The sequence below is a fragment of the Lycorma delicatula genome, chromosome 7 (assembly GCF_047948215.1).
Source record: "Lycorma delicatula isolate Av1 chromosome 7, ASM4794821v1, whole genome shotgun sequence".
Classification (NCBI taxonomy): domain Eukaryota; kingdom Metazoa; phylum Arthropoda; class Insecta; order Hemiptera; family Fulgoridae; genus Lycorma; species Lycorma delicatula.
The window spans coordinates 83453254-83597432 of record NC_134461.1 but is presented as its reverse complement, the minus strand read 5'-3'; the positions used below and the strand labels follow the sequence as shown (position 1 = coordinate 83597432).

At 31.2% G+C, this 144179-nt stretch overlaps 2 protein-coding genes across 3 annotated transcripts in view; both read right to left on the bottom strand.

Moving 5' to 3' along the window:
* The window catches only part of LOC142328187 (mitochondrial glutamate carrier 1-like), a 112679-nt gene extending 85787 nt beyond the window's left edge, over nt 1-26892 (bottom strand). The window contains exons 1-2 of the mRNA XM_075371755.1: nt 26745-26892; nt 26059-26115 (exon numbers count right to left, since the gene is read on the bottom strand). Coding sequence (XP_075227870.1) covers nt 26059-26115; nt 26745-26746 — 59 coding nt within the window. The 5' untranslated portion in view covers nt 26747-26892. The remainder of the gene's footprint in view (nt 1-26058; nt 26116-26744) is intronic.
* Nucleotides 26893-42409: 15517 nt separating this feature from the next.
* Brd8 (Bromodomain containing 8) lies at nt 42410-129805 on the bottom strand. 2 transcript variants are annotated; one of them, XM_075370898.1, is made up of 18 exons: nt 129293-129805; nt 128074-128167; nt 117834-118033; nt 115525-115657; nt 106104-106212; nt 102597-102774; nt 100348-100503; nt 95191-95454; nt 91113-91213; nt 84863-85000; nt 79178-79285; nt 77433-78058; nt 67370-67622; nt 61553-61674; nt 60166-60306; nt 56191-56368; nt 47267-47449; nt 42410-42629 (listed from the first exon to the last, which is right to left on the bottom strand). In XM_075370898.1, exons 1-18 carry the CDS (start codon nt 129333-129335, stop codon nt 42612-42614), a joined length of 3045 nt encoding a protein of 1014 aa, XP_075227013.1. In that variant the 5' UTR covers nt 129336-129805; the 3' UTR covers nt 42410-42611. The 2 variants fall into 2 exon arrangements, with proteins under 2 accessions (XP_075227013.1, XP_075227014.1); XM_075370899.1 differs by having other exon boundaries at nt 91113-91207; nt 129293-129801.
* Nucleotides 129806-144179: the final 14374 nt, after the last annotated feature.

The window sequence follows — 144179 nt, the reverse complement described above, 5'->3', positions numbered from 1 at the left end:
TGCCTTTTGCAGTTTACAAAGCGTAAATCTGCAATTACCGTTTAACTTGCGTTCCGTTTGAAGTTCCGTTGTGATCCTCCGAGTTGAAATAACTGGCTGTATTTGTAAAGGAAAGAGTACAGGACGATCGAGTGTGTCCGAAGACAATGTTGAACGTGCAAGAGTCTTATATGCGTAGTCCTAGGAAATCCGTTAGGAAGGCTAGCCGAGAATTGGCAATTCCAGTAACATGTGTGGAGGGTTTTAAGAAAACGCTTACAACTGCGTCCACATCGTTTACAGCTGTTATAACCTCTAAAGCCTATAGATTACGGTTTGCATGCTAGCTTCGCAAATGAAATGATGCACCGTGAAGATTAAGACTTTATTTATCGCATCGTATTTACTGGCGAATCAACATTTCGTGTTAAATAAATAATATTTTTTGAATAAATATATATTTTTATATAAATTTTTGTTAAAAATATTTTACGAATATTTTTTGTGCCGTATCCCGATGGCACGTTTACTAGCCATTTTTTTTCGCGGAAGCAAGTGTGTCTGGATTGAACTATCTTGATATGCTACAAATGTGGCTCTTTCCTCAACTGTGGAATACGATCCTAAGAACTTTATTTGGCAACAATACTGGCATAACGATATACGTGATCAGTTGAATGAAATCTCCCCGACCGCTGGATCGGTTACCGGGGACCAGATGACAGGGCTTGTTTGCCGTGGCCTCCACGTTCATCTGATCTGACCACGTGCGATTTTTTTTCTTTGGAGTTTATATTGGATGAAGTATACGTGCCACCGTTACCGGCTGACGTATCCGACTTGAGACACAGTATTAAAGCAGCTGTCGCATCAATTACTCCAGACTTGCTAATTAAAGTATGGGATGAACTCTCTTATAGGTTGGATGTGTGCCGTGTAACGAATGGTGCTCACATTGAACACGAAATGAACTAGAAGTGTTCTCAAGTTATTTCAGCCATCGGACTGTATCGGACTGCGTGATGGCGTGGTTCGTAAGACCTTAACTAAATGATGCCCTCAGGGCAGTGTTCTGAGTCCCCTTCTTTGGAACATAGAATTCGAATCGATGTTGCGTTTAAGGTTGCCATGTGGTTGTCGTGACATCGCTTATGCTGACGACGTGCTGCTACTGTTTGAATGGGATTCGCGTAACGAGGAAAATTCCGAGTTGCTCGTGCTTGTGAGACACTCCGACTGTGGAGTCTCCAACATAAGATGATTTTCAGCCCAGAGAAAACCACAACGATGTTGCTTAAGGCCCGATTGGCTGCTTCCCGACGAATCCGGGTTCGGATGGCTTGTCACTCCATTCGATACGTTACGACTCAAAAATACCTGGGTGTTATCCTTGATGAGAATTTTCGGATCAAGGAACGTCTACAGTATGTAGCAAAAAAAGCCGCTGATGCTTTTTATGGAATCCGTAGTCATTCATCCCGAATGGGGATTGAATTAACGTACCAATTGGTACGTTAAAGGGATTGCGTATCCTTTACAAAGGTGTCAGCGAAGCTATTATGCTGTATGCTGCGCCTGTCTGGGCTCACCGCATGGCTCTTGGGTATTGCGCGGACATTTTAGTGCGGATCCAGCGATTCCTCTTGCTGGTTGTTACAGGCGGTTACAGAACAATCTCGCGTGAGCGCGGTCTGTGTTATAGCCGGAGTCAAACCAATAGATATCTTGGCTAATTAGCGTAAGGAACGCTACATTTCCAAGGTAAATAACCTATTGACGTCAGAACGAAAGCAGGAGATTGAAGACCGTAGCCTTGCGTCTTGGCAGATCAGGGGGGACGAATCCTCCACAGGTCGCTACAAGCATGGTATATTTCCTATAGTGTCTAATTTAAGTGCGATTAGATGGGTCTCCCCCAAAAGGTATATCACAGTTTCTCTCCGAGCATGGTGCCTTTCGGGCGAGTTTGGTTAGGTTTTGTTTGGTGGATTCAAGTTAATGCCAGGATTGCAGGGCTGATACAGTGGACCACGTCCTCTACATCTATCCCCGATACGAGGTCGAACGTTCACAAGCTGTTAGGGAACTTGAGAGAATACATTCCTTTCTGGATCTCTGTACCAACTGGATGATCCGCGAGGAATGGTCTATAGTGGCTGGTTTTCTTCGCGCCCTTGCGGTGTGTAGGTTTGCAGAGGGAGTTTGATCGAGGTACTCGATCGTGGTAGAATCCCTGGTGGCTAGGGTTCCGGCTTAGGCATTGGATTGGTTGGAGGTAGGCGCATTGGCATCATGCCACGGTTATATTGGTATTGTTTGCGATTCGATTTGGGGTTTCCGCTGGTGGGGCTGGCTGCGCTGCCGGGGTATGGTAGCCCGTACAACCGGAGGCGTGGCTTCCCTCTGCCGGTGGCGGTCCTGATCGTAACTTGGTAATGCCACGCGAGACACCATGATTGAACCAGGTAGGGGTGCGGGGTTTGTCCCCGTCTCTTGCGCGAAACGGAATGAGGTTGCGTTCCCCTTGTTATGTGACCTAAACTGATCGACTTATTTGGATGTAGGTCAGAATTTCTATGTTGCATAAAACACAATTTTGATTGGTATGAGTGTAGCACTGATTTAACTTTAAACTCGTTCGTTTTCTGAGGCATTCACAGCCACAAACGGTGTTGTCAAGTCTGTACTAGGCGCGGGGTTCGCGCTTCCGCGGTTTCTGTTAGTTAGTTTCAGGGAATCATGTTAGGTTAGATGTGAAGATGTCCGTTTGAGGTCTACGTGAAGGCGAAATTTGAGATGTATTTACTGATACAAATGTCTGCTGAGGCATTTACATCGGTGGCATCCCAACGGAGGCCTGGCTCATGACTATGAGATGTAATCAGTTAGAGGGTCTAAAGACGACCTCCGGTATAGCCCCTCAGGAGTTGGAACGGAGGGGGTGGTGTGGCGACTGGTAACGTCACAAGGTGGGTGTCTTCCCCCTACGGGCTTGGAATGCTCACATTGAACACTTATAGGAAAAAACTGTTGAGTTGTTCTTTCATTTCATGCGTAATTTATCAATGTAAGTAGAATTTAATATAATAAATAATGTTAAAACCCTGATATTCATTTTGAAACACACGGTACTTATCCTGATCACTTGGCCGAGAAGGATCCACCAGTATACGTGACGGTGGATTTAAAATGTAAAATACAATTTAACATCTCTTGTAAATGTATGCAGGTACCGGGTATGAAACGTAAATCTGAAGCCAGCCGATTCGAACCTTATTCGTCATCTTTAACGCTGATACTAGCGTTACTATTGGTTTTGTTTATTCCTACTCTCGTCTATTGTCAGTTCAAACTTCAATATAATATAGTTTCGTTCTTCGCAGTTGTGCCTTACTCGATCGAAAAAAGAGTTGCTATAGTGAAAGCTTAAGTACGTTCTGGATCCTTTCAAAAACCCCGTAAAATACTCGCGGAAAAACTTCAAATGCCAGTATCCCAACAAAGAGTAGCTACAAAATATGGGTTCAGCGGGATAGGGCCGGATGCCATCACCCATATTCAAAATAGAATTTCTGCCGGTCCGAAGAAAAAATACACCTAAGTCATCACAACAAGCGATATAAAACATGCATTAAGATTTTTCAAGATAATTTTGAAACCGTACAGCGTAACAACTTTGTAACAGAACAGACAAACCAAAAGATCATAATTATTGCAACTGGCTTCTCAAAAAAAATTGTCGATGGACAGATAGAGGCATGGTTTCATTTAACTAAGTAAATTACTGAAAATCCTTAATAGATGTTTGAGCGTCTACTTCACGATGAAAAAAATCAGTGTTTAGTGTGCTGTTTCTGGTAATTATGTTGGGGGGGAGGCAATATTTTTAGACCGAGCCGAAAATACATAAGTGTACCGTACAATTTTCGATAAATTCTACGCTCGGTTAACAGATAAAGAAAAAAATACGGCTTTTCCAACACGACGGAGCAACGCGTCACACACCAAACGACTCACTGACACGCATTCATAAGGTTTTCACAGAGTAACTAAAGGGTGGTGGTTTCCAGGTTCCCCAGATTTGTCAAATTGCGATTATTTCCTTTGGGACAGTTTGAAGGATAGAGTTTATGAATCAAATTTCCACACTAACGATGAACTGAAGGTAAACATTCAACAAGAAATCGACGCCGTTGACAACAACGTTTTGCGCCAGGTGATATCAATCTGATCACTCGAGGACAAAAGTGCTCGCTACGCAGGCCGCTAACTACAAACATCTTTTGTAAAAATACGGTAAATATGTAAAAACATCTCCTAATGTAAATAAAGAACTAAATTTAATTTACGTTTACAATTTTTTTTCATTTCATTTATGGAATAATACATTTACAACTATGTTTAGTTTAGAGAGGTTCGGTTTTAAGTATAACCTTAAGGGTAAACCCACACGTATAAGCCGATATATGACATCTACCCCCGTATATATCTAAGGAACATTTTAATTTACAATCATAGAATTTACCATTGTAGCTCACTAGTATGTACTAGGAGGATTCATTCTGTAAAGTTTAAATAATTTAACTTCATAATTATTCCTAATTTAAATAAAATTTCATAGTTCGAGTTACGTCTCGTGATATTCATCCGGAAACTCTGGATTCGAATTTTAAATATTAAACAAAATTAATTTTTCAACAAAAAAAGTGGTTAAACAAAATTAATTTAAAATAAAAGACCTTCACACCTAAATATTAACCTCGTAAAAAAAATGTTTTCAAATTTTTCAACCTACTTGTTTTTCTCTGAATGTTGTGTTATATGTGATGAAACCCTATCACAGCAGATTGAGCAATTTATCTCAGTCCTAAAAATAGAAATTCTACAAAATATCATATTTTCCTTCTTCAATATATCAACTTAGAGCCTGTTATTATTTGTTTTCCAACATAATGCGTTAACAGAACGGAAATATTATTTCTTTATAACGTAGGAAGAATAAAATTTTAAAATTATTAAAAACTGTTGTTTTTTTTCTATTAATAATAGCCCAAAATATTGTGTTTTGAAGGGTGTTTTTAATAACATTCTATGACACATTACAAAGCAATATCTTGCTTTGTCACAGTAAAATTTTTTTATCAACTTATTAAAAAAAAAATCTTTTTATGATAACTTGTCGAGAGGAAGGTTCTGTTACGAACATTTAACTGCTACTGATGACTGTTGCTAATAAAACTATACTGTAAAATGACTATATATCGCCCGTACTGGTGCGTTATATTTAACCACATCTTTTTTTTTTTTGTAACTAGCAGATCTGTTTCTAACTAGTAAACTCCAGAGTGCAAAGTACAGTTGTCAACAACTATACTACCTTTCCCCTGTTAAACATTTTTCAACGAGTTCAAAGCTTAATGTTTCAACTTCCTTAATGACTACGGGAAATAGTTTTTGTGTTTGACTAAATCTCAAAATGTCTAGACACTAAATGTCTTTCTGTCTGTAACGCATGTACACGATCAGAAATGCCTTCTCTTGAGAATAATGATGTTATTTTTACGGTCACTCTCCAATGAAATCCAGGCTTGAAATGTACGTTTTTGGAAGGAACAGGCTACACAATTTTTGGAAGTGACTGTCTTGAATCAGATTGCTTACAGCCAATACGGTTAGAGTACTGTAACGAGTAGAGAAGCGGAAATAGGAAGTGCCAGAATAAGAAAAAGAAAGAAAATGAACGGAAATCGACAAACAAATTAAAAAACAAAAATCCACATGAAATAACAAAAAGATTCTATCTACAACAGTATAGGCGGTTCGGACAATAGAAATCATTACGCATGAACGAACAAAAGGGTAGGTCAAGTCCTAGACTAGGAGGTATAAATACTGCAGAAGACCCGAACTTCAATTGGTTTGAGAACGCTGGATTCGAACGGATATGGAACGCTATACAAAAATCCGTCCATTAAAACTAACAGAAAATTTTAAACTCATGCCTGACATTAAAATAAATCCTTACACACGCCCGATTAACAGAATTATACTGCAGCAAGGGACACTGTCCAGGCTCTGCGATTCGAAGGGAGAAATTTGTGAAACTCCCGCAACTTTTGCGTTCCGTTCCGTTCCAACTTCAATTCATTGTGCGATAAATGCGAGGACTGTATGCGAGAGCGTTAGAAGTGAGTGTGCGGCAACAGTCGAGCGCGTACGAGGGAAGAATGTATTAGTAGAGTATTCAGTTTTGGGGTAGTGTTTTTGTCTGAGGTTGGAGTTTGTTGTGAACAGGGGACAAGGTGACATAATTCATCGATAGAAGTGAGAGCTAGTTTCCTCTCCTAAATATTAGAAGCAAATAATTCTTTTACAAAGTTGATTGTTGATTCTGTAATTGTTAACTTACTTATAATACAATCACTTTTATTAATTTTTATCTTCTATTGTAAAGTTTACAGTAAAATCAGAATTGTATTTACTGATTAATAATCATTTTATTTTACACCTAGTAATTTATTTAAGAGAAAATAAGTTATATTTGTAAGAAGTTTTACGTGTGCTATCTCTTAATATCCTTGACGAAACGCGGACACGCGATAGTACCTTATACACCCTACATACACCTTTCATAATAAATGATTAAACAAGGGGAGATTTTTTCTCCGTTTTCTGTTAAGCCTATGAATTTACATTTCATAACTTAAATATGTCTTCAATAAAAAAAAATTACTTTTTAACTTATCTTGAATTTATGTTAATATCTAATTGCCTAAAAATATTTTTATTAAGTGCCAACTAGTAAATATTATCTCTTTATCTTCAATTAGAACGTTTTTAAAACAAACGTTAGGTCATTATTTAGACAATTTTTCAAGCAAGAGTTAATTCAGTCACTAATAGTTATTTTTAATGATTAAACAATCAAATATGTTGATAGTCAGCTTAATAAAAAAAGCTGACAATAAGGTTGTTATACTTTTTTTGGCATCGGTTATTTATTCATAACCGAAAATAATGATACATGAAAAAAATTAAAAACATTCAAAAAAATATGTTTAAAAACATCGGTTAAAAATTGTATTGTAACGAGTAGAGAAGCAGAAATAGGAAGTGCCAGAATAAGAAAAAGAAAGAAGATGAACGGAAATCGACAAACAAATTAAAAAAGAAAAATTCACATGAAGTAACAAAAAGATTCTATCTACAACAGTATAGACGGTTCGGACAATAGAAATACAATTAAAAACACTTTTTTTTTCCATTTTTTGGGAAGGGTAGAATTTGGGGGCAACATTTTTTTTTAAATGGTAAGATTTTACGCATGTACTGAGCTTAATATAAAGTGGGGCTGGATTCACAAAATTTTTAGGAAACTGACCCCCAAAGAAAGTAGACTGTAGGTGGGGTACTACCCCATTCCCTGGAGATATTTGACCAAGTTTTAACAACAAATTGCCCCATATACATGAGTTTCTATAAAAATTTTAATCAAAATCGGTTTATCCAGTTAAAAGTTATTAAGTTTCAAACACGCCAGCACACGTGCATACGTACGGACATTAACCCCGCTTTTTTTGTTGGGTCCCTGGGCCATGAAACGTCGAGAAATGCAAAAAACCCATACCTCATTTTTTTGCTGATTACCATACTTGCCTTCTTCCAACATAGATCTAGAACTATGACACACAAGGAAAGTAAAAAAAAAGCAATAAAAATACCAGTCATCATTAAGTAACAGATGACGTAAAGTTTGTAAAAAATAAAAAAAAATAATTATAACGCGCCAGTACGGGCGATATGCAGTCATTTTACAGTATAGTTTTATTAGCAACAGACCATAATAGCAGTTAAATGATCGTTACAGAACCTTCCTCTGTACAAGTTATCATAAAAGATTTTTTTTTTAATAATGTTAACCAAAAACGCACAAATTGAGAAGTATAATACGAAAAGGTTTATTATTAGCTAGTTCATAAAGAAATTAAATTATCTAAGCTAATAGAAGATTTATTTGAGAATAAATTAAGACGAATCAGGATGATATTTATAATTTTTATGAAGCCAATAATTAAATGTAAAAACCGATAGATAAAAGATTTGCAACTAACTTGAATATTATAAAATAAGCGAATTAACAGTTTCACTAAAAATTAAATAACGTATTACAGTGAACATGACAGCAAAAATTTAAAAAAATGAAATACACGATTAATTGAAAATTGTATATATAACAACATGAAAAAACTGTGAAAAACATAACCAAAATTAAAATGGTTTAGAGAGAGAGAAAAGAAAACGGTTGGTTTTTGTTCATTTGTATAACAAAGAGATAGTATTACTTCTCAGAAACAAACGAAATATGAGAAATCAGAAAGTGATAAATTTATAATGAATTAAAGGTTACAGGTTTTACCGACTGTATGGTAAAAAACTTTAACTCCAACGATTTATAACATTCGAACAACTAAAAATACTCATTACTTAAGAGAGTACATAAAACTCACGAGTTAATAAAAAAGCTGGCACAGTACTGCATAACTTTACCGGCTATCATGATTATCAAAATAAGATTTAACCATCAAAATTCCCCACAAGGGCTTCACTACTTTGTGGGAGAAATTTATGAAAATTTTTTTACAAAAAGGTTATTCACAACAAAAAATAATTATTTAAACATATTGAAAAAATAAACTACAACTTTCATGAAAGTAATGAAAAATATTGCTCCTCATTTTGGATCCGGTATATAATATAGATGCCAAATCGGATTTAACTGAAATAAAAAGTGATGAAGAAAAATACGATGTTTATTTTTTTTTAATAATAGAAATTAAAAGAGGCAAAAAACATGAAAAAAATTTAATTTTCGTAGACGTGGGAAATAAATTTTAAGAATTTTTTTTTTAAATATTCATATACAGGTTAAGCCTAAAAAATATGCTAAAGTAAAATTTTCTCTAAATGTAACATACTCTTCAATAAAGGTTAAAATAAGAAAAAACAAATTATAAAAAACTTTTCTGCATTTTAGGTCGGGAGTCTATAACTTAAAAAAACTTAAAACACACTTGTAGGACTATCACGTCACGCGACTAAACAGCGTTCCGGGAAGTCCTACAACTGTAGGTGATTTCTGATGTACGGATTAAATACAACTTAATTTAAAATATTTTATCATTTTATTTCAATAAAATATTCTTTCGTTTATAATTCAATGATTCTTACTAAAGCGCCCGCGCATACCGTATTTAATTCGCGCGTATAATTTCACAACTTACATAGAACAAGTTTAGCTTGTACGGTCGGAATACCGATGTAGCCGCTAGTCTTAACAAACCAGATACCGAGTCGACCAGGCGATCGAGTTCGAGACCCAGCCAAACCGAATTACTTCTTTACACTTTAAATATTATTCATTTATTTAATTATACCACTCACCTGTGAGTTACAACGTAACAGCCGACTACAACAGCATTTTTTAGGGTAGGGATGCGATTTTGCTAACTTTTTTGCAAATATTGTTATTTTTTAATTGTTAACAAATTTGTCTAAGGAAAATATGACCTTAATCGGGCGAAATCTGGAGATACTGAGGGTGATTTTGCTCCCTTGAGCATGAAAAAGTTGAAAATTTAATGGCATCAATGCCTCATAAATAAAAATCTGATCAATTTTGGTCGAAACCGGTCCAGTAGTTCTGGAAATATATGGTGATTTAGAGGCCAACACCGAAAACACATACACATACGAACATTAACATCCAGAAAATTTTCATCCGGTATTTTAGGTTCCTTAGGTGTCAAAACGTCAAGATCCGGTGAAAACCGCATATGCCCAAATTGAGCCGATTATAATACTTTCCCTTCTAGAGCGATAGTACCATTTAGATGGGAAAGTAAAAATTGTAGACATTTCTTGATAGCTCTATATATGAAGTATAAACTTTCAAAAAAAAGCTTGAAAAATATTTAAACCGAAGGGAGACACCCAAAAAAAAAATTATTTAAATTTTAAAAGATGGGAGTTGATTTTTTGAAAAAGAATGTCACTATTTATATATCTGCATTGTAGGTAAAAAATTTATTAGGTAACAAGTTTTCTCTAAAATGCATCTGAACAAAGTCGAAATCGGTTTTTCGCGATATTCCCTACCTCCCTAACGAATTTAAAAAAGAAATGAATATGATACAAGCCCAATATATTAAACTATTTGAGCAAAATTTGAAGAATATCGGTTTGATCAATACTGATATAAAAAATAAAAAACAAAGATGCATACATACATACATGTTTTTTTAGTCTACATGGTCTAGTTAGACCCTAAAACCTAATGATTTGCAAAAATCCAAAACCCCATTTTTGATATGATCACCGTACTTTCCCCTTTAATAAATCTATTCAGTTATATTGGCCAGGAAGGTAAAAAAAGAGATAAAAAAAGGTCATATGATTAAATCAGAGTATTTAGTAAAAAAAAAAACAAAGATAACTTCACGTAAAAACTGGAAAGATCAAATTTAAACTTTATCGCAGCAATAAAACATTTCGGATTGTCACAACAAAAAAAGGTCATTACATTTTTTTTTAAATGTATGATACCAATTATAATTCAAAGAAATTGACAAGGTTATCTCGACAGCCCACGATGTCATCTAATTTTGCGCGAGTATATTACACTGATAAATATATAAATTACTTTATTAACCGCGAATCTTAATTTCTTACAGATATAATTTTACATTATTATTTTATCAATGCAATTTGTTATTCCTAATTTCTGTATATGATGATTATATTTTAAATTCACAGAGTTATATGTTATATGTAACACACATATATATATATATGTGTGTTTTTAAAAGGGTGAGCTAGCTATACTTTTTCGAATTCTACATGTAAAACTAAACAAAAAATATCCTTAGAAAAAATGGCTACCCCCTTCGTTCTCCCATCCCCGCTCCACCACTTTGTTATTTTTATATACAAATGTATATCTCACGTTCGGATAGACGAATCACATTAACATTTGGTAGGCGTCTCGGTAATAAAATTTAAACAGAATATCAGGACTTACATACGTTCGAAAATTACAAAACGGCAACCAAATTACAAAATGTCAAAACTTATGTTTATCAAAATTTGTTAAAATATTAATCCTTTTATTTTGAACAAAATGACATTTTATTTTTTTAAATCGGTTATCAGAGAGTCGAGTTATAGGAGAAAATTGATATAATTTTGTGTCATAATTATTAGTTATCATACTAATTTACAATACAATAAATAAAAAAAATTAATATTTCATTGAACTGAACGTAAAGTGGGGGACATGAAAACAAACACATAATTACAACATTAATAATTTTGCAAATAACATAAATTTTGATAAAACTAATATTTATGGAGATGTAGCTGATTGAAAAATAAACATGGCCGCCATTTTGTAATTAGCGAAGGTATTTACGTCCTGATTTTTTGCTAATTTTAAAACTTTATTACCAAGACGCTTACCAAATATTAATGCGATTCGTCAATCCGAACTTGAGATATCAATTTTTTTATAAAAATAAGAAAATGGCGGACATTGGGAGTACGAAGAGAAATTGCCGTAATTGCTAAGGATGCTTTTTGTTTAGTTTTACAAGTAGAACCCGAAAAAGTATAGCCAGTCCACCATTTTAGAAACACTATGTATATATAAAATGATAATTCACCACTTAATCTTCAAAACTGTGCATGAAAATATAGAATTTTCTAGCGAATAAAAACCTCAATGTCTGATCAGAATTCGAACCCGGGACCCTTCCGGATGAAAAGTTAAACTCATAAAATTCATAGTATTTATAATGTAGATATATCTTTATTTTTTTTCCATTAAATAATTACAATAGTTTAAAAATGATATTAATTCATTAATATTAATTATATAAAATTAATATTTATAATAATCATTAAATTAACATTTAAACTTTTTAAAAAAAAAAAAAGGTTGAGAAAATGAATCATATTGCTTTAACACGGGTTTCCTGCATCGATTGGATGTGGTTAACAAAAACTTCCTTGTGCAACAGGACCTTAAATGGCTAAGATTCGCAGTTAAAACATACAATAACAAGTTATTTTATTAACTTCATATACACGAAATGAATCACGAAGAATGTAATAAATTTTCAGGACGTTTTACTGTTGAAAATAAAAAAGAAAGTTCATATAAACGTAAGTTCGGAAACGCTTCGTTAGCGAGTATCGGCTGGCGAAAAATTTGGCACTGATTTCTGCTCCTTCGGTAAAATTAAGCCAGACTTTAATTCTTGGTACCCAATTAATAAACAGTAAATCTATTGCTTTTATATAAAATCTGACCTGAAAAATCGAAAATAGTCCCAGAACTGTATTTTTAGTAGTTTTCAAGAAATCTGGGATAAAAGACAAAAAATTAGTGTCTTTTGTCACTATTTTGGCGTAAAATAACCGAGTTAGATTGATAATAAAAAAGATTTTAACAAAACTTGCAGAGAATTTGATTTTAAGTAAAACGATAAGAATAAAGTCCACAGAAATAAATAGTTTATTAATACAAATAATTAGAGGTTTATTAAAAACAAAATGTAGCAGATTGTAACTAGGTATTAAACGAAAGGCTATAAATTTGATGTATAAGAGATAAATACTAAAACTTGCAAAAAAAATTGCTCTTTAATGTAGGATAATTAAAGAGCATGCGGTTGGCAATTTTGTACATAGCATTCGTAAATAATTATTTTTTCTAATTTTTTTAATATTTATACAGCCTACGACACTCCCGGTAACGTAAGGATTCCAACGCAGAATCATACATCTAAATCCGTTCAACCGTTGAACTGCTAGTAGAACAAGCATACATAGATTCCTTTTCAAGCATACATTACTATCCTTTTTGGGAAAAAAGTATTTCAAGAACACATGCAGTTTTTAATGGCATTAACATAAATGGAAAAACATACAGATCACGTTAATAAATGAAAAGATTGGTTGCGAAGATATAACATTTCCGAATAACCGTGATCTATTACATCAAGAGTGTACCTAATGCATACAGAATTTAGCCTCCAATCGACTAAACAAATACCCTGTTTGAATTTTGAAAATTGGACGATTGAGATATTATAGGAGTACCCTACTGCACCTCCCAAAACAGCACCCATGTCAGTTTCGCTCGAGGAGCTCGCATCACCTCACCACACTTGCCTCACACACAGTCTCCACGGGAAGCCCATTATTAATAAACAGATTTTTTTTAAATTTATTTAATATTATTTTATTTTATTTAACGTAAACTTATTCTATTATTTTTGTAATATTATTCATTTCATTGATTCGCATTATTGATCCGGCAAACCTCTATTATTACATATATATATATATGTGTGTGTGTAACCGGGAGTGTGATAGATTAACCGATTTAGATATGATACCGGTAACGCGAGGTCATACATCTAAATCGGTTCAGCCGTTGAGCTGCTACGGTGGAAAAAACATACATACACACACCCTTAATACATTATACTCCTTTTTGGGCAGTCGTGTAATAAATGCTAAAGTATGTCTGTTTGTTTGTACCAGCATCACGCGAAAACCAACCGACCAATCCCTTTCAAATTTTTAGGATACATTCGTGTTATTTCAGGGAATGGTTTAAGCCATAAATCGACGCCCTATCCCCCTTGGGAGTGAAGTCGTCAATTAAAGATATTCATTAAGAAAAAAAATTAATCCTTTAAAATTCATTATTATATTTCTGTTACCATATCAACTGAAATAGGTTGTGGAGTTTTCCTCGTCAAAGATCTTCGTACTTTACTTTCCATAGTTACTAACACTCCGTCTTTTGTAAACCGAGTTTCTTTTTCAGGCTTCTATAAAACCTGAATCTTAACTGGTCTTTATTTTGTCGGTATTATTCTCACAACCATGAGGGAAACGAACAGTGCGTGGGTGCGGGGGCGGAGCCTCCGGCCAGATGAGAATGGGAGTGAAGCGAGCTCTGCAGACCTGAGCTCCGCCCGTGACCCCTGGATCGGCCCCGGAGTTCGCCTGGGTCGACCTGGGGTCCGAAGTCCAGAGAGCGGAGCCCTCTACCTAAAAAGCGGGCAAAAAGCAAGCAAGGTCCGACCGACTAGTACGAGTATATAAATATATATACATCTTGATTAGTGCGAAATATAAACAACATAACTTACTCAAATCGACGGTAAGCATAAGAATTACAAAATATTACATTAAATCATTTTTTTTTAAGAAAGAAAAAAGACACACCACATCGCATCGAAATTTTCAGTTTTCCTTCACACTAATTAATTCACAAGGACATTATTACATCTATAAATTTCTTAATTAAACGTAACATTCGATAGAAAACTATTTAAACACAAAAAAAAATTAATCTATAAAAGTTAACGACAACTGATATCTCGTTATTAGGCTTAACGTCAATGTCATCAAGTAGCAATTAACAATAAACACATCCCCTCCCCCTTTCATATCCCAGACGTTCGGCTTATCCATTAATCGGCGACTGATTGTAACATTTAATTGACAGATTAGAGAAGGTAATGCCGGTCTCAAGGATGTACTCATACGAGTACATTATTCAACTTATCAGGTTTAAAACAATTTTTAAAATCGCATTAATAAAAGTAGTTGAAACTAGCATATTATTTTTTGCTTACATAATGATTACATAATTTATAGAGAAAATTCATAAAAAATTATTTTTTGTACAATTTTAAAAATCAAATGATATATTTTACCATTTAAATTCTATACATTACATATCCTTCAACATTTTCATGAAATTTAAAAAATAAGTAACCGTACTCTTTAAATTTCTTATGAATTTAAATTTAAAAATGTCCACAAAAAAAATACTTTTATACGGATTTGAATTCTAGGCAGCGGATACCGGTGTACTCTGGTGGTTGGGGTTCAATTAACCTCACGTCTCAGGAATAGTTGGTCTGAATCTGTACGAGACTATACATTATTTACTTGTCAAACGTATCATCTCATTGCGTCAAGGGCATTGCTTACTGTTCACTAATTGAACAGATTGCAATGTACACAATAGAAATAGAAAATAAAAAATTCCACACTGATTACAGAAAGGTGAGGATACGCTGATATTATTATAACAGATGTTTCAAAAAAGACGCAACACTAAAATTAAGAAGGTAGAAGTCAGGCATAGGTAAATTTTATACTCAAGGTTAACAACTTGTAGCAGTTGAAATGTTCTTATGCACTAGTGCTGAACCAGTATAAATTCATCTCTATTATATTAACTATGTAGTTTTCAAAGGACGAACGTGTGTTTATTATTGATACTTACTGCGCATATAAGTCTTACGAACGCGAGAAAGATAATTTCGGATAAAATCTCCCCATTCTTCAGTTCCTAATAAGTCGATAATATTGCGTTTGATTAATAAAATTCATGAGACTGGGAATGTACATGATCGGAAAAGCACAAAACGCCATCACTATTAACGGCAGAAGTTCAGAAGGATGTAAAAGAACGTTTCACTCGCTCACAGAAAGTTATCTTCATAGGCAGGGCTTTCACTACCTACAGCCTTCAGGGCTACTAAAAAATTACAATTGCATGTCTATCGCAACGGTGACGTTCAAGAACTAAAAAAAGTAGATCACGGAAAACATTTACAGTATTTTCGTTGGTTTCGTTCTTTTGTTGATGACAACGATATTGAAATTTTGGATGTGTTCATTTCAGCGACGAAGCATGGTTTCGTTTAGTAGGGTGCATTAACAGCTGAAACTGCCGAATATGGAACGCTGAAAATCACGCGCTTCATGAACGATCATTACACGCACGTAAAATTGGCGTTTGGTGTCTCCCGGTGTCGTGTAATAGGCCCTTTTACTTTTTGGCAAATATGTAGATGGTGTGGTTTATTACAACTGAATCGAACAGTTTACTACCATGTTAGATTTACACGAACGAGAATGTTGATTCCAGCAGGATAACGCAATGCATCGTACTGCTAATGAAACGCTGGATATGTTACGGGAATTTTTTGGCCATCATTTGATATCAAAAGGGTTGTGGCCTCCAAGATCCCCAAATCTTACACCAGCAGACTTTTTCCTTTGGAGTTATTTAAAAAAAATGTGTTTTTTAAAAACAATCCTCATAAACTTGACGAATTGAAGGCTAACATTAAAAGTGAGATTTCAAACATTACTGAACATTACGAAAAGTGACTGCAAATGTTATGAAACCTGTACGAACCTGCATCAGGATCACAGGAAATTATTTTGAACATCTATTGCAAAGTTATTAAAGGTAATTTGAATATTGTTGTAAAAGTTTTAATAACATTAACATTTCTGTAATAAATTCACGTCGTCAAACAAAGGGGTTGCGTTCTTTTTGAAACACCCGTTACGATCGGACTGGAAAGGGATGTTAGAAGCGAACGGAGGCCTATCCAAAACTACTACACTGCAACTTCGCAAAAAAAATCCGAGAAATTACACAATATTATTTTCAAGCAATTTTTAATATTTTCGACATACTATACAACGTTTTGAACAAAATTACATATATTAAAACTAAGATTGGCCTTTATTTTGTTATCATTAAAGGACATCAATTGTGTCGTTTGTTCACGTCACTTTAAGAACCTACAGAGAACTTTCATAACTGGAAAAAGAGTATATTTTTCCAGTTTAAAATACGAGAGATGGCTGACATAATGCACAGTCGCCCATAATTCTCAAATGAAAAGAGTTGAATATAGCATAAAAGTATACTTTATTTGCCAAAAACAACTTACATTTATTTTTCCACCTGTCACCATTTACAGTTACAGATTACGCACAAAAGAAAACCAGTTTTCTCAATCAGTCAATGAATAATGTTGGTCATCTTTCCTTGATAGACGGCCTAAATCCACCTTTCAGTTCATCATCTGTGGTAAAACGAGTACCCTTAAGATCCCTCTTTAACATCGGAAAAAAGTGAAATCGCAGGGAGTTAAATCTATGGGTAGAAAGTTTGTGAATAAGTTCAAATTTTAACTTCACAAAAGCCTCGGCGGCTGTACACGATGTAAGGTGTTTTAACGTCTCTATGTTTCGCACAGAATTTACAGTCGACCCAACTTCCACGTATTCAGTCACGCATATGTTTCGAATCCTAGGACACTGACAAGAGAATTTCTTTTTCTTGTCTTGAGTTGTGTTTTGAATTCTCATTCACTAATAACATTGAACGTTGTTTTAGACGCATTGACATAGCCGTTGTTCTCAATTCCATTGACAGCAAATGAAAGGGCGTAGCCCAATTTGAAATCTTAGTAGAAGGGAATGAAACTACAAGATACATGATAACATCTATCATTTATTGCGACATTTTGTTCTCCAATTACGTTCCAATTCACATTACATTTCAGCCGCCTCTCGTACTTTATATTACAGGGTACAACTTAAAAGACAGTTTGCACGAGCTTCATGTAGAAGCAATTTAAGTTTTAATTACATCAAAGCTCATCTTAAAGAATTTTTACACGAATATACACAAGCATGTATAAAACTTTTCTCGGAGTACCAAGTTCTGGATCACTAAACGTACTGATAATTTTTGTAGAGATTTCAATTATTCTTTTATTCCAAGATTTTAAGGCACTCCTCGCAGTAGTGAGCAAAACCATTTAAAATAAAAACAAAATTACTTTTGTTGATTTTAAAATTCTATTATATAATAACAAAGATATACTAACAGTTTTCTGAAATAACAGACCTCACTCACTCATCACTTTGTACTCTAATTAAGAAATCGACCAAATCCGTTTAAGACAATGGATTACCGCTGCTATTCCCACATTTACGCCTGCGAGGATCCACCGGACCTGGAAAGAAGTCGATTATCGGCTAGATGTTTGCAAAGCGACCAACGGAGCTCATATTGAAATTCTAAGGTATCTAAAAAAAATTTTTGAGTTGGTGCATTTTTTTAAAAAAATACTCGTCTGATTATCTCTAGTAATTTCTGATACGATTTTTTTTAAATTACTGCAACCTTTTTCGACGACTCTATATAATCATATTTAGAGGGTCCAAAAGACGACCTACGGGCTAACGGAGGGGGTGGTGTGGCCACCGGTATAATCAGAAGGCGGCGGCTGTCTTCCTATACGGGAATGAAGATGTATGATGATTTTTAGGAGAAATATTCTATGAAAACAATTTTCTTTATCGAAAAATAAAGATAAAATTTCACAAAATCTAGCAGTAGATCCGGCAATTCTTTCATTTGTGTGTGTATGTGTGTGTGTACAAATACACTAATTTATTTCGTAATGAAACTGACTATAATTGTCGGGACCAGATACAAAACAAAACAACGCGCCAAATAATTCCACCAATATGCGCCGTCGTGCGCCAAGAAGAAAAAAAAAATGTTAGAAAAACAAAATTAAAACATTAGATAAAATATTATAGCCAACTGACATGTACAGCTTTACAAAATGCATAGAAAAAATAGTAAGTAAACGAGTTATCTGCTAAGGTATTACAAAAAAACAGTCGTGATTTTATAAAATTATTCACCACCTCCACACTATTACGAATAAAATAGATCTTACGTCACCTAATCTGTTCACATTTATTAAATTTGAAATACCAGTATTTATTTATTAATAACTATAATTCGTCAGGAGCACTCTTTTTTTAATAATAATATGAAGATGGTAAAGCTCGAAGCATTAGCAGACTAGTCCCTACTACAGTACACATACTGTACGGCGTATGTGTTGTAGACCACACCCCACACATCATCACATGTACATTATTTTACAAGTCAACTGATAAACCAGCCGTTTTGAAGTAAAAGTAAATATGACGTAACACAAAACCTTCTCTTAACAAATTGTCTACAATATTTGTTCTACAAAATATTTCAATGGTATTCAACAACTTTCAAATTAATTATTCATTAGGTAATATTTATTGTTATTTTCAGAAACACTACATATTAATTATACTATTTTCAAAAAATTTGAATGATTAGGTTTTTTAATGAAGAAACTTTACTACCGTATTTTTTTTCTTTTAATAATCTTATAGTTCTTCAATTTATACAATTAACAAAAACATCAGCGCTTATATAAATAATGCATTATTCAACCTGATATGAAAAAGATACAAATGTGGCTTTATCATCACAAGTAATAAGTGCTGCTGTTATTATTATAATAATAAAATCAATATTTTGCTGTTTAATGATTTTTAATTCGCCCAAGATTCAATTTAATAATTATCAATTTCACCCACCTTCTTGGTAAAGTGGTTTATAGTGGTAGAATGGTCTTCATTTTCCATCCAGAAGATCCCCGGTTCGAGTCTCAGTTAAATACACCATTTTTCATAGCTTTAAAAATGTTCATCCCGTAATCTTATGCACAAACTTCGGGCCTATGTTACGAAATAATCATTAAAAAAAATTCAACTACGTAAAAAAAATACTGAACGTTTCAGTACGGCATACAAGTTTATTTTACGTAACAAATGATTTTAGTTACTGCATTAATTTTGGTAGCCTATAAGAAAAAAGTGGGCCTACGGCCAGACGCGAAAATGTTACATAGTTCATGTTTCATTACACATGATTTTGTTAAATGTTTTTGCCAATTGTAACTAAATAAATTTCATAAATTTAGTGTACTAACAACAAAAACTTTTGAAACGAAAAGCTTAAAAATCATGAACATTTTTAGCTGTTCCTTGATAAATAAATAAATAAATCATTCGATAATAGATAAATAGATGGAGAACTACAAATCGTTCGAAAGAATTAATCGTTCGTGCGCTGCCCGCAGCCGCCCAGCGCACCACCATTGATCCGCTCTGCGCCAAAAGGAGATAAAATAAAAATGTGAGCAGAAACAACAAACCTACGCACAATCCTTTTTTATGGGAAAAAAAGGTTTATATAATAATGACAAAGATGTAGATGTAAAAAATTATTATATAGCTCATTAATCTTGCGCCATCATTCTCTCCTTCTCTTAAAACGATTTAAACTTCACCGGTGCAGGTATCTATATATGGAGGTAGTGTATATATATATTTTCTTTCTTTTTTTTTTAAATTACGTACATGAACACAACGCCACCTTGCACTGGATGGTTACAAATATTTTTTTTTAACTACAATGGATTTGAAAATGGTAATTTCTTTTTGTTAACAAAACATACAACTTTTTTTGATAAAGCAATGTAACTTTATACGACGTCGGTTCAGAAAATAACCTGACAATTTTAAATACGCACCAACGGAGATATTTAGTGACGTGCGGTTGGGAACACTGTTCCACATACCCTCCTTTGTAACCACTTGTTCTTAGAACAACATATAACAAATTTATTGTTTTGACGTTTGAATTTTTGTCTCAATGGTGCAGCAGTAAACCCAGCTTTCGTCTCCCATTATAATCCTTTGTATGAATGTTTCATCGTCATCGACTTGATCAAGAAGTTACCGGCAAACATCCACTCGATGTTCGTTCTGCTGTTCGGTCATCAAACGAGGACCAAACTTTCCTGCCACTCGATGCATGTTCAATTTTTTAATCAAAATCTCATGGCACAATCCAATCGGGATGTTAACCTCTTCTGCAAGTTCTCTGACAGTCAATCAGCAATTTGCGCGCACCAGATCGTTCATTTTCTGAACGTGGATGACATCAGTTGAAGTCGAAGGCCTTCCTGGTCGAAGGTCATCTTCGACTGACTGACGACCACTTTTAAATCGTGAAAACCATTCGTAACATTGCATACGACCCAGAGAATTGTCTCCGTAATCTTGTTTCAAAATGTGAAACGTTTCTGTGAAAGTTTTCCTCGGTTTCACGCGAAATCTTACGTTGTATCGTCGTTACTCCCGACAATCGCACATAACAAATCGTTAACTTAAACACGTTTCAATCGAAAAACAATAACACTAAAACTAAACAAGATATCAACAATCCAAGAACATGTGGTTACAGATGAGATTATGCGGAACACAATGATGCCAACCACACGTCACTAAATATCTCCGTTGGCGCATAATTACATTCGGTTATTTTCTGAACGAACCTCGAACATATTTTTGATTATATATTTATGAAGATACTGAATTTAATTAGTTTCTAAAAACAGATTTTGTAAAATATAAAACTAAAGTTTTTTCAACAGTTTGGCTAATTTTTTTATCGATTGTAATCATTTGTTTTCAAATGATATTTACACAGCCCAAAACTTTAATATATAATACATAAACATAAACGTACATAAATTATATATTACATTTATAAAAAGACACTGTTGAATACATACTGTTTAATGTTTAAATTGTTTTAATATTTAATGGAATTCAATCCCCACAAGGAATGATGCGTGTTATGGTCAGGAGTCATATAAAAAGTTTTACATTTAAATAATACGCACAAGCTTACCAATATACATGTAAAAAAATTATTTCAATTCGTGCATCCGTATGTATTATTTATACAACTATCTATATATCAACCAAATCTGAATTTGAACAATATTAATTAATTTTAAGCTTGACTAATGATTACAAATATAATTTTTAATATTCTTTAATGTGTTTTTTTGTAATATTTCCCTAAACAACTACCATTTAACAGAATTACATTAAATCAAATGGACTTCTGTAAAAACAAATCTGTCAGTAGTTTTATACTAACAACAAAATAGTAGTTTTAATGTTTTCAGTCAGACTAGAAAAAATATTAATATAAATGGATTAAACCTAAACAAGTAATCAACAAATTAGTAGACACAATTCAACACCTCATTATATTACATTTCATTACTAGTGTTTCTAATAAAATTGCAAATCTGTAAGCGTAGGCAGATCTGCATAATAAAATCTGCACTAAGTTGTAAACAAATTATAAACATAATACTTTTAAACTCAAATCTCCAATTACATATCACATTAATTCAAATTTTATTATTAAGGAATTTTCCATTTAAAAATGATATAAAATAAATTAAGTAATTATGAATGCAAAATCGGTTTGAAGTTTTTTGACAACAAAAAAAAGTATTCCCGAACTATCTTTCCAACAGCTTCCAAAAAAATTAAAAATGACGTTAAAAATAAATTTTTTTAAGATTATCAAAAATTTACTTAGATTTTCAATATAATTAATAGTTATATTATTATATAAACTAATTTTTTTTTTTATGAAACCAAACTTAACATAATTTTATAAATTATATATTTACCCTGCAGGCTGTATTTCAACAATTCCTTCAGTTAATATTAGTAAAATATTTTCACCAAAGAGTAATTATCCCTTAATTTTTTCTGTTAATTTTAATTCATAACTATGTACAATAAAGTCGGGTATTGTAAGCACAGTTATTGATGTGCATTACACTCCCATGCGTTACATGCATGAGAAGAGTCCTGACGGGAAACAAGGTAATGGAGGGTGCCGGGCAAGACAAGCTCACGGCTGAGCGCCTGGGGATCTCCTGAGTATCTGGAGGTTGCCTTGGTGTAATGAAGTCGCAGGCACTATCCCAAAGCCCAATGGTGAGCTCGCTGCAACTTCGGAGCAACGATAGTGGCTGTAAATGATAAGTATTATTTTGTGTACACTGTTAGCCGAGAGTTTGTGGGTGGGTGTGATTTTTGTTTGTGATTGCTGCAGGTGTTTCCTTTGCTTTTGTTCTACGTTTTATTTTCTGATAGAGGTGTCTGTGTGATGTTTTTGATTGTTGCTCATTTCCTCGGATGTGTTGTTGATTGTATGGGTTTTCACGTATGTTAGTGGTGTCCAATTGTGTGTGTGGGCATTATGACCCCCTCCTGAAGTAATGCCACATCTGCGGTTTCCAGGAGGGGTGGTTAGGCGGGGGTGGAGGTTTAGTCGGTAGTGCACAGGCACACATACACACTTAACACCATTTTGCAGACCTTCTAGCAAGCCCAACACTGCCTAGACGTCCATAAATGAGGTTCCTCTACCTCAAAAAAAAAGTTATTGTATTGATGTGCAGTAGTTCATTTTGCTAGCCTCTGGGTTGCGATTGGTTGTAGTAGGAGTACACAGCATGGACAGGGAGAATTGAAGAGACTTCTGCTGACTACAGAAAGATATATATATATAAATACATACTCAGTAAGTAGGGTAAATGCATGTGTGCATTAAAACTTCCAACCTGCATTAAAACTGAGCTTTTACTAAACTTACTTTAATTATTTGAGTCAAGGAACGGGTTTTGGGGGAGGGTGGCGACCAGAACGTCACTAGGCAAGTGTCTTTCCCTATGGGGTTGGGATATAATTATTTGAGTACTTATTAATGAATTAAATCTTACAATTTTCTTTTTAAACCTTACACTTCTATCGTTAACATAGTCATAATTTATACATAACATTTTTCAGTTATTTTATATAAAACATAGTTTATTCAAGCAAATAAAATTAAAAAATTTCTCACTTTATCCAATTCAAAGAAACAATAGTATATAATTAGCCACGATTTTGTGTTCATAATAATATGAAATTAATTTCAAAATAGGAACTAGATGTCAAGATATATAATGTTCTTCATTTAGTTTAGTTACAGAAATGAAAAATGTGAATGAAAAAAGTACTTAAATCAGTTGAATGATTATTTTTATAATAAATTATTTATTATTTTAGGCCAAGTCAATAAGAAATTTGGAACCATTTGAAAGAATTAATAATAATTCAGTTTAAGAATAGAAACTAACAAAAAAAACTAGGTTGAAATATATGAATATCTTTAAAATTTCTATTTCAAATTTTTTTGAAAAATTACAATAAATTAACAAATTCTGAATTAATTAGTAAATGTGCTAAAATCAATTTTAATATAAATACAGAAACTACGCACGCAGATAGATATTCATCAACAATTCTTTTCATCCTATTTAAAATAGGATGATAGCTTTTAAAAAATTATTTACAGATCAAAACAGTACCAATGAGCCTGTAAGCTTTTCACACAATGATCAATTTTATTAAAGTTACAACTGAAATTAATGATTTTACTAGAAAAATCACTAATATCAACAGGACCTACAACAAATTTAGAAATTACAACAAAAAACCTTATTTCAGAATTAAAAAAAAAAACAGATCAACAAAAAATTAATAAAACTTGCTTATCATCCTAAATACAGCAGCAAGATAAAAAATATTTTTTTTAAAATCATAACTTTAATGCTATTATTTTTATATGTAAGAAGCTGGCCTCTGTCCTCAGGAAGACTAAAGTGGGTAAAAACAGTTACTACAACTTCAGATATGTGGAGCAAACTACAAAAAAAAAAATACTGACATTACAGAAATAAAGCTTTTGGCTTATAAACACAGTAAACCAAAGAAATCAGTTGTCACCCAACATTGCATAGAAACTAATCATAAACTTTATGTATTATAAATTAGTTTTAAAGTTTAATAAGAAGGAATTAGACGGCTGAGAAATTTATCAATATTGATACAGAAATTTCATAACTAAATAATAATAGGTGGACTAATATCAAACTGCCTTTTAAAGTTTTAAATTTATTGAAAAATTTTTTGGGAATATTTTCTATAAGATCATTAAACAGTAATTCATTTCTTAAAATTTAGTTCATGAGAGGGGATGTATATCCGAGATTGGTTTAAGGTTAATGCTATCCCTACTTGCAATAAATTTTTATTTTATCAAGTTATGGTAGGCAACCTGGGTTTGAGTTTTTAGTAATTTAATGTTTTAAGCTAAAATTTACATTTTCAATTGTGATTACCTAAAACTGCAACAATTGTAATTTTTACTCTTATTAAATAAAAAACTATTAGAAATAGTTGTTTTCTTAATATTGTTCATTTGTCAACAAATATTAATTATCAATACTCATCCATTTAAATTTATTTATACACACTTCTCCTTGGTATCTATTTATAATATTGATTAAAAATTGAAATATCTAGTTTTACATTTTTTATAAACAATATTTTTAATTGTTTTCTTGTTTTCAAATATATTTCAATAACTGTTTGGCGTAGCTCTTTTTTTGTAAATATTCCTGTTTATCAATAGGGAATATCAAATTAAATTCATATAAATCAGCTACTTCAATAATATGTAGAAAAATGTACTCCAACAATATCTGGGTAATAGAAAAAGGTACATGAAAATAAATGGTTCTCGACCTTTAACTACACTTTGATATATATAACTTACATGAATAAATTTAAGACTGCAGAATGTTTTTAGATGGACATTACCGATTAACTATTAGTGACGTTACAATTGTTCTCTCACGATCTTATGTTAAATTTTATTTTCATATCTGAACTTCAGGTTATAAGAGAACTTACCCGAAGAATCCTAACTTAATAGCTTGTTACTACATGGATCAACATTGCCCTTGAAAGGAGGTGTTTACATGAATAAAGAAATGCTAAGAGATAGTCCAATGTTTATTTTACTTCATATGACATGTCTTTTAACCTCTAACATTCATATACAATGTAGTCATATTCACGGGTGTGGTCAGTAACCTGTTTACTGTATGAAGGCTGCAACTAGCTCAGGCCTTGAGAGTCATCAGTCAAAATTATGAGAGGCAACGAGAAAAGGATGTTTTGCTAATGGACACAGATAGTGGAAATAAAAGAAAAAAGGTACAAGGAGGCAGGCAAAAGAAGTTTTTGTTGAATAGTATCAAAAATATTGCACGGTGATAGTAATAACAAAAGCATCAAATACCAAACATAATTTTATTATCAAACTATTGAAAACCATACCTATTATTTAACCTTATAAATGTTATACTATATTGCTCAAACTATACTACACTGATTTCATAACTACTGAATAATGAATGAAAAATGACACTTTTGTACTATGGGTAAATCAAATTGTACATTAGCTGCAACTATTATTAAACAAAATATCTCTAAGTTATCTAACAATACAAACATGCTATTACGGGGTAAATTTTATTTAAAAAAATTGTAAATTAATATTTCACTTACGCAAACTTTGTTGGGCTTTGTAATGGGTTACCAACTTTCTTCGCTGTTGTGACTGACCTGGTAAAAACAGAAATAATATATATATAAATACAACAAGAATAAAAAATGTTGTGTGCATGCATATATAGATTAATTTATATGCACATACATTTTTACCTGACACTTAACTGCAAAAATAAATAAATATTCCAACTAGTAAACTGCACTTAGAAATAAAATACTATAATTTGCTACATTCCTAGAATACTTGTAATACATTTCAAGAAATTCAAATACCATTATGATTTTTTGGCAACAAGTACTAGTCAAATAAAATTTAATAATATCTGAGAATTTAAACCATAATCCATTCAAATAAAAATGCGCTGATACGGTGAGATCAAGCAAAGTAGTAACAACAGAAGTTATTTTAAATGAAAGCACCATAACCTGCATTACATACATTAGCTTTAAAAAGCTCTTCAATTCAAAAGATATAACATTAAGTCTCTATTTTGAAATATATATATTATATATATAAGTATTTTACCACTAAAACATCACCGGTCCATATGCATACTCATATTTTCTCTCGTATAATACCGTTCTCTCGAACAAAGTGTATTGACAAGATTAATGACAATATTCGTAAAGAACGGTAACAATAAAATTATATCATAAAAAAAGAAAAGAAAAGCTTAACTTACATTTATTTATTCGCAGTATGTGGCTTTTAAAGAATTATTAATAATGTAACTAAAGAAAACAAGAATTTATATCGACAAAACGAACGAGCAGAGTAGAACTGATGACTGGCCACAGGGGCTTAGCGACAGTACTACCACCAAATCTTCAAAGCACACTTATAGCGCTTTCTACAGGCGACAAGTATAATTTTTCGTAGAATTTTGGCGCTAAGACAGTGTATTGTGCAAGTTTATGAAAGTTTGTAATTCTACAGATAGATTATTATCGTATTAATAACATGCTTTATCAACAAAAATTATATTAAGATACACCAATGAAAAGTACAAAGCAGATTGAACTGCTTAATTTAACACTGTGATGCAAATTACGAAGAGTAATAAATTGTGTAAATCTAGAAACTGGAAAAAAAGAATCTAAGTTAAGGTTAACTGAATTTTATAGGTTTGATGTAAATATTGATAATAATGATTCTATAGTACATAGAGTGAGTAAATTTAAAATTATGAAGTTAAATTGGTTGAGATGATGTAATAATAAAAATGTGCATGGTAATGTAATTTAAAAAAAAAACAGATTGAATCAGATAAAACCTAGTCTTGTCATTGATTCATCACCAACTGAAACTGCTAATATTAACCTTTATATTACCATATGTAAAAAAAAGAAAAAAAACAATACTAAACAAAGAATTTTAAAATATGAAAATCTCTTATTTTGTTTTGTTCATCAGCTGATTCTCCAATTAGTGATCAAAATGTTATTATTGTGTAATATCTTTTATTTATACTTCCATTATTTACAAGTCCATCCATTCTTTGATGCTGTTCACTTCCAGATACAAGGAACACATAAATGGATTTTAGAACATTTTACAGGTAGGCAACATTATTGTCATTATTTTCCATTAAGACAAATTCAACAATTTCCATAAAGTATGAAAAATATTGTCAATAATATTTAATAATTTTAAAGGGATTATTTAGTTTATCAATATTACTGTTATTAAATTTGTTGTGACTTTAATTTTGAACTCAAAATTCATTTATTTTATTCAAATTCATTTTCAACAAAGCACAATATTTACTAATAGTTAACTCTACAATATCTATTATTGTATTTATTTGTTTGTTAATTTTATGTTAAATGAATTTCTTAGTGAATAGAAACTATTTTGTTAACTCCTATTTAATTATTAAAATTTTGATGATAAATAGATTTTTTTTTTTGTACTTTGGTTATGTTGAAAAATATTGTTACACTCATGATGAAAGTAATAAGGTGTCGCACACCCAGCGTTGTGCAGTGACTCGTCCCAAAATCCTTTTCCCATCATGATGTTTAAATTCGTTTATGCGGTTGGCGCACAAATAGAAGCATGACATCAATGTGATTAAAGGCAAAATTATCAAAAATAAACAAACTTTTAAAACATAAAAGAAAAAATTTATTGACGTATATGAAAATTGGTGTCGAAATGTGGATTTTTAGTGTAATATTTATAAATAGGAAGTGCCATACTCACGTGTGCTTGTACACGCACTTCAAAATAAATACGGAGTGTAGGTTTTTTTGTTTATTTTATATAAAATTTAATTGTCTGTATGTAGAGTCGAGAATTATGTTCTGAATGATTAATTTCGTTTATTTCTTAACAATATAATAATTTCTAATAATTTTTCTTAATAAACAATTTACCTTGAATTAATTATTAATGTACTATTAGATACAGAGCGTTTCAGAAAATAATTAACTTAATTATTTTAATTCAAAATGAAAATATATTGGAAACATTTTATATGAAATAGAAAATAAAATAGTTTTCATTAACATAAAAACCAAAACCGACCCTTTTGCAAATATAAAGATCAATTAGTAAAGTTAAAGATTATCATATTTCATAATATCCAAGTAACTTATTTTATAATATTCTTAATAATTCATACGAAGTTTCAATGCGCAAAAGTTTCAACTAATAAACAGCCAAATGAGTCGTATTTGTCCCTTTATAACACACACCCATTAAAAGAAATCTATGGGGAGAACAAAAAAAGGGGTTATGAGCAAAAAACTCTTTTGTTTTCAGCATTTTTGCTTCAAAGTCATTCTTGTATTAATTAGATGATTAAATTATATTAGTATGTCATTTTATGTTTCATTCAAAAGGGGATGGATAATAAGCCTAATCCTTATCTCACAAAACCGTGCAGCAACCAAAACATAACAGTATGATGAGTCTAATTAATTTAATTTAGTGCACTCTATCCAAGAAAATATACTTCTCATTACTTGAAACTAACTCTTCTCTTTACTTTGAAGTAAAAATAACTTGTAATACACAAATTAGAAAACATATATTTATTATTAAGCTTTCACGGCAAGCATGGGACCACTTAAGTCAATTTTAGTTGGATCTTTTCTGAGAAAAGCGTGTTATTTTACTCTTCCGAGCTGCCCAGTATTTCTTCATCCGTTCAGATCTTGCTTTCTTTTCTTCATCTGTAAACACCCTCTTCGTTGTATTTTGTCGTTTGTCTGTCTTTTGTTTAAATCTAATGCTTTTGTCTTTTAGCTTTGTAATTTTTCCAGTTTTATTCTGTAGGTCAGTCAGGGAAATTCTTTCATATCTTCTCTAATTTCTTTGATCCATCCTACTTCTAGCTTTTGGAACCAGAGCTTTTCAATGATATTTCTTGACAGTCTTGTTTCCGGTGTCCTTATGAGATGACCAAAGAAAGAGATTCTTTTTTTCCGCATAGTATCAGTAACAGGCTCTATTTCTCGATACACCATCTCATTTGGCACAATCCACCATTGGCCTTCTTTTTGGTGTTTTTTATTGATACACGTTCTGACAATTCTCCTCTCTATTTTCAGAATTTTTTCAATTTGGTTTTTCTGAGTGATTTTGAAAAGGGTCTCGCTTCCGTAGGTGACTTCTGGCTGAACTACAGTTTTATAATGTTTAAGTTTTGTTTTAGCAGAAAGGCATTTTTTGTTATATGTTGACCAAGTTAATTTTTGGGATTTAATCATTTTATTTGCCCTGTTTTGCCATGTCACTTTTTCATTTAAACTATAAGTTATTATTTCCCCTAGATATTTAAATTTTACTATTTTAATTTTATGATTGTTTACTGTAATGTGCTCTATTACCAGAGGATCTATGGCCATTAGTTCAGTTTTTCGAAAGAGAAATGAAGCCCTATCTTTTGTGCTAGGTTTTGAAGGCTCATGATTTGTGTTTTGGCTTCTTGAATATTATTTGCTAAAAGAGCGAGGTCATCTGCAAATCCTAGGCAATTTAGTGTGATGGAGTTTTTCTTAGTACCCATTTTTATATTTTTGGGATTTATTTCATACCATTTTCTCATGACAAATTCGAGGGCGCAGTTAAAAAGGATTGGTGAGAGGCCGTCTCCTTGCCTCAATCCAGTTTTTATGTAGAAGGGTTGAGAGAGTTCACCTCTGAATTTCACTCTGGACTGGGTATTGGTTAAAGTTAATTTTATCATGTTTACGAGTTTAGGGTGAAGGCCAAGGTTTCTCAGAATATTCAGCATGGATGGTCAGTGTATACAATCATAGGCCCGTTTAAAGTCGACGAAGGTGATTATTAGTTGTTTTTTCCGTCTTTTATATAAGTCCATCATAAGTTTTAGGGATATTATTTGCTCCGGGCAACCTCTCCATGGCCTAAATCCCCCTTGGTATTCCCCAATTTCCAGTTCAAGTTGGTCTTTGCATCGGTTGTATATGATTCTCTACAGAATTTTGTATGTGCAATCCAGGAGAGATATGCCTCTGTAGTTTTCCGGATTAGTTTTATCCCCTTTTTTATGTAATGGATGAATGAGGGCTGTAGTCCAGTGTTCTGGAAGTTTTTCTTTTGTTCCATATTTTCACGAGGCATAGATGTTAGGGGAGTTTTGACTGAATAAACTGATGAGTATTTCCAGAGTTCTGCGAAAAACTGGTCTTCTTCGCTTGCTTTGTAGTTTTTTATTTCATTTAAGGCTGCGAGAACTTCTTGAATTTTTGGCGGGTTGATATTTACCGGTGAAGTTTTAACTGGAGTTTCAGTGTCAATCTCAAAAAGCTCTGGGGAGTTGTCACAGTTGAGGAGTCTATTGAAGGTTTCTGCCAAAATTTCAGCATTTTCTTTATTGGTGTGGGCCATATTTCCTTTTTTCCCTTTCAGCATAAGGGTGGGTGGTTCATATCTTTGAAGAGCCTGACCAAAAATTTTATAGTAGTCTCAGGAGTTTTCTTGGAACTTTCTTTTATTTGCTGAATCAAGTTTTTTTGGGCTTGTCGTTTGGTTCCTCTTATAATTTTCTGAGTTATTTTCCTTTGTTTGGTGAATTCATGGTTAGATTCTTCAGTTTTCTGGGTTTGGTGGTTGATCCAAGCCCGGTGTCGGTCTTTGAATGCTTTGTCATATTCTTCATTCCACCATTGGTGTTTTTTTCTTGGGTTTATAGCGGCTAGTTCTTCAGCTATTTCTTTCAGTTGATGTCAGTTCTTTTAAATTATTAGTTAATTTGATTTTTTTTTTGTTTCTTCAAAGATGGCATTGTTTATTAATTTATGTGGATCATAAGCTCTTTTGTTTTTAGGTTGGGATTTTTTCTTTTTATGTGGGGTGAATTTTATTTTAACTTTAATTAAGTAATGGTCCGATTCAGTATCTGTTCCTCTCAAGACTTTTACATTATAAATCTCCTTGTGATAATTCCGGTCCATGCAAACATGATTGAGTTGCCATTCCCCTTTTTTCCAATCTGGGTGTTTCCAAGTCTTCAATTTGTTTGATTTTCTCATAAAATAGCTGGATTTTGAGACCATATTATGGTTTCTGCAAAATTCGACAAGTCTTTGGCCGTTCTTGTTAGTTTTCTTCTGGGCAGGCCATTTTCCGATAATATCACAATATCTTCGTTCTTTACAAAGTTGGACATTAAAGTCCCCTATTAAAATCTTGGTGTGGATCTTATTTATGTTGTTTGCAGTTTGGTCAAGAAGTTCCCAGAATTTGTCCATCTCTTCTCTATCTTTTTTAAGATTATTTTTGTCATTGGTGGGAGCATGGACATTAATTATGGTGTAGAATTTATTGGCCGATTTTAGGGTTAAGGTTGAAATCCTGGGGGAGTAAGACTTAAATTCTACGACTGAGTCAATTATTTTAAGATTGATTGCAAATCCTGTTCCGAATTGTGGGCATTTCTTCATCACACGTTTCCGGGGATTCCTTTGTAAATTCTGTAACCCTGAGATTCAAACGGCTCTTGATCGGTGTTTCTCATTTCTTGAAGTCCTGCGATTAGGATTTTTTGTTTCTCCATTATGTCTGTTAGAGTTTTTAGTTTGCCGGGTTGAGTTAGAGAATTAATGTTGTGAGTGGCAATGTAGTTTATTTGCTTGTGTTTTATCCTCAATTTTGAAGTTGTGTTGTTTTTGGGTGTTTCCAAACGCTCCGATTCGTTGTTATCTTTTAAGCAGCTGCCCACCGGATCCGAGTGCAGCCTTCTCTGGTATTTACCAGACGGTGGATTTTTTCTTAAAAGACCTTCCATATTTGACTTTCAAAGGCAAGTCAGCCTTGGGTGGGAATAAATTCCCGAGTTACAACTCTGGATGTGATCCCGAGAGGTGATTCCAATTTAGTTCACCAGTAGAAATCTCCATGTTTCTAACTGGTTATCCAGACGAACCAACGTGGAGGCGCGAACTGTTTTTCTTAATTGAGATTTTAATTATGGAGAAAAGTTTAAATCAGTTCTGGAATCATTTCGTCCAGAAAACATATATATATTTTAATAGAAATATATATATGTTTTCTGGACAGAGAAAATTATTATTTTAAAATTATTTTTGAAGTAAGATGTCTACTTCTAGAAAGATTTGACAGTAAAGAATCTGTATTCGCGACATTTAATATTTTGTTCCAAATTAGGAAGCTCATTATTGAAATAAAATGAATTACTTTTTTTTCTGATAACAGTTTTAGTAAAATCATTCAACTTTTAAATTGTTTTCAGATACTTTCAAGTCTTTTTAGGACTAAATGTTTACCATCAATTTTCTGTTTCTTTATTATATTAAAAATTGTTCTTTTGCCAACACCTGTTGTATTACTTGCATTCTGAGTAATGTTTCTGATTGCAGTTTCAGGGTTTTATATAATTAACTATAAAACTGTATCGTACTGTACAGAGTAACATGATAACATAGATTATTTCCTTTCATTGAACTGAATAATGATGTTAACCATTACATGCCATGACACCAGACAAGTGATCAAAAGTCTCTCAAAAAAAAATTGAAAGTTACCCACCTGTTTCCTACATGTCTCAGGACTTTAAAAACTTTTTTTAATTTTTTATTTAAGCAGTTTACCTGTAACAGCCATTTTTGTTATGTTGCATACACCTATTTTTGTAATTGTAAGGGTTTATGGAAAAAATTATAACTAAAAAAACTATTGGTCCTGGTAGGATGAAACAAAAAGCAATTTATTTATATTTTCTCAAGTTCAAAAGATTGGTCCAGTGGTTTACTTACGTATTTCTCTCCTTTCTATGAGAAAATTACCAAGATGTTTATGGCAAATAAAAAAGTTTCTTTTTAAAAAATTAATAAAAAAATGTAAAGTGAAAAGAAGACAAGAAACCCCCCTTGAAGCACTTAATTAGCGAGTCAAAATGGTATTGCTTTTAACAGGTTTTCATGATTTTTGAGAGGTTATAACCTTTTTATTAGTACAATACACAAGTAACTTTTTTATTTGCCATAAACATCTACAAAAAAAACTATAGTTGTGCAAATTTGAGATTTTTATCACCAGCCCCATCAGAGTTATTTGAAGCCAAAATTGAAGTTTTCAAAGATTCATAAACATTAAGGGGTAAGTGTATCACCATTAATATTATTTATGGTAAAACTACTAACATATACCTACATATAAAAAAATAATTCAAACTGTGTATGCCATCCCTGCCTCTTGAAAAAATAATCAAAAGTGAAATTTTACAGTTTTTCAAGTTCAACTTTATTGGTAATTTTCTCATAGAAATAAGAGAGATAGGTAAATAAACCACTGGACTAATCTTTTACCTCGAGAAAATATGAATAAATTTCTTTTGTTTCAACCTTTCAGGACTAATAGTATGAATTTTTCCATAAACCCTTACAATCACAAAAATAGGTGTGCCACAGGTACCATAACAAAAATGGTCGCCACAGGTAAACCATTTAAATAAAAAATTTAAAAATAGTTTTAAGGCCCCAAGACATGTACTAAACAAGTGGGTAAGCTTCAGTTTTTTTGAATTGGTCAAGCAACCACCCTCTTGGCTCACTTCAAATGATTGACCCACATGGGAGTGCCATAATGACTCAGCTTTAACTACTGAGATAATACTCATACATGTATACATGCTGAATTGATATTTTACATCTGTTGCACAGTTTCCTGAGACAAGATTAATTTTTTCATCAGTTATTATTCTGCTTGGTATCCTGAAAATGGATTAACTGATTTTAATTTTTTTAAGATGATTTCTGATTATGGGTCATTGAAGTCATTAAATTCTGATTATAATTGAAAAAATATGTAAATTATTTTATCTTTGTTTACATATTTACAGAATAAAGTAAATTTATTAATGATGGGTACAAAATGGAGCAGCATATAATTATGGATTCTTTATACATAATACTTAATAGAACCATCTTCTTTTTCTGTTTAGCCTCCGAAACCACTGTAAAGTATTACTTCACAGGATGAATGAGGATGATATATATGAATGTAAATGAAGTGCAGTCTTATACAATCTCAGGTCGATCATTCCTGAGATGAGTGGTTAATTCAACTGCCAAAGAACACCACCAGTATTCATGCCTTTATTTGGATTTGAACCTTAGAACTCTCAACTTCAAAATAAGCTGATTTGCAATGATGACTTTTACCACTAAACCGCTGGGTTACTTATATAAATTGAATTCCTAAGTTATGATAAAATCTGTACTTATTATATTTTTTAATTGTATTAATAAAATTTAACACAAAAACAAATTGTTGAAATTTTTATTTTTTCAGTTATTTTTGTTTTATATGATTATTAAGATATAATTATTTAATAATTATCTCAATGATGTAATTTTTTCAGTTTTGAATTAACTACTTGTATGAATAAACTAAATAAAATATATACACAGAGAATTGAATTGCTAACATAAAAAATATAGTAAGTGATACTAACAATATATTTTTTGGTAACTTAATATTTTACATAATGTCTGATTTTTATAACAGATTTTTCTTTACTTAATGATTCTGAAAAAAACTATACATTAATTGAGTTAATGGTTATATGGTCAGTCGCACCGCAGAAATAAACGACTCTTTTATTCTTGTTGGTACATAATACATCATATAGATCGCATCAGGAATTGATAGATGTGCTATTGGGAATAGTAAGTAACCATCTTAACAGTGGTCATATAACTAAAATTAGGAGTATACAAAAGATTTTTTTAATAATTTTTATCTAATCCTACTCCATTATTAATGACAATCAGATTATAACCTGGTAAAAGTAAGTATCTCCCAAAATGTAATTCAATAACACTCAATTTTGGTTGCTCGTCACAATAAGGCAAGATTTGGGAATGGGTGGGTGTCTGTATAGCTACTTGTTACAAAGAAGGAATTATAGTTCAATGCAAGGGTTCTCCCTTAAAAATGGTTGAATAACTTATTGTGATAAATACGTATGTTAATATAATACGTATTAAAGGTAATCAAAGGTCAATTTTCTGAAAAATTTTACCCAATAAACTATACACTTTTACCAAGCCAAGATATCAGGCAGCATTTTTAAAATAATGTGAAAATTTCTATATGAGAAAAAATGTTTAAAAAAGGGAGGCTGTGGTGAATAATTGTTAAAAAAAGAAACAAGCTATCAAAAAAAGTCTATGATCACAGAGTCTTAAAGGAAACCATACCATAGTTTTGAGAAAGTCATATTGCCAAAGAATGAGATTTTAGAAAACAGTAAAAATAAATAAGTCTGCTTTCTCATTCAAAACATTCCTCCTTTTTAAGACAAAGAGTTATTTAAATGAGGTTATTTAATTTTTAAATGAAAATTTCTCACCTTTTTCTTACTCTTTTTTAAAATCTCTTTATTTAACAGTCATGTACAATTAATTTATAACAATATTGCATACATGAAGCATAAGTTTGAATATTATAAAATAATTTGGGTATAATCAAAACAAAGACTTATTTATTTCAATGAAGCAGCGAATAAAATAATACTTAGAATAATTTAAACCCAACCGAGGTATTAAACCAAGGCGGTAAATTATTCGACACTGCTATGCAACCAGGTTCATCTTCCAGTTGTAATATTTTTCTGAAAGTCTGATCTCTATTTTCTGATATAGAAAGGATTTCACATGCAACATTTTTGTTTATTATGTTTAATTTTATATATTTATATTCAAATCTATTGATTATAACTTACAATAATGGTTATTGTGATATATGTAACAATTATTATAAATTAATTGTTATAACATGTTAACTTTTAACAAATGGATTATCTGATTTAGTACTTCATAGTAATTAACTGATGATGAATCGATGGATTCAAAAAGTACTTATTTTGAAGATTGTAATAAAAATATTAAAAAAAAAAAGTTTTTAACTCATTTATTTTATGTATATTTTATTAACTACATCACAGATCATGGGTTTTCTTAATGTTAAATTTTTTTTTTGTCACTTAATTGCTGGATCTTAATAGTATGAATACTATTCATAAATACACATAGAGGTTAGGTTATACATACGTACAAAGGGGGTTAGGTTTTAACATATATATATGTTAAATATATATACAGAGTGATTCAAAGAAACGGGAAATTTTGAAAGTTGTGTTGGTAGCCGTGGGTGATTGGTACCACTTTTTAAGTGGCGTCAGCCTCTCTAATCTAACCTGCTGTTTAGTTGTCATGGATCCTTGGGAGTAGTGCGCAACGTGCATTTGCTATCAAAGCGTTTTACAAAAACAATGACAGTGTGGAGGGAGCGCGTAGAGAATTTCGCCGTCATTTTAATCTGGGACGGCACGATCGTGTTCCATCAGCACATGCAATTAAAACATGGATATCTAGCATTGAGGAAACTGGTTCGGCAATGAAAAAGAAACCTCCAGGCCATGAGCGAACCGTCCGTACACCACAGAATGTTCAAGCTTTACAAGATGCTGTCACACAAAGTCCACATCTGTCAAACTGTCGTCTCTCAGCATCTTTACAATTGCATAGTTCAAGTGTTCGAAGAAGGTTAGTGAAGGACTTACAATAGCATCCGTACAAGTTGCAGATCGTCCAGGAACTGAAACCGAACGATGCAGTTGTGCGAGCACAATTCTGTAATATAATGCTTCAGAAGATAAATGATAACGAAGAGTTTGTTCACGAACTGTGGATGTCAGACGAAGCACACTTCCACCTCAGTGGATTTGTTAACAAGCAAAATTTCAGATACCGGGCACAAGAAAATCCTACGCAGCTACGCCAGCATCCGTTGCACAGCCAGAAAGTGACCATGTGGTGTGCTATGTCTTACGGTGTTATAGGCCCTTATTTTTTTGAGGATGACAATGGTCTTGCGATTACAGTGATGTCGGATTGTTACGTAGCCATGCTTGAAACCTTTGAGATTTCTACCGATTCTTAACACAGCCTGGTTTCAACAAGACTGAGTAACGTCACATACTGCACGAATATCGATGGCAGTTGTACGCCGATTGTTTGGACAACATGTCTTTTCACTAAATGGTGACATTAGATGGCCTCCCAGATCGCCTGATCTCTCAGCTTGGGCTCAACTTAAAAGCAAATTGTTCCACAGTAGACCTGCTTCAACGGAAGAACTGAAGGCAAAGATCCGAGAAGCAATTGCGCAAATTCCAGTTGAGATGTTACGTCAAACCATGAACAATTTAACGAAGAGACTTCGTGAGTGTTTATGTAGAAGAGGAGGTCACTAAAATGTATATATCCTAAAATGGCAACATTTGTACAATTACATGAAATAAAATTGATTTTCTAAAAAAATTTTTCATTGTTAATTTTTCATTTTTAACTTTTAAAATTTCCTGTTTCTTTGAATCACACTCTATATTCAAAGTATATATATATATTCAAAGTATATATCTATATTCAAACTATATACTTTGAATCACAGATCTGTACATTCTGATGTTTATATCTCACTGTTTATTTAATACTTATTGCTTACTTTTAATAGTTTTGAGTTTTGACTTTTTGAACTCTGTACAAAATTAAAAATAAACAATCAACTGGTTATTAACCTTTAATCTGAAGTGTATTAACATCAAATTCAACATATAAATTTCAATTAAAATTGAAAATACTATTTTTCTGAAAGTTATCATCATTCCTTTCAACTAACACCCCAGTTCACAGGATTTACCGTTTAGCTAGTACATCCCTCCTAGCATAAGATGGAAAGTGACAGGAGAAAACAGGTGACAGACATTGAACTCCCTATGTATGGGTCTTGTACCTAAAGAGGAGCTCCCTAGTAGACAATAGCTGCCATGTAGTACTTGGCTGGTGCTGTATCAACGTAGGACTAACGTGACAAGAAGTTGAAGTAATGCAGTGAGGTATGGTTGTGCAGAGAGTAACGGGTATGATTGTGAGGAAATCCAGACAATGAAACATCTGCTCCTTCACCCAAGTATGGGAGAAGTTAGCACATATGAGGAACTGCCGATTCTAAGTGACAAGGTGATCAGACCTGCTGACTACTGAAAGTGAAGAATAGATTGTTTTTTATTCCTCGACAAGGAAAGTAAGTATTATTGCTTAATAATACTGGGTTGTTAAAGTGTAATGACTTATAGCCAGTTTCATCTGATATTAAATATACTTTCACATGAAAACTGGTTGGGAGAATATAAGTTTAGAAAGGTACATGTTATGCATTCCAGAGAGTTGAGATGTCGTGTCTGTGAAAGAAATCAGTTTTTTAAATGTTTATTTTATCTTAAACTTTTTAATTATATTTATATTTAAATTAAAATAGAGGTCTAATAAAAATGATACCTTTGTAAAGGCAAGCCATTGACAAGAAATACAAAAGAAATGTGAAACTTGTGAACTTGGACAAAAGAAATACATAAAGTGGTATTGCATGTGAGTTTGCAAGAATGTGTATTTTTTTACAGTAAATTTTCCAACAAAATCTTTTTGAATCTTTATGTAAAAATACTTTTAATATCAGAATTATATCAGCCTACATAGCATTATGTAAACAATCCAGTGCTAAGAAATGGTTATGATAAAAAAATCTTCATATTAAAAAATACAAAAAAGTTTTTGTTTGAAAGTTTTATTTAAAACATATATATATATATATATAATGTTTTACCGTTATATATAAATAAATAAATAAATACCGTTTATATATATATATATATATAAATCCAGTTTTAAGTAAGTTAAGAGTTTACATAAAAGAAGATTATAAAGTCAAATTGGAGCCTCCACTTTTTTAAACTGGTTAAAAAAAGGTTATTATGTGTAAACTGTGCAAAGCTATTAGTATTGCCTTTCTGGTTTCTTATTTGTTACTGCTATTGAAAGACTTTTATTCACGTAAGTGGTAATATAATTCATCAGTTCAATAGCATATGAATAATTTTTTTAGCATTTATGATTCAAAAGGTGGTGGCAAAAGTCAAATAATTAACTGGTTCATTTAATGCCTACGTTAGAAAAATTTTATAAGGATACATGTGTAATTAAATGAAGAATTCTCTGAACATATGTATGTAACAAGTTAAGTGAAATTAAAGTGAGATGATGATGGGCATACCATTTGGGGGTTTCATAGGATTGCAGCTCTTTTGGATAATATTTTTTCAGGTGTATATACACTCCTTTGTTTATCAGGAGGGTCCTTATTCAGTATCCGTTTTTTCAAAATTCTATAACAACTTTAATGGCAATGCAACAACTACTGCAGCCATATTATTATCATTATGTTAAAATGCTTTATTCGCAAATGTATCTTGTTCATCCATGCAATGTTCCATCATTACCAAAAGCTATAAAGAAGAATTTATTGTTGCTGAATGTTTTTGAAGTTTATCTTCAATGCATACTGAAAAAAAAATTATTTATTATCACCTCTTTCAATGACTTACTCATTATTTTTAATGGAGTCTATGAAATCAAAAACAATTACCAATTTTTTTTTTTTAACCTCCAGATCCACCATTAGGCATTCTTCAGAGGATGAAGATGAATGATTTGTACCGTGTGTGAAAATGCCATGCCTGACCGGGATTTGAACCCGGGACCTCCAGATGAAAGGCCGGATTATAAGATCAACACACCACGAGGAATCCTATGATGTTGCCAATCAAAGTCACAGTTAAAACCACCTTTACACAAGAATCCATGTTCAGCAGTATTACAAGGGTTATTTTTTTTCAAGGTCCGATCGGTCACGAAATTAAAACCACAGTGAAAATAAAAACTTTTTCATTTGTAACAAGTACTTACATAGTTACGCTATTTCTCTACATAGTTGCCACTCCGATTTAGACATTTGTCGTAGCGTGGTACCAACTTTCCAATACCCTCATCATAGAACGCAGCCGCCACCTGTGTTTTCAGCCATGTTTCTACGCTGGTTTGCAGCTCTTGGTGGAATTCATGGAACGTGGCATGACCATCACTGCAGCCTCATACTGCGTGACTCTTCAACATCTACGAAGGGTAATTCAGAATAAGCGGAGAAGAATGTTGTCATCAGGCATTGTCTTTCTCCATGACAATGCTTGGCCACACACTGCAGCTGTAACAAAGAAGCTCTTGCAGCATTTTCGTTGGGAAGTATTTGATCACCCACCATACAGCCCGGACTTGGCTCCATCTGATTTTCACCTCTTTGCTCACATGAAACGCTGGCTAGGAGGACAACATTTTGGCACAGACATCGAGCTGCAGACCAGCGTAGAAACATGGCTGAAAACACAGGTGGCTCTGTTCTATGACGAGGGTATTGGAAAGTTGGAACCACACTACGACAAATGCCATCGGGATGGCAACTATGTAGAGAAATAGCGTAACTATGCAAGTACTTGTTACAAATAAAAAATTCTTTATTTTCACTGTAGTTTTAATTTCGTGACTGATCGAACCTTGAAAAAAAATAACCCTCATATTATACATATCTTAGAAATATACATAAGATCATCCATGGCGAGTGAATCTTTAAACGAAGTTAGCGAGCATTAAGTTAGGGTTGGTTAGGTAACTTCATTTCTGTGTACTGAACTTCATATGAAATCATAAAATTATCTATATATATAAAATATATATATATATAATAGATACGAACATATATATATATATGTTCGTATCAAGAAGTATAAATCATTTGAACGAATTAATCATTCATTATTTTATTTAGTTGAATCATTATTGAATTAATTATACATTGTAATTGTTTTGTTCATGTATATATTAATCTTTGACTATCTAAATTGCCCATAATTGCTATAAATAACACATTTGTATGAAATACAAATGTGTGACTAACCATCAACCTGAAACGTGTGACTAACCATCAAAGAATACCAGTGTATCCAGTGACTAGTATTCAAATCCAGATAAAAACAACTAATTTTTTACTGGGATTTGAACTTCAGTAACTTTGACTTAAAAATTCAGCTGTTAAACAACTGATTTGGGACGACGAGTTAACCAGTAGATCAGCTCGGTAGCCCCTTTTTATTTCTTTTCAGTATTTATATATTGGTTGATATAATAAAATAAATATATTTGTATATAGTACAGAGGAGTATGATTCTTAAAAGAATTGATTTTAAAAAAATATATATATATAGAGAGTGTATCATGAAGTTCTCCCAGGACTTCATATGAAAAATATGTAAACAAAGTAAATAGAAAGCTAGTAAAAGATTTAGAAATTTGATTTTAATTTAAAATAAAGCAGATGGAAATGTGGCAGAAAAATTATACAAACACAGAATAGAAATATTCCTCATATTTCTAAAATCAACAGCTAAAAATAAAAAAAAAAATCTCTAAAAAAAATTAAATTTTTTATTTCATGAGTTTCTGAGAGCTGATTAACAATTAAGCTTTTTGTATATTGTAAGTTAATCATTTTGAAAGCAGTTTTACTGTTTTAAGTTAACAATTTAGAAAATATTTTTATAATTTATAATAACGTAATGGGAGAAAACACAATAAATTTTTATTTCTTTTTTTGGAAAGTTGACATGCTGTTAATTTATGGCAAAACATCAATACAAACTTTACAAATAATCTGTTTAAGGCTAGGAGATGTAATCATAGTGTTTAATACAATTATGTATATACTTAACATGGTGAATTACATGAGTCTCTGCGGTCTTAGAGCTCATGAAACTTACCTCAAATGCAAGTAAATGTTAAAAAATGCAAACATATTACACACAATAAAGGATTTTGTATTTAAAAACATGTTCAATATCATAACTTCAATATTACTGCAATGGGAAATTTTTTTATCTCTTTTTCATAATTAATTTATACACAATTAAAACTTACGATATTTTATTTATAAAATACTGTATGAATTACAAAAATTATTTTATAAGTACAAATAGAGTAAATTCACGGTTTATCTAGTATAAAAAAAACAACAACATTTTCATAACTTAAACAAAATTCATTAGATATTATTCTACAGTCTACTTATTTCAGTTACAATCATGATTTTCTACTGTAAACGTCAAATTTTACAATGGATCATCCACCTGAAAAAAAAAAATGTAACTAATTTAATAAAAACAACACAAACATTTAATCACATAATAGTAGAAAAAAGAAGATTTTAAAGTAAAAATACATATAAAATACATGATAAAAATATATAAAAACATGAACACAATTAAAATAAATAAGTGATGCAAATTCTAGATTTGAATACTGGTCAAGATTGACAATTTTCACGTACTATAAAAAATAATTTCTTATTAAAAAAAAAGTAGATAATGAGAGAGCAGTAATCAGGAGGTCTGGTTTTACTTGATTGGTTCTTCAGCCATGAGGCTTTAATGTGCAACCACTGGAAAGTAATAGAAAAGCCTGTTACTAGATACCAAGGAAATATCTACTAGCGAGGTATTTTACTAGCGGCTTTTCAGATCCTGGCATCTACAGCAAGAACTTAGAATGATCAAACTTTCACCCCCAGAACCAATAATTAATTAACAATAAGGAAAAAGAATGATCTATCCACAGGGCAGATTTAATACTTTCATGGAGTAATAGGAATAGAGTAGATATAACTAGGTAAAAATGTATAGTTATCAGAAAAAACTAATGAATGAATGAATTGAAAATAATTGACAGTAAAATGTAAAGAACTTCCACCAAACTGAAGAAAAAATCTCAAGCTGTGACAATAATTAGATTTTTGTATCCTAGGTTTACTGCCATTTCCATGCTGGAATGTAAAAAGTAAAAGGTTATATACAGTAAAATCTGTCTCTAATTCATCACTCATCTGAATGGGGGCCCATCTGCATTTTTTCAACATTTCTTACTTAAGCATGAAAAGAGAATACTATGTATTTAATTTGGCCTAAATTTTTTATGTGGATCTAAGTTATTTCTTTTTTTTATGAATGCAAACACTGTGCAGCAAAGTAATGTTGGGTAACATTGCATATATATTATGTTTAATGCTGTATTTTTAAGAGATGACATCATTGAGGTTGGTCTAGACCAGTGATTCTCAACTTTTTTAGCTCCTTGATTCCCAAAAAAAAATAAATATAATGAATATTTCATGATCCCCCCCAACCACAAACCTACAAAACTCAATTATCAGCTCACTTAACATGCATGTATTAAGTGTACAAACATGAATAATTTACAGGTTCCAACTTGATGTGTACGTGCTACATGTAACTTGATCTAATTGCATAATATTCCCTGTGAAAGCATCATGTTTGAACATACACATGATACGTTTGAATGCATTGTGCTCTCAGCAGCATAAGAGAGGTGTTAGGGATTACAGAACATCAGTTTGGTTTCCAATGCGAAGCATATGTCTGGTGCTTTTATTTAAATTTTTAAAAACAATTTCATTGAAAATAATAATAATAATTGAAGTTTTAGTTTTTTAGTGTACGGTTAAACAGTGTACCTGTAATTTTTTTCAATTAGATTCTTAAGCAAAATGGATAAATTTGTGAAAAGACAAACAAAGTGAGCCACCTACATCCACTGAATTGATTGGTAAAAAGACAAGACTGTACAGTGACAGTTATTTAAATTATGGTTTTATCTTATTGGATCGAAAGCCACAGTGCGATGTTTGCTTTCAAGTCCTCTGTGATGAAAGCATGAAGCCATCAAAATTAATTTGACATTTTGAAATTACCCTTAGAATTTTTTGAAAGAAAATAACATACTGTGAGATATCAACAAGTTTCTATTTATAAATCATGGCATACTGATAAAAGTACACTTGAAGCATCTTATCTCATAGCATTAAGAGTAACTATGTTGTCCAAACCGCACATAAAAGCAGAAAATCTCATACTGCCTGCTACAATTGATATGGTCAGTGTTTTAATAGGTATGGAAGAAAAAAAAAATTTTTTTTAATTCTGCTTTCCGACTCCGTATCAAGGTGAGGAGTCAAAATGACATGGCTGCTCATGTTTGTGATCAGATAATTCAGCAAGCGAGTTCAAGTGAATTTTTAAGTATTCACTGTGATAAATCAACAAATATGACAAAAATTTCTCAGTTCTTATGTTTTGTGAGATATGAATGTTTGTGAGATGGATGTTTTATGTGAAGCTAAAACTACAACATAGACTGGACAAAATGTATTGCAGTATGTAATGATAGTGGGATAGTTAACAGGAAAGAATGTGAATTTCTGAAAAAATTAAAAGATTGTCTTATACCAAGGGCAGATTGGATGCCTTTGCTTCCTTCACAGATATGCTCTTGCCACAAAAAAAATATGCTGGGAAATCTCAAACAAATTCTTTGTAAAACTGTAAAAATTGTTATTTTTATTAAAAGTCGACCATTTCAGAAAAGGCTGTTTGCTAAACTTTGCGATGAAATGGGTGAAAAGAAAAAAGCTCTTCTTTTCCATACAGAAATCAGATGGTTATCAAGGGGGAAAGTGTTCACCTGTTATTGGAACTGCAAGATGAATTAGTAATATTTTTGCAAGCTAAACAAACACCATTCTCAATGTTTTTACAAAATACATCAGTATATGTAGCCGATGTATTTTCGCATTTAAACACTTTATATTGAGAAAAATTTGGATGATGAAGACTATTATTCACCACAGTTTGGAAAGCATAAAGATGCATTTACATGAGCATAAAATTTCAGTTGGCAGAATATTTTCTGGAAGATAAAAATGATTTCTTAAAGAGATAGGTATTGAATCCATTTAGTGAAAACATTGTTGCAGCTGCTAAGTTACGAGTTGAGATTCATGACCAGCTCATCGAAATGTCTGATGATAAAATGTTACAACTACAATTCACATCTGAAGATTTAGATATGTTGTGGCTTGCTCATCGAAGAAAATATGGAAATTTAGTTAGAGAAGCATTAAAAATATTAATCCCTTTTGCCACGTTTTACCTCTCTGAAAAGGGTTTTTTGTCTATGGTTGCACTAAAAACTAAATATATTTTATCACTTGAAAACAAATTTTTTTGTTGTCTCTAACACAGATCCACACATGGAGAAACTTTTAAATGAAAAACAAATGCAACCATCTCATTAATTAATAATATGTACTTATAAGTAAAATATTATTCTTTATGTGTAAAGTTGTAGGCTAATTTTGCGACCTCCAGATTGGTCTAGACCATTGATTCTCAAACTTGTTTGTCCACTGCCCTCACTAAGAATCAAAAGTTAAATTTTTAAACTTACCATCAATTAAAAATAATAATGGCAAATGCAGTTCTTAAGATGCACTCTTAAAAACAGCAATCACAATTATTGTTTTCAAATGTGGCTTATCCTATTTCTGAGTTTTAACTTTTTAGATTTTAAATGAAAGTAATTAAAACGGATATTTAATCATATTTGAAAGTATTTTTATTAAAATTGCTTTCAAAAAAATTACAATGTATCTTTATAGTTATATAATAACAATAGTGATAGCACATTCAATATAACAATAATTAAAACAAAGCTAGTTTGAAATATCAGGAAAACATAATTTTTTTTTTTTTTTAATCAGCCATCACCTTCCTAGACCACCTGAATGCTCAAATTTTCTGTAAACCTTCCAGTGCCCCACCTGAAGGCCTCCATTGCCCACAAGGGGCATTATCACTCACTTTGATAACAAATGGTCTAGACTAACACCAAATTCAATAAAATTTCATCATTTTTTTAAAGGGAAGCATGTTTATAGAAAGCAACACTAATATTTAACATATAAATTAATAGAAATATGTCAAATTATTTCAAGACTAAAATCAAATCAGAGTAATTGCTTAATAGAATGGATGAGTGAGAAGTTGCTACTGAGTACAACATTTTATATAAACAAATCATTGCTAATGTTCAAAATAAAAATTATTGAACAGACTATTGATGAAGAGTGAGTTTCATTTTTTTCACTTTTCAATGTTCTGAGGTGCTTTATCCCTCTATCCTTTTCTATACTTTATCACTATAGGCAATCTCTTATTTCATATCAGTGCTCTTTTTCCGTGACAATTTGACAACTGATTAGACTTGGAGAAAGAAGAACCTGATAAAGAAAGTATTTTTTTAATATAATACAGGAAAATCAAGGATGAGATATGAAAAGATAATAGAGGAAGGGTAAAGGGTGTAAGTTTAGGGCAAGAAAGTATGGAACAGATTGATGGATAGAGTGGAAGAATGCTTATAAAGAGAAGAGAAGAATAGGGAAAAGGTGATGATGAACTTTTAATGTTATAATAAGAAAAATGATAAATTCAACCAAAATATTCAACAATCTTTCCACCAAAATTTTCAATGACTTCCTTTTTACATTCAATAAATTCTAAGTCCTGATAATTACAATCAAATTTTTACACTATATATATATATATGGCAGATTACTCTGCCATATAATAATTTTGACTGATTTAAATAATTCATTGTTATGTATTAATATAAATCAATTATGAATAAAAATTAACATAAACATTATTTCTTTATAAATACTGTATTTAAAAATCACTTAGAGAAAACAATATGTTCAATAAACAATAACTATTCACAGGGAACAGACAAATGACCAACACTAACAGATCAGATATAACTGGTATTTACAGGTTGAATCTATACTTTTAAAAACATTCTACTAACAAGACAAATTAAAATAATGATTTACAATTTTATGAACAAAATTTACCTTTCTCCGTTTAGCAACTGGACTATCACTCGCCATTGATGTCACTTGTGTTCTTTTACGTTTTGATGGTATATCAACAACAGTATCTTGTTTTGAACTTCCACGTTGCCTTGTATTTAATTTATCGACGACAAGTGATTCTCTTCTCAATGGAACACCTTCACCCATCGCTTCTACCATTAACTGAAAAAAAATGAAAACAATATGTACTTTTATGTCTCTTAAATTTATCAGATAAATAATCTTATATTGTGATAATTATTACACTTAGAAATCTATAATGAATGCTAACTGAAAACAAGTTTAATTATTAAGGAATATCACATATAGACCTCACTGTAAAACTATTAGTTTTTCGATGCTGTACAATCATACATACATATATATTTATTTAAATTTTATAGATTACATTAAAAACTATTAAACTTAATACATAATATTAAATTTAATGATAAAACATGTTTGAAATACAAAATAACACCCGATTACAAATGTAAAAACCTTAAAAATTACACAAGCCTAAAAGGATAAGGTTATTACTAATATTAAATTACATACACTACATTTAGAAATAGTAACATAATTAAGATTTATGGTTTACATATATGTAAAAGATTTAATTGATAAAAGTAAAAGATAATCACAAAGAAAAGTTAAATAAAACTTTTGATAAGAAAATAAACTAAATGAGGAATTGTATACATTTATAACAACAAATACAATGAAAAACACAGTTTACATCATAAAAATTTTAACCAATCTAATTCTCATAAAAATTATTATAATAATTATCAAAAACAAAAAAGACAATCAAATAACAATTTTAAAGTTTTACTAACATATATTTTTTGATAATAAAGAAAAATTAATAATAAAAATGCTTTCAAATTTAATTTATACGATGGTAATAAGCAATTATTATGATGGTAATAATATTACAATTGATATTGAATGTAATATTGATGAAATGGATAATTTTGATAAGAATCAAATAAGAAATATAATTAGTAAAATAGTAATTAGTAATGTAACATAAAAAACCAAAAATAAAAATATTACACAAATGATTACAAAATATGAGGTTATCAAACTAAAAAATAAACTTCATGGTAATGATTTAATATTATTAAAATCAGATAAGACTAATACACCAATTATTAAGCACAAGGACAAACACAAAGAACTTATGATTAATTACATAAAGGAAATCATTTTAAAACAATAAAAAACCCAACAACCAAATATTTAAAAATTGTAAAAAATTTAATATCTAAATATAAACCAATATTTAATTATGATAAATTAAATTACCATTTAAAATTATATCCCAATACAATAACATCATTCAATAACTCATAGGACTATCAAAATTATAAAAAATAAATAATCCTCTAAGACCTTTAATAAATTTTAAAACAGCACCTGCATATTTTGTAACTAAAATAATGGATAAAATACTTAGAATAAAAATTAATTAACCCATAAACATAACATAAAAATTGGTTATGAAGTCATAACCAAATTAAATTCTATTAAAATTAATTATAACATAAAAATAGTAAGTTATGATATCACTAACATGTACCCTAATATACAAGTTGACAAGACAATAGAAATAATAAAAAATAGATTAAATGAAACTCCAGAATACATCAATGAATTAATCATTATTATAAGAAGAAATATTTGTCCTAAAAATTACTGAATAACTGTTATTTACAAAGAGAATGCTTACTAATGGGATCACTTATATCTGCCATAATCTGAGATATTTATACAAGATTTCGAAAATAAACTAGTTCATAGTATATATTAAATACACACCAAATATTACTGTAAATAAGGTACATAGATGATATTTTAGTAATATATAACCCAAATATATAATGAACATTTGGTCATTTTAATTAAACCAATAACAATTTTAAATTTACATATAAAATAGAAAATACAGAAAAATAATATTACAATACATTTGAATTTTAACCATCTATGGTCACAAAAAATTAAAAGATATAAAAGCATGATATTTAGAGCAATTCAAATATAAAAAACAATAAAATAAACTCAAAAAATCTGATGTGGACACCACATGACTTCCTTTATGCCTAATAATTAAATTACATATACACATTTTTTTAAAATGAAAACTATAAAAAATGTTATTTCATTAATAACTTCTGATATTTTTTCATATTCTTCTTTTTTTTATTGTTACTATTGAATTATTATTTACTGTAAAAGTTATTTTACAATCAGAGATTAATTATTAATAAATCAAAATATTTAAATTAAAAATAAAAAAGTTAAAAAAAAGGGAGATGAGTTTTTCGAACCATGCCTTCCCCTTGTAAGATCTAAATTTTTCATTAATTAAAATTTTATTTGGTTTTGACTCTGGGACCGATGAAAACAAGTACCATTTATGAAATGTCGTTGAAAAGCTCTTAATGAGGGCTTACTACTGCAATAAGAAAAAGTCCAAAATCAAAATTTTTGGGGATTTTGGGCTTTTTTGGACACTTTTGGTCTAATCAATTGCAATCAAAAGGGGAGGTACACAACTAGATGATACAACAGTCCTAAATCCAAAATTTCAACATCCTATGGCTAATCATTTTTGAGTTATGCGAGATTCAAACGTATGCACATACAGATGTCACGCTGAAGCTAGTCAAAATAGATTCAGGGATGGTCAAAGTGGATATTTCCATTGAAATCTGAAAACCGTAATTTTTTTGCAATCACAATACTTCCTTTACTTCAAACAAGGAAGTAAAAAGAAGTATATGAAATAAAACAAATAATTATTTAATGGTTTCAATGGTGAAATTATAGAAAACATTTATAAAAAGCAAAATAAAAAATACAAAAATACAACGGCAAAAAAATAATAGAAAGATTTAATAATAAATAATTTATAACTAAAATACAATTACACAAATAAAATAATAGAAAAAATTAACGAATATGATAAAAATAAATGTAAAAAGAAAAGAAACCAAATAATCACACTAAAGAATATTTAAAAACTAACGATAATAAAAAATAGAGAGTAATTAAGAAAATACACAAAATTAAATGCAATTAATGTAATAATATTTACACTGGTAAAACCAATAATCATTTACAAAAAAATTTACAGAACATTACATATCATACAAAAACAAAAAAAGAAGTATCTAATGTACTGACCATTTGTTAGTATGCAAACAGTGTTACAGATTGCAAAAAATAATTTAGAGATTTTGGAGATTTGTAATAATGATAAAAGAAGAATATACTCAAGAAATATTAATTTTTTTTTCATCTTTAATGGTCGCATATGATCATTTTAGTCAGTCCATTATCCAAGTCTCTTTGAAGGGATGTTCAAGCCTTGTGGTCCTCTCAGTACTTTTCATATGGTCTGATCTTCCTGCTCTTTCTGGTGTTGAAAATGTTTATGTAGTGAGTTTTTAATTCTTGTGAGCATGAAGCGAGGTTTTGTCCTTGATTTTTTTTGTTTAATTTTATCTTGTCTGTAGTGTTTTCTGGTGTAAGGCTAATTCCTTCAGATCCTCTTTTATTTCTCTGATAATCTATATCCTGTCTTTGTGTTTATCGAGGTGACATTTTACTGTACCAGCTGTTTCAGAAGTCTTGAATCTTGCATCCTCATGATGTCCAAAAAATTCTAGTTCCTTTTACACATTGTATCGGTGATGACCTCTAACACTTTGTACATGACTTTGTTGGGCACGATCCACCACTGCCTGTCTTTCTGGTACTTTTTTGATGCAGATTCTTCCAATTCTTCTTTCGATTTTCTGGAGTCTGTTGGTCTTTGATTATTTGTTCAGATGGAAGAGTGTTTCTGCTGCATATATGGCTTATAGTTTTACAGCTGTTGTAGTGTCTTATTTTTGCATTTATGGATAGACATTTTTTACTGTAGTATGCCAGGTTAATTTTTGTGTTTTAGCAAGTTTGTTTGTACTTGTTTCTATTGAGGTTTTTTCGTTTAGGTTGTTTGTTATTATTTCTCCAAGGTATTTAAAATGGGTTACTATTTTGACTTTATTACCATTTATATGACTTTTAATTGTGTTGGTTTTTGGGGCACAATTTCTGTCTTTTTGAATGTTACTTTGAAGGCAATTTTATTTGCAATGGTTTGAAGTTCTAATATCTATGTTTTAGCTTCATCGAAATAATTTACTAGCAGTACTAAGTCGTCAGTGAAACCAAGGCAATTTGTATTAATTTTTTGACTTAATTTATTTTTGGAGGCATTTTTGAGCCATTCCCTCATTATTTCCAGAGTGCAGTTGAATAGCAGTGGTGAGAGTCCATTTCCTTGGCCCAATTATGTTTTGATCTTAAATGGTTCTGAGAGTTTGCCTTTGAATTTCACTACTGACTTTGTGTTTGTGAGGGTCAGTTTTATCATGTTTATTAATTTGGTATTTAGTCCAAGGTACTACAATTTTTATAAAATTATATTTATAAATATAGATAAAAATATAAAATGATGAACCACCAGATCACTTTCAAAGATAATGATTGAATTAAACACATAATAAAAATACAATCTAACAGCTGGAAATAACGACACAGAACAAAGGAAAATACTACATTTTTTAAGATAAATTATTCCAGTACTAGACTGCAAAATTACATGCACAGTCATAACATAATTAAAAATTTTACAATAGAAAACATAATTTGGAATAAAATGACAAATTATCAAAAGAATATATCTTAATGTAGTAGATATAGATACCAACATAAAAATTTATTTCTCAGGAAACACTCCTTTCAAGGTTGAATTTTGAAAAAAGTGTTTTTTTTAGATATTCAAAACATACACATCAAAAAATCAAAATGAAAAACTACACACACCAAATCAAGTTGATAATCTTTACTTAAAAAAAAAAATTTTTTTTTTAAATTGCCGAGTTTCAAAAATCCATTTTAACTCTTAATTCTGAATTTAAAAAAAATTAAATTTCATTGTTACTTCATTTTAATTAACCCTTTAAACTCAAAAAATGCTTTCTTACTGTGAATTTTCAATGCAAGAAGAATATGTAAACAAATTTTCATCAATTTATTTTCCAGCAGTTTTTGCTGGGTTTTTATTATGAATCACTCATGTTATATATATAGATTGTTTAGAGAAATAATTAAAAAAATTCAGGGGATGGTCCCCCACATTAAAATAAAGAAAAAACTTTATGTTAACATATGTCCAAAAATACTTTACCAGCTACCCACAATTTTGAATTTTTAACATAAAAATTTATTTTTTAGGAATAGTAAATTGTATTGAGCTGAAATTTCATATACTGCTAGGGTATATACAGGTTTTCTTGTATAAAAATAATGAACCTGATCTCTCAATCAATTCAGAATGGCAGCCATATAAACTTTTTTAATTGTTAATATCACTGCAAATCCTGATTATTTTATTTTTAAAAAAATTCAGCATTTTATGACAAACAAAATGACACCTCATTTATTCGAATCTGTTCATAAATAACAAATTTATGGCAAAAATTCTTAAAGTAAATCACTAGATTAAAAAAACCAGTTTTCATTTCTTCCTGAAAAAATGAAATAACTCGTCACAATCTCAACTGGAATAACATTATTAATGTTTTTTTTTTTGTCTTCAGTCATTTGACTGGTTTGATGCAGCTCTCCAAGATTCCCTATCTAGTGCTAGTCGTTTCATTTCAGTATACCATCTACATCCTACATCCCTAACAATTTGTTTTACATATTCCAAACGTGGCCTGCCTACACAATTTTTCCCTTCTACCTGTCCTTCCAATATTAAAGCGACTATTCCAGGATGCCTTAGTATGTGGCCTATAAGTCTGTCTCTTCTTTTAACTATATTTTTCCAAATGCTTCTTTCTTCATCTATTTTCCGCAATACCTCTTCATTTGTCACTTTATCCACCCATCTGATTTTTAACATTCTCCTATAGCACCACATTTCAAAAGCTTCTAATCTTTTCTTCTCAGATACTCCGATTGTCCAAGTTTTCATTTCCATATAAAGCGACACTCCAAACATACACTTTCAAAAATCTTTTCCTGACATATAAATTAATTTTTGATGTAAACAAATTATATTTCTTACTGAAGGCTCGTTTAGCTTGTGCTATTCGGCATTTTATATCGCTCCTGCTTCGTCCATCTTTAGTAATTCTACCTCCCAAATAACAAAATTCTATCTCCATAATCTTTTCTCCTCCTATTTTCACATTCAGTGGTCCATCTTTGTTATTTCTACTACATTTCATTACTTTTGTTTTGTTCTTGTTTATTTTCATGCGATAGTTCTTGCGTAGGACTTCATCTATGCCGTTCATTGTTTCTTCTAAATCCGTTTTACTCTCGGCTAGAATTACTATATCATCAGCAAATCGTAGCATCTTTATCTTTTCACGTTGTACTGTTACTCCGAATCTAAATTGTTCTTTAACATCATTAACTGCTAGTTCCATGTAAAGATTAAAAAGCAACGGAGATAGGGAACATCCTTGTCGGACTCCCTTTTTTATTAGGGCTTCTTTCTTATGTTCTTCAATTGTTATTGTTGCTGTTTGGTTCCTGTACATGTTAGCAATTGTTCTATCTCTATTTTTTTTAAATGCTGAACATTTTATTCCAATCTACGTTATCGAAAGCCTTTTCTAGATCTATAAACGCAAGTATGTTGGTTTGTTTTTCTTTAATCTTCCTTCTACTATTAATCTGAGACCTAAAATTGCTTCCCTTGTCCCTATACTTTTCCTGAAACCAAATTGGTCTTCTAACACTTCCTCTGCTCTCCTCTCAATTCCTCTGTATAGAATTCTAGTTAAGATTTTTGATGCATGGCTAGTTAAACTAATTGTTCTGTATTCTTCACATTTATCTGCCCCTGCTTTCTTTGGTATCATTACTATAACACTTTTTTTGAAGTCTGACAGAAATTCCCCTTTTTCATAAATATTACACACCAGTTTGTGTAATCTATCAATCGCTTCCTCACCTGCACTGGGCAGTAATTCTACAGGTATTCCGTTTATTCCAGGAGCCTTTCTGTCATTTAAATCTTTTAATGCTCTCTTAAATTCAGATCTCAGTACTGTTTCTCCCATTTCATCCTCCTCAACTTCCTTTTCTTCCTCTATAACACCATTTTCTAATTCATTTCCTCCATATAACTCTTCAATATATTTCACCCATCTATCGACTTTACCTTTCGTATTATATATTGGTGTACCATCTTTGTTTAACACATTATTAGATTTTAATTTATGTACCCCAAAATTTTCCTTAACTTTCCTGTATGCTCCGTCTATTTTACCAATGTTAATTTCTCTTTCCACTTCTGAACACTTTTCTTTAATCCACTCTTCTTTCACCAGTTTGCACTTCCTGTTTATAGCATTTCTTAATTGCCGATAGTTCCTTTTACTTTCTTCATCACTAGCATTCTTATATTTTCTACGTTCATCCATCAGCTGGAATATATCGTCTGAAACCCAAAGTTTTCTACCAGTTCTCTTTATTCTGCCTAAGTTTGCTTCTGCTGATTTAAGAATTTCCTTTTTAACATTCTCCCATTCTTCTTCTACATTTACTGCCTTATCTTTTTTACTCAGACCTCTTGCGATGTCCTCCTCAAAAATCTTCTTTACCTCCTCTTCCTCAAGCTTCTCTAAATTCCACCGATTCATCTGACACCTTTTCTTCAGGTTTTTAAACCCCAATCTACATTTCATTATCACCAAAATTATGGTCGCTATCAATGTCTGCTCCAGGGTAAGTTTTGCAGTCAACGAGTTGATTTCTAAATCTTTGCTTAACCATGATATAATCTATCTGATACCTTGCAGTATCGCCTGGCTTTTTCCAAGTGTATATTTTTTTATTATGATTTTTAAATTGGGTGTTGGCAATTACTAAATTATACTTCGTGCAAAACTCTATTGTTACACTGCTATTGTTACTGTATGAGTGACCTGCCACTGGTTACTAAAAAAAAAAAAACTGCGACAGGAAACTTAACCATATATAGTCTGTAGAAGTATATTATATATATATATATATATATATACTTCCTTTTTTTTTACATTATCCACAAATCATTATTTTTAGTAGACCTAAAAATATGAATAATGAATAAAAGAAAATCTCAAACCAACGCATAATATATTATAATGAACCAATGGTTTAAATTGTGATCTTATATTATTGTTACTGTTTTCTTATCAATTTTCAAATAAAATTAATTTATATTAAATTTAAACTTACAATACTTAACTTATAAATTTTTATCTTATGTGTAAGAAATAATTATAATCCTTATGAATTAAAATTAATATTAACTTTTAACACATACAAAATAATTTTCATTCAGTATTATGTTAACATTATAATTTTCAGTATTTGAGATCATACTCAACGTTAAATAAATTAAATGACATACTTGCCAAAACAAGTAACTGTAATAATATATTCTGTTATAGAAGAATCATAATACTACTTTTATATACTACCATAATAACATACCCAGCAATATTTATCACTATTATAAAGAGAAGTATTACAGAGTTCTTACACTTAATACTGTATACTGTAAACACACACTATCATTTATCAGAAAAAACACACATTGAGAAATTTATCAGGAACAACCTTACAAATAAGCATAACAAGGGGTGATACAGAATCTAGAATAACTGGAAGTAAAATATACTGAAAAGAGAGCATATAAAGTACTGCTTCTACTCTACAGGATAATAATAAGCTCCCATTATTCATAAAAAGATTTAAAAACGTTTTTGAAGGACTGAAGAAAAATACATTTTTCCAATAATTTTAATTAATTGTATACATAGAATACATTAACATTCTTGTTAAAAATAAATAAATAATACCTGCATATGCTGTATACACTCCTTTTGCATTTCTGATGCTCTCTCATAAACAAGAGTGGTGGAACTATTATACATAATTGCATTTTGAAACATAAGCAACATATCTCTTTGAAATTCAACAGTTGTACGCAGGATACCTGACTCTATGTTCTTTTTTATTGTTGACAAATCCATCGGCCTGAAATAAATATGTCACAAGATTACATACAGCCCTAGAGTTATAGATAACTTTCATAAAAAAAAATTTTATTTTATAAAAAAAAAAAACAGATTAAAATCAAATTCCTTCAATATTTAATACTTAATAAATTTCCTAAAACTAAAGATAAATGTTATGTGTGTTTATGCAATCCAAAAGTAAACAGTTTCTGCAAAAACTGATTTGGAAGATTCTGATATATACATTACAGAATAGTTTATAACTCTACTTCTAGTTGTATTAGTGCACGAGATTTGATAAAAAAATATGCGGAATATTTAAATTTTCCATGCTGTATAAGTCTAACTGTTACAATTTTTTATTGTGTTGGTACAACTGCCCCTAACATATATTTACATTGGTAGCCTTATTAGATGCTTTGTTTATTGTTGGCTGTTGAAAAGGTTGCATGTGTTTTGGTATGGTCAATGATTTTTAACTTGTGGAAAAAATGAAACAAAGAATTTGCATCAAATTTTCTTTTAAGAATGGAATAAAGTGCAGCACCACATTGAAAAAGTTGAATGTCATTTTTGGTAATTCTTCTATGAATAAAACAAGCATTTACACGTAGTACAAATGTTTTCAAGAGGGCCGTGAAAATGTTGAAGATGACGAGCACCCTGAATGGTCCAGCACATCAACTGATGACGGTCAAAAATGATTATGAGTAATCACCGAATCACTAAGAGAGGTCGCTGATGATATTGGCATATCATTTGGATCGCGCCAAGCAATTTTTTCAGATGTTTTGAGCATGAAACATGTGACAGCAAAATCGATTCCAAAATTGTTGAATTTTGACCACAGGTAGTGCTTAATGAACCATTGCTCAGGAGTTACTGAATTAAGTGAATGACAATCCAGAACTGCTCAAACAGGTCATCATAACTGGTGTTGAAACATGGGTGTATGAGTATGACGTCAAAACTAATGCCCAATTGTCCCAATGGAAGCTTCCTGAAGAGCTAAGACCAAAAGAAGCTCATAAAATTTGATCAAATGTGAAGGCTCTGTCACTTGCCTTCGATTTCAACGGCTTAGTCTATCAAAAGTTCTTGCCACCAGGTGTCATACGGTCAATAAGGAGAACTAACCCTGGAAGTTCTACGCCATTTGTGTGAAGCAATCAGAAGAAAACGCCTGGAGGATTTGTGCTGAAAAAATTCATAGCAATTGCACCATGATAATGAAACTGCTCACACTTCACTGCTTTTTCATGAATTTTTGGTCAAAATCATCACTGACATGATGCCTCAGCCTCTGTATCTACTGGACATGAGCCCTGTAACTGCTTCCTATTCACCAAGCTGAAAAAACCATGAAAGGATGATGTTTTGCCAACATTGAAAAGATAGACAGAATCACTGAAGGATCTAAACACCATACCAAAAATTGCATTCCAGAGGCACTTTAAAGATTGGATAAAGTGATTTGTAAGTGATAAAATCAATATTGATGAATAAAAAAAATTTGAGAAAAACTAAAATTCCGTGTATTTTTTTTATCAAACTTTGTACTTACACACATAATTAACAAACAAGAAATAAAGATGATTCCACTGTTTTCCAAGAACAATTAATTATTGTGAAAGTCAAGTGTTTAAAAGTATCCTCCCAAAACGATCTGAGGCACTAGTCTTGCAAAGTATTACCTCAAAAATCACTTATATGAAAATTATCACACCTACAAGTAAATTGTAATTATTTTCTATTTAATTTTTCTTATAAAAGTTGATAATGATTGTTTTTATTATTTTGTTTTATTTCATACTTCTTTCTTGTCGCATACAAGGACTTGTAGTTTAAATTAGTACGCTCACCTCTATAACTTTTCTAAAATAAAATTTTCTTCTAGAATATGCTGTAGCTTTAAAAAGTAACTAAAACTGGCTGTAATAACATCAGTAAAAGTTAGGTATCAACAGGCTTTACTAATAATTTAAAAAGTGTATTACTTTTTTATGAAAAAACTACATAATAACTTTTATTAATTTTACTTTATCTAAGCACACTGATTTCATGTATCAGAGTAACATGGAATCAGATAACTGTAAAGTTAAATTACATAAAGAAAAAGACTATTTTTATACACTATATCATATGTTATCTAGGAGCAACTCCCTTCACCATATCATCTCTCCACTCTTTTCTATTCTTGGTTAAACTTTTGAGTTCCTGACATATTTTCTACAATTTTTAGTATTTTTTTGATCTTTACAATTCCTTCTAATACTGTTTTTAATCAACCCTTCTCAAATGATATGTTGGACCACTAAACTTTACTATTTTAAATTGCACTAACTGACCTTCTCTTCTTAATCCTTTATTATTTTGTCTATACATTTACACTTCTTTAGTCTCCTTCTAGTTCATATTTAAATTAACTCCAGCTTCTTTTCCCCTTTTCTTAATGTCCATAGATAACTTAACAGTTTACTAAACATTTATTTAAATCTAAAATCTCTTAATGGAATTTTATACACGATGCAGTAAAGAACACAAGGTAATTGTTGAGGGCCTAGAATAAAGAAACAACTAAGGATTCAAAGGAATCAATAAGTAATTCAAAGTAATAACAATAATTATAAAGGTTAACTTTACTGCTGGTGAAACTTCAATAAATGAATGAATAGATAACCACAGAGTGGAAGGATTAACAGTGCTTATGGTAAAATTTGTTAATAACAGTGGGAAAAATTGTTATTAACAAAGCAAGTTATTAATTTAGCGTACCTATAAGGCTTCTCCAGTGCAATAATATTCCCAGTTTCCAGCTGTGAATTAAAGACTCAGCATGTCCAACGCAAAAATGCATAAATCAACCTTTCCTGGCTTCTAATATGATTCTTTTGAGAACAATGGATTTTTGTCAGGTGCGGATCTGGTCTGGGGCTGACTACAGAGGCTACAGGCTACACCCCACAAGGGAGAGCAAGCTCACCCTTGGTTTGATAATGTAACTTTTTGTACTTGTTCTAAGCAATAAGGGCCAACATTATGCTCACAAGACCAAATTTCAATCAATCGGCTATAAACAATAAATTTTTTCATACCATTTCCACATCGATGGGGTTTAAAAAATTGCCATACAGCACATGGCCTGGAACCAGTGTGGTCAGATTTTGCACACAAATCTAGTCTCAAGCTCACTACATTCAGTTTTTTGTACAGGACAGGGCTATAGGTAGGAAGTCCTTCTCAAAAATAATCTGAGAAGGCAAAAAATATCACAATTTACATGCTGGTAGTTCAAAAAATGAATTGAACACATGTGAGAATTAAAAGAGATAATAAGAATGAGCTAAATCATTCTTTGTTAGCTATTTAATAATGGTTTCTGTCTGCATTTTGAACTTTCTTAAACTTGTCGATATTAGTTTGAAAGTTTATTAATAAAAGATGTTTATTTTTTTGCTATTAAGATAGAATCTTATGGCTGCTTTGATAAAAAAATAATTGTACAAAGTTTTGAGCTTTATCTGTTTAGCAATTAGATGAGATTCAAGAGGTATAAAATCAGGGCTAAGTTCATATATAAATACATATATCCTTAATACAAACATGATTTGTTACAGGCAATTTTGTAACAAACTTCAACAATTTGTTAACAGTCACAGGATAGAATCACATCCATTTTGTAAGTGTGTTTAGAATGGAGAAAATTTCAAAAATCATCTCAGAGTTTTGTTAAACAATATATCATAGTATCATACAATCTTACCAGTACAGTCCAAAAGTAACACATAAATTTTTTTATATATTAGACAAAATTACCTATGTATAACACTGTGATAACCATGAGCTTGTTCATCAGTAATTGGTTTAAGAAACAGAGAAGCAAACTTATGAGTAGCCAGCCTATTATAAACTAACATTATTGATTTTTTCCATGCTCGTAAACTTGCACCATCCTCACTGTAAATAAAAAAAAACCAAAGAATAACATGTTTACTCTAAATGAGAAGTACTTTATAAATAATCATATAAATTTAATATAGAGAAATAAATTTATAAAGATATATGAGGGCTGTTCAAAAAGTAATGATAATAGCGACCCTGAGGAAAAATGTGTTGCAAAGGGTGGTAATACTGCAAATCATCATGCAACCCATTCTTTTAGCCATCTATAACAATCAGTTTCAAGTTGATTGGTAATAGTCACATATGTCCACAATGAGGAGACATATGTGACGGTAACGTGTTAGATATTCGCCTACCATGTTCAGCATGGATAAAAAGTTAAGAGTTGTAACATGAAATTTTTAGTGAAACTCGGAAAGAACATATGAATTATTAACTACGATATATGGTGAACATGTTATGAACTAGGTGACCTTCTACAAGTGGTATAAAGCGTTCAAGGAGAATAGAGAGAGCATTGGCAACGAGCCGCACGAGGGGCGGCCTTCAATGTCTTGCATATAAAGATTCACATGTATATGAATATTATTTACAACTACAATAAAAATAATTACAATCGCAACTACATAAGATTTAATTTATTTATATGAATCAACACCTATTTTCAACATAGACAACCATATACTTGAAAAATGGATGATCAAGATTTCAACCTGTTTTAATAGAAATTCTTTCCATCCTGTTATTAACTGAAATTGTATACGAAAAGTAATATTGTAAATAAAACAAATTTCAGAGTGAAAAACTGTTTGTCTTTAGTGGAACCAAGATATCAACTTTTTTTTTTTTACTGCCATCATATTGTCATAATGCACACCTGGTGAATGATATATAAAATTATACATATCCAAGCTTACTGTACAATAATTGCTTGGCACATATGTGTTTTTCATTCCAAAAATTTTTTATTTCTTTTTAAATCATAAGTTATGTATGTGTATATATGACAAATGTAATTGTAAAGTAACATTAAAGTAACAATAGGTGGTAAATTTTTACACGGATTTGAATACTAGATCATGGATACCGGTGTTCTTCGGTGGTTGGGTTTCAATTAACCACACATCTCAGGAATAGTCGAACTGAGAATGTACAAGACTACACTCATACATATCATTCTCATTCATCCTCTGAAGTATTATCTAAACGGTAGTTACCGGAGGCTAAACAGGAAAAAAGAGAGGTGGTAAATTAAACTATTAATTATGTTACATTTAATTATTATTAAATATTAACTTACGTTGTGTTGGATATAGGACTATTTGGTATTGAATCGCTAGTTTTCCGAGGCAGCCTTTTAACCAAATTAGCAACAGGTTCATTATCTTCTTCAGTGGATGGTGTATCTGGCCTCGATGATGACTAAAACAGTTAAAATTTATTTATTGTTATTGTAACTAAACTGTATTTGCAGCTATATCAATAATTAAGGCTTTAATAACCACTATTGCTTTATAAACTCATTTTGTATAGATTGTCAGGGACCTCAGCGGACATATACAACTGCCATATTCAACAGGCCTGTGGAGGATCACATTTATTACAAGCATAACATCTGCTGCAATTTTTCTGCATAGGAAATGGTATGGATAGAACAACTATAGTTATTATTTAGACTTAAATAATTTTCTTAAATCAAGCAAATTGTTTAAACATACTTAACTATGTGCAGTTGTAATCTTCAGGTTTTGGAAAGGCTCTTTCATTTATAGGTTGTATTTATTGCATATTTATTAAAATGTAGAATAGATAGATCAAATATTATAGATCAAAAATAATTTCTGGTAAAAAAAAAGTCAAATGAATGTACATAGGCTGCCACTGATATACAAGGTCAACCTCTGACCTTTTCATAATGATCTTTATTTATAAATAAAAAAAGATGTTAAAGTTAGAGTAAGTTGGGAAAGTATGAAATAGTGAGTTACTTTTTTTGTGAACAAAATTTATGGATTATAACAAGTAAATTTGAGGGTGCGTTGTGGTGGAGTAACCATAATTTGTAACACCAAAGTTCAGCCGTCTTCCTATTGATAATTTTAAAAGTCTTTTTAAAATTATAACATCTTGAAGGGCATTATGTTCTTCAGGCAAATATTTGTAGAGAAAGACTTTTACTATCAAAAAATGAAACTATAAAAATGAAATTACGTCTGATCAAACTTGACACACTTTCTTCTGGTCTTGATAAATCTTTACCTAACCACATAAAAACTGAAGTTTGGTTACAAAACTATAGCTATAAACCCGTGATTCACACCTGTTATGTTACTGAAAAATTTGTAACATTGGTGACTTGATTTAACAGCTATTGACAGACTATAATAGAATGATTTCTTTGACTTGATCTTGTGACTTCATCTAGGGGATGAGGTTTGCTGTTCTAACGCACCTCCAAGTTTCTGGTAAGAATATCGTGACATGAATACAATGAAATGTATTCATTCCAGTTACTGAGCAGTATCAGCAATGAAAACACACACATTTTTTACTTCTGTCGCATGAGATGTTTTGTCTACCAATGTTGAAAAAAACTTATTCATCACTGTAAACTTGCAACATGCATTGCCTATCTTCAAAGATTAATCACTAGTTTTAAGTCATCTACAACAGATAACATTATTATAGCATTATGTTATAATATTATCTGTTGTAGAAAACTACATCATTATTATTCTGTTGTAAGGATATATCTGAAAAAAGATAATTCTTATTTTCTAACCTTCTATAAGCAAGTTATTAATTTTAGTTCAATTTTTTTATATTATCGGTAGGAATTTGAGTTTCACCAACCTATATTTATGTTTACCAAACTTAATTTGATTATGGTGTCCCATGATAAACTACTTTTGTGTTTGTATGTGTTAAGCAAATTTGTTGAAAATATTTTAAGTGCAAGCACATGATAATAAAAATAAATATGAAGTTATGCCTAACCTCTCAATTGATTAGGTATTGGATACAGACATTTTAAAAAAATTTATAAATTATATATGTAATGATGAAAACTTATTGACAAAATCTATGAAACTGGACATTTTGGATCAGCATTTTGAATCATTTTGCATTCAAATATGTAATAAAACAATAAGTATGCATAGGATATGGGGCAGTTATTAAAAAAATTCCCATCTGTTAGTGAAGATAGACCTTTAAGATAATGCAAAGTTGCTTTACTTTAGTCATACAATTGTAAACATATGACCTTTGTTTACACAATATATGTTTGGAATCATGTCTGCAAGCTGGTGTACATGTACTTCCATAGATCCTCATCAATAGCTGCAACCTTGTCAACAATAATTGTGTTCTTTAATAGTAGTGACATTCCACAACACACAGTCTTTCAAGAACCCACACAGAAAGCTCTGGACCCCAAACTCAGAAATTGAGCATGCTAAGCAAGCAAATATTGCCAAAATGTGAGGCGGCAGTTTTGAATACTTTGGAAACAGTCATACTGTTTCGTGTGGTGTGGGCTGTTGTTCTATCCTACTGCAAATGAAAGGCTTTGTAATCAATGCCAAGCCATTGTAACCAAGGTATAACAGTCTTCTTACATAATTACGTTTTCAAAGAGAAACAGGTCCGATTACACATACTGCAAATTCCTGAAAACTCCATACCAAACTGTCACTTTAGGAATTTAATGACATTTCACGTTGTTCATTAGGGTTCACCAATGACCAGTATCACAGATTCTGTCTCTTTATGAACCCTAAAATACGAAAATTGACTTCATTGTCATTAGCAAATTATTTATGATCTGGGTTTTCCCATGGCAAAAAGTTCATGGCAGCATAGAAAAAACTTCTTTCCTATCTGAGGAGAAAGGTTTTTCACAACTTGTAGTTAAGGGTGAAATTTTACCTCTTTGAGCATAAGAAATAAACTTTTTCTACTAAGTCCTAAAATTCGAGAGTGGCATGATGAGTTTGAAGGGCAATGTTCAAAAGCTTTCCTCACTCTCTACAGGTTCTCTGGGGGTTTATACTGTTTGTGGAGCTCCATGGTTCATGTTGAACACACCACCAGCTTATTCAAATTATTTCACTCAAGCTAATAACTACATTCTGAGATGATATACAACCTGTTGATAAACATTGAACTGCAATCTACAGACATGCTGCGCTTTTGTCACTGATTTCATTTTATAATAATTATGAATATAGATAATATGTCATTGCACATACAACACTCTGGTGCAAATGACATGAAATGACATTCTACGTGAAATGGCAATTTTAATGAAACGTATTCTTCTGTTCATCTTGAGGATGGAATTCATTACCAAAAATAAAAGAAATCCTTAATAAGCAACAAATAGTTTTTAAAAAAAAATTAACATCAACAGTCAAAGCTTCTTATGAAATTTCTTTATTTCTAGCACAAAAAAAGTAGCCTTACTCTGATGGGAAAGAAATGATCTAACCTAGTCTGAAAATCTTTGTTAATTAGGCTTCCAATGTGAAAATTAAAAAAAAACTGGTGGAACAAATTGCCCTTTCGCGAAATATGATGTGTTGCATACATGACCTGGCTGTGAACATTATTACAAAAAATTGTGTCTGTATTAGCCTCGTGTAAATATTTTTCTTTAGCTGTTGATAATACTGACACTACTTAATTAAGTATTTTTTGTGTGCTGTATCAATGAAAATTTTGATGTTATTGAAGAACTTTTAGACATGCAGTTATTAATAACAATACGTGAAGACATCTTTAATGAAATAAAATCAGTCATTGAGAACAATAACTTACAATGGGATAAATTAGATAGCATATGCACGGATAGAGTCCCAGCAAAAAAAAATAAAAGTTTGGTAAAAATAAAAGTTGTTTTCATTACTTGAAAAAGACATTTTTAAGTATCACTGCACACTGCATAGAAAGGCACTTTGCGCTAAAGGTATGAATTTATGTAATGTTCTTGATCTGGTAGTTCAGTGTATAAACTGGATTCACGCATGCTTAATCACCTAGAATTTTGTTGATTGTTTCTCAAAAAGATGGAAGAAGTTAGTGAATTAATCCTGTATTGTAATGTATGCTGGCTTTCAATAGATGTCATATTTTTTGGAAGAAAGAGGTGAACTGCACAATGACTGCTTGCTTTTAAAAAATGAAGATTGATTGTGAGATCTAGCGTTTCTTACAGATAACAATTTAAATGTAAAAGTATATGGTTAAGATTGCTTGTTTCCAATGTTATTTAGTTCTATATCTTCTTTTATAGTTAAACTTTCTATTTTTTTAAATGATTTTAATAAAAAAAGACTGATAAATTTAAATGAATGATACAGTTAGCGATCAGTTAGCGATCAGACATAACGACCTTCATAACGACATTATGATAGGTATAAAAACTTAATTTATAAATTAAAAGTCTCATTTGAAACAAGATTTAATGATTTCTAATAGGATAATAAAAATGTTTAACTTTTAAAACCCCTTTTCTATTGATATTTAAGAATTGTGCTAATAACCTTCTAAATTCAAACAAAAATAACTGATCTTCAGCTCAATTAAAAAATAAATTTATGGAAGTAATTTCAATCCCAGATAGTGAAAAATATATTTAATTTTGGAAATTTCTCTCAACTACCGATTTCCCAAATTTGTATGAGTTTGCTCTGAAATCTTGTTGTTGGTTTGGCTCCACATATGTTTGTGAACATTTATTCACAATAATAAATAAGATAAAAAATACATTCCGATCAAACCTAACTGATTCTCATTTAAGAAACTTGTTATTGTTGGCTTCTTCAAAAATCAACCCAGATATAAATGAAATTGTAAAGGCCTTGCAAATTAAAAAACTTCATTAGAGGTAGTATTCTTTCTTTCAAAATAGTCTGCTCCTTAAAAACAATTTTGTAGAAAAAATAATTTTTTAATTAATTAATTATTAATTTCACTGTAATTTAAATATGTAATAATTGTGCACATCTGAATTCATTTTTTACAACTTATAATTATATTTTGTAATACAGTAGCAATGTTAATATTCAACTGTCAATAATTCATTATAAAATTAAATATTTTGACTTATTATTGTTAAATCAACATATCTATATATATATATTTTTTTTATTAATAATACATTAGCATCATAAATCTGTACAGTACCTAATTAAATTAAAAAATATCTAATATGAAATAAGTTCAGGTGTATTCATAACCATCTGAATAAAAGTTATTTTGAACAGAAAAGTTTTTCATTTAAATCTATTCATTTTTGTTGCTGACTGATGTGATATTTAGGAAAATATTTAAAATAATAATAAGTCTGTTAAGAAAATTATCATGCAAGACATAAGTGAAGTCATAAGCCTAAAGATAAAGGAAGGGTAGAGGGTGGAAAAAACTTGGTTATGAAAGTGACTTTCTTAAGATTCAACACTCAAAGAGTGGCCAATCTTATTGAAAAAGATTGGCCACATATGAGATAGATTATAATCTATTTATTGATAATTATCAATACATAATACTATCATCTGTTCAGCCCATGTAAAGAGATGTGACGATTGAATGAGGAGGTCATTGCAGTAGAAGATACATCAAGAAATAGTATATATAACTCCTCACTTTACTCATAAACTAGCTACATAAAATTCTTGCTTATATTTGATGTCCTCTATCAAATATAGACGACTTCAAACTAAAAAATACTGCACTTTAACTAAAGTTAATATTTTTTTTCCAATTAACACAACCCTTTTAAGATATCATATAGAAAAATTGCACATAACAAAGTCTAGTTATAAAATTGTCTGCATTTTATCTAAATAATTACATGAATAAAATAATAAAAACAAAAAAACATTCTTTTTTTAATTATTTACAACCAAAATGTGAATAAATTAAATTTTATTAATGTAAATAACCATAGCAGTCTATCCCAATTTAAAAAAAAAAAAAAATAATAATAATAATAATAATGATTGGAAAAATTGACAGCTAAGAAAAATTAAATTTTATTAATGTAAATAACCATAACCAAATTGACAGCTATGCACATACGCAGATTGTTGAAGTATTAAAGAAAAAAACTCACGGTAACAGCTTCAATTGTAGCAGGTGCTATACTGCAACTGATACTAGAAGTAACAGCTGATGGCACTGTGGCAGCAGCTGAAGTCAGTACTGATAAAGGTAATGGTGGTAAGGTTTTACTTACTTCTTCAGCTGTAATATCAGTTTTATTTTTATCAGTAACCTCTGACATAACAACCAGTTCACTAGAACAGCTACTGACTCCCCCAGTTGTATCAGTGACTCCTCTATCATCTACCTCATCCATACTGCAACTATAACATTAATTATTATTGCAACCATTACTTAAAAACAATCATAATTGATGTATATAAATTCTTTTTTTTTCACAAAACATTTACACCCTTGTTTGTAGATTGGAAACATGTATTAAAACAAATAATTACTTGGTAAAATTTACAATCAACAAGTACATCCATACCTCATATTTTACAGTTATTGTATTCTTCAGAAATATTTTTTATTCTACACTGACATTTTCATATTCATGGTATTAAAATTTTAGGAATGAGAGTTAAATGTATGAGTTAGTTGAGCCTAAATAAATAAATCTTTTATTCTTCTGATTCGGAAGTAATAAATAAATACGACACTACACAGATCACATCAGGGTAGATATATTAATCTACCAATAAAAAAGTGTAAAAACTACCCCAGCATTTACCTGGATAGATCAACGGAAACCATAGTAAAACCTTGATCAGAGCAGCATCACCAATTTACAATTAATTATAAGATAAAAATAGATATGATTAAAGTCCATATTTATTATTTGAAGTATAAAAATATATAAAATAATGTTAAGGTTAATACATGACGATGCTAACTCAAAAAGATAGCTATACAATAATTTACAATTCAAAAGACATAAATGTAAATTATTTGAGCACATATCTATGTGAAGTTCAATGGATATGCAGTAACTCAGGGTTTTATAACTTTTTTTGTTAGTATTACTTAAAGATTCAAAGGCAGGATAATATTGTTTCTGTAAAAAAAAAAACTTTAATTGTATTTTAAATAAACTGATTGAAAGGATTTTTCAATGGTTTGGTAATTTATTAAAAGTGGCAATGGAACTTTGGCATAAGGTCCTTTCTCATAAGTATTGTATTGAGTTATATGAAACCATATTTTTTTTTTTTTTTTTTAGAATAAACAACTATTCTTTTTAGGAAAACAAACACACTTTTAATTTTCTAAATATGTATATACAGGTGGTACAGACTTTTTTAAAAATCTTTCTATTGAGGCTTTTCCTAAGAGTATATAATCTTAATTTCATATTCGTCATCAGATATGTGAGGTTTACAGGCCTAATTCAATGAATGATAAAGTGCGTAAATGGGTAAGACTGCTCAAGGATGAACGGGACAATGTCCATAATGATGCTCCATGACCTCCTTCTGCTGCTCAAACTCTAGAGTTTATCATATCTTTTGAATGGAAGCAAATAGACCAACCATCATACAGTCCAGACCTTGTGCCTAGCGATTACCACTTGTTCTGCTACCAGGGGTTTCTTGACGATCAGCGATTTGACACCGATGAAGAAGTGAAAACAATGGTTGAGGACTGGTTGTCTGCACAGGTGGTTGATTTTTATGATGTTGACAAACAATTTAGTAAAATACTATGACAAATGTTTAAACAAACAAGGTAATTACGTAGAAAAGCTGCATACAGTGTAAAGAATGAAATAAAAAAATGTTGTTGACAATATTTTAACTAGTTTTGCTTGTATTAAAAAATATACCTTACTTAAAAATAGCCATCATATAAACAAAGAATGCCAACGAAGCCGTGATGGGGAATGCTATTTTGTGCATGTTAATTAATTTTTTCACTGATTTATTTAACTTAAGTTTTGCTGACAAAATCATCCTTGAGTACTCAATTTGACTAGTTCAAGGCTGCTAATTTTCTTTCTTTTTTTATAGCTTAATTTGACTATAGTTTTTCAGAGACTTTTAAGTCTCTGATATGTGCTACCAGCTTGTAATAGTTTAAAAAATATGACGATGTCAACACACAACTGTTTTTAATCACACTGTTTTTCTTTACATTCTTGCATGCATACAGTAATATTTATTTTTTGTTTTTAGTAAAGAAAAAACTGAATATTCTTACATTAAGTTCATTAATAAATATTTTAAATTGTTAGTTTAATTTTTAAATGCAGGTTTAATTTTCATATGCTTTTATTTGCATGCAAACAGATTTTATAACAATTGTTTCCATTTTAATAACAGCTGAAAAATAACAAGCACATAACTATTGTGATATATTTATTCCGCAAAAAAAGTTTGGTGACAAATATTAAAAAAAAACCCCAGTTAGCATTTATATAAAAGTTTAATAATGCAGGTGAACATTTACAATCAATGTAAGATTTCAAAGGAAATTTTTCATTAAAATATAAACAGGTGTCCGACAAAGATACATCATGATCTTTTCTACTGTTGAAAATAATAAAAAGGTTCATAAAACATAGGTCTGAAAATGCTTTGTTTTTGAGTTACAGCCAGCAAATTTTCTGGATTTCAGCTCTAATAAAAACAAGCCCTACTGTAATTTTTGGGCTCCTAATTAAGAAGTAAAGTTGGTAGTTTGTTATGTAATCTGAGCTGGGAAAAAGGATAAAACAGTTCCCACAACTGTATATAAAACACAAAATTTGATGTTGAAACACAAGTTTTTTTTAGGTTTGTAGTACACAATAGCTTTGTTAAATGACTAATAAATGCAGAAGATTTAGTAACAAAATTTGTAGAGAATTTAATTCTAAGAAAATTAATGTAAAACAGCCAATAAAAAGTGAATAGAAACTTTTAAAAATCAGTTTTTTATTGAAGCAAAACAAATGAAAAATAGAAAGAAAATCATGTTACTCATTCTGTACCTAATAAACATTCTTTGGTGTATCAGCATTTACGAAAGAAAGGTTCATACTCTTCCAATGTATTCGTTTTCTGTTGAACACCAAGTAAATCATTGTATTAATGATGAACATCATGTGATTTAGAAAATTCAGTGTAGCCCAGGCACTAAATAATAGGTGAATTTCATGACACACTGGTTTGTCAAAAAACAAAGTGTGACACATCCTACCAAAAGATAATCTTTATCCTTTCATCCTGCAGAAGGTTCAAAATTTGCGGCCAGCAGATTACTCCCAGTGATTAAACTGGCATTGGCTTCTAACAATGCTGATACGGTAAATTCAATTTTATTTACTGATGAAGCCACTTTTATAAGAAACAAAGTCTTCAATTCTAAAAATAGTCATTTATGGAGTAAAGGCAATCCACATGCTGATACTGTGGAAACTAGTTTCCAACACAGATTTTACATTAATATTTGGTGTGGCATTATTTATGACAAAATTGTGGAACTATTTGTTTTCAATGAAAACCTTACAGGAGACGCATACGTTCATTTCTTGAAAAATAACTTGCTGGCTGTTTTAGATAGTGTACCTTTTTACAAACTAGATTGCAAATGATTTTCCAGCATTATAGTGCAACACCACATTTTTCTTTAGTAACTAGAAATCACTTGAATACCAATCTCTTAAACTGCGATTGGCATAAAAATACAAAATGCTATTTCAGGAAACAAATCACTCAATACAGAAATTGTGAACCGACGATTTTCTCGAATTGCCTCATCCACTCGCTCAACGAGATCATCGGTTGACACTCGCTTCCTTTCCTAATTTATACAAAATTATCCTGAGATGTACAAAAAGCCAATGGAGATATTTTACAATAGGGTGGAGTGCTGTATACAGAGTGGCCGGGAAGTCACTGTATCCCTAAAGTTAATGAAAAATATGAGTTAGGATATGTATTTAGAACATACAGTATTTTCGTTAGGGTCAATTGGTAACAGTGATTTACAATGTCACTCACTCTGAGTAAAAGACACTAGTGCTAAAGTGGCTGACACGAGTAGTTACAGAGCGGTTAGTGACAAGTGTATGGGTTCATATGAACCAAACAATAAAGCTAATTAGTGATATGTTTCGGCTATGCTTTAATAAGCCACCAACATCAAAAGCAACAATGTTGGCTTAGGAAAAACATGTGTTTGAATTAGGTAGTGTTAAAGATAGGCCGCGAAGTGGATGAAAGTTAACGCAGTTAGAAACAGGTACTGCTGTTGCAGTTTCCATTGAATAATCCCATATGAAATAAACTTTTATATGGTCAGCTGAACTTCGTTTATCGTGGATAACAATGCAAGACAATATGATAAAGGAGTTGAAAATTACGTCATTTCATCTGATGTTCATCAATGAACTGTCAAATGCAGACAGAACACGCACTGCATCCTGCTGGGCTTTATAAGAAAAATTCCCCATTGCAGTGCACCATGGAAAGGTGCTTTTTACTGATGGATGTGCAATCTATTGCAGTTCATATACCAAAAATGTGTTATTTTGGGTGAAAGAAAATCCTTACTATGCGACAAGAGTTGGAAAGAAATCCAACGCACTTCATGATATGAACTGGAATGATAGCTCATCATTTGTTTGGTCCTTATTTTTTTGACAGGCCAGTGATTGCACAAACCTATTTAGAGATGTTGGAGGCATGGTTAATACCACAACTTCAAGAGAAGGATCTCATGGAACGAGAATGGTTGCAGCAGGATGGAGGACCTGCACAATTTGCTTTATCAGTTTGCACGTTTCTGAATGAAAAAATTCCAGGAAGTTGGATTGACCATGGTACTCCAGTATCACCAGCTTTGTTATCATGGTCACCACAATGTCCTGATCTCACCACACCACACAATTCATTATGGGGAATTATGAAGGCATACATATCTGCACGTCGCTACAACACAAATGAAGAATTACAAGACAATGTGAGGGACACCTTCCGTAACATAACACCAGAAATGCTCCATCGCAAGTCACAGAGGATGTAGTGACATATAGAATTGTATGTGCAACATGAGGGTAAACACACAGACCCAATGAACCATTAAAATTAATGTTATGTATAAAGTGTGTAAATAAAATAATTCATTACTATATCGCATTTGTCATTTATAACTCATTACAAATTTTTAGTTTTAACTTTAGGGGGTATGGTGTCTTCCCAGCCATTCTGTACACTGTGAAGGAGGAAATTTCATTAACTGTAACTGAGGTTTATTATTCTGTTACCATTTATCTTTTTATATATTTTATTTTTTTGTTTTCTATATTAAGAATAATGTTTATTAGATACAGAAATAATACAATTTTTTTGTCTATTTTTCATCTGTTTTGCTTCAATAAAAAACCAATTTTAAAAAGTTTTTATTTACTTTTTATTGGTTGGCTGTTTTATATTAATTTTACAAGAATTAAATTTTCTGCAAGTTTTGTTGTTAAATCTTCCAAATTTATTAGTCATCTAACAAAGCTACACTACTACAAAAAACTACAAAATCTTGTTTTTCGACACCAAATTCTGTGTTTTATGTCAGATGTCTTAAAAACTATTCCCAGCCATTCTGTACACTGTGAAGGAGGAAATTTCATTAACTGTAACTGAGGTTTATTATTCTGTTACCATTTATCTTTTTATATATTTTATTTTTTTGTTTTCTATATTAAGAATAATGTTTATTAGATACAGAAATAATACAATTTTTTTGTCTATTTTTCATCTGTTTTGCTTCAATAAAAAACCAATTTTAAAAAGTTTTTATTTACTTTTTATTGGTTGGCTGTTTTATATTAATTTTACAAGAATTAAATTTTCTGCAAGTTTTGTTGTTAAATCTTCCAAATTTATTAGTCATCTAACAAAGCTACACTACTACAAAAAAACTACAAAATCTTGTTTTTCGACACCAAATTCTGTGTTTTATGTCAGATGTCTTAAAAACTACTGGATTTACAGTTCTGGGACCACTACGGTAAGGTGACTGTTCTAACCTTTTTATTCTAACAATATCTGGTAGATATAATTTATTTTTTTAAATACTTTTAATGATGCACTTGTATATATAATATTTGAATACATATATATATATATATATATATATATATATATATATATATATATATAATTTTTTTTAATTTAATAAATAATAAACTCTAACAGTTCAAAAATGAACAAATTTACATTTTCATAGTCTTTTCAAACCTTAATCAGAGAAGCTATCTAAATTCCTTGCTAAGTATAGAAAAAAATAACAAAAAATCAATGATTTTGAAAATTTTATCAAAAACGTAACTTTTTAAAAAACATAAATATTTTATGTAGCTATTTAAAAAATGTAATCAATCTATTATTTATATTTTGTCTATGAGTAGTAGTAGTAGTAGTATAATACTAATATAATAATAAGTAATATAATAATATAATAGTAGTAATATAATAATAATAGTAGTAGTAGTAGTAGTCAATTTTTATATAATTAATATACAAAAGTAAAAACAAAAGTCTGGGATGGGGATCCACCCTATCTCACTTAATCAAACCCCTCCACTAGAGTTATCGATCTACCATTCCTGTTTTTATTTAACTTATATTAGCTTAGTATACAAATACCTCTTCAAATTTCTTCTTGATGGTTTTGCAGTATACTTTTCTGTTTCTTCGTCTTTGGTTTTATTCAAGAAGAAATTTTTTTGCAAAGTTTTTTCTTGGTTTATTAAGCCTTCAACCTGTTAAAGCTGGGTGTTTTTTTTCTTTTTTACTATATTCTTAAAAAAGTTTTGCTTTGTTTGATGAAACCTCTGTAAGGATTAATTCTCGAGTGAAATTTATAATACGTACACTACTATTGTAAATATCAATAAAAGTGATTTTAAAATATCATGACCGTTACTAAACTACTTCTAAAACAATGTTAAAGAAATAGTTTACTTTTGCTTTATATTAATTTTTTTTCAATCCTTCAATAAAAAACTGAGCCAATATTGTTCAGTGTATCAATCTGTAATTAAAGTTTGCTGTATATAATATTGTCATACATCTCACCCTGAAATTTTTTGAACCAAGTGCAACCAATAGTGTAAATACACATATACAACAGTGGTCAATAAGTAGTTACGGTATACTGGTTTCAGCTTTAGCTATGAGAATTACTGAATACTTGGTTTTTCAATATCAAAATAAAACTGTATGAGTTTGTTTGTGTGAATTTTTGTAAACTACATCTTAACATTTTTTTTTTTAATTCATTTGTCATTAACATGGTTTAATGCTATTCTACTGTTCCTCAGCAATTGTTACTAATTTTTTAACCACAACACAAACAGTACATAAAAATCTTCAGTTATCAGTCTTCTAAATATTGCAGTCTGTCTCTTTAATAGCATCATTTATGCTCTATAAGGGTTGTCTATTAAAGAAACTGAACTTTATTTCTTAAAATCTTTAATTTTTTTTGTAATTTACATATTTTTTCTGACTTCCTTCAAAGTACTTTTCTGCACTAGTCCCAATGTTTTCAGTTACTAAGCCTCTGAAATTCTTTTTTGGTAATGGAACTTACAATGTAACGGATCCGAATCTTATTTCAATTCTTCAGTTGTCTTAAAAATCAGACCTTTAAGGTTGATTTTAGTTTTATAAACTTAGTGGAAAAAAAATTTGAAGCGCAGAAGGGTTGAGGAAGAATAGCTGCAGTGTATTTTTCCAAAACTCTTTGATAAGCATCAGCTCTTGTGGAGGTAACCCACCAGGTTGGTCTTGTGAACTCATCATCGCAAATCAACTAAATTTGACGTCAAGAGTTCTAAGGTTCAAATCTTAGTAAAGGCAATTATTTTTTTAAGGATTTGAATACTAGATCATGGATACCAGTGTTCTTTGGTGGTTGGGTTTCAATTAACCACACACACTCAGGAATGGTCGACTTGAGATTATACAAGATTACACTTCATCTACATTCATATTCATCCTCTGATGTAATTCCTTACGGTGGTTCTGGAGGCTAAACAGAAAAAGAAAGAAAGCTCTTGCGGAAGTGGAGTATCCATGAATTGCTGTCCAATGCGTCTGGCTATCTCTTTCTCACTCCCTCTCAAACTCTACCAACTATTGAATAAAATTCTTTCTCTTATTTATCCTTTATTGTTACTTTGTTACCTTGCAGAAAAAACTCCTGATCAACAATGTGAATGAGAAAACAATCAATATCATTTCTTTGAGGCAATATTTGAAGATCACTTGTGCTGGATTTTTAGTTGAAATGATGATTTCCTTGTTTCTGTGATAAATGTACTTTGGTTTTCATGTCACAGCTGTACAATTATTGGCTAGCAGCTATAATAATAAAATTTTTCATACTTCATATGGGTTCAGTTTTTTTATCAAAATCAAGTAACCCACTTCTGATGTTTCACAGAGAATTGGTCAACATTTTGCCTTATAATAACTAATTTTTTCAACATAAACAATGTTGATCAATGTTTATGAAATTATGTACTTAAAATATTATAATGTATTTTTCACAACAGTAACTTAGAGATGTCATTGAAACATTTGCTGTAATTGAAATAAAATTCTTATGTACTAAGAAACCAAGTACCAAAACCTAAGTAAATGAAATCAATATCACTGAATTTTTGTTTTGAATAGTACACCAGGTGCGTAAATATGAAACCAGAATTTTTGTATAGAAAATACATGTTTATTGTATGAAAATTATAAAAAATATTTTATTTGAAATACTATCCATTGCTATCTATACATTTTTCCCCTATGACAATTTATGAATACCACGCCAAAAAAACTGTAGCTCTTTTGAGGCAAATCAGTCATCGAGCTATTTTCATAAGAAGTCAAGTACTGCTCAGCAAGTGCGTGTCCCATCGATGCAAATAAATAGTAGTCAGATGAAGCCAAGTCTGTTGAGTAAGCCACATGTGAAAGTATTTCCCAACTGAACTTTTCATCATTTCCTTGATTGGTTTTGCTGTGTGAGATGGTGCATTATCATGAAGCAAAATCAATCTGTGTAGCTTTTTTTGAGATTCTGGTTGTTTTGAAACCCAACCACCAAAGAACACCGGTATCCACAATCTAGTATTCAAATCCATGTAAAAATAACTGACTTAACTAGGACTTGAACGCTGGAACCCTTGACTTCCGAATCAGCTGATTTGGGAAGACGCGTTCACCACTAGACCAAGCCGGTGGGTTAACATATTTATACACCTGGTAATATAATTATGAATAATATTACACTTTAATCATGAATATACCTTGTTTACTTTTATACTTAAATTTTAATATTATAAAATTTAGATCAATAGACTTGGCAAAATATAAGCAATAAACAAAAAAATTTCTCTCCCAAAAAAACAAATAATTGAATATATCTTGAAAAGAGATAGCCCCTCGTGGACTTATTGACCTTTTCCTTATCTTTCATCCTTCATTCTTAGGCATGTACATTGGAGTCAATTCAATCGCCACAGGCCCATCTATAGTACTATATTGGCAGCCACTATTTTACTGAAGCTTAGTGGGTGGTGATTTTGTGAAATTATGCAGACTTTTATTTCTACCAGGCAATTGCAAAACGACTACTGCACACACTATTGACTGAGGTGTTTCTGGGTAAATCCTTCCTATTTCTGTTCTTAATCAATCAGTTAATCAATAAAATCTGAACATAACACGCTTATAAAATATATCTAAGGATTGAATTAGGCAAGACATCACAGGCAACGCAAAAATGCTAATCCTGTATATGAAAATTAGTAATAGCTATCAGCAGTTTCATATGTCAATAAATGAGAGTGTTATTTTTTTATTTATCTATCTTTTACTGAATATTAATATTTTTGATTAATAAAAAGTGGATATCCATGTCTGAGATTAGATAAAACATTCTTAAGTTAGTTCCTAACTATTTGCATCTATAATTTCAGGTGGTTTTTTATGTTGAGTTTTATTTAAGCGAAATATTTATTGTAGAAAAGAGAATTCATTAGGAAAGAAAAAATGTTGAAAAATTTAAGGATACCACTAGAACAGAAAATTCACTCATATGTCCTAACAAACTTATAATACAAAGAAAGGTGTTTTAAAATCTGTACTGACCTTGAAGAATCCGGTTCTGGTTCTCGTTCAGCTTCATTATTTTCAAAACTTTTACATGAATGTTCATCACTATTACTCACGGTTACATCGGTTGTCATAGCAACATTTACTGTCACAGCATTAGCATCTGATTCATTTAAATTGACTACAGTAGAATCACCATCAGTAAATTGTACGACATTGCCGTCAACAACTGTTGCATCATCCACAACAGTACTACCGACTTCAATCACATTATCTACAACCGTCTCAATAATTGATTCACTATCACTTGTAACGGTAGTAGTAGTGACTTCAACTATCTCACCTTTATTATCAGAATTAATACTCTCATTAACATTACTTTGTTCTGCGATTACTTCGTGTGCACTATCACCATCAATGGCATCACTTTCTACAATAACTTCAGCACCTTCTATAATTTGTTTCATTTCACTTGCAGAAACATCACCAAGACTTTTAACCATAGTCTCAACGAGCAATTTATTAGCATCTTCAATCTCGGTGTTATTTTCATTACTTGATAATATGACTGACGGTTCATCACTGAGCAGATCTAATTTACCATCAGCAGCTAATTCCAACTCACTACTTGTAATTTCAATAGTTTCTTCTTTAATATCAACCTAAAATAAAAATCTTATGAAATCAAAACTGTAAAATTCAAAAAGTAAATAATCAACTGGGTAATACTAAATAACTGAAGAGCTAAGGTTTAAGCTACATACAAACAATTTGCTAATAGATTTCAATGCTGTATTCTAATTTTAACTATTCTCAATAGTTTGCCAACTTGTTATCGCATCATCTGAACCTTTATTTATTTTTAAAATTGAACCACATAGATTAATAGCTCCTCACTTAATTTATGACTAAAATGACTTATTTTCCCACAGCTTATTTACAGATTTTCAAAATAGTCCAATCTTGATACGAAAACATATTTTGAATTTTTATTTGCTAGTAATAACATATACTTTATAAACAAATCTGTCTACTATGTTTTATCTTTATATATAAATTCTTTCTTCTCCTGTTTGAAATTAGTCCCTGTTTGAAATGATCAAAATATTTTCTAAGATAATAGAACCAATAATTTTGGTCTCAGATGCAAAACAGTCAGTTCTTGCAATTTATTAAAACTTAATAACTTCATTTTGTTTTAATTTGCCTGTATGCTACCACTTTTTAGTTTTAGTTTATCTTATAGTCTGACTTCTACTATAACAAACTTATTAACAGTATCCAAATATTTTCCTTGGTATGTTTTACAATCAATTTTATTTTAAAATTCCTACCTACATAACCAATATGTAATATGAAATTCTACACCATACCTCCAGTGAAAACCATGTACATATTGCTTACCCTCTCTATAAAAAATGTTTGCTGTATATATATATATATATATATATATATATATATATATATATTTTATGCTTGTTAATTGTTATGCAAATAAGCAAAGAACAACCATAAGTTGAAGAATATAATTTTAAAATTGCAACAAAAAGTAAATACAAACAACAATCTAAACAGTGGCTGAAGAAATAGGTAGGGCTGAAAATAAAAATAATAATTGGCCTTCATAAGAATTATAGGAACCACGAACAAACTAATTTATTCCAAAAGTAAGTTAAAAATACTCTAATTAGATAATTACAAAAAAAGAACTAAAAAAGCTACCTATATTTAATTAATTAAAAGTACAAAATATACAGAACAACAATAAATTAAATACTTACATCAGATGGTGTTATTGGGTGACAAGTATCATCATTAGATGGTGAAATACCTACACTAACTTCATCCTCTAAATTCTCGTTTGAACCATCATGGTGAACAGATATCACCTGAAAGTTGAGTACAATCAATAACAAGTACCAGCAGATAACTTAAAATAAGCATTGAGAATATTAACAATGAAAACAATTCTATTTTAGTTATTATTTATTCTCATTTATGGATAAAAAATATTTTAACAATAAATTTCTTACACATGGTTTTCGCTGGTATATTTTAATAATTAAAATATTTTTTTAACCACCTTACCAAGAAAGAGGTATTTTCTCAAGATCTTTCGGGTTTTTCAAACCAACATCAGGAGAGTAAAAATATTATAAGTGAAAAATTAAAATGAGACAGTCATGACTGTTTGAATGTCAACAGTATACTTACTCATCATTAACTCACCCATTACACAAATAACAAGAAAGCTGAAAATTTTCAAAGTTTTTTTTAAAGAGATATTTAGAAAAAGTAAGCAAAGATTGTGTTACCAAATTTTAGCACACCAACAACCAGATAGGTTATTACTGTACAAAAAAGCACAAAAACAAAATCCTATAAAACAGCAAAATGTAAAAAAGCAATAAAAAATTATTGTAGAAAGGCTGTAATAAATAAAAAAGGCAACAATTTTTTTGAAGAATGGCATACAACAAATTCAAATGACTGTAATGGGTTTTAAAGGGATTCCAAAAACAAAACAAACAATTTCATTTTTTTTAAAAATACATCAGTTAGAAATTTAAACTAACCAAAAGATTGAAAAAATATAATTAATGTTAAAATTTTTTAACAATATAACAATTCCTTTCTTTTATTTTACCCCTATATATGTTTTTTCAAGCATTCGCTTCGTTAATTTTAAAATTATTTAATTAATTTTATTGATGCCTAATTAATAAATAAACACTATGGAAGAATGTTTTTTAACCTTACATGACTACGTACACTTAAGGTAAATCACTATGAGTGTACAGGACTTCTAGCAAAAAGAATAATAAATGAAAAGATAACAAAATGCAGTCAAAAGTTTAGCAGATTTAAGAAATTTAGATAGTTCATCAATTTCAGATTCATAGCTATACAAAATACTATCAATAATTAAATTAATTGAAAAGTGCTAAGTGAAACTGATAACTTAAAACCTACCAGAGATGATCATCTTACTATAAAACTACCATTAAGAACTGATTTTTTCATCATACATCCCAAGGAGAAAAAAAGGGACACCAAGATGTTTCTCAAAACCAGCCAATCTTTCTCCAGTTGAAATGTATAACTGAAATTAATCAGAAATAATACAGAGTTATTTCCTCAGAGATCAGCAATTTCCCTTAAAAGTACCCCTAGAGTAATCAGAATTTAAGTTCCATTTTCCTTCTGAACCTGTTTTAAACATAGCTTGAATGTTCTTCAGCACAGAATATTGCAACATGTGATAAAAAAAACAAAGCTGTATTAGGGGTGAACTTAGAAAATCCCCAAACATTTTGTGATTCAAGCATAATAGAAGATAAAATTCAGCTATAATAATGAAAGTAAACTCAATAATATATAAAAAAGCGGGTCTTTTCTTTTAACCCCCTATAAAAGATGTAATCTGGTTTAATAAGTACAGATTAATTCCTTTAGATATTTATATAACATTGAATAGAAACTAGAAATTTAGCATAGATAAAGACAAGATTTATTAAAAAATATTTCATTATTCTCCTTTAAATCATCCTTAAAAAGCAATGAAATAAATGAAGGGATTTTTCCGTTTAGTATTATACATTTATATTCTAAAACTGCTACAACCATTTAACTTGTTAGTGAAGTATTACTAAGATAATAAATTTATACATAAATCAGAAAGCTCCCAATAATCCCAAATAGCTAAAAAGATCAAATTTGGAGTAATTAATCTGCAGTGAAAAACACAGCAAACATTTTGATAAAATATTAGCGACACTTTGTCTATCATGGTATAAATGATAAATTTTATGAATATACAGGAGTCATTCTAATATAAAACAGTAATTTTGGCACACAGACTGAGGAAGAACAGTGAATGTGGGGGACGCTGCAGATAATTAGTTGGAAATGTGTAGAGGGGAGCAAATGGCCAGCTATGCCCGTAGGTCACATTCCCATGTCAGTAGCAGAATGCTTGAACAGGAAGTAACATCGTCTGTTATGGAAAGAATTATAATCTAATATCTTCCCAATGAAGGTATCAAATCCAGGCCTAGTTTGGAGATGCTACCCTGCAAAAAACTTAAATTATGATTGGACCAAAAATTTTGAAATGGCAATGATACAGTAAAGAATGAAAATCACGAACATTGTCCAAATATCAGCGTCAATGACGACAACATTTAGGCTATTTATGGCCTTATGGAAGGTGACTACTGCATAAACATCATTGAAATTGAATCAGAAGTGGACATAAGTATTGAGAGTATACTTACAATGTTGTCAGACACTCTTGGATACAGAAAAATGTTGCCAAGGTGGGTTTCATGTTTTCTCACTGAGGCACAGACAAATGTCTGGAAAGACATCTGTCAGCGGCTTCTGAAATCATTTTTAGGAAGAAAGAGAGGCATTCTTGGACCACAATGTGACCTGTGACAAAATGTGGGTCCACCACTACACCCCGGAAAGAATGAGAACAAGTACAGAATGGTGGAAACGTGGGGAGGAGGCACCAATCAAGGCCAAGTAATGCTTGTCAGCTGGAAAAGTTCTGGCAACTATGTTTTGAGACTCAAAAGGTGTGCTGCTGATTGATTTCTTGCATGAATGAAGGATGGTAAATGCAGCATACTACTGCCACTGTTGGATGACATCAAGGTGCTTATCATGACAAACAAAGCTGACAACCGATTCACAACATCCTCCTTCATGACAACGCACGGCTACATACAGTGGCTCAGACTTATGATAAACCGGCTAAAATTTATTGGACACCTCTTGAACATCCACTGTACAGTCCAGACATATCACCATGTGATTTCTACATGTTTGGTGCTGAAAGAAGCTTTAGGAGTGGAAAAATTCAACAATGATATTCCAGTCAAGCATTATGTCTGCAGTTAGTTGTGGGGATGGCCATCTTGTTTTTTTGATGAAGGGATCAAGCAGCTGCCTATCCTGTGGAGAAGATGTATTTCTATTGAAGGAAACTATGTAGAAAATAAGGTAATTTATAATTTTATCTGACATCAATAAAGCTATGTAAATAAACCGGTTTATATTAGAACGACCCTCGTACTTATAACTCTATTTAAGTTAAGTATCTGAATGTTAACATAGTATGAAATGATTCAATAAAATATAAACAATAAGCAATCCAGAGAGGCAAATAGAATAGAAATGAAATCTATTGATATTTTGTATTTCAGGATATTTGAAAATTAGGCTGGTTAGTAAAGAAATACTTCATTTATTTCTTTACTTTAATGAAGATAATATCTTCATTATATTATAACATCTGTGGCCAACTCGTGTAATTGTGTCTGCATTAGTTACGTTACATGAAAATATTTTTCTTTAGCTATAGATGAGAGAACTGCTAATACTGACACTGCTCAATTAAGTATTTTTGTGCATTATATCAAGAAAAAGTTTGATGTTATTGAAGAACTTTTAGACTTGCAGTAATTAAAAACAGCGAAAGGCGTATATATCTTTAATTAAATAAAATCAGTCATTGAGAACACTAACTTACAATGGGATAAATTAGATAGCATATGCACAAATGGAGCCCAGCTATGATTGTTAAAAAAAAAAGGTTGTTTATCACTACTCGATAATTACTTGAAAAGAGGCATTTCTAAGTAACACTCCAAACTGCATAGGGAGGCACTTTGCGCTGAAGATATGAATTTATCTAACGTTCTTGAAGTGGCATTGTGGTATATTATAAAATAAATGGGGTATTATTAAAACAGGATTCGATCACGCATGCTTAATCGCTGAGAATTTTGTTGCTTGTTTCCCCGAAGAGGTGGAAGAAGATTAATCCTGTATTGTAAAGTACGCCAGCTTTCAACAGGCAAGGTACTTGACAGATTCTGGAATCTTCATAAAAGCATCTTATATTTTTTGGAAGAAAAAAGATGAACTGCACAATGATTGCTTGCTTCTAAAAAATGAAGATTGGTTGTGAGATCTGGCGTTTCTTACAGATAACAATTTAGTAAAGATTGCTTGTTTCTAATGTTATAGTTCTACATCTTTTTTTATATTAAACAATTTTTCTCTTTTATTAAACAATTTTAATGGAAAAAAGATACACTTCAAACAAATGACAGAGTTAGCGATCAAACTTGACACCTTCCTAATTATGATAGGCATGAAATCTTAATTTATAAATTAAAAGTCTCATTTGTAACAAGATTTAATGATTTCCAAAAGAACAATAAAAAAGTTATAAACTTTTTACAAACCCCTTTCCTATTGTTACTGAAGTCTTGTGCCTCTACCCTTATGAAATTCAAACATAAATAAATGATCTTCAGCACCATAACATTCTTAAAAACAAATAAAGTAATTTGAATGCCAGGTAGTGTGACAATTATACTGAGTTTTGGAAATTTCTCTCAACTACTGATTTCCCAAATTTCTAAGAGTTTGATCTGAAATTTTGTTATAAACTTGGCTCCACATTTGTTTGTGAAGTTATTCACGATTATGAATATGATAAAAAATAAATTCTGATCAAAGCTAACTGATTCTAATTTAAAAAACTTGTTACTGTTGGCTTCTTCAAAAATTAACCCAGATAAAGTTGAAATTGTAAAAACCCTTGCAAATTCAAAAAGCTCATTTCTGTTGAAATAGTCTGTTTTTAAAAACAATTTCGTAGAAAAATTTATTTTTTGTAAGATGATATTTTTTCTAAATAGTCTCATTATTAATTTTGCTGTAATTTACATCTGTAACAATTGTGCATCTGTGAACTATTTTTTTTACAATTCACAATTATATTTTGTAATATAGTAGCAATGTTAATATTCAACAGCCAATGACTCATTGTAAAATTAAATATTTTGACTCTTATTAAATCAAGATATCTATATATTTTTTTTAATATAACATTACCATCATAAATCTGTATGATACCTAATTAAATTAAAATATATCTCATATGAAATATGTTACCTGTATATCTATAATCGTCTGAATAAAGTTATTTTTAACAGAAAAGTTTTATATTTAATTTTTTTATTTTTCTTCTCCCTAATATGATATTTAGGGTAATATTTAAAAAATAAATCTGTTAAGAAAATTATCACATAAGACAAAAGTAAAGTCATAAGCTTAAAGATAAAGGAAAGATAGAGGATGGAAAGAACTTGGTCATGAAAATGGCACTCTTAAGATTCAATGTTCAAGAAGTGACACCTTACTGAAAAAGGTTGGCCACAGATGTATATAGGTTAATAAGAAGTAAGAAAAGTTATGGATAGAATAGAAAGGTTCAGCTACTTTAAGGCATTCAGGATAATTTTATTATTACAATAAGGAAGTGAAAACTGTAAAATTTGTAAAAAAAATGACCATATATCTCTTTTATCATACCATTGATTCTTTTATAAGAGACAAAAAAGTAAAAAATAAGCATTATAAATTGAAATTTTATTTTCACTTACACCAGACTGATTAGGTCCAACCACTATCATTTCGACTGCATGCGAGTCAAGTTCACAAAGATCATCAATCTGATCATCCAGTAAATCAGATTCACCAGTTTGATTATGCGTAGTATCACTCTCTACAATCACTTCATCCTTATTATATAAAAAAAGATATAAACACATAATTTAATAAATATCAAATATTTTCAAAGTAAACAAACATCAATGCAAATATTTACACAGTCACTGAATTGTATATTTAATCTATTCAATGGATATAATTTAAGAATATAATTTTCATTCTCTCCTGCAATTTTTCAAAGCTAAAAGGTACACACTAAAAGTAAGGGAATATTACTGTTAACAAGCAACAAGCAACAGTTAATCAGTTCATACTTCATTTATTTTCCTAATGTGCATGTGGAAATCTATTCAATTAGTGAACAATAAGCAATCCCCTCATGTTCTAATAAGATGAGGTGTAGTCTTGTACAGACTCTGGCCGACTATACCTGAGATGTGTAGTTAGTTGTACCCAAACCACCAAAGTACACCGGTACTGTCTAGTACCGGTAACCACCAAATTACACCAGTATCCACTTTCTAGTTTTCAAATCCATATAAAAGCAACTAGCCTCTACTAGGATTTGGACCTCAGAATCTTCGACTTCAAAAATCAGCTATTAAACACAACTGATTTGGGACAATTGAACCAGTAATACCAGCCCTGTGAGCTAGATCATATCTAAATATGAAAAATAGCGTAACTAGTTTATTAGATATTATACAGTGGTATAATATCTAATGAACTAATCTATCTAATGAAATCTAATGTACTTTCTCAACACAGTTAGTAATGATAGCCACAGTGATAAACACAATTCCACCACCAGATGTGAAGGTCCACAATATATTTTTTAATGCAAAAAGTTTTAGTATTCCAGAAAAACACTGAGAATTATGTAAAATTATGAATGTAATAGAAATGAGTCAAGGAAAGAAAGGACAAAGGTGAAGATCAAAAAAGGCCAATACAAATCTACATGTTGAAAAAACCTTGAGACAGAAGACCTTGTTTAAGAAAAACTATGCTTTATGATTAACACTCTTGCATGGAATTTCCAGATATTTCACAGATAGAGTGTAAACTATGTTATTGAAAAATAACAAAATCATACACTATATGCAAGACAGATCCCAGAAATTTGAATGATGTTGGATGCTGGTTATAAATCGGTTAGGTGGACTCTAATAAAATGACACAATTTGAATGTAACTGACACTGATTTGACATCTTTATTGTATAGATTGACACTGTTGGTAATTGTATACCATTACACTAAAGAAACCTTATGATTAATTCATAACCAATCAACATTATGTCCACTTCATTAACTCAACTCAACTGCCAGAACAAAACACGAATATGGGAATGGCAGAACTCCCCACAACACCACACACAGAGAGAAAAATATCCAACATGCCCCTCACTTTGAAGGAACACCTTCAAAAAATAAAATTAATTACATGAATGTCAATAATACAACAGACTACATAATAAAAAAGTAAGACATGTACATAATACACAAAAAAATCATAATGTAACAATAAACTTATTGTTTTGGTAATGGACATATTTTTGAAATTGGTCTTTTTAATGTTCCAGATGAAATAAGTGTGCACTTTTCTATCATTTTCAGGATGTATATTGATGACACTAACCATTTTCAACTGGAGTGGAGGGAGGTTGTCCTTTTTGATGACGACCAAACTGTTTTCTTGCAGATCTGGAGTAGAGTTTTCCATTTTGATCATTGCTGAAGATTTTTCAGGTACTCATTGGACCAACGAGACCAGAAGTGCTACAATTGTTGAATCTGTTTGCCAGTGAATAAGTCTATTTACAGGAAACTGTTGTAAATTCAGTTCTGGGTGGCTTCTAAAGATATCACCTATTACAAAATATGCTGGTGTTAGAGGAAGAAGATCAAAAGGGATGTCCGATACTGGAGTTAAGGGTCAGGGATTTACACACATGCCTCAATTTGAGCCAGTAAACTCTACTATTGTCAGACTTAGTACAGATTACTCTTTTCATGTGACTCTTGACAAGTTTGATTGATGATTCCCAGAGCCTGCCAAAGTGTGGAGCACTGGGAGGTTGAAAGTGCCATTGAATATCTTCAATGGATGAAACTTCTACAATATGTAATTGAAAATTTTCAGTTCTGAATAATTCCGCTAGCTGAATCAGCTCTTTCTGGGCCCCGACATAATTTGTTTCATTGTCAAAATATATTTCAATAGGTTTGCCCCTTCTTGTGATGAGGCATTTCAGCGCTAAGATGAAAGAATCTGATGATAAATCTTCAGGCAACTCTAAATGAATGACTTTAGTGCTGAAACAAACAAATAATGATATGTAACACTTCCGAGCTATGACTCCATGTTTTCTGGATAATTTTACCCAAAATGGTCTATAATAATCAATCCCAGTGATTACAAATGGTCTAAGACTTGGATTTACAAATGATTTGGGTAGGTTTCCCATTACCTGGGTGATCCCCTTGGGATTTGCTTTGAAACATTTTACACACTGATGAAATAGTCTATGATCTAAGTTTTTCCTCCAACAGGCCAATATTTTTGTCTAATAATGTTCAGTAGTGATTGTGGCCCAATATGCATATTTTTGACATGGACGTGTCAGGTTATCAGATCAGTCAAGAAGTGATTCTTTGGTAAAATGATGAGATTCCTTTGGTCAGAATGGAGGCTGGAATTCTGTAAATGACCTCAGACTCTTAGTGCATCGTTATCATCAAGATATGGATTTAATGGTTTTAGTTAACTATTGTTTTGAATTGGTTTCAAGTTTTTAAGATCACTGATTTCCTTGAAGAAGGCATTATGTTGTAGTAAATTTCATTAATTCAGATAAAAGCAATGCATCACATAATTCTAACCTTGGTAATGATAACTTTTTTAATGGAGCTACTCTTGATTTTGATGTAATTAAATTTACCGTGATCTTGTTTGATGCATCAATGGATTTCAGATAAATACAGATTCAGATGCATCCAAAAAACCCATGTACTTCAACTTGACGAATTGATTTTGTCTTCTTGTGAGGAGGCACCTGGGAATTTCCAGAGTGGCCAATGACTGAATGGATTCTTAAAATGAATTTGAATTCCAGTTTTTTAGCAAGTCCTTTGGAATCTCATCATCCCAACCAACCTTGCAAGACCATAGATTTTGCAATGACTACAACAGGCCCGAGTAATATATTCTAAGTAATTCCGAGTAATATTCATCTGATCACAGCTAAGATTGTTCATTTTGTTGGTTTTTGACATTGGCTTTCCTTGTTGAATAAGAACTGAAATGCATCCTTTACAGGATTCCAAATTAGTCCCAAAATTTTAAGTCTAGGATTTTGATCGATGTTGTAATCAGTCTGACATACACCTTCACACGGAATATTGGACACTGGTTCTTGATTATTTGCACACCACTTTCTGAGGTGAATCCTTCACAACTAGCAAGATCAATTAGATCTCTCTGAAGTTGTTTTTTGCTTCTTGATGTGAAGATGCACCTGTCATAAGATCATCCACATAAAAGTTGTTTATCATTACAAGAGATATGATTTAGACCCTGAAACTTCATCTGATATTTCTTTCTGTCATATGCCCTATGTTTTTGTATTCTCTCATGAAGTTAATGTACTGTAATTTCAATTCAGTGTTTGGATTCAGACGTATCTTCAAGCGAAAAGAAACCTTCACACTGCAGTAGTTCTTGATTCACTAAGTTGGTTTACATCACCTTTCAAAGGGATCTTCACACAGTATCTTCCATTCATAATTTTTATGATATTATTTTCATACAATTCTTCAAAAAGTTTGTCATTTCCTGTAAATTGTTTTTCAGTAGAGCTGCAGTCTTCTAATTTCCAAAATTTTTTAATGTTTTCATTGATGTGATCTGAAGTGGATAGATTGCATACAGATGTTAAAACTGTTGAATGCTGATTGATCGATATTTTATCAGAAATTACCCAGCCAAACAGGGTATTTCGAAATGTTGGATTTGATTCACTTGCTTTAATGTTTCCTTCACATAAGACATAAAATAATTCTGCACCAAGAAGTACGTCAATGTCATTGTTTGTGGAAATCTGGATCAACCAGTAGCAGATTCTATGGTAATTTCAAACTTAATATTCTGATTTGAACTGTGGGTAACTGTTGAGTGATGGTTGGTAAAACTACACACTCGATATTTGCTGCAAATCTGTTCACTCTTGATTTAATAACACATTCCACAGAATGGTTGCGATCTTGCCTACACCATTAACTTGTAACATGTTTTTCTTTGATGGTAGTCTTAAAAGCTTAGCAGTTTTCTCAGTGATAAAATTTGACTGCGAACTGCTGTCAAATAACATGTGACAAGAATGAGAATTCTCATGTATATCTAACACTAAAACTATGGCTATTGACAGCATGACAACAGGGTTGGATTGCTTCAAACTAACATGATGTGGGTATTATTGTTTGCTATGTAATTACCACTGGGGGTGATTCATCACCATTGGCAGATATCTTATTTTGTGTAACGCTAGAATTAGGTCTGATGTAATGCAGCAAACTATTATGTTTTTTGCCACAATGTTTGCATGAGGCTGCGTAACAGACCACAGCTTTATGCTGACTGTTTAGACAGTTGAAGCACAGATCATATTTTTTAACCTCAAGTTCACAGTCAGGAATTAATAACATTTTGAAAGCTTCACAAAAATAAATTGGGTGTTATAGCTGATTGCATAAAGAACAATTTTTTGTACACATGACAATTTTCGGATAATGTATTATTTTTTGAAAATTATTTAAATTTTAGTATTTGCACCTTATTTGGTAACTGATTGTTAATATGCGATTTATGAAACTTGCTAGTTTCAATTAATTCCATAACTTAACATTTATGTGCAGAAATGTTTCTAATTCAGACATTGTTGACAACTGATTATTTCTGTTATTTTCACATTCGTGTAAGGTAGCCAAATCTAATTTGGTAGTAATTATATGAATTAAGAGTATATCCCGTTGCTGAGTTGGTTGCCCTAATCCTGCTAGAGGATGTATATGTTTTAATGCACTGTCTAAAAGCTTTCGTAATGAAAAAGAATTTTCTCTATCTTTTTTAGAGAGGTTGAATAGTGCACTTACATATTTATTAATTAAAAACCTTTTATTGCCATATCTGGCCTTTAAAAGTATCCAAGCAACCTTATAATTTTCGGTTGAACTTTCTAAACATGATAAAATTTCAGCTGCTTCACCCTTTAAAGAACATCAGAGATAATTAAATTTATGAATTTCTGACATTTCATTAGAATAATTTCATTTCAGCAATAATAAAAACTGTCTGAAAATTTATGTCTTAATTATTATAATTTAGAAAAGATCACAAGATTACGCCGAACACAATTTTGAAGAATTAATTGTAAATCATTACATTGTCACAAAATTAGAATTTTGTTTGCACTTGAAAATAACAATTTGCATATCTATTTTGGTAAAAAAGATCCATCCAGGAGGACCAACGGATGATTTATAAGTCGGTTAAGTGGACTGTATAATAAAATGACACATTTTGAATGTAACTGACACTAACTGACATCTTTATTCTATAGATTGACACTGTTGGTAACTGTATATAATTACACTAAAGAAACCTTGTGATTAATTCATATCAACGTTATGTCGTCTTCATCAACCCAGCTTAACTCAACTGCAAGAGCAACACACACTATCAAGGGAGTAGGAGAACTCCCCTCCACACCATATACATAGAAAAATGTCTATGCATCAGTTATGATATAGGAAAAATATGCCTATGAATAAAAAATATGTTTCATAAAACCATACTGATAATGTATTAACTACATACAAATTATTTCTTTAAGCTATCTCACAAGATTTATCATTTTAACCAAAATTAAAAACCAAAACTATAACCATAATTCCTATTCCCCATATTTATAATATACTTAAATGTAATGAACTTGAAATCAAACATTCAAATCAAACAATCTTAACAATTTTTTTGCAACTTTTATAATGCTCTGTACAAATTAGTTTTTAGTTAATTTTCACTCAATCACATCAAATTATTACCCAAACTAGAATAAATAGATTAAAATGGAGTACTACATTAAACATTAATAATGGATAACAAACTTAATAACATAACTTACCGGTACTTCAGTTTTAATTTTATTTTCCATAGAAGCTGGCTGCTGTTGAGCAGTTTCAACAATTATCTCGACTGGTTCAGCTTCAGATTCTATATCTAAACATGTTAAATAAATAATAAATTAGTGAATATTATTATGATCAAATTAAAAATTAGTTATATTATTACAGATGTCATTCTGCAAAAAGGCATTATAGATGCATAATTGTAATCACTTATAAGGGGGTGTAATAGAGCCTATTCAAGGAAATTATTATGTCCATCATTTTCACTCTTTAAAGCTTGCAAAAGTTAAAAGAAATCATGATTCCGAGGCACAAGTAAACAAAACTTTTGTTAAATAGTTAAATTTAGATTATTATTAAATATTTTTTATGATGAATCTCAATACAAGCTAAGAATTTATTCTAAAATCTAAATCTAAAATAAAACATAACTTGGATGAATTTTTAAAGTTTCTCTCAATTGAAAAGCAACTAGAATAGGTTAAATTTCCATCAAACCAGTCAAATGACTGAAGACAAAAAAAAAAATTTTTAACTGAGCCGGCTCCAAAATTACACAAATTATGAGTAACACTATCAAAGTGCGTTGTTCGAATAACAATTCAAAAACGCCTGAGATTTCATAAGTTATAAAATAAGAGAATTAGCTAATTGTATAAAACTTGGAACGCTATCAGTCTATTGGTTTTTTAGTAACAAATGATAAAGTCAAGGTTCACAATAAAAACTAAAAAAAAAAAAAAAATGGTATCTTTTGTCGTTTTCACCATGAACTTAGAAAATTAGAAAAAGAGAATAATTTAATATCATCTAACAACATTAAATAATTAAAAAGTTAATCTAGTTTTCTTTGAAATTTGATGGATAATTTTATTTTTATATTACCTCAAACTGAGTGTACATACTTCTACGTCAGTAGCAGATTCTTCTTCATAATTGCGAAATTAAGCAAAAATATATTAGCGTTTCATCGGTTAACTTTACATATTTTTAATATTGATATATACTAATTTTCAAAATATATTTAATGAATTCATCCACAAGCTACGTATAAAGAATTTGCTAATAACAAATAAATTAGATTTATTTTTATTAATTTAATGTTGCTTAGCAACATTTTAAATAAATGTTGTTTCTCAGCAACATTTTAAGTTTGAATTTATTTTCTATTATTATTTTATTAACTTCAAACGCCTCAACGATACATTTGTTGTTCTTTGATTATAATCATGTGGAAAAGGTGTTTTCCTTGTATATTTTCTAACATAAAGTTAGAAAAACCAAATGTCACATCTAACGAAGAAATTCCTGATGACCAGTCAGAAGATGATATTGAAGCAGATTTAATTGAATTAAAAAAAATTGCAGAACTTTATAAAAATCAGGCGAAAAACGATGAAGATTTAAAAGTCAAAATGGATATATTAAATTCGAAACTGGATAACTTATTATTAATTTGAAGAGAAATAAAAAAAAATTATTGAAAAAAAAATTTATTTTTAAATAAAAATTTAAAAAAATATAAAAAAATTAAAAAATAAAAAATTAAAAAAAAATTAAAAAATTAAAAATTAAAAAAAAAAATTAAAAAAAAAAAAAAAAATAAAAAAAAAAAAAAAATAAAAAATAAAAAAAAAATAAAAAAAATAAATAAAAAAAAAATAAAAATAAAAAAATAAATAAAAAAAAATAAAAATAAAAATAATAATAATAATAATAATTAATCATGGATAATATCACGGAATACCGACAGTACTGATTATTTAGAACTGAAACAATTATTAATTAATGCATTTAATGTACACTCTACATCACATAAATTGTCTTCAATTTGGGCAGTTGATGCAGTCACAGTTCAACAAGTATGAAAAGGAGGTACAAAAAAAACGAATATGGAAGTATTATATTTATTGGAAGAATACACTGTACCTTGCAGTATTGTTAAAGAACACATGATTCTAATAGAATTAAATTTAAAAAAACACACCGAAAGTAATATTATTTTCAAAAATCATTATAGCTGTGCAACATCCTTTCTTTCTTATCTAAAACCGGAAATTTGACGTACTTGCGACAGAATGTTTTATATGAACTCCATTGCATACACAAATGATAAAACAATATATTTTATTACAATGATTATGTAGATAATTTTATATATGAATTATTTTTTTTTAAATTTATTAACACGTGCTTAGGAATTAATACATCATAATTCTTGATAAAATTAGAATTACAACACCGTTGTAAAGAAAAATTTTTAAGACATCTAACATTAAAGTCGCTTAAGGTCTTTATGTACAAAAATAAATCTATTAGCGATTATTAAGAAAAATACAAAATTAGTAACTTTAGACAATCAACAAAAAATCGTTAATAAAAAAATGATGGTAGAATTACTAAAAGAAATTCATTTAAAAAACTTTTACAAATATTTTATAAGCGTAAAAATATGATAAATAAAAATCGAATTATGATAAACAAATTATGAAAAATAAATATGCATTTTCAGTTATTAATTTTTTGTTTTGTTTTGTTTAACCTACGAAACCACTATTAGGTGGTATCGTTTCAGAGGATGAGATGAATGATTTGTAGCGAGTGTGAAAATGCCATGCCTAACCGGGATTCGAACCCGGAATCTCCGGATTAAAGGCGGACGCTACCACTTGCACCACGAAGGCTGGCGCGAGAAAATACCTTACTCTTGAGAAAGTATACGTAAAATAACGAAATACAAACAAGTAAAATTTGAACATCGTGATTGGATTAAGAAAATGTTCAATTTAAATTATTCAATTAATATTTAAAGCTTCATAAATTCAAATTATTGTAAGAAAAACATTTTCATTATCTATCATAGATTCTATTAACAATGGATAGTTCATTGTATATCAGTGACTGAAATTGTTAACAAACATCTTTCAACAATTTAAAAAATTTTAAACTATATTTTTTAAATTTCATTCCACAATGAAACGTTTTGATGAAATAGCGATTTCTGAGAATGCTTTGGAAAAATACCGGAAAAGGGTTGATAGTTTTTTATTTCAAATCTGCCATACGGTTTTTAAACAGGAATTCACTGGTGCCGGAACTCTGTTTCAGTACTGCTTTTTAGAAGAAATAAAAAATTATTCTTTCAAATAATTTTTTTTTTTAACTTGGCTATGTTTTATTTTAATACAAAAAATATACCTCAAATTATAAAAATCAGGTCATATGAAAATGGTCTTTGCTTTTGGATATCTGTAGGCGACCAGTAAAAGCCCACCGGGCTAGTTTAGTGGTTAACTCGTCATCGCAAATCAACTGATTTTGAAGTCAAGAGTTGTAAGGTTCAAATCCTAGTAAAGGCAGTTACGTTTATACGGATTTAAATACTAGATCGTGGATACCGGTGTTCTTTGGTGGTTGGGTTTCAATTAACCACACATCTCAGGAATGGTCGAACTGAGAATGTACAAGACTACACTTCATCTACACTCATACATATCATCCTCATTCATCCTCTGAAGAATTATCTAAACGGTAGTTACCGAAGGCTAAACAGGAAAAAGAAAGGTCTCTAATTATTGAACAACCCTTGTAGAAGCAATTATAAGTAACAGTATATATTTAGTTACAAAGTAATCAACAATAAAATCTAAGCTCTAAGAGTACTTCTGATACCATCAAAAGTATTTTTTTTCTTTCTAAAGCCTTGCTCATATATCCCCACCACAACATAATTGTAAAAGATAGAATTATTGACTAATAAAGGAAAAGCATGTACAACATAAAACTGGAAATGCATGAACTAACAATAGAAACAAAATATAGTGTTCACCCACATAGCTAGTGGTATCAATGATGTTAATCATGTTAAAAAAAAACCATTAGTTAAACATTGATCTCCATAGTGGTAGTAGTGTCTCAGCATTATCCAGAGATCCCGGGTTTGAATCCCTGTCAGCCAAGGCATTTTTCATAGACTAAAAAATTCCCATTTCATATTCTCATGTACAAGCTTCAAGCTTATATAGCAAATTAATCATTCACACAAAAAAAAAACAAAAATTAAACTTTACTAACTAGTCACAACTTCCATAGCTTCATCTAAAATGACAGGTGTTAATTCATCAACTTCTACTTTGATGTTAGTAATATTTTCTTCAATTTTTGTAGTTGTAGTTACAGGAGGATCTCTCAGTTCCTCATCTACTTCATCCAGTTCTTTCTTTTCTAGTTTATTTTCCAACTTTACTACTGGTTCTTGCTGCTGTTGTGGTGAATGTTGTTTAAACTGTGGCCTATAAGGTCTTTGGTGCTGAACTTGATCAATACGGCTGGATGATACTGAAAATTTAAGAAACTTACGTAAAAAATACTACAAAGAGAACTAAGCAATATACAGTGGTCAGTTTCTCAAGAACATCAGAGATAAGTAATTGGTGATAAGAACAACTGAGTTAAATACAATTTATAAATTGACTGATAGTCTATATTTACATGCATGCTATATCTTCCAGTATAGTATAAGAGATAGGCCAATTTTATTTATACAAAAAAATAGTAAAACAGTTAATAATATCAAATATTAATAAGAGCTATGTAAAGTATACATTATGGGACTGTACATTTGTAACTCTCAACTTCACATTACACTTTAAATGTTCTATTAGTAAGAGTGTGTGAAATACATACAAAGTGTAAATACTATACATATCACAGCATTAATACAGTATTGTGTATTGTTGGTACTTTATTGCCAACTTTGAAATAATAATCCTTCATATAATTTATTGTATTTTTATCATTAATAAAAAAAAAATATTATCATTAAAATATTATTGTTGGGTAAATTTCCAAATCTTTTTTAAATTTTTTAACAGCAATTTTTTACAAAAAATTATGTTTTTGCAGATTTTTTTACATCATCAAAAAAGAATTTGTTTTTTTTTACATTAAATAAGTACTTTTCTGACAAATGTAAAAATGTACCATTTCTAAATTCTAATTTCTAATTTTTCAAACTTTTCTTTGTTTTATTCAACTTATCTTATACCACTTTCTTCAGAATTAAATTCTCTACAAATTCTGTAAAAAAGTTTAATGTGTTTATTACCTATTTAAAGAAGTTATAATAAATGTCAAAATAAAATGCCAAATAAAAAAAAAAAACGGGGTTTTTTCCCAATTTATTGGTTTATATTCTAGATTTCTTAAAAATTACTGCAGATGCAGTTCAGGGAACTATTTTATTAGAGTTTTCAGGTTAATAACCATAAAATATTACTAACTCTGCCCATAAATTAACATTCTAAAAATTTCAATATGACCTCATTTAACCGGGGTAGCTGAAATCACAGCGAAATCTTTCACTTGCTGTAACTTGCGAACAAAGCATTTTAGAACATATCAATAATGAATGTTTTCCATTATTTTCAAAAGTAGAATAGATTAAGAAAATCCCAGAAGAACTTCATGATACATTCTATATATATAAATTTTTTTTTTTTTAATTTATATATAATTCATTAACATATTGACCACTGTGCTTATGAAATTTAGTATTACACAAAATTAAATTTTCAGTTGGTATTTAAGACTATAATTACATTAAAATAAATTGTTTTTGTAATTTGTGAATTTTGAATAAGTTGAAATTATGGTTTTATAAATTTTGAAATATTGACGAATACGCAAATTCTGCTGTCCAGTACTGGTCCGTACTTCAAAATTATTATACAATACATATATATATATTTTTTTATATCTTTAGAGCCACATATTTTTAGGATGTAAATGCTGCTGCATAACTATACTTAAAACAATAGCTTAAAATATTTTTTATGTTCTTGATACATGCTACCAGAATAACATGGTACAGTATTGATTTTGTTTTTATTGACTTTCTAAATGTTCTACAATAACTGTTTTGTAAAAATAAGTGGATAATTATCTGGTTTACAATTTAGATCCATGTAAAACAGAGGACATATCTCACCTAATCCTCACTTTACATTAAAAATCTTTTGATAAAATGTTTGTTTCTTTTTTACATTAAATATGTTCCATTAATTATTTTACTAAAATACTATAAATATCATAAAAATATGAAAGGAAATGTTAAAAACTATTTCTGATTAAGTGATTGCAGCAACACCCCAGATGTTTTTGAAATAATTTATGGTCTAAGCTTGAATCAGGACCCAGACAAATTAACATACAGATTTCAATAAAAATGAACTGTTTAGTTATGATGCCTTAACAAAGAGAAATAATTTCACTTTTATAAACTATCAAAATGTATATTCGGATAAATAAATACAGGACATTCAAAAAGTAACTGTACAGTATGCTTTAGAATTATGAGGTGCATTCTATTCTTTCGGATTTTGGTTGGTTATCCGGTGGGTTCGTTGGGCACTGCTCAGTAATAAACCAAGACGTCAGCTGTTGGGTTGTGGTTGAATGTGCTTCATTTCATTTTGTGTTGTTTCACTTATCAGAATCAATAATTGCGAGGAACATAATGGTTTTTTGGTAGAGAAATGTATTTTTCTCATTGAAAATGTCTTTCGTGAAGGAGACGAGTATACTGATTTAGTGAAACACAAGTTTTTCTGAAAAGTTTCTAAATACTCCTGTTCCTCACCGCAATGCAGTTTGAGCTCTTACCGAAAAATGTCGAGCAACAGGCACTGTTGAAGATTCTGATCGAAGTACAAGACCACCTAAACTAAACAAACAGAAACTGCTTGATATTTCAAATGCTATAGTTGAAAGTCCAACAAAGTCAATGCGTAATTTAGCACGGCAGCAAGATATCAAACTTACTACCACACATAAAGCTGTAAGAAAAGAACTTTTCCCTTACAAAGTAATATGTGTTCAAGAACTGAAACCTACAGATCATGGTAAGAGACTAAATTACTGTCAATGGTTTAAACATTATTAACCAAAATTCCATACGTACTCTCAACATTACATTTTGTTACAGATGAAGCGTGGTTTCATCTACGAGGGTATATTAGTTATACATGACGATTGGAGTACAAAATACACGACTAAGGTTGACAGCTAACCCCCATGAATTACATGAAGTGAAAATTGGAGTCTGATGAGGAGTGAGTAGAATACACATTGTGGGTCCAATCTTTTTTGAAAATACAGTTAATAGTGATCGTTATTGTGCTGTTTTAACAAACTTGAGTTTGTTAAAACTGAACTAATAAACTAATAAAACTGACTAATGAAGTCAGTTAAACTGACTTCATTAGTCAGTTAACAGAATTTGAAATCAATCATGGTTGGTTCCAACAAGATGGCACCACAGTATATAGCTAACAGGTCAATCACTTTTTAAGAAATGACTTTGATGAACAAATCATTTTGAGAGGTTTGTTCCTGCATGATCAACCAATCTGACTCTCCCAGATTACTTTCTATAGGGGGGGGGGGGGGGCAGCAAAACAAGCAGTGTATTGCAACAGACCATGTACAACTGACAAACTAAAAATCACAATAACAGCATATAAACAGTATGTCAGCTGATTAAAGTGTTTGAAAACAACTTGAAACACGTGCAGTGTTGTATTGATGTTGGAGGAGTTCATTTTCAATACCTTTTATAAACTACTCCAGTTATTGTAATATCTGTTTATATAAAATAATGAAATAGAAATATAAAATAATAATTAAGAAAGTTTCATCATTACACTTCCATAATTCCAGGGTACTGCAACTTTCCGGACACACTGTACAATCATGTATTATTAAAAGGTGATTATAGATCTTGAAAAAAAAACATTTGAGTATGTTCCAGCAACAATCAATACTTTCTAAACCATTTAAACACACAATTGAACAGATGAATAGCAGACATTAATACATCATAAGATGTTTTATAAAAATAAAGATATTTTTGGTTGCAAAAAGGCTAGAGGTATCAGTGATACCTCTTTGACATCAATTATTTAATGCAACATAATCAGGCCAAGTGGTGAAAAACCTGGATGAAGAATTTGATGCGACTGGATCTGCATTAAAAAAGAAAATCTCTATAAACAAAGAATAGTGTGTAACATAATGCAGATCTGAAAACATTATTTCAGAGGAAGTGCTATGCTACACAGCCCTAAATGTTCTGCCTGTTGTTATACAGTTTCATCTATGTTATCAAAATGCTAGTATCTGAAGGAATATTTTATGAAAGTCAAATGAGTTGGCTTTGTAACACTGGTAAAATAAACCACACACTTATTAATCATCAATCATTAATAAATATAAAAGATGATACCAATCACAATATGTAAATGAGCAACAAAGTACACTTCCATTAAAGTAAATATAAACCAACCAAATCTCATGAAATTCCATTGGGAACTACTGTACGGTGTTTAAGTTAATTAGTTCAGACATTTTTCTAGACAATAACGAAGTTTCTGTTAGTGGCACAACAGACTGATTCATCAAATTAGTTGAAGAATTTTGGTTTTTCAAATAATAGAGAAACAATCCAGATATGTGGCTTCAACAGGACAGAGGAAGCAATCACATGATTAAGTATTCAATGAATACAACTATTTGTTTCTAAGCCATGCAATTTCCAGTTACGACAATATTTTACAGTCTCCGAGGGTATTTTAGTGATCAACCTCCACAGAATAAATAACTCAGTAAAAAATTCATTAATATAATTTTTACGATTTTTCATGGACATATATTGTACAACAGAAAAACATAAGTCTCAAGTTAAAGAGAATGGTCAATCAAAATAATTAGTTATCTTTAGGACGTAGTGTTCGTACTCTATGGTTCTAGGGTATAGTTGAATGCTATTATATATAATTTTTTTTTAAAGTAATTTTTTTATGGACAAAAACATATTGATTTTTATAATTTTCATTTTCTTTCCCTCACTTTTCATTATATAACTATACAATAATACAGATTATATAGAAAATTAGTATAAATACTTTTTACACCCATCACCAAAAATAAATTACTTTCTAACTTAAAAAAGTGTTCTGAAGCACATAACATTTGCAGAAGGTTAGTAAAAGTTATATGTTTCTGTAACCAACGATATATAAGAAAAACATAAATATGATTATCATTATTTAAAATACAGCTGATTTTGCCTTTATGGACAATGCTCTAAAAAGTCTTATTTGTATACTTAAATAACATAAGTTCTGAAATTTAACTTAAAAAATAAAGTAATTCATAAGTAAAGCCTGTCACCATGAGGTGGTGGTTGTTCTGTTACTACTCCAGCTCCTGCTACAGGACTTCTAGATAAAATACTTTTTGAAGGACTTGTAGAATTATCGCTATCTGATACTGGTAAATGAATCATAGCCGGTGTTTCAAGTAATTTAGATAATGTTGTAGAGGTACCTATAAAGCAATATGATAACATTCATCAATCATAACTATTAATAAAAAAACAAAATGTTACATTAATGCTTTCATCTGATGCTATCAACTAACTTAAAATTTATTAAATTATACAAAAAAAGAAAAGAAAGAAAAAGTATGAAAACATTTTTTGTCTGTCTAAAAAATGTTCACAAACATAAGAATTCTCATTAACTACAAAATTTTTTAAATACAAATTCCAAGAATTAAAATTGGAATTAGATATAAAATTAAGGTAGCTGTTAAATTAATAATAATTGTTAAAGATTACAGAATTAATAATAATTAAGCAATAAAAATAATTTGGCATTCAGTATTAAACAAAAATAAAATTTTTCAGAGGTTTGTAAAAAGTTAAAACCAACTGATTTTGACAGCTACTTAAGTATTTTTATAGCCAACTATTACATATACTCATTTTAAAACTTTGCCCACAGAATACTAAGATGTGTTAGCAGAATCTGAATAATTTCTTCAGTATCCTATGTTTATGCACTATTTGTTTTAAAATTAATTATTCCTATTATTGATGTGTTCAACTGAAACAGATAATAAGGTGAAGAAAACCATCATGATCCACCAGTATTCTTAAATAACAGCTTCAATAAGTGTCATATATAATCAAACACACTCTATTTTTATATTCTTAAGAGTAATACGAATGGTCCAGGTTATTAAAATAAGGTTTTATTAAATCCTGATTGGATATCTACATTAGTAATTGTTACAAAGGTAGTTTGTCAGAAAATAATTATGATTTGGACGAGAAACAATATGCTAAGTGTTTTTGAAGAAAAAGTCTTTATGAATTGTTCAGTTTAAAAATAAAAGTAGATTTTTAAACTGAATCAGTTTACTGAAAAAAAAAATTAGTCCACCTCTAAAACAGTGAAGTATCCCAGAATTTTATTATTTTATATTTTTATGTGATTAGTTTTTAAGTACTGAAAAGACTAATAGCATTAAGAAACAACTAATAAATGATGGATGTTTAATAGTGAAGCCTGCTCTGTAACTTCCATTACAGCACAGTCATTGCAATTTCTATAGTTATTTCTTAACTGCGTTTGTTTAGAAATTCCGTTTAAATTATAAAAATTTATTTTTTTTGTTTTCTAAATTATTTACATTCATACTTTAAATTGTTAAATTTATTTTAAAGGAAATCTCATTTTTATATCTTTTTATTCCCTAGTCAAATTTTTCACTTGTTTCTTGAGTGGAAAACAAAATAAACTAAGTCGTTAGAGAGCACATAATCATTAATAACTCCATGTCAATTATGACACAATACAAAGCCCTACTGCCCGACAACCAGTTTATTGAGACATACACCGATATTACATATGCTAATTGGAACACTGATCATTCCTGTCGTACTTAAGAAAACTTTTTAATATTTAAATAATTAGGTGCAGTTCTACAGACAAAAAAAAAATATATATATATATATATTAAGCATCCTTATATATAATGTACATCAGGAGAACATTTTTGAAAGTATATGTTTGAAGCATAGCTTTATATGGAAGTGAAACTTGGATGATCAGAGTACCTGAGAAGAAAAGATTAGAAGCTTTTGAAATGTGGTGCTATAGAAGAATGTTAAAAATTAGATGGGTGGATAAAGTGACAAATGAAGAGGTGTTGCGGCAAATAGATGAAGAAAGAAGCATTTGAAAAAATATAATTAAAAGAAGAAGAAGGCCACATATTAAGACATCCTGGAATAGTCGCTTTAATATTGGAAGGACAGGTAGAAGGAAAAAATTGTGTTGGCAGGCCACGTTTGGAATATGTAAAACAAATTGTTAGGGATGTAGGATGTAGAGGGTATACTGAAATGAAACGACTAGCACTAGATAGGGAATCTTGCAGAGATTAAACCAGTCAAATGACTGAAGACAAAAAAAATATATATAATGTTTAAAAATATTAAAGATTTATCTAATAAACAAAAGTATCTTGATGCACTTAGTAACCTTGTCTACAATTCATAAACGAATAATAAATACCAACAGCAAGTACAAAAGTTTCTCCCAGTCCTTCTTTTTAATTTATCTGCAACTTACTAGTAGTATTGGCAGAAGATCGCACCGGTAATACTGGAGGTACCGGAGGTGCTGAATGTAATAAGCTAGATATAGTCGGTCCTGTACTGCGATGTAATAGGACTGGAGAAGGACTCTGTAAGAGGCTAGTCAACAATGGTGATGTCGGTTTAACTTCCACAGGAGTATGCGGATGAGACTAGTTGAAACAAAAAGTTAAAAAAGAAAATTAACAAACAATAAAACTATTAAGAATTAATTTTATTATTAACAAAAATGCACAAATACAACATTATAAAAAAACATCTCAACCCTCTCAACAGTTACCATTTATAATTCATATCAATCAATCTCAATCAGCATTTTATTAAGTTATATGTACCTTACTGAAGGTAATTAATGTGTTTCTAACAAATATCAAGATGCAAAATACAAAAATAAAACAACTGATATTAACACTAAAATGTAGAATATGTGGTATTTTAAAAAAAATTAAAGAAACAAAATGCTCTACAATTTAATGTAAAAATAAAAATAATATAATTCAGTAGTATTTCATAAATGTGTACATGTTCACCATAAAACATTCAAGCATATACCTGTAAAAATAGAATACCTATTATAAAATAATAATGATAAAATAAAATGATGATGATGATAATAAATAGTAATGATCATTTTTTGTAATGTTATATGTATACAAAATTGTCATGATTCTAAATTTTCTTAACAATAATGGAAAATCATATTATAATATTTCAATGTATATACTTTCTACAATTAAAATGACTACATTAGAAAAACTATATAACAGAATAAACTGAAACTGTTTGACATTTCAGTTCCCATTCTTGAGATAGAAAATATAAACTGTTTGAAAAGAATTTTCATTATTATAACCTTTTTTGTTTATTTCAAATAGTTCTGCTTGAAATATGTACAATACAAAAACACACTGTGGTAAGATTTTTATTTTCTGAAGATACAAAACTGACCAAAATATACCCATGGATGTTAAAACAGTAAGGTAAAAACTATATTTATCATGCAAACTTGATTGAACTGTATAAATTGGGCAGAAAAGTTTTCATCATAGTAAAAGACCATTGAAAAATTTTTCTGATGCTTTGCAAAATAGCAATAATGATTTTATTTGCAAGGATAAATGGATAAAAATTACTGAAATGTATAGTGCAATTATTGGTAATGTCCATTGTATTATCCATGATAAATGAACTACCACAAAATGTGTTCAAGGTGGATTCCAAAATGGTAGAATCAAAATCAGATACCTGAATTCACACTTGTACAGAACTTAAAAAAAAGTTTTTTTTTTAAGATTACATAACTTGTGATGAAACCTGGATCATCATTTTACACCAGAATCAATGTCAAGAGTATGGAATGAAAACATCTGAGTTTGCCTACCAGTAAAAACAAATCTGAAAACACAGTTATAGGACTTACCCGTCATGCAGCTAAAGCCGCATTCTGGCAAATTCCTAGAACTGCGCAGATTGTTTCTGATGCACAGCTTACACATCAACTTAATTTTAAAATTTATAATTTTATTTAAATATAATATTTCTTCATTTATTTAATTCAACAATTCTAATTAAAGGCACATGCATACTGTATCTATATCGCACAGGTGTGGCAGTACTAGCAGCAATGGTTGGCACTAACAAAACTATCGTAATTTCACAACTTACATAGAACAAATTTCGCTTGTACAATCGGCAGACTGGTGTAGCCGCAAAGCTTAACGCACAAGTACTGAGTCAACTGAACATTTGAGTTCGAGACCCAGCCACACCAAATTACTTTTTTACACATTAAATATTATTCATTTATTTAATTCTATTGCTCATCTGTCAAGTCACAACAAAACAGACAACTACAACAGTAGTAAGTCAGCACTTGTTGCTGACTAGTGACTAGTGACAAGTGGCTAGCACTTGTGGTGGTGAGAGGGGGTACTACTGATGCAGTATGCCCACTTAGCCAATAGTTTATTTAGAGTATATTTTGGGATGGGGTTGTGATTTAGCAAACTTTTTTTTACAAATATTATTTTTTAATCCTTAACAAATGAACCTAAGAAAAATAAGACCTTAATTAGGTGAAATCTCAAGATACTTAGGGTTACCTCTCTACATACAACCTCACCCCCTAGACCTTTTAAGTTGAAAATTTAATGGCATCAATTCCCCACATATAGAAGTAATCTGATCAAGTTTGGTGAAAATCCGTCTAGTAGTTCTTGAGATATAAGGTATTTAGAGGGCAACACCAAACACATACATGTACATATGAACATTAACATCCAGAAAATTACCATCCAGTTTGTTTTTTTTTTTGTTCCTTAGATGTCAAAACATCAAGATCTGGTGAAAACTGCATATGCCCAAATTGGACTGATTACAATACTTTTCCTTCTACAGCTATAATGCTGTATGGGAAAGCAAAAATAACAAATTTAATGTGATATAAAACTCAGTGTTTTCCAAGTAATATAATTACTTGGAAAACAGAAGTAATTTAATTATTCAGAGGGAAACTTTTTTTTTTTTAATAGCAAAACATACATAGTACATGTAGTATAATAACTTTTTACTTCTAGATATTCCAATCTCATGAACGATTATGAATAATGTAGATGCCCACTGGTTTGAAGTACACCTACGGTTAACATACAGATTAGTTGCTTTCAAAGACATAAGATCATTAAAAGTTTGGGAGGAAAAGCAAAATTCCACAATCCAAAATGGAACACAGCCTAAAATAAAATACATTTGTAACTTTATGTAGTCAGACCTGGATCTCTATTTGTATTTTTCAACAGCGTTATCAGCAATATCATTGACCTGTTGTGAAGTGTAATTAAGATGTAAACCAATTAAGATCTTCATCATTGTAAATCCACTGAGAGACACTTTCTTCTTTACCTACAAAATCATGACTTGAATATGTTTACAAATATCTGACCTCCAAATTTTCCTTATTTTCCTCAAAAGCATATACAGAATATTGTTGTATGAAGATTTCTGATCATAATTTCTCAATATTTTAACTATAGTAGAATAGTTTATCCAATAGAGATTCTGAGACATAAATAGATCTTTGAATGACATTTAACATTATTATCTCTCACAAACATGTTTTTTCTTCCTTATGTAGTATTACTTTAATGGGTTCAACTGGGGTTGTTTCCCATACCCTGAATAAACACAAACAAATTTAGTGAATGTAATTTTTTTTAAATATCTATTCTCTTCAAATTATAATCACTGAATCTATAAACAGAATGATGATTTTTATTTCAATTTATAATTATTTTTTAAATCATGGAACAATGCATATATAAAATTCCTATTTAAATGAGTACCATCAACCAGAATCATCTATAACATGTATTAAATTTGTAACAAAATAAAATTCATATCTGTTGCATAATTTGGCTTATTGATTTGCCTATGAAAAGAATTTGAAAGTTAATTTATTTTACAAAAAAGTGAAAAAACTTACATGGTCAGTACTCAAATGTAAGGCTGATATTCTTTCTGCTTCCTTTTGTTTTTTCTCATGCAACTGTTTTATAAATGCTGCCTCCTCATCATCTTCATGCTTTTCACAACTTAAAAAAGAATTGAAGGTAATAAATAAAATGTCCTACTATTTTAACAAATAATTATTATTAATCATTTAATCAGTCAATATAACTCAATTCCATGATAACAAGATTAAAACAATTATTTCTTTTACAACTAAAATTTTGGTAAAAATAATTAAAAAAGTATGATTGACAGACTTATGAAGTATGTAAAAAAATGAACAGGCAGAATATTATAAATATAAATAATATTACAGAAGATAACAGATAAAATAAAATTTCAGTTTCCACAGACAAAAACAACCCCATGTCAGTGCAATAACATCTACGCACATGTCTGGGGTGAGCAACAACATGGTACTTTAGTACTTTCACTTGTGTAAGCCAAGAGGGAAATGGTCTTGCTCATAAGCTGCCCGTGGAGCACGGGATTGATGGTCCCAAGCTAGTTGCAGTTGTGCTTCTCAGTTTCATTGCTGGCAGCGAGGGCAAGAGCCATGGCCATGATTTCTGCTGACAATGAACGAAGTGCAGACTGGGAGTGCTCATCCTTCTTTTTGATTGTGGAGCCGGGTTGTGGGTGGGCTGCTGTGAGCTTGATCTGCCACAAATCTTGTGCCACCCAGTGTAAGTCAGTCACTTTGGCCTTAGATAGGGATTGTCCCATGGATAAGGGTGTCAGAGCCCTTACAGTTACGTGCGAGCCCTGGGATATCGGTATCATGGGTCAGGCAGTACCTGACTCCCCAGTCCAAGTAAATCTGTGGGAGGTGGCTGACTGGAGGAACCCAGGCAACCACCCCGGAGGAATCCAGGATACGCTCAACCATCTCTCCACCTACACCTTGCGACATATTGACTGACAACTAGATTTATATGGAACAATCAGTTTGTCGTAACTGTAAATGATTTACAGCCCTTGCGGCTTCTTAAGGTTACAAGGATCGGTGTTATGAATGTTGAGGTTTCGCCACATAGTACTTTAAATACCTCCAAAGGAGTGGTCGTGTGCAGAGACCTATTGAACGGCATAGAGGAAGAAATTGTGAAGGAACTGTGCAAGCAGGGAGATGCAGCATGTCAATGGTTGAGTGCACAATGCGACGGGGAAGTGGTACCCTCTGTGTCACACATCCTCACCTTTAATAAGCCGAGGTTTCCTGATAGAGGCTGGTTTTCACAGATTGGAGGTGCATCCGTTTATACCAACTCCTTTACAGTGTTTTGAGTGTCAAAGATCTGGAAGCACAGCAGTATGCTGCACAAGACAAGTCTACACTTGTGGATACCCTCTACATCCAGATGGACCGTGTAGGGATTCACCCATCTGTGTGAATTATCATGGGCAACATTTAGCTAGATCGTGAAACTGGCTAATGTATAAAGAGGAGGTAGCCATCCAGGGCCGAGCAGAAAATTAGCTACTTTGAGGCAAGGAAAATAGTGCAAAACAGGTTGCTTAAATCAACATCTTATGCCCAAGTTGCAGCAATTCCTGAAAACTCTTTGAAACCTAAAGACATTATATCTGTGATAGCACCAGCCTTGGCAAGTATGGCTGACAGGATCATCGATGAGAAACTCAAAGCTTGGCCACTGAAAGAAAGTAGCAAAGAATTTTTAAAGCTGGCGCCAAGAGTTCAGGGAGTAGCAAAGGAGAATGGTTCCCAACCATTGACTAGTACCACAGCCAGAGTAACCGAAAAACATAACCTCAATCTAATTTGAGACAAGTTGAGGTCGAGATAGAAAGAGTCCCTACTCAGGGGATTCAGAAAGAAAACAAGTCAGTAACTCATCATAAAGTAATAGATGTTAAAGTAGTTGTGGAGTCTCCAAAAGGACAGAGGTTTCCAAAAAGGGAGGGTGAGAGTTTTAGCTGCCCCAAAAATATCCTTGGGGAGTGTATCAAGCATGAACTTAGATGTAGTATTCCCCTCTCCATCACAGTCAGTATCATTGAATGCCAGATGCAAAACATCCTCCCCACCAACATTGGTGGCATCAGAGGGGGATGATCAAATGGACGAAGATAATATCTCCAAAGCCTCAGACACCTCATCCTCAGAGATTGAATTTCAGAGGATAGAGAGAAAATTTAAAAGAGGTTGGCCCAAGGGGACATTCGGTACAGTTAAGCTAGTGCCACCGACAGACAACAGTCAAATTTAAGCGCCAATTTAAACAAGCTGTTGATGTCGCAGAAGATTGCTGAAATTGAGCGCGTCGATAAACAGCAATCCAATGCTGATGGCAAGGGAACACTGGGTTATTCAAACATCGATGTCCCTTGAGAGCTCGAGATCTCCCTCACGAGGAACAAACACCAACAGAAAAAAGGCCACAAGAGAACGATACCTCTGTTCGAGACAGAATGGAAACAACATGAGGCGCGATGATAGGGCTTCCAGCACCGTCACCCCCAATAGCTCACATGTTCTTGGCCAGATTACTGAAACCAGCAAATCCCGGTACACACAGAGCACAACTCTGCCAAACCCTGAGACTATGATAGTCTCAGATGAGGAGAGTGACTGCAGCTGTTCGGGGATGCAAACTGACCCACGTTTTACTACGGTCATGAAAAAGAAGAAGGGATGGCCAAAAGGTAAACCATGCCTATAAAAGAGATGGAAAATATAATGCAATGGAATATTAACGGTTGTGTCTCACACTTATGTGAGCGTAGACTACTTCAACATCTATGAAAACTTATACAACCAATTCCTGAACCAATAATTTTAGTAGGGGATTTCAACGCGATTAATCCACTTTAAGGTTTGCAACAATTAGAGAACAGAGGCGCAATATCAAAAAGTTTATATCAACCACCAAGCTAATCCTGTTAAACAAAGGTATGTTAAACAAGGTCCTGTTAAACAAAGGTCCTATACCTTTGTTTAACAAGATTTTTCAATATACGAAATGGTGAAACTTTGGTGATAGATTTTTTGTTTTGTACTCTGGTATTGTTGCTGTTCTTGGATTGGAACATTGATTGGACCTTCACGGAAGCAACCACTTTCCAATTATAAATACAACACATGAAAGTCAAAAGCGCCAAATTTTGTTCAGCGGTGGTGTTCTTAAACGTGCTGACCGGACTGGCCGTACAACCAACGTCATTTTACCCAATCATACTGGGAACATCAATGACGACATTCAGGTAATAATATGAGCAATTTTAACTTCAGCAGAGAAAAAATTTCCAAAACTGCCGCAAATTCAACAAAATCTACAGTACTGTGGTGAAGCGTCGAGGTACGTGTAGCGATTAGCGAGAAAGAGGCCTTCAATTTATTCACAAAACGTCCAACCCAGGAGAATTTAATATCTTATAACAAACATCGTGCCTATGCAAGAAGTACTATATTGTCTGCAAAAAGAGCATCCTGAGAGGCATATGTGACCTTGATCAATAGCTTGTCACCTGCTATGCAAGTATGGTGAAAGATTAAGTCTACAGCTAGCCAGTCCAACAGCCATTCAGTAAACCCGCTTGACAAAGCCAGTGTCATCGTGATCGATCAAAAGGCTATAGCTAATTGTTGGCCTATCAGTTCAAAACTGTAATGAAACTGTAGCGATGAAAATCACCACATCGACTTCCTTTGCATCACAAGAGAACAAGTGGTACTAAACTTTGTGATGGACAACAAAGTTTTTTACAATGTACCGTTCTCATTCGTAGAATTCAATCAAGTTCTGCAAAACTCCAGTGACACTTCACCTGGATACAATTATATTCCATATGCATTCGTCAGAAATCTTAAAGACAATGATAAAGCGAGGATATTACACTTGCTTAATGGGATATGGGCCTGGGCAACATATCCACAAGTGTGGAAAGGGGTCATCGTACTGCTTTTGAAACAAGACAAAAATCCTTTAGGCGTCAAAAGTTACGAGCCAATATCTCTAACATCGTGTATCAGCAAACTCCTAGATAAAATGATAATGCTTGTTTAGTGTGGTTATAGGAAAGGAAGCAACTTCTTTCAATGTATCAAACCGGCTGTAGAAAGCATCATTCTCCGACTGACCGTATGATAATTTTTGAGAACGCTATACAGAATGCTTAATAAAATACAGCACTTTGTAGGCATATTTTTCGACCTTGAGAAAGAATTTGACATGAAGCATGACTGAAGCATGGGATCTTGAAACAAATGCATGAATGGGGCCTGCATGGAAATCTGCCCATGATTATCACCATCTATTTAACCCGGCGTTCTATGAAAGTACTCGTCGGCAACATCCATTCGACAAGTAGGCAATTGCAAAACGGAATTCCACAAGGATCACCCCTTGGCGTTACCCTGTTTACAATTGCCATCAATAGAGTTTTACAAGCAATACCAATCGACATTGATTGCCATCTGACAATCTTCTATGCCAGCACGAAGATGGCTATTGTTTGGTATATTAGTTGCAACGAGGCAATCAATGATATCATCCTTATGATTGAAAGGTCTGGCTTCAAGTTCTCAACCAGAAAGCACCATACACTTCTGTCGCTTTAGAAGAGCACACCCTAGTCCTCAACTGATGATGAAGGGTGCTGAGGTTCCATATAATGAGCAGGTGAAATTTTTGGGGTTGGTCTTCGATAGAGGCCGTACACGACGTTCTCATGTACGTCAATTACTGGCGAAATGCAAACGACAATTAAACGTACTCAAATGTATGTCAAATAGCAACTGGGGATCGGATCGAGAATCCTTCTACGTCTGTACACCTCTCCTTGATACGACCACGGATCAACTATGGCTGCGTTGTTTCTGCTTCGGCTCGAGCTGTCTAAAAGCATTAGACATCATACAAAACGCCAGAATTTGACATACACCTGGAGCTTTTTGTACCAGCCCCATCGATAGCCTTACATGTAAATCAGGATTGTCTTCGCTCCAATTTCAGAGAGACTTCCTGTTATTAGGCTAAGCAGTCACTGTCACATCATCGCCGCATCATGTAAGTGGACCGACGTTTAAAAGACACCTTCTCCAAGCAGCTTATAACCGGCATCAGACCTATACCAGGCCAGCCAGAATCAGAACTTGAGAATTGATTTGTAAGTACGACATTGTACTTCTCAGAGTTGTTGAATCAGCAGAGTGTGAATCACCACCCTGGCTATTTCCGTTGACCCTTTGTCAACTGGATTTAGCACCTTTTAAGCAATGTAATTCTTGGGAGATAATTCATCATTTTCGAGGAAGTGTGAGCAAACACAACCAGGAACTGGTTTTATATACAGAAAGCTCTAAGTCACCACATGGGGTTGGCAGTGCCTTCCATCATTCATTCATCGTTAATGATTTGTGGTCCTTGGCGGCTGTTGCAGCTATATGCTGAGTTGTATGCCATCTGGTGGCAAGCTCTGAGATACTGTGAGCAATAATGTGTAACGTCTTCTTTGATCTGCAGTGACTCTATGAGTAGTCTTCAGGCACTGCAGGATACATGCTCAATAGACCCCTGAGTGCAAGTGATACTTGCACTGCTCCAAGTGCTAAGCAGGAAGGTCCAATGATGCACACTGGTGTGGATCCCGGGACATTCCTACACTGCTAGAAATGAGGCTGCAGATGAGGCAGCTCAAGTGGCTGCTGACACGCCTGAACCAAAGGAAATTCCCGTCAGACCTGGTGATGTTAGGTGTCACATGTCTGCTTGTGTCAGGCATGAATCACACAGAGTTTGGAGAGGGTTAACAACAAAGCTCAATGACATGAAGGGCTCTCCTCGCAAGTGGGTAAGTCCCTCTAAGATCACTCAGAGAGAACAAGTTGTTATAACAAGGCTGCAAATAGGACATACAAACCTAACATCCAGCTATATGTTAATTGGTGACAATCAACCAGTTCGTGTGGTGTCAGATACCGCTGACAGTCAATCACTTATTGCGTAGAGTATGAAGGTCTGTGTCATAAATTAAAAATATAGAGAAGAATAAAGAAGGTTTTGCAAAATGATGAATGCTCTGCTGTCTTTCTTTCTGCAGCGGGTCTCTGTTACAGTATTTGAGTTTAATTTTGGATGGCATTCCGAATTTTTGGAGGAAAAATTTATTTATTGTTTTTGATCTGTTTTGTGGTGACTGTGAGCTTTTACATGTTACTAGTGTATTACCTTTTGGTTGGTTGTGGTTTTATTTTAGGAACTGACAGGGGCCTTAGTAGTTGATGCCCAAAAAAAAAATAATAAAATTCAGTTAACAGCAGGATGGATGATAGTATAAAGGAAAGATGAAGGAAGTTCCACTAAAATTGCTGTGATTATCATTTATAATTGCGGTTATTCTAAATATTGTTCTGTGTTCATTGGTTACAAAAATGTAGTTTTTTCATAGCAAATTAGCCGAATATTTTCTACATTAAACAACTTTATTCTTTCCTGACATCGGATATTTGCAACAGTTTTAATATAATCCAGGAAAAAATGAATTTGAATAGGATTTTCTTTTCTTTTTTTTATTCATCCTGCTATTAATCAAAATGATAAAGCTATGTATGTATAGTAACAGTTTGTTAAAAAAACATAGTTCAGTGTAAAAAAGTCCTACCTTTACTGAAAGCTGAAGTAAAAATTTAACAAAAAAAGTTTTCTTATTGAAACCAACCCCTAAAGAATATTAAAAATGTTTAAATTGAAAACAAAATTTTCTTCTTGAATATAGTTATAAGCAATCTTTTTAAAAATATTTATTAAAAGTTACATACAGTAAAAATTGCACTGCTGGAATAACATGTGACAATGGTATATTTTTGTGTGCAATTTATTGTAATTACTTAAAATAAATGAAGGCTAATTAAAATAAAAATAACGGGTAAATAAAATAATTAATTAGGTAATTAACCTAAATATTCCTTAAAATAAATTAAAACTCTCAACAATAAAGCAGAAAAAGAATAAGATTTATAGTGCATAAAACAATATAAAATAAAAATTATAATACAAAAAAAAACAAGATTTATAATAAAATAATATAGATCTTGTTTTATCAGTTAAATAATTTTTTCTATAATTTTTCAAAAATATACATCATCTTTTGTGATGAAAACTATAATTTTATTACATTATATAACAGCTGGAAAATATTTCTGCCAGCCAAAAAATTATCCTCCCTGAAAAAGTTTGAGAGCATGGAAATCAAAAATGTAAATATTAGTACATATGTATGACTATATCACCTGTGTTTACTTTTATGCCTAAGGTAGGCTTTTAACTTTCTAAACATAAGTGTGCTTCATGAAATTTTATTTGGAACATGAAATTTGTGGTTTCATGAAATTTTATACAACAATTAATTTTATATAAAAAAAAGAAAAGAAAAAAGTTTTTCTATTAATATATTTCAATGTTGATTTTCATGAATAAAAAAAATATTACTTTCTAAATGTTTATTATTTTTTAAAAAAAGCTTTTTGAAAAAGTTATTACTCCCTAGAAATATTATTTATATTAATTCTTCAAACTTTATCTTTAATCTGCCTTAAAGTTAATTGTCATTTTTTACCATTATAATCAAAGGGTTACAAATTTGTATTATTTTTCTCAAAATAAGGTGTTAAGAGTGGAATAGACTTTAAATCTAACAGAAAGTAAGGGAATAATAAACCCATCACCATTAAAAATAATTGTTTTATAATATTTTTTTTATTTTTTACTGTTGCCAAATGATTTCTTTTTCTTTTCAATTTTGGTCAGTTTAGGACATGTTCAAACCTCCTTCACTTCTTTCTTTTTTGCTCTTTTCTCTCTTTCCAATATTTCTTCATTCTCTCTGCAAATTGTTCTTTGCATTCTTCTGACCATTTCATTTTTTTTATTTTCTTTCCTAGTCTTTTATTCTTGGAAACCCTCTAAAATTTTAGTTTTACACGTGTCTATTTTTAATATCTATTTCTTTTATATTTTAAATTTTAAGTCTTTTAATAAATCTGATATTAATTTTAATATTAATTTTTTATTTTGTTATTTCTTTTTAATGAGGTTTATTAGAGTCAAAATTGTTTTCAACTTTTGTAACAGATGTAGAGGGTCAATTCACTAACTTCTTTAAAACTTAACTTTTGTTTAATAATAAAATGTTGTGACTAAAAGTGTTTTTAACTACGTTTTATTATATAATAAAATTAAGTAGCAAAGGGCAAGATTGAATATTTTTACATTACATAATTTATGTAATATTATACTAGCCTAACAAAATCATTAAGAACCTAGATAATTTTTTTTTGTAAGAATTAGTAACATCCTAAGGTTAATGATTTTCAACTGTAACTCTGATGGAAGAGTTAAATTTTAAGTTCATGGAAATGCCATTAAAGATTAGTAACATCAGTGGCATTTTATATAAATCTGCTTAACGAAGTTACACATTAAAAAATGTCAAATTTGCAAAAAACAAATAAATAAACTACATTAGGATGCTCTTAATGTGTAATTATTTCAAATTTTTATTGGCATATTTCAAAATAATGAATTTATGCAGAAATGAAAAATGTTTAATTTAGTGTAAAGTCAATAATTTTAATAACAAAAGTTTAACTCCTGTAGCACAATTGTTTACTTTATTACAAAGGGACTAGGAAAGTTTTGAAATACAACTTTATTTTTTATGATTTTTCAAAATAATTTCCACTGCATATCATACTCTTCTCCATCCTTCTAAATCAGTCTTCAAAGAAATATTGGGAGCAAACTTTGTATTGGTGTGCTGGAATATTATCGAAGTGAAGAAACCATCTGTCCGTCCTTGAGTTTCGCCCCAGCTTCTTGAGACCTTCGACAACTTTCAGCAGGCATCCTTTTAGGCAGGTATACCACTTTCCTGTAACTGTCATTTGAGCTTCCAACAAAACTCACTCTAAAAGTCCTCTCACATTAAAAAATACAACCACCATTCTCTTCTTCACTGATCTGAATTTTTGAACAGCCACGGTAGTCTCATCATCTTCCAATGATTGTCTGATGAGGACAATTATCTCCAATCACAGGAGTAATTTTCTCTAAACACTGATCAATGATTAAGCCATGTGCATAATTATTGTGCAAAATTGCTCAGTATTCAATTTTCAACCATGGAGACATCACTACCTCTTTTCAGTAACGCAACTACAAAACACATGACACTGAGACACGCACTAACTTATAACTGCATGTGATGAACTGTTCCGATATTGCAAAACTTTCCTAGAGCCATATGTATATTAAGTTAATGATTGATTATTATAAACAACTTAACTGACAATTAATTACGGCAATATTAATATTGACCTTGGCTTGGTAAATATTAATATTTCCATGAAATTACAATATGAATACATTACTTACTATTCCAATTTATGCATGATGTCATTTAATTTGTCATCAGCTTTTCCCAAATTAATATCATCATATTCACGTTTCTCCTTTAAATATAATGTTCTATATTCTGCCATAAGCATTTTGAGTTCCTCCATTCTTTCTGAGATAAAACAGAATTTAATTGAACATAAAAGAATGCAAATATTAAAATCAATATAATAAAAAAAGAAATCAAAGAACAATATTTCTACAAAAATTTTCCACAAAGTTCTATTATTATACTATTAAAAAAAAAAAATTATCCACTTAAAATTTTTTTTTAGAAAATTCTACTACTTAAAAATTTTGTCCTGTTTTTCTCAGGACAGAATGAACACTACAGATTTTCATTAAATACTACGTATGTCATCAGTAAAAAGGATCCATCTCTTTGTCTTAAATCTTCAATACGCAAATAACTAATATTAACATCTTTTAAACAACATATTAATTCACAAATTACTACAAACTTATCACCATCTAATGTCGATCGAGTTTTATGAATTAGCAGATGTTTAAGCCTGTCAAAAATCAATTTTATTATCATAACCCTAGAAATATATTATAACACTGAATAACAGAGTACAAATTAGTATCCATAATTGGTTTATTTATGTTTCTATAATCATAAGAACTTATGATTATAGAAACATATTGCTGCAATAAGGAGCTTAGAACACAAAAGCAATAATAATCATGAATGCAGTACACGATGTCAAGAGACCAATGACTCACTTATTTACAAAATTTAAAGGGTTAAACATTTGGAACCACCCCCTAACTGTATTATCATTTGTGACTCATGATCTTCATATTGTAATAGGTAGAGAAGCTTCCAGTTATAGAAAGTCCCAGAAGAAGAAAGAGAAAAGACAGCAATTGACAGATTAAAAAAGAAAAGTCCAGAAGAAAAGAAGAAACAACAAAGAAATTCTTTATAGAAAGAATCTATAGAAAAGCATAGAAGGTGCGGACAATAAAAATCAGTGTTTGAACGAACAAAAGGGTGGGTCAGCTGCTGTTACTACAAGTCAAGCCATGGACAAAGAGGTAAAAATACTTCTGAAGACCAGCGAACTTCAGTTCAGCACATTATGTGATAAATATAAGGTTTGCAATAAATGCAAGGACAGTGTGCAATAACAAAGGAGTAAAGAGTGTGTCACACGTACTCTCCATATTGGAATAGTATTATTGTATGCAATTAAGTTCGAGAAGCTGTTCGGTGAGTTTGTTGTGAACAGGGGACAAATTGACTTTATTCATTTATATAATTGTAAACTAGTTTCCTTTTGTAAACATTAAAAGTAAATAATTCTTGTTTAAGCTGAACTGTTGATTTTGTGGTTGTTTCTTGCTGTAATAATTTCTAGTTAACTTTGTATAGGCTGTTGTAAGGTTTATAGTAAAATCTGAATTGTATTTTGCTATTTATAATTGACTTATTTTGTTTATAGTAAGTGATTCCAGAAAAAAAATTGTATTTGTTAAAATCTTAATGTGTGCAATTGTTTTCAAAATTCTTGTCAAACAGCAAACATGTCATAATTTTTTAAACAAGCTAAGCAGTTTTCCAACCATTATTGGTGATAATTAGTGTCTGCAGGAGATGCTACTTGAAGAAACTAATATTTATTTATTCTTCATTGTATAATTGCTTTTTTTATATGTCAAGTCTGACTGGGATTCAAATTCAGAACTTCCAGATCAAAGGCACAGATTTTATCAGTCCACCATAGATGTCAATATATTGATACCACATTTGCAAATAATAAGATAGATAATTTTCTCATAGACTGAAAATACAGTTTTCTCATAGAGCCAGAGATACAGCCTGAAATTTAATCTACAACTGTCAGTATCCTTTCATTATGAGAACAGGAGGTTATGCTTTGGCATAGATTCCAGCTTAAAGTAGATTTGGATCACAAACCATACAGGCTGAATCAACTGAATCTAAGTTTAAACTCGTCCAAATCACTAATCTCTCCTTTTCAATAAGTCCTACACCCTCTAGATAACAGATATATAACTGTATCATCAGGTAGTTTTATCAGTTTGATTTTTATGTTATTCAAAATATACTAGCAGGGATACTAGTAAGAAAGACTAAATTTAAAATCAAGACTAATTGGGATTAGGAAATGGTCTGTTAAGTTTAAAAATCTTAGAAAAATAAGCAGTTTTCACAACAGCTAGTTGCAGAAAATTGTGCAACATAGTCAGGTCACCATGTCCTAAGTTAATTTATGATGCATTGTAACATCAGAATTAAAAAAAAAAATTGAAATACATACCTTGAGTCAGTTTCCTAACAATAGTTTCTCCAGGTGTATCAACATTATTTTCATGTGCTTTCTCATTACGTTTCTTACGTTTAGGAGTACCAACATTGTTTAATAACAAATCATACTGAACGGCACACTGTTTTTGTGAAAACCAATCTGGTGGTCTATTAGGCTCCCCTAAAGTTCTGATCACTCTACTAACCGACATCCTAGAAAAGATAAATTTAAAGCAATTAAAGTTAACTCTAAATTCACTTTCTTTTACTCAGTAATATTTTAAATAACATTATTTTTTCAATAAAATTTTAAATAAAAATTTCTCATGTATTTTGACCCTCTTACAAAATTACGTTCTGTTTGATAAATGGTATCAGTGAAAGAAACTTTGATAACAAAGCTTTTTTAAATTAAAATTTATTACAATCCAACTATGCTATTTTTTACATGCAAAATGTTTTTCCATACCTTCAAAAAAGTTTCATTTTTTTTTTTTTTTAGAGAAAAACGATAGTAAAACACATTAAGGGAAGATAATTGTTTATAAAAAAAAAAGTTTATTTTTTTTTTTACCAATAACACTAAACATTGATGATTCATTTATAAAATCATAAATAAATAGAAAAAATAAAATAAAAAATAATAGTATTGTTTTATAATATTTTTTTATTTGATAAAAGGTTGGAGTAAGCGATGCCACCCTTGCCATTCCTTCCTAGGTTAAACAAATCTATTTATACATTCCTTATTTTTATAGCCATTTTCTGACTCAGATACAATTCTTTAATTAAATCTTTTATCTTTCTATTCTTTGAATTTTTAATATTTCTTCGTGTATCCCCACTTGATACATTAAAATGCTTTTCCAAGTTTATAAAACACACATTAATTACTTTATCTCCTTTTATACACTTGACACCAATAGTAATTATTAGGCAAATAACTACTGGTGACCTCTTCCCAACAGCAGACTCCAAACTTGAGTCTCCTCTGAGAATGTCTCAAAAAATCCTAATTTATTACTTAACTGAGGATCATTCCAAAGTTATTACTCACAGGAAAATCACTTTCAAGATCCATTGATGCTTAATGACATATCTGCAGGCCATTCTGAGCGGAATAAAAAAAATCAGCTTAATCAGTCTAGTACAACGTCTGGACAGACTGGAAATAGGTTTTAGCATGTATTTTACCTATGGTAAGAAAGGAAAGAGAAAAAACAAGGGGGTAGAAAAAGTAAAATAACAGAATAGGTTTTTTGGCAATTTTTAAAAATATACAACATTACTTTGTAATAATAATAACAATGCTGTGAAGCGGCAAGGATCCATTACATTTTTAATGATTTAAAAAAATATATATATTTTTATATATATCTTTCCTTGCTGCTTGATATTAATCTTTTCAAGACTGGCATTGTGGACAGACTGCAGTAAACTGTCCGCACACACTACGGTCGCGTAAACTTGTTTTAGAACTTTATCATTTGAGTACAATTAATGTGTTAATGCAACTAATATAATTCTTTCACCGTCAAGTGCTGCACTTGATTGGCTTTAAAATTGTCTATTTTCACTATCAGTTGGAAATAGAAAGAATAAAATCATGTTACCAACACTCTAAAACTAAGTTCTGTAAGTTTTGTTGAACTCTGTTAGTAAACATGGCCAATTCATTACATTCATATCCAGGATTTATTTCTTCTCATGAAAGCTCTAATAATGCCAGAAAAAATTACTGAACATATAGTAAATGAAACAAACAAATATTATACCCAAGCCTCTGAACAAACCGATCTTCCTCATTCAAATTTACAATGATGGAAACCAACTGACATGGATGAACTGTTTACATTTTTGAGTTTGATCATCTTATGCCAAGAAATAAGAAAAATTATATAAAAGAGTATTAATAGTATTAAAAGACTATTATTAACAGACAGGCTATTACATTGCCCAATATTTTCCGAAATGAAGGTTAGAGACAGATATTTGAACATTCTTTGTATGCTTAATTTGGACAATAATAAACATCAATCACTTGCTTTCATCTTTTCAAAATTCAAGAATTATTAGATAAATTGAAAAATCATTTTTCAAGCATGTTTTATCCTTTATGAACTATAGTAATTGATGAATCTGAGTCATTTTGATGAAATGTCCAAAGAAAGAAATTTGTTCATGTTTATAAAAATTGTTTACAAAAAAAGTTTTAAATTTTAAATGAATTAAAATAATATTCATTCCTAGTGATTGTGAAGTGATAAATCATACAGAGAGTGACTACATAAAGATGAATAACTTTAATAAAATAATCTAGTCTGAGCATGAAGTAGTTTTATAGTCCTGAAAAGGTTAAAAGCGAAGAAGTCACCAATCGTTATTTTTCTAATATAACTATTTGTAACAAGTGTATGAAAGGAGACAAAGTAATAAATGTGTATTTTATAAACATGGAAAAGCATTTTAACTTATCAAGTGGGGGTACACTAACAAAAATATTAATTACTTGAAGAATTTAAAGATGTAAGATTTAATTAAAGAATTGTATCTGAATTAGAAAATGGCTATGCAAATAAGAAATGTATAAACAAATTGAATTAACTTAGGAAGGGAAGGCAAGGATGATACTGCTTATCCCCAACCTTTAAATATTTGATAAAAATGCTCTATATGAGGATGAAGGAAAATAAATTTCATAAGGTTTCCAGAGACATGGTATTTTTAGGTGATGAAGCAAAGAAATACTAAACTTAATTTAAAAATTAGAATACTAGAATGAAAATGAGAATACATCAGAATACAAAAAAAAATTAATGTTAAGAAAACAAAAGTAAAAAAACTAGGAGACAATAAGCCAATGAACGTCTGCAAAGAAGGTAAATTTGAATAATTAAAACAATCCAGAAGCTAACTTATCATACAAACAGAAACTTTTAAAAGGGTGAATGAAATAAAAATCAGCAACGGCTAACAAATATTTTCTATAAATAGTCGTTATACTGAGACAGTGTAAGACTTGGGAAAGCATTTTTTAAGTTTTATGGACACTGAGAAAAGGGGGAAAAGGGCTGGAGACACGTGAAATGCGAGCATGGAGTACATTAGAGAAGATTTAAGTTGAGGGAGCATAAAAAAAGTTATGAGTAGAATGAACAAGAATGAAGCTTAATTAAAATAATTCAGAATATAAAAGCTAACTGGCTGGAAAATTTCATGAGAATTGGTTAAAACAGTGCTAGAAGGATCAACAGAAGGTGCAAAGGAAACTTTCAAAAAAAGAAGATGGAAGTTAACAAGAATTTAAAAGCTTAATGGAAAACAGAAGAGAATGAAGAAACACAAGAATACGTTGGAGTCTACTTCCAGACATTTAACCATATTACAATAATGAATTTACAGGACCTGAATTATCACGGAAGTAGTGTATATTTACCTTTCATGGCAAAAGAAAGAGGAGAAATCCACTAGCATATAGATACTATTACTTACTTTGAATGAGAGATTTGAAATCTGCACTACAATCTCAAAAAAGTAGCTCATTTAAAATTTTTTAATTTATCACAAAAACATTTCATATACGTTTTTCTTTTTTCATGAAATTGAATGCACATGATTCTATCAATTCCTTTATGCCTGTTATTTTATGAAATATTGAAGTTACATTACTTGTGAAAAAAAAACGCCAGATGAAGCATTAAATGAGGTCCATCCACGTAGAAACTGAACCTGCAAAACTAGCAAAAATGCAATGATGTGATGCCACGCACTTTATCATGCTATCTAGTAGATTTCTTAAGAAACTCTCTTACACCACCATCCTGTTGCAACCTTAGTAAACATTATAGTACCTGTTATGAGGTTATGTTCAACATCCATGAAGATTTTCTCAGATAAAAAACAAAATTGTTAAAGAAAAAAAAAGGGTGTGTTTAACTGGAAAACATTTTCACCAAAACTATTAAAAATTTTATAAAGTTATAAGAAGAAGTATATTAATTGCACATAATATTATGAGATGTTTAACAGTTTTATCAAAATAATAATTACAAAAAATGAAAATTATGGTAGCCATTACACTAAACAAGGTTCTTTTCCGTTAATTCGCTACCATTCTAAATATCACTTATGTTATTAATAAGTTATATATAATTTATATATTTAATGTTAATACATAACCTATATCTTATTCAGTTAGCTTATATTGTTCAAGTAAACAGACTGTGCGAACAAGTGTTCAGGTGGATGATTCACAAGCATCTCCTGTAAATCCAGATGCATATAAGAAACTACACGACATTAATATTCAGTAACAACATGCTATTTTATTTTACAAAAATTATACATATATTTTAGATTTAAAGAAATTAAGACATTTTATTTGAGATTTTTAAGAGCTATGAAATTATCAACTGTCCACAAACAGTAAAATTTCACTAATATCTTAGATAAAATTTCTATGATAATAAACAAATAATAAATTCAATTCAGTTTTTATCATATGATCGTGAGAAATCTAGTGTTGTCAGTATTATGAGATACTGTTTGAGATTTTGTTTCCTATTATATTATCCAATTCCCAATAATTTGGTTCAATAGTATCCGTTAAATGTTTTATACAGTTGCTGGCCTGTTTTATCGATGGCTTTTAAGCATAAATTTTTAACATCAGACATATTACAGCAGTATTTTCTGATGGTACGTAACTTTTGATTTGTCCCCACATTAACTCAAGTGGGTAGAGAACACAATGATAGGGAGGTAAACTAAGCACGGTTTTGCCACTGGATCTTGCTAACTCATCAATTTTATACACATCAGAACCCCAGACGGGAAGACCACCCACCTTGTGACGCTTCTGGTCGTCATACCAACCCCCTGTTCCTAGCCATGATGGCAATTTTATACACAATAAAATTACTTTTAATATGTGAAGCCCTTTGCAATAATTAGACCTTAAGTTCATCCTCTTCAAAAATCATTCCTTTTGAACTATGCCACATTTTGATATCATTCTTTTTCCAACACACAGTTGAAATTTTTTTCATTTTTACATAAATGATAAGGAGCATTGTCTAACACAATAGTCAAATTATCTTCCAGAAGAGGTAACACATCGCTAAACCATTTCTCAATAAATAAAATTCATGTGCTTTTCTACAAATCACATTTTTATTGAAATCGCCAACTTCTTCTTCAACTGAACTCAGGGTTTTATTTTATAGAAACTGTAATTCATTAATAGATTCATAATCACATTGTACACTGAAGCAGCACAACTTCCACTTATGTTAGCAGTTTATTAATGACATCCAAAATCAACGCCATTGGATTACTTTATAATTCACTTTCATAAGCATGTAAAATGATGTGTTTTTTCGCATGATTTACAGGTTTTTCATGGTTTTTTTTTGAGGGGGGACATCAATAATTGTGTATTATTATCAGCTGAATCAGTATCAGATATGGTAACAAAATAATGGTATAACTCAAATCGTACAGACACAAATCTAGAAATATACTACACTGATATTCGAGTAAACTTAAAAAAAATTGTATTATATTCCCTTTAAATAACATCAAAGTAAATAAGTAACAGAAATACAAAAATTGAACATGAGAACAAAGAGTGATCATATGAAGAGATTGAGGGTTTTAATAGAGCCGAAAAGACATATTACATAACCTTTAACTTCATTGACTACATGACAAATTAATTATTCAGTGATTAATATATGAGAAATGATAACAGTGTTGTATATAGGTATGACCGCACTGTGAAAAGGCACTGATACAAGGGACATGACTCAGGTGAATCACAACAAACTCACTAATAAAAATGCAACATTTGTTTATTCTTCACTCTATAAGCTAACTGAATACAGCATAGTTAATCATCATATATATTCAACATATATGAGTAAATATATATTGTAGTAAAACTTTTAGGTGGTAATGAATTAATGGAAAAGAACCCTAAAAACATTCATGCTATTGTCAAAGAAATTCAAAAACTGACTGTATGAAAAGTATCAGATAAGTTTGGGATTTTTAAAAGTTCTTACTACTAAATTTTGACTAAAAAACTCAAGATTTATCATGAAATAAAATTTGTCTCACAAGCCCTTAACAGAAAAAATAGTTATGGTTTATTCATGAGTTTTTATATTGGCTATAACATCAAAAACATTTTGAACAAAAATTTAACAAAAGATAATATATTGGTGTGTAGTTTTATGAAGTAGAAACAAAACCATTGTTCATCAGGACTTTATGCTACCAGATACAGTCACTGTTTTATTTTATTTGACAATAATAGAATATTTTAATGGCAGTGAGAAAAATGAAGCAGCCAGAAGCAAAGGCCAATCAGTAATTTATAGATGTTGCATTTGAAGAATGCAACTATCTATAGATAAAATTACTTCTTCTTAACACAATTATTTTCAAAATATGTAATAATTACTCAGTCCTTACTCTTGTCACATCACATAGGGGCTTCTTTTCTTGTTACAAAAATAATAAAACTAGAGGGTTGCTAATGACAAAGACCTGTTGTTAAAAAAATTAAAACTTTAAAGCGATAAAATTATCAAAAAAAGGAAGAAAAAAGTACTTTTCAAGATGCCTGCAGCCGATAAAAATAAAATAATATTTTAAGAAGATAAAATAATTTATTTTGTCCTTTCCGTGGCACCATCTTACAACTGACTAACTACAGATCAGCTGTGGACATCTTCTTCAAAAGTACAAAAAAAAACTTTACTGTAAGATCTATGCACTATTTATAAACATAATTCCAGCAAACATCCTAACTGTAGAAAAATTAATAGGATCAGTGCATTGCAGTGCAGAAGAGTTTTTTTTTTTTGTCTTCAGTCATTTGACTGGTTTGATGCAGCTCTCCAAGATTCCCTATCTAGTGCTAGTCGTTTCATTTCAGTATACCCTCTACATCCTACATCCCCAACAATTTGTTTTACATACTCCAAACGTGGCCTGCCTACACAATTTTTCCCTTCTACCTGTCCTTCCAATATTAAAGCGACTATTCCAGGATGCCTTAGTATGTGGCCTATAAGTCTGTCTCTTCTTTTAACTATATTTTTCCAAATGCTTCTTTCTTCATCTATTTGCCGCAATACCTCTTCATTTCTTACTTTATCCACCCATCTGATTTTTAACATTCTCCTATAGCACCACATTTCAAAAGCTTCTAATCTTTTCTTCTCAGATACTCTGATTGTCCAAGTTTCACTTCCATATAAAGCGACACTCCAAACATACACTTTCAAAAATCTTTTCCTGAGATTTAAATTAATTTTTGATGTAAACAAATTATATTTCTTACTGAAGGCTCGTTTAGCTTGTGCTATTCGGCATTTTATATCGCTCCTGCTTCGTCCATCTTTAGTAATTTTACTTCCCAAATAACAAAATTCTTTTACCTCCATAATCTTTTCTCCTCCTGTTTTCACATTCAGTGGTCCATCTTTGTTATTTGTACTACATTTCATTACTTTTGTTTTGTTCTTGTTTATTTTCATGCGATAGTTCTTGCGTAGGACTTCATCTATGCCGTTCATTGTTTCTTCTAAATCCTTTTTACTCTCGGCTAGAATTACTATATCATCAGCAAATCGTAGCATCTTTATCTTTAACCTTGTACTGTTACTCCGAATCTAAATTGTTCTTTAACATCATTAACTGCTAGTTCCATGTAAAGATTAAAAAGCAACGGAGATAGGGAACATCCTTGTCGGACTCCCTTTCTTATTAGGGCTTCTTTCTTATGTTCTTCAATTGTTATTGTTGCTGTTTGGTTCCTGTACATGTTAGCAATTGTTCTTCTATCTCTGTATTTGAACCCTAATTTTTTTTAAAATGCTGAACATTTTATTCCAATCTACGTTATCGAAAGCCTTTTCTAGGTCTATAAACGCCAAGTATGTTGGTTTGTTTTTCTTTAATCTTCCTTCTACTATTAATCTGAGGCCTAAAATTGCTTCCCTTGTCCCTATACTTTTCCTGAAACCAAATTGGTCTTCTCCTAACACTTCTTCCACTCTCCTCTCAATTCTTCTGTATAAAATTCTAGTTAAGATTTTTGATGCATGACTAGTTAAACTAATTGTTCTATATTCTTCACATTTATCTGCCCCTGCTTTCTTTGGTATCATAACTATAACACTTTTTTTGAAGTCTGACGGAAATTCCCCTTTTTCATAAATATTACACACCAGTTTGTATAATCTATCAATCGCTTCCTCACCTGCACTGCGCAGTAATTCTACAGGTATTCCGTCTATTCCTGGAGCCTTTCTGCCATTTAAATCTTTTAATGCTCTCTTAAATTCAGATCTCAGTATTGTTTCTCCCATTTCATCCTCCTCAACTTCCTCTTCTTCCTCTATAAAACCATTTTCTAATTCATTTCCTCCGTATAACTCTTCAATATACTCCACCCATCTATCGACTTTACCTTTCGTATTATATATTGGTGTACCATCTTTGTTTAACACATTATTAGATTTTAATTTATGTACCCCAAAATTTTCCTTAACTTTCCTGTATGCTCAGTCTATTTTACCAATGTTCATTTCTCTTTCCACTTCTGAACACTTTTCTTTAATCCACTCTTCATTCGCCAGTTTGCACTTCCTCTTTATAGCATTTCTTAATTGCCGATAGTTCCTTTTACTTTCTTCATCACTAGCATTCTTATATTTTCTACGTTCATCCATCAGCTGGAATATATCGTCTGAAACCCAAAGTTTTCTACCAGTTCTCTTTATTCCGCCTAAGTTTGCTTCTGCTGATTTAAGAATTTCCTTTTTAACATTCTCCCATTCTTCTTCTACATTTTCTACCTTATCTTCTTTACTCAGACCTCTTGCGATGTCCTCCTCGAAAATCTTCTTTACCTTCTCTTCATCAAGCTTCTCTAAATTCCACCGATTTATCTGACAACTTTTCTTCAGGTTTTTAAACCCCAATCTACATTTCATTATCACCAAATTATGGTCGCTATCAATGTCTGCTCCAGGGTAAGTTTTGCAGTCAACGAGTTGATTTCTAAATCTTTGCTTAACCATGATATAATCTATCTGATACCTTGCAGTATCGCCTGGCTTTTTCCAAGTGTATATTCTTCTATTATGATTTTTAAATTGGGTGTTGGCAATTACTAAATTATACTTCGTGCAAAACTCTATAAATCGGTCCCCTCTTTCATTCCTTCTGCCCAGCCCGTATTCACCCACTATATTTCCTTCTTTGCCTTTTCCAATGCTTGCATTCCAATCTCCAACTATTATTAAATTTTCATCTCCTTTTACGTGTTTAATTGCTTCATCAATCTCTTCGTATACACACTCTACCTCATCATCATCATGGGCGCTTGTAGGCATATAAACGTTAACAATCGTTGTCGGTTTAGGTTTTGATTTTATCCTTATTACAATGATTCTATCGCTATGCGTTTTGAAATACTCCACTCTCCTCCCTATCTTCTTGTTCATCACAAAACCTACTCCTGCCTGGCCCATTATTTGACGCTGAGTTAATTACTCTAAAATAACCTGACCAAAAGTCGCCTTCCTCTTCCCACCGAACCTCACTAATTCCTACTATATCCACATTCACCCTATCCATTTCCCTTTTTAAATTTTCTAGCCTACCAACCTTTTTTAAGCTTCTAACATTCCACGCTCCGACTCGTAGAATGTTATTTTTTAATTTTCTGGTGACCCCTTCCTTAGTAGTCCCCACCCGGAGATCCGAACGGGGGACTATTTTACCTCCGGAATATTTTACCAAGGAAGACGCCTCCATTATTGCTATGTGAAAATGCAGAGAGCCACATTTTCTTGGAAAAAAAGCAGCTGTAGTTTTCCATTGCTTTCAGCTGCGCAGTACTCAGAGGACTGAGTGATGTTGATACGGCCGTTTAAGTCATTGTGACTCCCGCCCCTAACAACTACTGAAAGAGCTGCTGCCCTCTTTCAGGAATCATTCCTTAGTCTGGCTCTCAACAGATACCTCTCCGATATGGTTGCACCTTCGGTCCAGCTACTCTGTATCCCTGAGCAGAAGAGTATCCACTGCAGAAGAGTAAGAAAGTATTATAATGTCAAGTATTTGTTAAATAAATTTTTTGTAAACAAATTTCAATGTTTAAGTTAGGGTTCACATATTAACAAAAATAGGTTGTACCACAATTAAAACTCACAAGGGAAAAATAAATATTTTACCAGTTTTGGTCTCCACTTCTCAAAACAGATGATGCTAAAGCAAGCTTCTCTTTAGTAGACCAATTTTCTATGTGTACTCTCTTCATATTTGTATCTGTAAAAATGAAATTAAGAAAATATATAATGTCACCACTTTTTATAATAATAACAAGTACGACAATAACAAAATGAATAAAACTTGAGTTAGTTAAAGAATTTACCTAACATAGCAAGTGAAAAAATTTGAAGATTTTGACTATTATTATAGTCAGCAATAAAAATTATGTACATTCATCACTAGTCACAGATCATTTGAATAAGAGTGTACTAAATAGTAAATAAATTTACTATTAAGATTATAGTATTATAATCTTAATTTTATGGTACAGTATTATATATATAGTTTTAAAAATAGCAATTTTTATGTTTAAATTTTTTAGTAGACTTTAGCAATAAAAAGTAACAATTTATTTACGTAATTTATTACGTAATTTATGTAGTATAGGTTATTATAATTAATAATAATATTACACTTTATTTATAATTATCTTACATTATCCAAATACTTTTAGGTAATTCCAAACAAAATAAAAAACTGTTTTGTGAAAGCTCAAAAGCTTTCAAAAAAACAGTGTACACTTGATCAACACTTAATTATTACAGGTTGGTTCCTTCTTTTCTAAAATAAATCAAATTCTGGACAAGAACAATGCAAAACCATGGTGAAATAATAAACTGGATGAAATATGGAAAATCACTGCCTAATACTGTACACTGAAAAATTTAAGTGTAGCCTGAATTAAAAATTAAACAGTATAAATTAATGTGATTTAATCAGATTATATTCCACGGACTGCTCATTACACTAAAGAACTAGATTAAGATAAATGCAATTAATGTAATAAGATAATGCAGTTTAGTAATGATAAAGAAAAAATTGGTACTTTAACAGTAAAAACAAAGAAAATAAAAAGTAATAAATGATGTATATCTTCAAATTATAGGGAAGATTTTCTTTTAAAAAAATAAGCAGTAAAATTCTAAATAAAAACCAAACTATTAATAATTGGGGACATTATGACTTTTGTTGACTGAGAAATTTTGTTAGTGAAGCAATCGCAAAAAAACTGAAATACCAAATAATATTTTCGCTTATAGGTTACAACGATGATTTTATGTTAAACTACATCAAACATAATTCAATAAAGCACACACATAAAACATCACAACCTATAATCACCTATTTGTGAAGGATTCCTTTTCTTACAAGTGACTTCAAACATATTTTTGGGTGAATAATTCTCAATTGTCTGTAATAAAAATCAGCAAAAGTACTGCAAAATAAATCTAAATTAAAACACTTTTATAACATTTCCCAGGCAACATTATTATTAAACACAACGAACAGGCTATAACCTCTCCAAAACATACACTAGTAACAACACACGTCACCAGCGCGCTCTATAATTGTTTTTATGACAGAGAAGTTTAAAGAACTACAAAACTTGGCGTAATAATTATTTATTGAGATATAAATACAAAAACCACGAATTTATGCCTAAAACATAATCCACTTTATATTAAATGACCAGTTATCAAACTGTTATTCCTACACGTTACTTCGGGATTTTAGCTTACTTGACAAGGCCTTGAAATCTTAGTACGATTCCAGTTTTTTAAATACGTATCCGACGTAATTTTACAATTTCGATTCTTATCACTGATATGAATATCGTAGCTTGCCTGTAGAAAATTGTTCCTGTTAATTAAGTAGTTTTAGATTTAAACAAAATCTTCGTTTATCAAAATTTAGGAACTGCAGATTACTATAACTTTGTCACTTTTCGTTTAGGTTCCACACCTAAACGCGGAACCTAAATGTGTTCTAAAGTTTCGCATAAATTCTATGTTCTAAAGTTGGCACAAACTCTTTAAGTCGTATAGCAGATACTTTTATCCATCTGTTTTTAGTTAGAATACGGTACGTTTTACATTTAACAAAATCTGCAATCTTTACACTAGAATAAGATCCAATATTTGAAAACGGATATTTTCACAAACTTTTTTCGCGGAGAAGGAAGATAATTCCCTCAGTCGTGGCAGTAAGGGAGATTTCATTGCGATTCGTTTGTTTCATGATATTTTGCTCCCACATGATGCGAGAGGAAATTTTTTATCAAGGACCGGGTTTTCATGTTTTACACGTAACCTTTAGTTACAACTTACAAATAGAATTAATTGGATATTTTAATATTATAATTAATCGGTATATCACAAATGCATTAATTCTAATTAGGTTTACCTGCTCTGGCCCGCCTCCATAGCGCGAGTGGTAGCATCAACGTCTTTCATATGGAGGTCCCGAGTTTGAATCCCGGTCAGGCATGGCATTTTCATACACGCTACAAATCGGTCGTCTCATACTCTGAAACGATATCTAAGGGTGGTCCCGGAGGTCAAAAAAAAAAAAGTTGCAGGTATGACTGAATCCACTTGCAACAAGAGATAAATATTAAAAAAAAAAAACGACTGCGGAAAAAAGCATTGCTGACAAATTTATTATTCTTGTTCTGGAATGGTTCCATCATAATTTTGTATCATAATAGCAAATACCCCGTTTAAAATTTTGAAAATCGTCAAATTAGTTGCAAAGATTAAAAAAAAATCTATTACCGAAACTTGCAGTTGACAACTGCATATATTTTTTCCATTTTTTAAAATAATTTTTTTTAAACACACACATATATAGAAAGATTCTATAGAGTACTGGTCAACAGACAGGCTATTACATTTATTACATTCCCCAATATTTTCCAAAACGATTAGACAGTTATTTGAACATTCTTAGTGTGCTTAATTTGGACAATAATAAAGATCAACCATTTAGCTTACATCTATTCAAAATTCAAGAATTATTAGATAAACTGAATAAACATTTTTCAAAAGTGTTTAATTTTTTATAAAATATAGTATTGATGAGTTCTTAGTTTTGTTCAAAGAAAGACTGAAATGCCTAAATGTTTTTAGGCATTTCATTAAAAAAGAAAGGCCTAAATGTGAATAATTCATTCCTGAACAGAAAAATGTGAAACATTTTAAAAATCCTAAAAATGTATATCTACCTCCATTACATATCAAACTAGTTTTAATGAAGAATTTCATCAAGAATTTTTGAACAAATATTTGTGGGTCTACAAATACAATCACTAATGCATCATGAAAAGTTTGAGGAACTATTGAATCCACTGGAGAAAGCAGCTTGACAAGCATTCAAAAATGTTTCTCAGGCTTTTGAGAAATCGAAAGGGGGAAAATTACTGTGATTTGTCAACGATCTTAAAACTCTGATAAAAATTTAGGTTGTAATACAAGGTCTGTGAATAAAGTAATGAGACTAGTTTTTTTTTGGCAGCCAAAGTGGCAACATTGTAAAGTTACTAGTAAACATATGGTTATATGAGCAGCTGATTTAAATTAGGTATTAATATTTTTAGTCTATTGTTGCCACGTGAGACATAAACAAACTTTTCATGAAACAAGTTTTTGTTGTGCGTTACAAAAATGAGTGATACTAAGTATGAGCAATGTTGTGCAATCAAGTTTTATGTTAAACTCAGTGAGAATGCTACTGAAATGTTTTTAAAATTATAAAGAGTGTATGGAGGTGATGCTGTGTCACGAGTCCAAGTTTTTAGGTGGTTTAAAGCATTTTCAGATGGCCAGGAATTAGTTGCGAACGATCCACTCTCTAAAAGACTGTTAACGTAAAAAAGTGATGACAATGTTGAGCAAATCAGAGACTTTTGGAGTTTTTGTCTATAGGACAGACTGTAAATCAATACGTTTACCAAGAAATTCTTGAAAGACTACGAAAAAGAGTTGCCCGCGTGAGACCAGCCATCAAAGACAACTGGATCCTGCATCATGACAAAAAATCCTTGTCACACTGCACTCTCAATTAATGAGTTTTTGGCAAAAAAAAAATACTCCTGTAGTTCCTCAACAACTTTATTCACCTGACTTGAGTCCCTGCAACTTGACTTTAAAAAAACACCTCAAAGGACATCATTTTGGAACAGTAGAAAACAAAAAAAAAAATGTAACTGACCATCTGAAGGATATTCCAGTTTCTGAGTTACAATACTGCTATGAAGAGTGGCAAAACTGTTTGAAGCATTGCATGGCTTCCCAAGGGTATTTCGAAGATGAGTCCATGTATAATTGAATTGTAATTAAAAGGTTTTTCTGAACCAGTCTCATTACTTTATTTACAGACCTCGTATGTCCTTAAAAGTACACTTCCTGCACTCACACCTAGATTTCTTCCCGGAAAATCTTGGTGCAGTGAGCGATGAACACAGGGAACACTTTCATCAGGAGATTTCAGCAAGGTAAATGTAATCCTAACATGCTGGCCGATTATTGTTGAACCAGCAAGAGGGATGCTCCACTTGTGAAATGTAGAACTTTGTGTCAAATGTTTGAATATCGTCTAGTTAAGAATACAGAAAGTATTAAAATGTTTGAAATTATAAATGCTTGTCTCTCGGAAACCTTGCGTGATGGGGAAAACCGGTATCATATTTGAATTCACAAGAAAAAATACTATCAGAATCACATATTTTTCTTCCCGAGACAAAAAAAATTCTTTTTTATTTCCCAGGGTATAAATCAATAAATTTAAATATAAAAAAAAGTAGATGAATTCTGATTCAAAACGATGTGCCTTCCCTTGTAAAATTCAAATGTTTCATTAATTAAAATTTTATTTGGCAAACTCTGTAACCAATGAAAATAAATACCACTTATGATATATTGTTAAAAAGCTCTCAATGAGGGCTTACTTCTGCATTTAAGAAAAAGTCCAAGATCCAAATGCTTGAGGAGTTTGGGCTTTATTGGACACTTTTGGTTCAGTCGATTGCAATCAAAGGGGAAAATGCACAATTAAATGTTACAACAATCCTAAATCCAAAATTTTAACATCCTACGGCTAATCGTTTTTGAGTTATGGGAGATACATACGTACGCACAGACATCACGCCGAAACTAGCCAAGATGGATTCAGGTATGGTCAAAATGAATATTTCCGTTGAAATCTGAAGACCGAAATTTTTCGCGCTCACAATAGTTCCTTTACTTCGTACAAGTAAGTAATAAATGATCCACTACCTGCCCTCTCCAGTAATGGAGAGTAAACAATACAAAGGAACAGAATTGAGTAACGTAACGCCAAATCATAAATAATAGCGAAATTTATTACTGCATTATATTTCACAATCAGTGAATCTAAAAAATAAATTGGGCTGTTATAATAATATGTTAGGCTGTTTTAATTAATTCTCAAATAATAATACTAAGTAATGATTGTAAAAAAAGATGACAACCATACAAGATTATATGTACAGTTCTTAAATTCTGATTTGTTCAGCTTAAAAAAAAATGTCAGGTAACACAATAATGCATAATAATAAAATCATGAACATTATCGATTATATGTATGATAAATTGTTGTAATTGCATTAAAACATACAAAATTCCAAATAAAAAAATATTCAGTTCATAATTTTTATAATTCATAATTTCATAAATAATTTTTATATTTAATTCTTCAAGGATAAAAGAAAAGGAAGCTGCCACATGATTTTCCCAAACAGATTAATGAAAATCATGTTAAATCCAAACCATCAGGGTAGGAAATAATGAAATATACGGAGCAGTTGTAACTCATTCTACTATTTATTTTAACTGGAGAACATATCATGTAATGAACATAAAATTGGTTGATTTTTTCCGGGCGCAAAACGAAGTACCGTCATTAGCTCCCGAGCACGATATTTATATATTGTAAAATGAAATTTAAAAGATTAACCTAAAAATTACACAAAAGTAATATATAAACACGGAGAATATAAGAAAATGCACATGTCGTATGTTAAGAACGAATTAAAACCATGATAAAATTATTTGACTCATGATAACATCATGATTAAATAATAATTAAACCCATAACGTCAATTTACTCATTACATCATTATCTGAAGCATGATAAAATAATGATGTTAGCCCCAAAATTTAATTTCCGAAGCAGTGCCGCTTAACAGACACAATCCACTAGTATGTGGTATACCGTCAGTTAGCAGTCGCAGTGAACACAAACTGTTGCATCAGTCTGAGTCATAATATATACATGAGTGAGCTTAGTGTGCCCTATTCGCAAACTGCAAATAATAACCTCCTCACGACGTATTATTGGTAGTATTCAATTTACTCTCCCACTCATCATGATCAAAACTCTTCAGAAAAATACAAGTACGTTCGAAACAAAGCGATTAGTGAAAGGAGGCTGCGAACAAGTCTCTTCGGCCGCACGATCAGTGATCATTGCCTGAAATTCCAATACAGCTGGGGATCCAGTAGAAGCTCATAGTTGTATTACGGTTGAGTGCAGGGCCATCGTAAGATATCAGGCACCCGTGGGCTACTAAAAATAATTGTCCCTCTTCATAAGAAAATACACAGGATGTATCTAGCGTGAGCGGGTTGGTTATTTTTGTCATGAAAAGATTTTGAATAAAATTAACTAAAAAATATAACACCAATAAAAATTGCCACCCCCAAAAGACTTGCGCCTCGGGGCTATAGCCTATTTAGTCCTGTGATTAGGGTTGGCCTGGTTGAGTCATTTCAGGCATGATAGACTGTATATCACAGACAATAGGATAACTACAGTACATATCACTAATGGTTTGCTAGAAACTCATGGAATCTGAACAGACAAGTATGTGTCGGGATGTTGGGCTAAGTATAAGGCCTTGTTAATTGCAAACAACTCTGCGAAAACATACTGGAGATATTGGGAAGGTCAAACATGTATGTCCTATTGCCAACCACCAAGCACAACCAACAGAATTATCGTGGCTGGACCCGTCTGTATAAAAACATCTGGAATCACGCTATTAACAATATTAAAAAAAGTTGTTTCGTAGGACACCCGGATTCGTATCCTTTATTTGATATTGACCAAAGCAATAATAACGAGAGAAGGCCGCGGAGAGTAGTAATGTTGACTAACAGGAGTCACTGGATGTAATTGTACATTTAGAGGTAAGAGCAAGCGCTGAACTCTGATGCCTAGTGGAGCATTAGATCTCGGGTGTTCTTGATATCGAGTAAGATGTGGGTTGGAGAACTTCACATCAAAAGTAGGATGATTTGGTCACGCTTTAATGTGAGTAACATAGAAGTAGATAATTTGGCTTCGTCTATTCTAAAAGGATGGCTAACCACTGTCCAGCAGTAGACTTACCACAAGGCTTGAACGAAACGCACCTGTAACCAGATGGATGAATGAATAATGGATTGCAATGAGCATCTAGGTAGTAGATTTCAGTTCCTTATTTTTGTTATTCAGTCTTGTTTGAGACTTAGTTTTTTAAATGTGTTTTGTTCACTTTTCGTGAGTTATTAGTGATAGTAGTACGCCGATGGGAATGTCACAAGTGGCTTTCGCATTGGTCCATAAGGACTAGGTACGGAAGGAGTGGCGTGGTGACCGAAACTGCGACGTGAAGGATGTCTTCTCCTACGGAGTCAGAAAGAGCATCTTTAGAGCAGTAGCCCGTGCCGACAAATAAGCCATTCAATCATAGTCTAAGCTGGAACGGACCAGAGCTCGGTAGAAGCGTAACATGGTTATACGATCAGCTTCCCAACAAGTATTGGATAGAACTCTCAGCATATCTGCCATTTTTAGACACTTTACCTCCACCTCCTTTAAATGTGTTACCCACGCCAAGATTACTAAATTCAGCAGACAGATATTTCGTGATTTTTACACGAATGGTATACCAGAAGCCTTCTTCGCCAAGTTCTCACAGCTCATCATATACGATCATACGAGGCCCCAGAGGTTTGGCAACAATAGATTGGTGTATTGATTCGCCCTTCATTTCGTCTAATATTATTCTCGGTTTCACTGTCATTAGCTACGATTCTTACACCCTTGGAGTTTTCTTTTACACTGATTCATGGCGCCTGCTTTTAGCCTCTAGCTTTTTAGTAATCTCTCCTTGCCTCAGGGGTAACACCAGTTGGCATATCTTTCTGAGACCTGAGAGAATATGTTTTCTGTAGTGCTGAATACTTTTATATTAGCCTTATATATAGCTGGAGGAAACATTTTAAGTAATCCTAGTTTCAGAATTCACCACTAGCATAATCTTTTACTGTTGTCATAGTTGTTTTCAAGATGGCTCCACCCAGTAAGATAATTGTTTTATTCCTAAAAGTAAGTACATTGTTTATTGTAATACTGCCATGTTGGCTGTTAAATAAAGATTGAGTTATATTATACATCTAAGTAATTTCCAATAACTTAAGTTTATATTGCTTTTATTCTAATTTAAATTCAAATGATCTTATAGAGAAAATTTCAGTCTCAATTTTGTATGACGTTACAGGTGAGCGGAGAATTAAATATTTTCACTTGTTATTGGCGTGGGAGATTTAAAACTCCACAGAGTTACCAACGTAACATTATTTATTGTACGCATTAAATATGAATTATTTAGTTCAATATTTCAAAGGTTGGTATCACATCAGTTGATCGTAGTCATCTGCTGTGACATCACAGGTGAGCGGGAGAATTAAATGGTATTTCCATTACCGCACTCCTCTCACCCTTTATTTTTCCTGTTTAGCCTCTGGGAATCATTCGGGTATTATTATTTCAGAGGATGATATGTATGAGTGTAGTCTTGATGTCTCAGGTCAATTATTTCTGAGATGTGTGGTTAATTGAAACCCAACCACCAAAGAACACCGGTATCCTCGATGTAGTATTAAAATCCATATAAAAGTAATTGCCTTTACTAGGATTAGAACGGTGGAACTCTCGACTTTGAAATCAGCTGATTTGCAAATACGTGTTCACCACTACACCAACACATCCTTTTTTTCCTGTTTAGCCTCCGGTAATTACCATTCAAGTATAACTTCGGAGTATGATATGTACGAGTGTAGTCTTGTACAGTCTCAGTTCAACCATTCCTGAGATGTGTGGTGAATTGAATACCAACCCCCAAAGAACACCGGTGTCCACGATCTACGTATCAAATAACTGATCTTACTAGGACTTGAACTCTGGAATTCTCGACTTCCAAATCAGCTGATACAGGACATGTTCACCACTAGACCAAGCCAGTGGGTAAAAAATAGGTCTACCTAAATCACTTTAAACTCTTAACATATTTTCATTCCCCTTTCTCTTCACACCACCAAAATTACTGTTAAGTGTTATCAGCATTATAACAAATCAATTTTTCTTTAAGTTTGTATTTTTTCACACACTGCAAAAGATACAGAGTCAAAATTTGGGCAGTTTCGCCACACTTCATTGAAATTTAAAAGTTTAGCTTGAATTCACTCCTCCAGGACATTATCAAATGTAATTGGCGAAAAGATGTTAACAATACCTGCCCCAGTTTTGATTCTAACAGATAAAAACTTTGGGTCATACAATTTTTAACCAGTTTAGATGTTTTGAAATACGAGTTCGTGTCTAGCAATGTAGCTTTTTTAGACATTTTGACATGTACTTGTTTGCTTGGATTTCACGATTGCCTTACAGGAGAATAGCAACGTATACTTCAGACATCCTGTTGTGTGAGATTCAGTCTGCTATTTCACAAACGACCAGACGTAATACAACTGTGCTTCTGCTGGATCCCCAGCCACATTGGGATTTCAGGCAATGAATCCTTGTTTCCAGCCTCCTTACTGATCGTGTTGCTTTAAATGATCTTCTCTGTTTCCTGAAGAGGATGGTTTATAAGTAGCAGAGTGATTGTAATTGTACCATGAACAATAAACTATGTCCAATTAGGAACACTATATCACAGTAGAGCTTCTCATGCAGAAATAAGTAGAGATATTATCTGCCATTTACGAATAGGACAAACAAGGCTCACTCATAGATATCTAAAGATGCCAACAGTAGACCACATCCTTGTGGATTGTACCTGTTATGCGGCATTGCATCGCAAGTTTAACCTAGGGCCTAACATATGAACCATTTTGGAGACAATGAAATACTGCTATCTTTACAATTTCTTAGGGTCTAAGGTTTACAGTTTCTTAGGGCCGACCGTTTACATTCAAGTATTTTAATTACTGTAACGAGTCTCAGCTGTTAATGCCAATTTCCATAAAGCAAATGGTTATTGTATTACTTTGAGATATAATGTGATATCTTTTTTACAAGAAATATATCTTGTTTGGGTGACAATGAAGAGGCATTTTTCACCCAAGAAAAACAAACAAAAAATAAATCTATTATATTATCAAATTCCTAATAATTTGGTTCAGCAGTACTCCTTACATTCTTTTACAGCTTTTCCATTCCTGCTGGTCATTTTATCGATGGCTTTTGAGAAGATTTTTAACATAATTTATTTTAAAAGTAAGTTAGTATATTCTGATGCTATGCAAGTTTGATTCGTCTCCAAATTAACTCAATTGGGTTGAGTTCATAATGATAGGTAATCAAAGCACAGTTTTACAGTTAGATCTTGCTAACTCTTCAGTTTTATATACATTAAAATCACTTTTAATATGTGAATGCAATAATTAGATCTAATGTTCCTTCTCTTCAAAAATCTTTCCTTTTGAACCAAGCCACACAGGATTAAATTTATTAGTGTGTTAATTTATTCAAGAATAACTAAATAAACTTTCAGTTATTCTTTTTATCATTACTAATTAACTGAGTTTATATACTTGGCTATAAAAATGGTCAGCAAGATTTATACTGTGATGAAGTAATGTTCCTGTATTTTTCTTTTTTTTAAATTTTAATAATTGCAACATTACTTATTTACTCCTAGAAATTTATAGTAGTAACTATGGGGTTAGCTAATTAAAACTGAACTGCTACAGACTAAACACAATTACAAAATTTATAACATCTATAACTGAAGTAATAGATTTTCAGTCATCCAATATCTGGTGTTGTGCAACAATCACCAAATAAATGAAACCATGCCTTGTCTGATATGAAATACAGCATTATCCCTATTGACAATGTTTTTGAGAATCCAGTTGCAATAATTAAGAAATTTTGGTTTATCTGTTTTTGCACAGAAATTTAAATCATGAAGAATCTTGTGACAAGATGTGTATTTTACTCCACTTTATTGTGTATAGATTTTTTGAATTAGCAAACATTCTTCGATTATTGGCTATGGTCTACAGAGTTTTAACAGAAGGTTGCCAGTTTCATTATATATTTGAAACTCATTCTATGGTACTTTTTAACAAAACCATGTATGCTATTCTTTGCTAACATCAGAAATTTTTTCCAAAAATATTTAATGCGTTTCTTCAAAGGAACCAAAATACACATCAGCTTTCATGATTTATCAAAGAAACAGTTTAGAAAAACACAACTTATTTTCTTTTACTTTTTACCCATGATTGAATATAGACTGTATATGCATTTGGAGCAAGAGGTGCATGTGACTGTTACCACTTTCCTCAAAAACTACTGGATCAATTTTTACATACATATCACTTAAAAGTAGGCTCTTAAACATGTTATACGGTTAGAGACCACTACCAAGGGTGCTGAAGTAGATGTGTTCTCTAAAACAGTTGGGCCAATTTTTTTAATTACATAGGTAACACCTCAGAGCAGGTTCTTAGATTATTGTTAGTTATAGACCACCAGGTGTGTAATATTTACAAAAAAAAGGGAAGTTCTGTCAGATTTCAAAAAGTGTGTTATCATCATGATACCACAGCAGGAGCAGATACATGTGAAGAATACAGAACAAATAACTACTCGTGCATCAAAAATTCTGTACAGAACTGAAAGAAGAGAAGTGTAAGAAGACAAATTTGGTTTTTGTAAAAGTATTGGGGCTAATGAAGAAATTTTAATGTTCAGATTAACAGGAGAAACAAGATTAACACTAAGTGCCACGTGAGTCCAATGTGGATTCACAGATCTAATGGCCGCGTGAGTCAAATGTGTCACCACATGTTAGGTTTAGTTATGTGGCCGTGTAACTCTGCTCTGGATTCACAGTTCCTATTAAAACACATGGCAAGTGAAAGAGCATGGCCAGTATGTCATGAAACTGTTATTGGCCTGTTGATAGTGAGTCCACACTGGTGTCACATGGCTATTTCTGTATGGTAAATGTAATGAAATAATACAGAACATCAGTATTACAATATGATGTTATTTTTATTGACAAAAACTATGCAAAAGCAACTGCAAAAAAATTTGCTTGAAAATTAACTTTTCAGACAAAATATTTATGTACACCAGAAACAGTCCAAGCAAGTATTTTTCACACACCACACATTTATATTTGGTTTGAGTAGTTTTTCGCATGGCAATCTTCCTGCCTTCGGCCTTTGACTTTTCTTCATAACATCTGCCAACATTAACAAGGCGGTGAGGTTGGTCTACTGGTGTCGGAACGGCAGTTAACATTGATTCCTGTCAATTCTTCTTTGAATGCGATGATTTGCATGTTTCCATTTGTTTAACTATATGTTGCTGATTGTATAAGTATAGCGCATTTACTACATTGGTTCCAAGAAGCAATTCTACAGAAAGTTTTCTGTACACTTCACTTCACGTCTCAGAGATGAGCAATAACTCTTGATTTGGTCCAAAGTTTCAATGAATGCTTTTACTTTGTTGTATTCTATGACAACACTTCAGTTTCTGAACAGGATTGTTTCATCTCTGAACTTCTATCATTCCATCAGTGTGTTTGGTTGTCAACATTAGGACATCTTTTGCCATTTTAAAACTACACCTGTATTGCTTTCAACAGCAAAAGTTTCCCCTTTTTGAATTACACTTGGATGATTATTCTTTCTGTTTCATTTCAAAGTACCAACCAGGCGAGTGTTTCGTTTTAGCTCATGGGGCTAGTGCTACTGAGGTGTACCAGTTATCAGTGCAGCGTATGCCCCTTATCTAGTAGATCGGTCATGAGGGCCATAGTTAGTAGCAACAGAGCTTTGACCTTTATCATCTCCTCAGTAAACCCCAAAATCATAGGTATACCCACCCTGAACACAAACCTTGATACCAAACTTTTGTTTTTTGTTAGGGATACTGTTTAAATTTCAAATTGCCACAAAATGGTACTAGGGTTTCATCAATATACAGTTTTGCCAGGCACAATTGGAGTTTTATAAGCCTCTTTCTACAGGTTTAACAGTGGTATTATTTTTCTAAGCCTAACAGTGTTGACCACTTCTTCATTGTCACTAAAATGTAAATGTTTCAACATTAACTGTAATGTATTCCGTGACATTACATTCATTTCATTACTGTAAATCATCTTGGAAGACCAATAAAGAGTGTATGTGTGGGTAATGGTATAACCCCATCCACAGCAATAATACAAAAAAGTTTTTTATTTTTTCAACAACTATATTTTTCCAATTTTGCAAGCGAGCTCCTGGTGATTATACCCTTGCTAATTTCCTGTGCAGCATATTTGTTGGTTTCATTAACAATCAGCTGCAACACAGCATCGTTCAAGAAAAATCTACACTGCATGTGGGGATTTTCCTGAAAGATTGTAAATTGTGTATTTAGTAAGCCCTAGATTTTTTTTCAGTAAAAGTTAAAGTTTTCAAATTATCCCCTGTAACAACAACACCCCCAATTATTTCAAAATTATCATAGCCTTCAGTGAATCCAAGTATTGCCTCGGCTATTACTCTTTCAATAGTTTTGCTAACATCATCGACATCTAACATCATGAATTGAAACATTACTTGTGTTTTCAAGTTCGGGAGTAGAAGTAGTAATCCCTGTATCAGAGCTGATATTTTCAGCTAGAGCTTGATATATTTTGCTGAATGCTTGCAAATGATGTACTTGGAATTGGCGAAAGAGGACGATTATTATTATCAATGTTGTCATTAATACTAGGTCTACCTGTTTTTCGATTGAACATTCTCTTTAGAGAATCTTCATCTTCCCCTTCTTCAGACTCAGAAGTTGAAGGCTGATATTTGTCAGATAGGTAAACGTTGCTGAAAATTTTGTCATCTGTTTCTTCATCAGACAACAAATTCTGCCACAGTTCTTGTAATTCTTTTTGCATTGATTCATAACTTCTGTCCATTTTTCAATAAATAAAACACGTAAACCGAAATACAGAATAATAAAGATTGAAAACAGAACCAATATGTAATAAAAAAATTGTAAATGCAGAATAACACAGAACTACTTACAACTCAAACACTACTAACTCAATTTGTGAACATAATCTTCTAAAACAGCAAATATATTCGACAACGTGCTGTGGCGACACATTGGTATCCCGTGGCCAATCATAATGTTTTAACTGTTACTGGCCGCGTGAAGCCAATGTGTCACCACACAAAAAAACAATCGCTAAAAACATATATTTTACTCAAATGAGTGACAGTTATTACTAATTCATTTTTTTTTGATAATGAAATAAATTATATGAGAAAAAAACATTGGCCATTAAAATCGTTTTACTTCTTCCTGTATAGGCGGCACTCAAAGTGTTAAAGAAGAAAAACAAACGACATACATAGCACTTATACTTAAAAAAAACATTTGATAACATAGACTGGAATAAAATGTTTAGCATTTTAAAAAATTTAGGCTCCAACTATAATCATAAAAGAACAATTGCTAACATTTACAGGAACCAAACTGCAACAGTAATAATCGAAAAGCATAAAAATGATGTAGTAATAAAAAAAAAAGGGAGTCAGACAAGGATGTACTCTATCCCTGTTACATTTTAATCTTTATATAGAATTAGCAGTTTATGTTAGAAAACATTGCAAGGTGAAAAGATGCTATGATTTGCTCATGATGTAGTAATTCTAGAATAGAGTAATAAAAAAGCTCTAGAAGAAACAATGAATGATGTGGATGAAGTCCTAGGCAAGAATTACCATATGGAAATAAATAAGAACAAAAGAAAAGTAATTTAGTATAGCAGATGGACCACTGAATATAAAAACAGGATGAGAAAAGACAATGGAGGTAGAAGAATTTTGTTGTTTGGAAAGTAGAATCACTGTAAAGACTGATGAAGCAGGAGTGATATAAAATGCCTAACAGCACAGGTGAAATGAGCTTTCAGTCGGAAATATAATTTGCTTACATCAAAAATTAATTTAAACATCAGGAAAACATTTTTTGAAAGTATATGTTTGGATCATAACTTCATATGGAAGTGAAACTGGAAAGATCAGAGTATGTGAGAAGAAAAGATTAGAAGTTTTTAAAATGTGGTACTATAGGATGATGTTAAAAATCAGCTGGGTTAATAAAGTGGCAAATGAAGAGGTATTGCGGCAAACTGATGAAGAAAGAAGCATTTGAAAAAATATAATTAAAAGACGAGACAATATAAGATCACATATTAAGGCATCCTGGAATAGTTGCTTTAATATTGGAGGGACAGGTAGAAGGGAAAAATTGTGCAGGCAAGCAACATTTGGAATATGTATTAGGGATGCAGGATGTAGAGGGTATACCGAAATGAAACAATTGGCATTAGGTAGGGAATTTTGGAGAGCTGCATCAAACCAGTCAAATGACTGAAGACAAAAAAAAATGGATTATAAACAAACCAATCTGTTCATTAATTTTGTGCTTTTTAAGAACTGTTCTGAACAATATTTCTCCTCAATTTTCTGATTGAAGTACCCGAGTAGATACATTTAGAAGCTTTTGAAATGTGGTGTTATAGAGTGTTAAAATCAGATAGGTGGATAGTGACAAATTAAGGGATGTTGCAGGAAACTGGTGAAGCATTTGGAAAAAATGTAGCTAAAAGAAGAGACAGACTTAGGCCACATGAAGGCATCCTGGAATAATTGTCGCTTTGATATTGGAGGGGCAGTAGTATATGGGAAAAATTGTGAAGACAGGCAACATTTGGAATATGTAAAACAAATTGTTAAGGATGTAGGTTGTTATACTGAAATGAAACAACTGGCACCAAATAGGGAATTTTGATAAACTGCATCAAACTAGTCAAATGATAAAACAAAAAAAGAGCACCTGCGAGCCGCAGTAGATGTGTTTCTACTGCAGTTTC

Bases quoted from the DNA above. Each gene is read 5' to 3' on its own strand.
- Brd8 (XM_075370898.1), bottom strand. From the start codon at position 129,335: ATGTTTGAAGTCACTTGTAAGAAAAGGAATCCTTCACAAATAG. The intron at 118,034-128,073 runs GTAAAATATTTA...TATCTTTTCTAG, and splicing joins AGAAGTGGAGACCAAAACTG to GATGTCGGTTAGTAGAGTGA. The intron at 79,286-84,862 runs GTAAGTGAAAAT...CTCAACTTTCAG, and splicing joins TTGGACCTAATCAGTCTGGT to GTGATATCTGTTCACCATGA.